Source organism: Leptidea sinapis, chromosome 4 (genome assembly GCF_905404315.1).
Source record: "Leptidea sinapis chromosome 4, ilLepSina1.1, whole genome shotgun sequence".
NCBI classification, from domain to species: domain Eukaryota; kingdom Metazoa; phylum Arthropoda; class Insecta; order Lepidoptera; family Pieridae; genus Leptidea; species Leptidea sinapis.
This window is the reverse complement of record NC_066268.1, coordinates 5,017,998-5,162,176: the sequence shown is the minus strand read 5'-3', so window position 1 is coordinate 5,162,176 and position 144,179 is coordinate 5,017,998. Positions and strand designations below refer to the sequence as shown.

The 144,179-nt window shown below is 34.7% G+C and overlaps 2 protein-coding genes across 4 annotated transcripts in view; both read left to right on the top strand.

Annotated features, from left to right (window-relative positions):
- The first annotated feature begins 27,846 nt into the window (after nucleotides 1-27,846).
- On the top strand, nucleotides 27,847-137,645 carry LOC126979697 (cGMP-specific 3',5'-cyclic phosphodiesterase-like). Of its 2 annotated transcripts, none has more exons than XM_050829154.1 (20): nucleotides 27,847-27,988; nucleotides 76,330-77,010; nucleotides 97,570-97,683; nucleotides 100,583-100,700; nucleotides 106,360-106,486; nucleotides 110,703-110,821; nucleotides 111,615-111,880; nucleotides 112,603-112,779; nucleotides 113,499-113,675; nucleotides 114,280-114,405; nucleotides 115,060-115,177; nucleotides 116,057-116,148; nucleotides 116,399-116,722; nucleotides 117,724-117,877; nucleotides 118,437-118,596; nucleotides 121,830-122,050; nucleotides 123,111-123,288; nucleotides 126,324-126,470; nucleotides 128,213-128,248; nucleotides 129,610-137,645. In XM_050829154.1, the coding sequence occupies exons 2-19, from the start codon at nucleotides 76,408-76,410 to the stop codon at nucleotides 128,229-128,231; spliced, it is 3,240 nt and encodes a 1,079-aa protein (XP_050685111.1). In that variant the 5' UTR covers nucleotides 27,847-27,988; nucleotides 76,330-76,407; the 3' UTR covers nucleotides 128,232-128,248; nucleotides 129,610-137,645. The 2 variants fall into 2 exon arrangements, with proteins under 2 accessions (XP_050685111.1, XP_050685110.1); XM_050829153.1 differs by lacking the exon at nucleotides 27,847-27,988 and adding an exon at nucleotides 28,068-28,210.
- Nucleotides 137,646-139,531: 1,886 nt separating this feature from the next.
- The window catches only part of LOC126979739 (cytochrome P450 4g15-like), a 22,533-nt gene continuing 17,885 nt past the window's right edge, over nucleotides 139,532-144,179 (top strand). The window contains exons 1-3 of one of the 2 annotated variants that reach the window (XM_050829243.1): nucleotides 139,532-139,696; nucleotides 142,488-142,577; nucleotides 143,534-143,644. In XM_050829243.1, coding sequence (XP_050685200.1) covers nucleotides 139,555-139,696; nucleotides 142,488-142,577; nucleotides 143,534-143,644 — 343 coding nt within the window. In that variant the 5' untranslated portion in view covers nucleotides 139,532-139,554. The remainder of the gene's footprint in view (nucleotides 139,697-142,487; nucleotides 142,578-143,533; nucleotides 143,645-144,179) is intronic. The other variant, XM_050829244.1, reaches the window with a different exon arrangement.

Below are 144,179 nucleotides of genomic sequence, written 5' to 3'. Positions count from 1 at the left end.
GGCCAAAGGTCTTACATATTATAAACAATTCACATTTCAATTAGTGTCAGATGTCTAGTATCATGTTAATACAAATTTTACGAGCATCTCAAATTTGATTCGAGATCATAACTCTTGGAGAGGTCGTAAACATGGGGGTATTTTATGGCGTCTAATTACAAGGGGTTATTGCTTCAGCGTAGGCTGTAGGTGATACTTGTAAGTTGGTATAAGTCATAAATTTTTTATCATTCTCCATGGTATTATAAACAGTCGTATTCTGGAGAAGTTCTGTCGATGGAATGATGTGCTATTTGAGAACTGGTAACCTATGGTTAAATTCCAATGCGATCGTAAAAGAATATGACTACACTACTATTTATCTTATTTCTTTAAACGAGTAATTCTTGTATATAAATATATATATCTGTTCTCCAAAACGGCTCCAAGGATTTTAATGAAATTTAGTATACAGGTAGTCTCGGGGGCGAGAAATCGATCTAGCTAGGTTTCAATTTAAAAAAATGTAGTTTTATCCGTGTTTTAACGAGAAACAATAACATTAGAATACAAATGTAAATTTCGCCACTGTATCTATATACAAGACAATAATAGCTCAGATGGGATTGGGTGATCCGGAAAGCAGAAGACACCGGTCCGAATCCAGATCTCTTTTTAGTTTTTTTTGTTCAAGTTTTGTACATTCTTTTAAATCCGAGCAAGGCTCGGTCGTCCAGATATTTATTATTATTTGAAGAGATTGGCTATTTGTCTAGTCCTGGTGAGTCCTAATAACACCGCGTCCAGAACTGAACTATTGTGTTCGCCCCTCATTCTTATAGCTCGTCGTCAAGCCCTGCCGCCTTTACGAACCGCAGTATCTTATTGACGCGTGTATTACAAACAGCATCTGGGAGCAGGTTGTAGTCACCAAGGATGCCATCCTTATAAGTAAGTTACGCTTATGCATTAGTGGGCCGCAATTGCAGAGATAAAGAGGCGTTTCATCAGCCTCGCGGTAAAATCTGCAAGTTTTATCGTTTTTGATTCCGACCACACTGAGGTGCTTGTTTAGGCGGCAGTGCCAAGTTATCATCCTGGTAAGTATGCATAGATTTTTCCTGTTCAATGATAGGGCTTCATTCTCGTTTCTACTGTTGAATGTCGTTATCAGTGCTTTGGAATGGTTTAAGCCTGTTGAGTTGTTCCAGTGTTTAAGTGCTTCTTGTTGACATTGATTTGTCAGGGTGTGTCGGATGGCGCTCTTAGGCAGAGTCCACAAATAGGTTCCGGACCATATTGGACTGGTTTGCATAGTTACCGTAATCAAATCCTTTATTTCTTGAGCAGTGACTTAGAGGGCTCTCAACAAAGATTTTTAATGGAAAAAATGAAAAATTTTGTCTATAAAAACGAGCGTAATAAATGTTGATTTTGCGAGTCAACATCTCCTGATGATGCCTTGCGCAGAGGCGAAACACGCGTCGAATTGATTGAAGACAACATTTGAATAATTATGAAAATAACGCCTGATTAAATATCTTTCTTTGTATATACGCTAGTATATTAAACTCTTCTTAGATTTCGTTTGTCGGTTTATTTGTATCTACTCGTAATTAAACTTGTGAAAAAATTACCAAAAAAAAACAACCGACTTGAAAATAAAACTATTCAAAAATAATAGATATAATATGCATTAAAAAGTAAAAAAATAATTGCGTATTCGTCATTGATCCCATACTCAGAACCAAACCAAACTACCTTTGAAGTATATTCTTTCCAATAAAAAAAGAATCATTATTGAAATCGGTTGTCGCGATATTGAGTTATTCGTACATTTGTCGTGCACCTACTTATAGCAAATTTAAGACTTTTATGGTTTTCTCATGGATACCATTGTTAGATCTGGACCAATATGCAATTGGACCAAACAGGAAGCACCAGCTTTCAAATAAAAAACGAAATTATCAATAGATCTCGTTCAAACCAATTTTCGGTGCAAGTTTCCATGGTACATCATATATATTTTTTTTATTTTATCATTCTCTTATTTTAGAAGTTACAGGGGGAGACACCTTTTACCACTTTGGAAGTGTCTCTCGGGGAAACGATTTAGAAAAATATGGTATCAGAAACCTCAATTTCATTTTTGAAGACCTATCCATGGATACGTATTGGTGAAAAAACATTTTTGGGTTTCAGTTGTAAGTATGGGGAACCCCCAAAATTTATTGTTTTTTTTCTATTTTTGTGTGAAATGTTAATTTCTGTTCACGGAATACATCTACTTACCAAGTTACAACAGTATAGTTTTGGAAAAAAGTGGCTGTGACATACACGGACACACTGATAGACATGACGAATCTATAAGGGTTCCATTTTTTGCCATTTGGCTACGGAACCCTAAAAAACCCCGATGATGAATTAAGAACATCCTCCTTTTTTGAAGTCGGTTAAAAACAACATAAACTTACTCTTTCAAGAGCTGTCCGCGTCATCACAGACGATACAATACAACTAAATCGTTTCCTCGAAAGGTAATTTATTTCTCAAATAGATTGCTTTGTGAGCAGACATAAGCTCATTACTCAGACCTAATGGCAATCCAACGAGACACAACTGCGGCGCCAATCTAACTAGAGCTATCTCATTTGAGGGAAATTCTAGTAAACCAACATTAGTACAGGAAATCGGAGTTCTTACATTATTTGCCATGTTATCCGGGAGATGTTCGCTAATTGAGCGTTTAGTATCGACAAGCTTAGAAAGATTGAAAAAATACTGCGTGATTTAGTGAAACAACTATTGTAATTAATAATTATTATGTAACTAAAACGGAAAACTCTTTCTGTATCCAACTGTTACAAAGTAATACGTGAGTTATTATTAATTACATAAGCATAACTTAATTTATAAGTACATTAAATTATTAAAGTTACATTATTTACTGTAAAGCAGTCAGGGAAAATAAAAATAGTATTTGAACACAAATCACTTTTAATACAGATTGTACAATTATAACTTTAATCTTTCAAATATATAGGTGCTCTCGTAATTATTTAAAAACTCTTTAATTTTTCCTCTTTAAATTAATCTGGAGCAAGGTATTATAATGTATCCTTCGCCACCCCTCTCTTCTCCTCGCCCCTCATCTACTCGCCTCACACTTCACATCGCTACACTAGCGCCACCTCTCACCCGCTGCCTACTTCACTTAACTCGCTACATTATACGTAATATCGGATGATTCGTTTGATTTTTAGTTCAACGTTCACATTCACTCTGCTACAAATATGACGTTTGATGCGCCTTCAGTCGGTATTCAGACAAAGAACATGCAACTTTTACCAAAATCGAAATCCGATGTTTCGTTTGACGGATTGTACATTTTCCTATAAAGAAAGTGTTTCGGTTCCGAAGATCGATACGAAGTTAGCGATTAGACATTTTGTCTGTCGTTTACCTTATTCCCAAATTTTAAGTGGTTCCAAAACGAAATCCGTCCGCACTATTTGTATCCGAATCCGAATCCAAAGTACTTTGGTAATAGGATTTAATTCGAAGTTCGTCGTTCTTTCGTTTCAGGTCACTCTATCACCGGTGACTACAATTGACTTATTACACTTTATAAATATTAATATTAAAACGTATGTTATTGTGTATGCTGCTACCAAATCTAAATTCCTGCTTTACGGTGTATGTGGATTGATGAATCAACTGTTTAACAACTCTTGTGTTTTTGCTTATTAATTTAAAGTGACTGACTGTTTACGACTTATGAATCAAAATCGGTTACAGTCACAATAGATTCGCTTTCCCTTTCTATCTTGTTGTATCTCCGCTTCACTCTCGCACGCTTTGTTCATCTATACCTTAATATATTGTAAGTTAACCCCTGCCCGAATTCGTCCTGCTTTTGCATAAATGCATAAAGGCATTTATTTATTCAAAATTGATTCCTTTAGAATTCTTTTTGATGTTATTTCTAATAAACTATATACTACTACCGCTTCAGAAACAAACAGCGCTTTGAGAGAGAAGAAGCGGTGCAAGAAACTCTCCCAGCATTCTTTTTTTTTGCGCTTTTTTTTAATGAAATATACGATATTGTACTGTTATTGCTAGTGCTATATAATAATCATAATCTAGTCCCAGGCTGTCCCGATCACTTAGATATTCAGCTGTGGAGTAGTAGGATTTACGACAGAGCCATTTTTTAATAATACATTTAAATTTATTTATAGATAATGCCTGAACAGTGACTGGGACTTTATTATAGAAGTGTATACATTTACCCTTAAAGCTATTATGTATCTTATGAAGACAACTAGAATTAGTTACTAGAAATCCGTTATTTCTAGTATTATAATAATGAAAATCACTATTAAGAGCAAAAAGGTGACGATTTTTTTGAACGTATATTTAATTTTCATAAATGTACTGACAATGAACGGTCATAATATTTATTTCTTTAAATTTTTCTTTGAGAGACTGTCCATAACCAAGCTGATAGAAACATATCTTGCATTGATTAGCAGATATGTACTTGCATTGTATGAATATATCAAAAAGCCTTCTAAACATTATTCGTTTCAAGCGAATTTTAAAATATTCTGGATTAAAGCTTGTCAAAATGAAAATCCATATTAATTCAAAGCCTTGACTCAGCTCTTTTGAGTTTTCAATAAAGTGTTAATCAATTAGGGTTGCTACTCTTGAAAAAAAATACTATCTCTGTCACTGTATCGTTGAAATAATATCTTGAATACTTAATCAATTCTAGGAAATAATATTATGTATACTAGGAAAAATATGAATAAATAGTTAAATTAAGGATTGGTCTCCGCTGCGCTCCAACTAAATACCGCACTCCTTAAGATCAATAGCTTTTTTATTTCGGCTAGTATTAAATGCTTGTGTGCGTGGCATCTTGACACTCAATGACATCTTCCAAATTTTGTATCTTACGCTTCGTGTTATTTTACATTGAAATTAATAAAATACAAAATATTTACTGATGATATGTAATCCCAGTGTTTTTCTTATTTCTTGTACTATTATTTTTACAAAGATTTACTACGCAACCCGGCATTATAGTTTCAATTATTAGCAAAGTTTAACAGAAAATGTGGCATGTCAACGTCACACATTGTTCGAGACGGAGTACGGCCATTTGGGCGTAGTATTAGTTGCCACACTTTGCGACTACGCCTAAGTAAACCATTTTGAATATATATATTGGTCTTTAAATTATACGGATATCATAATACATTACAGTAACGGTAATAACCAAGCGGTTAAGTTCACGTTATATTATTTGAAATCGTCATTAAACATAGCGCGTGGCAGCCCTACACAAATACGCCGAGTCTTTTTATGTTCTCTCAACGACACTGGGGCCTGGCATTGTTGAATCTTCCATTTTCATAAACGTTATAACTTTTTTCTAATTACTGCGCTTTTCTTTTGTCCTCTTCACGTTGCAGTTGTTTGACATTTTGTATTTAGTTCTGTTCATGAGGCCTGTCTAAATATCTGATTGAGAGTTACTATCATAACGTTTTGTTAAAAAGGTTGTTTAAATATTTTCTTTGTGGAAAAGGAGGACAAATAAGCAGTACATGGACGAATGCTCCTTGAAAACCGCACTGTGGAGGACCGCCACACATCCAGATGGTAGGTATGATATCCTAATGTGTGGTGTGTCGTGCGAAGGTGGAATCAAGTGAAACAGCTCTCCAACACTCGAACACTCCCGTGATATATGCGGTAGAAGACAAACAATGAAGCGATCCAAGTTATCCAGCCGTTCACAGAGCACTTTGTCTCCGACAATTCGAGCTGCTCTGCGTTGCAGGCGGTCAAATAGATCGAGCTGATACTGGGGTGCGCCAGACCAGAGATGACAGCAATACTCCATATGTGGCCGGACCTGCGCTTTGTACAGCGCTAGAATGTGGACCGGCTTGAAGTATTGCCGTGTCCTGTGCTATGACGCCCAGCTTCTTCGTAGCCAATTTGGCTTTGCCCTCTAGATCAACGCTGAATTGGCAATTGCTCGCGATTTCGAAATCCAGTACTCCAATACGAGCGAGGCTTTAAGGTAAGTGTTGTCGAAGAGCGGTGATACGACAATTGTTTTTTTTTTTAAATGGTAAACGTGCAAACTAAGTCTTGTGGGGGTTAAATTGAATAAGGTTCAATTTACCCGATACCGCGAACTTCTCAAGAGAGGACACGATAGAACTTACAAGTTTCTCACGGCACTGGAGGACGATTTCCCGAGAGAGACCTGCATAGCCCATGTATACTGCATCACCAGTGCTGTCGTCTGCATAGCAATGTATGTTGGAGGTGTCCAACATATCATTGATATGTAGAAGAAACAGCGTGGGAGATAGCACACGGCCTTGGGGCACTCCGGCTTTCACGAGCTTCGGGTTCGAGCAATAACCGTCGACAACGACCTGTATGCTGCGCCCAGTGAGGAAGCTGGAGGTCTACTTGCATCAGCTCTGGAGAAGCCCATATGATGGACGATCAAAGGCCTTCGCTATATCCAAGCTAACTGCAAGGCCTTCCCCCTTGCTTTCAATTGCCGCCGCCCATCTATGTGTTAGGTATACCAGAAGATCGCCATTCGACCGACAATTGTGAAAACCGTACCGCCGGTCGTTGATCAACTGTTGACCATCAAGGTATACCAAGAGCTGGCGGTTAATTATGCTCTCCATGATTTTGGAGAGCAGGGAGATAATAGCAATGGGCCTGTAGTTTGCCGGATCTGTACTCTCTCCTTTATTTTTTGGATCGAATGGACAAGGGCTGACTTCCATGAGTCAGGGACTACGCCTTTTGAATAAAGCTGCCGGAATAAACGCGTTAGCACCGGCGTCAACTTAGGGGCACACGTTCAAAGCACTATTGGAGAAATGCCATCATCCCATGACCGCTCGACTTCCTGACGTCCAACGAAAACAGAGCTTGCCGAATAGTTTTCTGTCTGAACTGTACACACTACAGGTATGGAGCTCTAGCACCGCGGGATGGTCGACGGTGTTTTTTTTGTTTTGTTTCGTTGTCGTCAAGAGTCGAGTTGGAGGCAAAAAGAGTGCACGGGAGATCGGCTTTCTCTTTTGCCGTATGGGCCAGGGTATCATTCCTCATGTGCAACGGCGGTATGGACGGCTGGTTGAAGTTACCAAGAGCAGCTTTCGACAACAACTAGATCTTGCGTGTTTCGGTCGGGTTGCTGGAAAGCTGCTCGCCAATTTTGACGACGTGCTTCGATTACGCACGGGCGATTTGCCGCTTAAAAATCTGGAGGAACGGTTAGATTTCCTCTTCAGAACTTTGCCGTTCGGATTCTTTCAGCCCAGCGCCGCAACCCAAGTTTGATACGCCTGTTTTTTGCAGTCAGATGCTGCTTTAACTGACGCATAAAACCAGTGCTGTGATCTGCCACCGATCGGTACTACAGAGCTTGGTATAAACATGTCCATGCCATGCAGTATCACATCGGCTAATGCAACGGCGCAGGCACTAGGGCCATCCAAACCTTGCCCCAAGGGTAAGAGGACCCAAGGTAAAGAGGGATGAAAAATAGGAACGCATCCTATCCAATCTGCTGACTTGTAGTGCCAAACGCGGCGGGTCGTTGGTGGTCTGCGACGTTGGCGTCGGATAGGCACTACACTCCTGACCAGGTAATGGTAGGACGTTCCGAGAGGGGCGTCGACAGAGACCTGGTAGAAGTAGTAGTAGCAGAAGATCTAATAAGGACGGCATGTGGCTATCCACATCCGGGAGCCGCGTTGGTGACTCAACCAATTGGGACAGACCATACGCCAATTCAAAATTATGCACAGATCGCCCTGCGTAGTCTGTGGTACGTGATCCAAGCCATTCGGCATTGTGCGGAAGCGGAGGGGATCTGTGCAAGCACGTCATCAAATGCCGCTTGAACGCAGGTGATCCGTTTCTGCATTACCACTATGGGACCTGTAGACACACGCATAGATGCGGACGCGGTCCTCTAAATCTACGTGAAGCCAGAGAGTAGACAGGTACCCTACCCTCAAAATGCATGGAAGGCCTTCCTTATAGAGACGCAGATATCTCGACTCGAAATCGGAGTGGATGGAATAGAATAGGTTATATTAAAATCGCAATACAAAAATAGTTGTTGATCGTAGATTTCAATTTGTATGAATTTTTTAAGTCTGAATTATAATAAAAAAAAATACAAAAAAATAAGGCTATGCTTAGGGGTGGGTGACCCTTATCATTTAGAAAATAGATATTGGCCGATTCTCAGACCTACCCGATATACACACAAATTTTCAAACAAATTTCAATCAAGTTTAGCCGTTTCGGAGGAGTTTGGTAACAAACACCGGGACACGAGAATTTTATATATAGTAGGGATAAATATCTTAAATCAGAATAACACATCGGTTTATTTAGAAGTCCCTTTGTTCTATTACAAGAAATCCTATGATAGCCGTTCCATATAGAGTAAGTAGAATACTAGTTTAGAATTTATTACAACAATGTTCCGACGAGCACATTGCGATTTATAACATTCGCTATTGTTCCTGTTAAGGCTATGTGCACGATTAAGTTGACAAAGGCTTGCGACTATGAGTAACATACACATTCTGTGACTATATTGCCTGAAGAGAGATTTAGAAATATGTTTAGTTACAGTGTTTTCCATTAAGGCCGCTATCACAAGAAATCCCAAAATAGCGCATTATTGAAACAATTTCTTGACGGTGTATATTAAGCTTCTATTTTTACAAAAAAATAATTATATATCCACAGAACATGAGAAGAAAATCAATTATTTTATTACATTTCTGTTTTTATAGACAGTACGAAAAAAAAATCACCAAAATAACCCCTAACTTTTACAGTCGGAGCCATGGTAATCATTCAATCTAGATATAAATTGTACGAAAATTTATTAATTGTACATAATAACACTATTAAAAATGACATAGTGTTATTAGTTTTATATAGAAAATTGTATTATGTTTGTAATAAATTAAAAATGCTTCTTATTCCGAATTAAAACTATGGCGATCTTGTACGGGAGAGGTGACGCTAGTGTAGCGGTGTGAAGTGTGAGGCGAGGAGAGGAGAGGAGAGGGGTGGCGAAGGTATATAACGTTGCTCGGGATTATGGAGGTACAGCAGTTTACTACAAAAGATCTCTTCACTGCTCGCATATTACTACTCCAGAGCTTACCAATATGGAAGCAACCGTTTGCCATTTGGGCAAGTCAGGACATCCGTCTCTGATCATAGCCTCAATCTAACACCTCCCTAATAACAAGATCCCGCTCCAGAGCGATCTAGAGACTCTTCTCTCACTAGGTGACTCAGTGATCCTGTTTGGAGATTTTAACTCCAAACACACTGACTGGAAGTGCCTATTCACAAACGGGAATGGCATCACGCTCCGCCGTCTAGTTAGGTCTATGGACTTAGACGTCCTATGTTCAACTCTCTCTCTCCAACTCACTACCCGGATCACGTAGGACACTCTCCCGTTATTTTATATTTCACCTTGTTGTCGCTCTTAATTTAAGGGCGATAAAACCACTCGATGACCTGGGGTCAGACAATCGTTCAGTCTTCCTCACACTAGGGCCTCATGCCCTCACTCCTCCCACTCACCCTAAAACCTTCACGAACTGGGAAGGATACAGGGAATCTCTTGCCTCAACGTTTGATGCCCCCAATTCACCGTATGCAGTCTCGTCCAACTATTTCGATAGTACGGATAACATTTCTCTCTCTTCGCCGACGATACCGCTCTCTACGTCCAGTCCCAATAGATATCTTCAGTCCTCTCCAGGCTCCAACACTCAGTTAATGAGCTAGGGACTGGTTTAGGAAATGGCGAAATATTGAGGTCAACTCAGATAAAACCTCCGCAGTCCGTTTCGATATAAAGCGCAGACGCTTCTGCCAGGATCGACCCATTCATCTATTAGGCTCCCTTATCCCCTTCAGGTCCACAGCCAAGCACTTGGGTGTGACCCTCGACTGCCAACTCACCTTCAGGCCTCACGTCCGGAAGGTGATCTTCACCGGGACTTAGAGCTCCCCACCATCCGACAACACCTAAAGTGCTTATCTGAAACTTTCTTGAAGTCCCAATCACCCCAATCCCCTGATTAAGGAGGCAGCGGATTATACCGCCCCCCCTCCTACACGTTATCAAGGTGCCAAGGGGCCCAGAAACGCCCTCACCGATCCCCCTAGCAAACTCTCGTCTGACCTGGATCGCCTCTTGGCATCCGGGGATAATCAGACGCAATTAGATTCACCTCTAGTTTGTGATCATCCTTCTGATGTCACTAGTCCCAATTAGATAGCACCTTCTGTGCTATATTTCAGCGGATACTCCATAGGGAGTGCCGTTTGCGCTTTTCTCTCCCCAAGAGAAGGTCGCCTTCGGTGTAGGCTTAGAGGGCTCCTGCCCAAAGCCACCTACAGGTGGTGTTTAGTGGGTAGGCACCTAGGTTTTACGTGAGTCCCACATAACCAACGCAGACTTAGGCTGCCTTGGTATGCGCATTCACCACCTCCCTTCCGTCGTTATCTCGGAGGGAAGCCCTTTCCCTTGTTTGGGCGCAAAAAAAAAAATTATATCCAACTTACTTAACCCAAGAGACATTGCAAACGAAGAGGAGGAAAACAATTCCAAAAGTAGCCGAATACGACAAAGGACTGACTGACTGACTAGCTACTAGGAAGGACAAAAAAAAACAGCGGTGTGTTCCAAGCGAATAACACCGATATCTCATTTCACTCAAAGACTCTCCCAACGTTTTAGGAGAAGAAGAGTCAGGGTATAGAGCTCAGCCCTGACACCCTCCTTCTGCCCTCACACAGGGGGTGAGAAGAAAACTCGTCGTCAAATGAATTATTCTGCAGTGTGATAGTATAGTTAAATAATTACCAGAGTTTATTTTTAAAAGTTATAATTGTAAAATCTGTCTTGCGAAAAACGTGCATAATCTACAAAATTTAAAGGACAGCTAATTTTGATGTTACAGTGATCATGTCTAGGTTTTTGTAAGTGCAATTAATAGTGGCAATTATCCTATTGCTTCTAACATAACCTAGCTTTTTGTCACTTAACATATAAATTTCACTACTCTCATACGTTTTACTATCATTAGGCACATTAAGCTTGTAACCATTAGTCATTAAGTTGACGAAGGTTTATGGCGAACCCTTAGAAAACTATCAACACTCTAAAGCATATTTTTTGACAGTTTTTTACACTAATTATCTTGCCCTAAACTAGGCATAGCCTGTGCTGTGACGATATATTTAATTCGAAATACATAAGTATTTTAACATACATAAATACAAGTAAACATCCTTCACTCGGAAACAAACATCCATATTCATCTTATAAATGTTTGTATTATGTTTGTATAAACCGCTTCGTAACGTAACGCGTTACGGCGCCAGTCTATCTGCCTTCCCGTTCTCTCCAGCATGCGGTAGGCAGGCTCCTACTCTCTCAATTAACCAATTCTTACTTTTATAGGATTAAATAATGATACTTATAATGTAGATGCACAAAATACTAATGTACATATTGAAGAATTGTAACTCAGAATAACATAATATATTTTATAATCAATTAAAGATTTTATTAATAAAAAACCTTTCCATACATTATCATATTAAAATACATAAAATTTAAGTAATAATTTAAGCTATTCTCAAGTTAAATAATTTCAATATTAAATAGTTAGATTTAGATTAGTTTAAGTTATTAATTCTGTCTTTAAAGAACTTGCAGCACCTACAATTGCAAATGTTACAAAATACATTGATGATTGAAATCTAGGAAATTCAAAACTCCTCAGACATTTTTCAATAAAAAGTTCATTCGTATTGCTTAAATCAATCTTATCTAAAAAGTAAAAAGTTTATTAAATGTACATTCTTTTTATGAAAGTACCAAGTTAAGTTAAGACAAATCTGAGAATATATATTTTGAAAGGGTTTCCCATTTTATAATCGACTTCAAAAATTCTCGCGGTTCTCAATTCGATCGGTATTTTTTTTTATGTATGTACACCGATTACTCTGAGATTTATGATCCGATTTACGTAATTCTTCTTTAGTTCGATGCGGCATAGTTGCCATTTGGTCCCATAAAAAAATTACATAGTTTGACCCAGTAGTTTTCATTTTATGAACATTTTTATGAAAATTTTTGTGTACCTCGATGATGTAATTGTTTTTTGGGTACGGTTTATTCTATATTATTATTATTAACTGACACTAAAAAGTCAAAACTAAAAAACCTACGTTTTAAAAAACCGACTCCAAAAACGGAAAAGTATCAAATAACTAAAAATTTAATTTAATACACCTCTTATGCAGGTCGGTGCTAAGCCAAATGTAATAGTAGGTACCTACACTCGCCACGTGTGACTTTGAGCGGGATAGCTTCGTCTAGAACAAAACAACGCAAGCGGATAGAGACGCGTGGCTAGGCAACCTTAATAATTACAGTAAATAAGCTGTTTATAATATTAAGTTTTATTTTGTTTAGGGCTTGGCACCGACTTAAAAGCTATCAATATGTAGCACATACAAATAATAGTATTTTATTAATATTAAAGGTAAAGGTTTGCATAAGAGGTGTATTAAATTAAATGTTTAGTTATTTGATACTTTTCAGTTTTTGAAGGCGTTTTTTTTAAACGTAGTTTTTTTATTATGCGCTGTTTTTAGTAGTAACTATTAGTGATAGAGACAAGCGCTATAAATCAATTACAGAACGTCAGTGTATATCTACTAATATTATAAATGTAAGTTTGTTTGTTACGCTTTCACGCCTAAACCACTGAACCGATTTTGATGAAATTTAGTACAGCTGAGTTGAGCTTGGGAAAGGACATAGGCTACCTTTTATCGCGAATAAAAAGCTTGGAGGGGTTAAAACAGGGTGGATGTTTGTATGGAAGATCGTCATTATCGAATATGACACCATGAAACTTTGTATTTAGGCACTTGATAAGAAATAAATAAAAATTTGTTCTAGCTTTTTGAAATTTTGACCTGTGAAGGGATGAAAAAGGGGGATCAAAGTACTAAAGTTGGTAGCTTATGATATTGTATTAAGCAGCAGTTTGTATTGTATCATTTGCAAAGTAAAATGTTAAAATATAAAAATACTACCAACCTACCAACTACCCAAAGTAAGTATACAGCACGGACGAAGTCGTGGGTAAAAGCTAGTATTACATAAATACGGAAACCAAAGCTTACAATGTAAACTCCAATCAACCCTAAAACGTAGCAAGTAGTTGTTGTTAACGAGACATTGAAGGCGAATTGTTAATGGTAACTTAATCCTTAATTAATGACTGGTTATAGGAAGAAGTTTCAATATGCTGATCAAAGTTTGCTTTGTAATAGGACTAACATACATTGTTAACGCAGTGCAGATATAATATTCTATGATTATGACTAAAATATGATCAAATTATAAATCTTTTTGCCATGCTGCAGTATTACGGAGCGGATACGACTTGATTTTCAATTTTATCGCATATTTTCACAGTCTAGTATTAAAGTCAAAGTCAAATGAACTTTATTCAAAATATTAACTGTAACTATTATATAAAGTAACTATTATATATTACATATAACTATTATATATTATATATATTATTTTTAAATTACTAAATCTATCATAATATTATGTTCGGAAAAGTTGAGCTCGTGAGAATATACAAGAAACTCAACGGCCACTCTTTTCAAATAGGGTATGTTACAATGTTTGTAATATATATAACGAATTAATTTGTAAGGTACTGCATTCAATTTATGAATCGTGTTTAAATCATATCAAATATTTTACAAAAAGTAATACAGAATTAACTGTATTAATATAAATTATCGTATATTGGATGCATCAACCTTAAGAGTTTACCTATAACAGGTCGACCTGGCACCATAAGCAACACCCGTTAATAGGGATGTATATTGGCGGTTTTCACCTGTAATACATGATTGTATAAAAAAAAATACATTTACGAATAGATGTAGGAAAGAATATGGAGGCGAATTATATCATTTTGTAAACTGTCTAATATTAAAAACCGTTTTGCTAAACGTATGCGATCCGTAGATGGCATCACAAAGGCACCTTCTTCAATTATCTGTAAAATAAACCATTATCTTTGCTGTATTCTGGGTATATTCGCGAGAAACTCTCATCAGATCTATGGCAACACTGCAATTATGCGGCGATTTAAAAGTACAGAATTGGATTGGTGTTACACTTTTAAGTGGTGGTTAATGGGAAAATGTAATACTTTAACATTCGTGTAATTTTTTGGTCGGAATGAATAATTGAGTCAATTCGCTAATTTCACTAGCTATGGCGCCCTTCAGACCGAAACACAATAATGGTTACACATTACTGCTTCACGTCAGAAATAGGCGCCGTTGTGGTACATAACCTAGCCGGCATCCTGTGCAAAGGAGCCTCCCACTGGTTACATTATATAAAGAATATACGAATATATAAAGAGTAGGGGCAAGGGTAAACGGGCAAGGAGCTAACAAGATGTGAAGTGGTGAGCCAATCGCCCATGGACATCCACAAAACCAGAGGTCGTCGCTGTATTACCAGCCGTTAAGATCATAGTATGCTCTATGCTTGAAGGTCGCAAAGTCGTACCGGTTCAGGAAAACTGCAGCCGATAATTGATTACACAAAGTGGTTCTGCTAGGCAAGAACTTCCTCTCGCGGTGGTAAAATGCTCAACATCACGATGCGGTGGAATTTCACATTTACAGTCCAGAATTCGGTGTATCAACCTGAAAATCTCCTCTGAGCAATCCCCGTGATTAATGCGGTAGAAGATGCAGAGAGAGCCCATATCTCTACGCAAGGCCAAAGAATCAAGCCAATCGGGGATATAAGTATTAGGAGTCTACTCACCTTTACCAGTAGGAGACTTTTTGCATAGGATGCAAAATGGATATAACAAGGGTTGCTTTTATTCCGGCAAGCATTTGTGTACTTGTACATTATTGTGTTTTGCTTTGGAGGGAGTATCTTGTGAAATTACTGGCTTATTAAATTCAATTCAAATTCAAATATTTTTATTCAAAATAGGATGTGAAATCACTTATTGGAAGTCAAAAAAAACTACGACCCATTCCAAAGTGAATGCCTCAGGCCTGAGAAGAATGGGCGCAACAAACTCAGCGGGCTTTTTTTTCATCAAAAATATGTTTTACAATTAAAGTAACATTGTACAATTAAACTTATTATTTAATAGCCTGAGGGCGGTCGCTCCATTCCCAATCTGTGGTATCATTAAGAAAGTCATTTATGTTATAGTAACCTTTACCACACAAACGTTTTTTAACAATTCTTTTGAATAACGTAACACCTTTGTTTTGAAAATTTTCTGGGATCTTGTTGTAAAAGCATATACATCGCCCCACAAAAGACTTACTATCTCGACTAAGCCGAGTAGTAGACATCATCAGTTTATGTCTGTTCCTGGTGTTAACATTATGGTTATGACAGTTTCTGGCAAATTCACTTATGTGCCTATGAACATACATTACATTATCAAGAATATATTGAGAAGCAACAGTCAAGATGTTAATTTCTTTGAATTTTGCTCTCAATGATTCTCTAGGACCTAGGTTATAAATAGCGCGAATAGCCCTCTTCTGCAGCACAAATATTGTATTAATATCAGCAGCCTTGCCTCAATTTTTTTAACCGCGTATGCTGCAGAACTAAGTCTGTTCGCCAATCCTTCAATATGGGGGCCCCATTGTAATTTGGAATCTAGAGTTATGCCAAGAAATATAGCAGATTCCACCGGTTCTATCACCTCTCCGTTTAACAAAACATTTGCATTTACATTTTTGACATTTGGTACGGTAAATTTAATGAATTTAGTTTTCTTGCTATTTAACAATAGGTTATTAGCGCTAAACCAGTACACGATGTCAGATAAAATATCGTTCACTTCGTCATACATAGCTTGGTTTCTTTTCACTTTGAAAATCAGTGAAGTGTCGTCCGCAAACAATACTACCTTATGTTTTTTCTCTATAAGATTAGGAAGATCATTTATATAGATAAGGAAGAGGAACGGTCCAAGAATAGACCCTTGTGGTACCCCCATACTGAGAGGAGTCCCAGGAGATCTCCTGCCATTCACGTCGACCCTCTGAATTCTATTGTTTTGATATGAAGTCAGAAGATCGAACGAAGTTCCTTTTATGCCATATTATTATTTTTAATTTTAGTACATTTATTGACCTCAATATTAAAAGAGGCTAACTGACCAAAGTGATCTGAACTCAGTTTGTTAATAATTGCCTGAGAAATGAGTTTATAATTGGTAAATATGTTATCAATACAGCTTTTGGAGGTGCCAGTTACTCTAGTAGGCTCTAAGAAAATATTGGTTAAATCATATGATTTGAATAAAGATCTGAATCTAATACTGGTTGAGGATTTTTCTAATAAATTAATATTAAAATCACCACATATCATGATATACTTCTTAGACTCACATAATTTTAATAAAACCTCCTCCAATACACTTTCAAATAATTCATATACTGCATCTGGGGGGTCTGTATATACTAACAACAATGGCGCGCTCGAGCTCTGCACAGGCTATTTCAATTGTACGTTCAACAGAGAGGCCCACAATATCTTCTCGTTCTTTGAATTTAAATAATTTACTTACAAGAATAAGAGGGCCGCCACGTGTAGCTTTTTCTCTGCTAAACGCACTTGCCACCTGATGACCACTGAAGTTAAAGATGAGCTCATCCCGTGCATCAGGTTTGCAATTTTACAATTATTACTTATTCTAGTACTTGTTATATTACATTGTGTTTTTACACTGCTAGAGGAGTCCCCTATTGTTTTATTGTTTAATTTTTGGAAAATATTCCAAATCTTTGCTTAAATTAGTACACTGCTCAATAGAAGCAGTGGTTATTAAATTAATACTCTGCTCAATCTGCTCAAAACTGAACAACACAAATAACGAGTGCAATTTGATCCGTTATCCCTCTCATGTATGGTAGATATGCCGGGACCCGCTCAAATTGGACCCCTATTAATTATGCCGTAAATATAGCATTAGAAAAAGTTTCTGCCCCCTGACGCAGATTGGTAGACTTCTGCGATCTCCTAAGGATCGGGACCCTCTGGCGAACCCTGGCGTCTACGAAATTCCATGCGAGTGCGGCAAAGGCTATATTTGAGAACCGGGACGCAACATAAAAACCAGACTCACCGGGCACATCTGCAGTGTACGTAAGTTAGATAGCAATACCTCGGCATATAAGACCCATAGTGCCGATGATCACGCAGTGAACATTGTGAGTACATTCTGTGCACCCGTGGACACCAATAGTGATACAGTATCAGTGATACCGTGCTCGTCATCACCACCGGCGCCCCCCACCCTGTCCAGCCGCGCACTACGAGCACAAGTCCGCAGTAAGAGGTGGGCCGTTTTCGCGAACCTACCCCACTCACCCATATGAAGGCAGGAAAGGCAGGAAGGAAGACCTCCGAATGGTCCGAAACTAGTCGGTACGGCCGACAAAACGTGATTAAAGCCGTATTAATAAATAAACTAATAATGACGCACGAAACTTTTAATAATTTAATCGTTTTACTTACCATTAGATGAACATCTTCCTTTAGCCCTAGATTGGATTATTTAAGGTGAACTGCACCTGGCGACGAATGGTCACGGCACATGCAAGACTATGAAAGACCTGTAGAGAAGAGAAATATAAAGCTTAAGACCGTCAAGAATGTCGGAGCAAAGTGACCAACATATGCCTCACAAGGCGTTGCTTTACTATTTCTTTTTGTGAAAAGGAGGTCAATCGTTCTCACATTCTCTTGCAACACCAGAGGAATCACAGTAGCGTTGCCAGCTTTTAAGGAAAGTGTACGCGCTTTTTTAAGGTACCCATGTCGTATCGTTACGGAAACACCTCAAAAGAAAGCTCATTCCACAGCTTTGTAGTACATGGAAGAACGTGTCTTTCCATTCATCCAAATGGTGAGGATAATATCCTAATTTGTGGCGTGTCGTGCGAATGTGGAATTTGGCGGCAGGAATCAGGTGAAAGAGCTCCTCGGGACACTCCCCGTGATAAATCCTTTGCACAGGATGCCGGCTATATTATGGGCACCATAACGACGCCTTTTTCTGCTGTGAAGTAGTAATGTGGGAAATTACTGGGCAAACGTAACTTAATATCTTATGTCTTTATTATGCTTTAGAACTATTAATTGTAACATAAGATTTATAAATTGTATTGTATAATATGATATGATGTGCTTTTATAAATAAATAAATTTCTCAAGGAGATGAGCGAAATTGTAGTCTTAGAATTTTTGGATTTTCAAGAATCCTGGGCGGCACTGCATTGTAATGGGCAGAGCGTATCAATTACCATCAGCTCAACGTCTTGCTCGTCTTGTGTCTTTTGTCATAAAAAAAGTTTTTGAAGTGAAAACTTCTATTTGCACGCTAAGCACTTAAGTTGTGGGTATTGAATGAGACTAAGCTGTCACGCTCGACTATGTAACGTTCGTTTTGGTAAAATCGACTCGAGTAGCTAAGAAAATAAACGTATTCCTTGCGCAAACGGACAGATCATAATTTACTAGAACAATATCCAATTAAATGTGAAAAAATCTTAATTTTTTTCCAATAAAGAATAGAAAAAACTGTTGTGTGCAAACTTATGTCGTGTGCTCTTATTACTAGGTCAATTAGAATTAACATAATATGTACGCAACCCCTTTAAAACTATGAAATATATTTAAACGTTATAAAATTTTTATCAACCCAAGCTTCAGCACGGGAATATAGCTTTCTTTATTGCCTACGAACACTGCATTGAAATGAAATTGTTTTGTGGCAGGCTTTTTATTGCTGCTTGGACTTTTATTGCTTGTATTTAAATTTAAAAAGCCTTCTGGTGCTTGCTTTTTCCATCAGATACTTTATTAAGTCAGGTGTGTTGCCATGGGATCATATGTTATGGTGGGATATTTGATCTTGGTGTTAAAGTTAACAAATTACATCAGTAACATTCCGGTCATATATAACTTCGACCACTACATATACTTGGGCTCTTAAATTAACAATGACGGCAGTTGTGTCACTGAGATAAAAAGGAGAATCGAATGTGCCGTACGGCACTCTACACCCTTACCACTTTCTGACCCTTATTTTGTTTATAAGATGGTTTATTTTGCATTGTGTTATAGCTTGTTTCAATAGCTCTCTGATACATTCAATCCATTGCTACACGTAAAATAATACGCATTGACAGAACGCTGCGCGAGCGACAAAATCACGCCGATCTGAGGCATACCGCGCGAGCAGTTTCACAAAATGGAAAGGATAGATAGAGGGCTTTCGGTACTTTTTAACCGACTTCAAAAAAGGAGGAGGTTCACAATTCGTCGGTGTGTTTTTTTTATGTTTGTCGTAACTTTCCTTAACCTCATAACTTTCTACTGGGTGAACTGATTTTGCTAATTCTTTTTTTAGTTAAAGATGGTGCTTCCTGTTGGTTACCAAATTTCAATTTGGTCCAGATTTGACAATAGCATCCATGAGAAAACCATTAAAGTCTTAAATTTGCTATAAGTATGTGCGCGACAAATTTACGAATAACTCAATATCGCGCTAACCGTTTTCGATGATTGTTTTTTTATTGGAAAGGATATACTTCAATGATAGTTTGGTGAGGTTCTGATTATGGTATCCATGACAAAGTAATGGAACTCTTCAATTCTTATGAGCAAATTAACCATACTCAGCCGAATCTTTTTTATGCTATCCGGATATTTGTGTCACATACCGTAACGTAATTATGGTCAAGTAATTGTCATAGTCAAATATGATGATCAATGGGACTCCTTAACGACTTACAGTAAGAGTGCGATCTGTGGCTGAATTTCTAACTGTTTGTAATCAAATTGCAATGTGCTTACATTCATTGCTGCATTGCAATTTAGTTGATCTACAGATATTTAGACAAAGTATTAACTTATTACTAAAAATTAAAAAATAAATTTAACAAAAGAAAACTGACTTTAAAAACACTATTCCAAATCAATACATATAATATGCGCTAAAAAGTATGAAAATAATTGTGTATTTTTATGCAATCTAACTAATTAATCTAATTCTAGATACGATTATCATTATTTTTGGTTTATTTCGTTAAAGTTTTTTCATTAATTTAATGTTCAAATCTCCACAAGCCAATATCTAATGATTATGTTGTACATGGCCTTCATTTCAAAACCATTTTTTATCAAATTTTCCATAGATCACGTTTATCTTAAGCCTGAGACTTAGTGATTTTATGTACATCTGTTTATCTGTTGATAAAACTGAAGAATAGTTTATTTTATTTATTGTTATTGTATTGTTGAGAAATATTATTTGTCAGCTTATTATTAGCTCGGTTTCACAGCAGCGCCTTTTTCTACTGCATTCGTGGTGGGTACGCTTTATTTCTGTTTCGGTGTGAAGACGGCCTTTGCTTTTTTATGTAATATAAGAGAGGGCAAACGGGCAAGAGGCTCACGGTATGGGAAGAGGTGAGGCAACCACCCGTAGACATCCGCATTATCAGGTGTCAAGAGATACGATGCTCTTTTCTTGAAGGTCCCTAAGTTGTATCGGTTCGGGAAAACAGCAGCCAGATTGATTCCACAAAGTGCAAAAATTTCTTGCAAAAAAATTTAGCTTTTAAAATTAGTCGGCTACAGGCCCATGGGTTGCATACTCTGTAGTCTAAAGAATCAAATAGGACGCTGACTGATAATTGAGGACAATGAAGGTGCTGACAAATTTGAAAGAATTAATACAAAGAGCACAAAATTTAACCTGAGTAAAAACTTACGCATCCTAACCAGGAGCCTACCGCAAACCTAATGAACGCCTCTGAATCCTGGCTCTCATGGATTCGGCACTGTGTATAAAAGAGGATGCAAATACTACGTAATAAGAGGCGAGACTGCCTAAGAATTTTTTTTGTTTTAGTTTATTATGAAACGTGCAGTCATTTGACATAACTTTGAAATAATAATAATTACAGTATCGCGATTAGCTTCGAAGTTTAATCCGGCTAAGTTTGAAAGCGAACAGTTGCTTAAAAACGTAGTGGATCTCCGTTTTGTTCACAAGATTATAGCCGTCATCTGTTAATCTATCAATGATTGCACGTTTCATAACATCGAGTGAATCCCTTTTCTCTTAGAGAGTTTCGCTAGGCTGCTATGTATAGTATGTAGTAATGCAGTTGAAACCTCGTTGCATATTTTAATCAATCACAGCTTAAATAAATGTCAAAAGTTTTCTTTTATTAACGTTTTCCAGCACTTCAGAATTTAATTAGAAGAATTCATCATTATATAAATTACTTCAATTACAGAAATACTCAAACGTCAACTACTCAATGCCTAACATGAGTAAGTAAAATAAAGTAAATATGAATTAATTAGTAAAATGTAGTTAGATGCATCAATTCGCACACACCGTAGATACATAAAGACATAATGCGAGGGTTTTATTAGCGATGATAAAAATATAATAACATTTTTTTTTAAATATGCGTATATGGTATTTCATGGGTAAACGTAGCATCCCTTTGGGAAGATCAATCCTTCAACCGTCTGAAGGTCGTCATCTTACTGAGATTGTCATAATAAGATTCAAGAATGAAATCAATATCAGCAGTGAGCTATAAATAACAGTGTCCATCAGTTAGTCGCACTGAGAATTATTTATTTATTTAAGGACAACCAGTTACAGTTACACTCCACCTTGCCTATGACTGTCATCATCATCAACATCATCAGCCGGAAGACATCCACTGCTGGACAAAGGCCTCCCCCAAAATTTACAACAGGATCGGTCCTGCGCTGCCCTCATCCAACGTTTTCCGGCGATCTCTACCGGATCATCGGTCCATCTTGTGGGGGGCCTACCAAAACTGCGTCTTCCTGTAGGTGGTCGCCATTCGAGGGCTTTACTGCCCCAACGGCCATCTGTCCGTCAAACTATGTGCTCTGCCCACTGCCACTTCAGTTTCGCAATCATTTGCTGTGTTGGTGACTTTGGTTCTCCTACGGGTCTCCTCATTTCTGCTTTGATCTCGCAGGGAAACTTCGAGCATAGTCCTCTCCATCGCCCTCTGAGCGACCATGAGCTTTCTCGTAAGGCCTATAATTAGCGACCACGTCTGCGTAGCGTAAGCAATCACTGGCAACACACACTGGTTAAAAATCTTTGTCTTCAGACACTGTTGTACTTGGAACGAGAAGTTTTTACGGAGCTTCCCCAACGCCGAGTTGGATTCAACAAGTGACCTCTTTTATGAAATTGCGAATCTAAGTTACTGGAAAGGCGTCGGGCAATGTGGCCCAAAATACCCCAAGATCTTTTGATAGCAAATTGTGGACAATCAAGTGCCAATCCGAAGTTGCTCCAGGATAGACTTCTTTGTTCTCTTGGTCGTCCACGATATGCGAAACATCCTTCTCCAACAACAACAACGCGTCAATCTTTTTCCTCTGACCGGCTCTAACTGTAAAACTCGCCCTCCCACGGTGCCCCCTGAAACGGACGAGGCTCTGGTGACCGACCAATGGCGGTGTAACCATAAGCCCGGCTGGGCAACCAGCTGGATGAGGCATTAGTAACCTTGGGACTAATATACCCAAAAGCCTGGTGCAGAAGGCAAGGGGAAACCACTGCACTAATTTTCGAAGAAATCTGTAAACGACTACATAAAACTTTACAAAATAACGGGCTGCTTAGGCTTTGAGATGGCTGTTACTAAGATTCTGAGCGGCACTGGATTGTAATGGGCAAGGCTTATCACTTGCGATCAGATCCTAGAAACAAAGTACAGAGAAGGATGTGGATGCAACATCTCTTGTCTTGGTAAAAGTGGCTGAAATGTCCTTGAAACCCGTATTGTAGGGGAAGGCCAGATTCAAATTCAAATATTTTTATTCAAAATAGGATATTATATCACTTACTGAAAGTCAAAAACTACCACCAATTCGAATAGATTCGAGAAGAACGGGCGCAACAAACTCAGCGGGTAATAAAAATATGGTTACAATGTAAAATCGTACAATAAAATTTATTATTTTATAGCCTGACGGCGGTCACTATATTCCAAATCTGTGGTATCATTAGGAAGTAATTTGTGTTATAGTAAACCTTTACCACACAAATGTTTTTAACAATTCTTTTGAATTAAGTAATACATTTGCTTTGAATATTTTCTGAGACCTTGTTGTAAAAGCATATACAACGCCCAACAAAAGACTTACTAACTCGACTTATCCGAGTAGTAGGCATTATAAGTTTATGTCTGTTCCTGGTGTTAACATTGTGGTTATGACAGTTTCTATCAAATTTACTTATGGGCCTATGTACATACATACATAACATTATCAATAGTATAAATCTCGATGGTTTGATAATTTAAGTTTAAAGCGATTGTTGCAGAAGTGGAACACGGCGACAGGAATTAGGACAACTTTAGAACATTCCCAGTGATAAATACGGTTGTAGGAAAACAAAGAAGCAATGTCTCTTTCTTTGTATGAAAATACTTGATTGGTTGCCTGTAGTAATAACATCATTGGAATTAGTCTTTTGAATAAAGATAAAAAAAATATATCATAAGTTTACTAAAGTTAAAAAAACATTAAATACCCGTTCCGTTTCAAGTGTGTTCAAAATAATTCTGAGATGAATAAACAAGTTTACAGTAATGTACTAACTTGTTTAAAATTCCTTTGTGTTTTCTTATGAAAGACGAGAACAATACATTCATGGCATACGAACGTCGTAATAAAATTACAAGCTACCCTCATTCCTCGATCGATGTGATACTTACGTAAGTTCCAACTATACATTTCATGACAAGATACAACGTTATACGTAATAGTTTGTCTTGAAAAGCGCCTAAGGCTAATTGTTTCATGAATGAAACATACTTTCTAGCTTGATCGAAAACAGTGGGGTGTCGCTACGAGGCACAGATTAACAATATAGAAGCGACATTAAGGTTACACGTGTTGTATGAATAATAAATTTCATCAAGCAACAAATTCGTTAAAATTTTATTTTTTGCTGCTCTTTATTACTTTTAAACACACTTAATAATATTATCATCATTGTTAAATAAAATTTAGATATTAGATTCAATTTAGATCTTATACACGATACGTCACTGGAACGGTTGACTGAGTTGGAAATAGTGCTCGCACGGATCGCGAGAGGTCGCGGTTCGGTTCATAAAATTCTGTTTTCAGTTTTATTTGTGTAATTAATCCCAGAAGTGAAGGTTATCACTTTAAAAACATAACAAATTGTTTAGATTAGCAAGCGCGACATCTCAAGTAAATTTCCTAATATGCAAATAATGGGGTTTAGCAGGTTATCAACTGTAAAGTAGATCCTGTAGATGAAGCCACAACCCGTGAGTTGAACAAGACAAATCAAGACTTATCAACGATACGTCACTTGAACGGTTAGCTCAGTGGGAAAGAGCGCTCGTACGGAACGTGAGAGGTCGCGGGTTCGTGTCCCACAGCGTTCATAAAATTTAGTTAACATTTTTTTCATTTAAAATCTGTAAGTTTGTGTCTTATAAAAAGAATTTGACACAGGAGCACCAAAGAAATTTACATTTGAGTATTTTTATGATATACAATTTTTACCCATAAAGGCATAAAAGGCATTTAATTTCTCAAAATTGATTCCTTTAGAATTCTTTTTGATGTCATTTCTAATATTCTAGATACTACTACCGCTTCGGAAAAAAATGGCACTCTAAGAGAGAAGAAGCAGTGCAAGAAACTCTCCCAGCATTCTTTTTTTTTTGTGCGCTTTTCAATAAAAATAATATATTATATTGTACAGTCATTTCTATCGCTATAAAATAATCATAATCTAGTCCCAGGCTGTACGATCACTTAGATATTCAGTTGTGGAGTAATAGGATATATGACAGAGCCATTTTTTAATAAAACATTTATTTAAAGATAATGCCTCAACAGTGGCTGGGACTTTATTATAAAAGAGTATACATTTACCCTTAAAGCTATTATGTATCTTATGAAGCCTACTAGAATTCGTTAGAAGCAATCCTTTATTTCTAGTGTTATAATAATAAAAATCACTATTAAGAGCAAAAAGGTGACTGGTATGTATCCATACTTTTACATTATTACTTATTAAGTTACCTTCAAACTTATAGACTATAGAGCATCTCTCACTGACCCCCGGTATTGCGGATGTCGATGGGTGGTTGATTCACCAACTTCCCAACACATGAGCCTCTTGCCCGTTTGCTTCCTCTTATAAATAAAAAAAATATTGTACGTCTGAAGTATCAGATCTAAATCTATGTTAATAATATTTAAATGTTTTACGTAAGATTGTATTAACGTTATCACCTTACTATTGTTGCTATTAAGAGCAACATTTATTATCTGATCATTGCTAAAGAAATTATAGATATTTTATGACTTCAATTGAGAATTGAAAACTAGTTACATTGACCCAATATATTTATTATGTATTTATCTTGTGATGTGTCATACTTTACTCACAACGTACTACTTTGAGTTAAATTCGTCATGCGGTTAAACTATTGTATCACTTAATAGTAGTGCGAAGGATAATGTAATTCTAAAACATTTTTTATCATCATCTTATTATGAAATTCAACACGTAAGAGAACCGTACAAACGTAGTGTGGTGATGCACTGAGGACTCCGTACGAATTTGTGCGTTTTATAAACAGCTTTTTATTTGTACTTACATAAATACATAGTTTAGAAGGACTTCAAGTAGGCTAATTTTCCCGAAGCATCCTTACACAAACAATGCATTCAAGCTCCAAAGGTTGATGCGTTCAATATTAGATAATTTATTGTTATAGGTTTTTGTTATGACAGTAACTGATACGCCCTGCTCATTACAATGCAGTGCCACTCAGGATTCTTGAAAGATCCAAAAATTCTGTGTATATAATACCACAATTGCGCTCGTCACCTTGAGACATAAGATGTCAAGTCTCATTTGCCCAGTAATTTCACTAGCCGCGGCGCCCTTCTGACCGCAACAATAGGCCACAATCTAGCCGGCATCCTATGCAAAGGAGCCTCCCAATATTAGAGAGTAGAATTTATTCTTTAGAACTTTTTATGAAATATTTGATATTTAAAACGCTTGTAACTTCGATTCGTATATTGCATGCAGCACTATACACACTAATTTGTTATTTATATTACAGCCATTCTAAAATACTCAATTATTTTACAAGAATGGGCGTTGAGTTTCTTGCATGTTGTTCTCACGAGCTCTACTTTTTCCGAACATGTAGTATACTCCGTAATTCAAATTATATACTTAAATATTTATATTGGCGATTCAAAAGCTTTTAGTTTAAGCCTAATTGAATATAATTTATTTGACTTTGACTTTAATTTTATAGCTCCTGTTTTCACAAGTTCCTGACATATAGTGTCTATATAGGGACAAGGAAAAAACTTATCTGAGGAAGTACGGTGCTATAGTGGAATATACATGGACTTAATATATACTGAATTTCATAACCTCAATATTTTCATCTCAAAAAGAAAGTCTTTAATTACCGATAGGTTTTCCTTCCATCATAAGGGCATTCAATGGAAAATATTCTTGACATAACTGGGCCAAGAGACAGAACTAACTAAAAGCACTAGGGAGAACATAGAGCCTTATCTATATTTTTCTCAAAGGTTTAAAAAATATATATAAGCTGCTTTATTGAAGAGACCAGATAAAAAACTAATGAAAAAGTCTATACAGTGAGTCTTCAAGAGGTTGGTTACGTCACACTTGAATACGATTAAATATCATTTTAAATGCAAATCGAAAGACATTATTCATTGTTGGACTGGTAGAGATACCCTAGAACGAATAGGCACTATTTAAATAAAATAAATAAAGTTTTTTTGCGCCCAGGCAAAGGGAAAGAACTACCCTCCAGGATAACGACGGGAGGGAGGTGGTGAATGCTCATGCATACCAACGCAGCCTGTGTCTGTGGGAATCACGTAAAAAGGTAAGTGCCTACCCACTAAACACCGCCTGAGGTTGGCTTTGGACAAGTGCCCTCTAAGCCTTCATCGAAGGCGACTTTCTCTTGGGAAGGGAGGGATTCTCCATTGGGAGTATCCGCTAATCGGAATTAAATACATTATCAATTATGACCAGTGGGAGGCTCTTTTGCACTGGAAGCCGGCTAGATTAGGGGTACCACAACGGCGCCTATTTCTGCCATGAAACACTAATGTGTAAACATTACTGTGTTTCGGTCTGAAGGGCGCCGTAGGTAGTGAAATTACGGGGCAAATGAGACTTAACATCTTATGTTTCAATGTGACGAGCGCAATTGTGGTGCAGCTCAGAATTTTTGGGTTTTTCAAGAATCCTGAGCGGCACTGCATTGTAATGGGCGTATCAATTACGATCAGCTGAACGTCCTGCTCGTCTCGTCTCTTATTTTCATCAAAAAAATAACTTGTTAGCATTTTTTTTGCTTTAAAACTCCAAAAATCGTCCCGATTAAAACCTCTGTTCGATACACTTAATCTATGACCCTCGCTCGCAGCCGGCTTGCCTGGGCGGGCGTCGCGGTAAGGGGGGAAGTATTAGCCCGGCTCACCTCAGCCACGAGCCAAGCCTTCAGTCTATTCCATACCGCGAACAAGTACAACGTCTCTCAATGACCGCTTCATATCGCGTGCATAATATCAAATAAATCGTGTGTGATTTTAATATCTGGTGTTTTTATCTGTGTGTTCATGTTTTGACAATTGCTATAGTACGCTGTAGTTCAGCAAGTAAGTAGATTTATTCTTGCTGTTTTTGTTAAGTAATTGCCATTTATAGTCTACTGTGAATTTGTTAATTTCGCAAATCGTTTTGTGTTTGTCTCGATGTTGTTTTACTAAATATTATTCTTAGAAGTGTTCTGATTGATGGAACTGTGATTTTAGTTTTAGTTGTAAAGGTTTGGTTATCAGTAACATTTATGATAATGTTAATTCCTGTCGTATTTAGTGGTAAGTATTGATCAAGTTTAATCTTGTTATATAATTAATGTTGCTTTAACCTAGTTGTCTATAAATGGCAAACAGGATTGACACTAACATCATCGTATAACTGAAAAATATTGTAGAGTTAATTTTTTATGCCTAGATTACTATTTATTCTAACAAATTTATACCATTAATGACGATCTACACAAAGAGGGTAATATGGAATTAAATTATCACATAATTTTATAATTATTCTAACTTAGAATGAAAAAAATTGTCTTACGTTCTCTAGTAAAGAAGAAGACACTGTGTTTTTCTTTTTGTAGCATTATTACTTCAAATGACTTAGAAACAATGAGTAAAATGACTATTTGAATGGATCTACATAACATTACTTATTACGAATATGTATTTATAAAAAAATCTGCTTCTAAATCTCTACAAATCAAAAATTAAGATGTATTTTTTTATATCTTATTGAATGCATAATATCCCAAATAAAAACTTTAAACGAATGTTTTATTACAAAGGTACTAATCGAGATTTTTAATTATTTGTACCATTACGAACTCTTACGAATTTTAGGAAAAGTAGTAGTAGGTACCCTACTATTCTCTTTTTGTCTTGATTTCCTGTACTACCGACTATCATTAAATATTGTGTACACACTCTATACAAAATTTCATAATTAATGTATAGTTAAGACATGAAAACTTAAAAAACAAACTGATATAAATATTTATTTATTTAGAGCTTTATTTCCTTACATCTATGCATTTAGGTATTTCTTTATAAATTGTATTTATGAGAATGTGTTTCATTGTTTTAAGTAAAAGTATTTTGTTAGTATTATTAGTCATTATTTTCGATATTAGAACCGTCTTTATCTGTAAAAGCCTCCTCGATTAATTACCACTCATTCTTATCTCTTGCAACTCTTGTCCACATCTTTCCTGCTGTTACTACTATGTCATCTCTCCATCTCTTATTAGGGCTGCCTCGATTTCGTTTCCTATTTATATACTCTCTCTAGTCTTTTGTTCTTTGTATATGTCCAGCTCATTGCCATTTTAAACGTAGAACAGATACGGCTACATCTTTTGCTTTGGTTTTTTTTTTTTCTTTGTGGAATAGGACGACATACGAGCGTACGGGTCACCTGGTGTTAAGTGATCACCGCCGCTCACGTTGCAAAAACACCAGAGAAATCACAGGAGCAGTGCCGACCTTTAAGGAAGGTGTACACCGCACAAGGAAGCTCATTCCACAGCTTTGTAGTACGTGGAAGAAAGCTCTTTGAAAACCGCACTGTGGAGGACCGCCACACATCCAGATGGTGGGATGATATCCTAACTTGTGTCGTGTTGTGTGAAGATGGAATTCGGCGGCAGGAATCAGCGGAACACTCCCCGTGATAAATGCGGTAGAAGACACACAATGAAGCGACGTCTCTACCGTCTACGCAACGCCAAGTGATCTAGCCGTTCACAGACCACTGGATCCCCAAGCTTTGGTCTTCTTTCTTATTGTATTGTTAATTTTGGCTTTTAGTCTTCGATTACAATATCATAATTAGGTTTAAATAATCGAAATTCTTCTTTGCACCTTTATACGCTAATACAATAAGCCAAATTAATTTTAATAAGAAAAAGAACAAGCTCATCCCGATATTTACAATTATTGCCATCGTATCACAAGAAATAAAACTGCACATTCACTACACACCAATTTGTCATGATCGGTCAAGCTGTTATTAAGTCATAAAAGGACATACAGATCGAGCCAATAGATTTTTATATAGTGGCAAAGATTCAGTTTACAAGTAGGTAGAGTCACTTTGCTATAATGATGTGACCTGAAAAAAAAGTGTCTGAGTGTAATCTTTACGCGCGATTGACGTTAAACTTAATTATAATTAACTTTAGGAATAATTAACAGGTACACACATATATATAAATATACTTTTTTTGCTTATCTGAAAGATTATATACAAAATATGTTATTTTCGTTTGCCCTTGTTTGTCCCACCTGTTCTAGGACATCCAGTATAACAAATATTCTTAAAAAGTTGAAAGACAAGAAGATTTAATTTATACCATTAAATATATACTTACATTAATTAAAGCCGTGTTATTAATAAATAATTAATAGGGCACTGACACGGAACGCCATAGGTCGTGGGTTCGGGCCCCGCATCGTTCATAAAATTTTGTTTTCAAATTTTATTTGTGTAATATGTTTAGCTTTTCATATGTAATTAATTACTTACTTTATTATTGTAATTGGCACACACCGTTTTATTAAAGTAAATAAATAAACTTATTTTTAAGGAACCAACAAGCTTGTATTTCTGAAGAAAGCACTTGAAAAATCGATTCATCGGAATTATGTAACTTTTATTTCACTTCTTTGTTCGGTGTTCACTGAATATAATGATATTTCCAGAGAATTAACTCGACTAACGTTCAGAGACTTCACTAACTTTTAGAATTTCCGAATTCTGTGTGGAAATTTTAACAGTGCGACGGTTGATATTTTTGTATTATTATAATACTAACTAGAAATTACTCGTTGGAAGGGGCTTACATCAGGAAAACTAAATGTAGGAAGACCATTAAAAGGGTGGGCTGATGACATGAGCTCAATCAGCGGGAAAACAATGGATACAGAAAGGACTTGACAGAAAGTTGTGGATGAAGTTGGAGGAGGCGTTTACCCAATCTGGGATCTATATCTAAAAAATTAAAAAAACATTTACAACAATTGCATTAAAAACCTAGATTAAGCAAAAAAATACTAACTAAAACCGACATTATTTCAAATGTACACTTTTTTCTAGAGATATGGAATTAATGGCTATTCCTCCACGTAAATAAAGGGTTTTTAGAAATAATAGGTAAGTTTGAAATTGAAGATTATCTCATGTCCTATTTCAGTTTTGGTTCCCATTTTCGCTCCCGTTCCCAACATATTATATGAATCTTATTTCGAGGAAGATTGCTATGGGAAACTAAACCTACTATCGATATAGTTACAGCTCATCAACTCACAAATCTCGTTGGAATCATGGATTTTTCCGGGATAAAAAGTAGCCTATGTCCTTTCCCAGGCTCTAGTCTATCGCTGTTCCAAATTTCAAATTTATGTCATATCCATAAACTTATATTTACTTATAATGTTCATGTGTGATACTTTTACAGATGTGTTAGTGAGTTAGTGTAGTGTGTAGTATTTTGCTTTTGGTCAATCCCTATGACAAATATTGATGAACGGCGTCATATTCACGTATACAATATTCTATTTTACTTATTTTTTTTAAATTCATATAATCTTTAGAAAATACAATGTTTACTGCGTGTATAGAATGTAATATTTAGTATTTTAGTGAATATGCTCTACGAAAATAAACATCACGAAAGTAGTATTGAAGAATCAGTATTTAACTGTGAAATGTGTCTTTAGTTGAATTGTTGCTATAAATGTAAGAACACAATCTAATACAGAAAACGACACCATTAAATTTTTTATTTGATATCCGTTAAAACACAGAACAATTACGATAAAATCACTAAAATTAAAACGCGGTCCAATTTGACTGGAGACTAATGGATACTAAATTGTTTTAAATCGTTTTAATATTCTTCATCTATTCCGACTTTCTGACACCTAGGTTTTTATGATTTTTTTAATGAAAATAAGGCACGAGATGAGCAGAACGTTCAGCTGATAGTAATTGATACGCCCCGCCCATTACAAAGCAGTGCCGCTCAGGATTATTGAAAAACCCCAAAAATTCTGAGCGGCACTACAACTGCGCTCGTCACATAAGATGTTAAGTCTCATTTGCCCAGTAATTTCACTAGCTACGGCGCCCTTCAGACCGAAACACAGTAATGTTTACACATTACTGCTTCACAGCAGAAAAAGGCGCCGTTGTGGTGCCCATAATCTAGCCGGCATCCTGTGCAAAAGAGCTTCCCACGTCAGACTATACAACCATATACTTCCCGTATATGGTTGTATAGTCTGACGGCGGTCGCTCAATTCCCATGACGCATATTGTATTCCGCTTCTCAGTATAATAAATACATTATCAGATAAAAATCAATAGATGTAAGTGGTTTGCAGTTGTTTTTCGAGTGTGTCAATATGTTTGAGAGCTCAAGCTTATCATGTACTCCGGGAATCAATTTGTTAAATAAATACGTATTTGTCTAATGTTTTGGATTCGTAACAATGTCATATCTAGCGACGCTCTGTGAAATATTAGCATCCATATTTCCATACAATAGTTAATAGTTCTCAATTAGCACATATTACAGTAATAGTTGGGTATAACCCAACTAAGTAACATAAGGTTGGGTTACACCCAACTAATATGCTGAGTAGCGAACCTTTTTGGGACAAAACACTGAAAACACCTTATAATGTTGATCTAAAAATGGCTCTGTCGTAAATCCTACTACTCCACAGCTGAATATCTAAGTGATCGGACAGCCTGGGACTTGATTATGATTTATTTAGCAATTAAAATAACAGTACAATAATGTATATTTGATTTAAATAAATAAGAGCGCAAAAAAGAGAATGCTGGGAGTGTTTCTTGTGCCGTTTCTTCTCTCTCAGAGGCCCTTTTGTTTAAGCGGTAGTAGAATTAGAAATTACATCTAAAAGAATTCTAAGGGGATTAATTTTGAGAAAACAAATGCCTTTTATGCCCTTTTAAAGTAAGCCAGAAGTGAGGGTTACCACTTTAAAAAATAACATATTGTTAAAAAAGAGTCAATTTGCATACTCTATTAATATTATAGAGTCCGCCTAAATAATATATGATATACAATACTCTATTTTAGAGTAGGTACTGTTGCCAACTCCAACTGTAGCGCATCAGGCATGTTCGTTGAGATGGAGGTTTCCTGATTTCTTCACTGTAATAATAACAAGAACATTTTTGCGTCGATTTCGCATTTCAAATACCTTATAAAGTTCTCATGGCTATATCTGACGACATCAGGAACCCATACAGGAAACCAATATATAATAATATAAAATATTAACACGTATTTACACAAATTATCTTGCCTCAAACTAGGCATAGCCTGTACTATGGGTACAAGACAACTATATAATTAATACAATATACTTACTTAAACATACATAAATACATATAAACATCCATGACTCGGAAACAAACAACCATATTTATCATAATATAAATTATTGCACCTACTCGGAATCAAACCAGGGACCTCTAGCTTAGTAGGCAGGGTCACTAATCATTCGGTTATTAACAATGGATATCTGTTCACATTTTATTTACAACTTATTGTGACAGAAATCACGACCATCGTGTTCACGAAGCATCCTTACACAAACTATGATTTCAAGCTCTATAGGTTGATGCATCCAACTAATGAATGTAGAGCAGGTTTACTCCTTCGGTTATACTGCAGAAACTACTGAACCAATCGGTATAATACTTATACCATAAGGTGCAGCGTATTCCGGAGAAGGTTAAAGTATATAATAATATGTTGGTGATTACTTATCCGGACCTATTCGTAAGAATAATATAATATATTATATTGAAATACGATTCATACCATGCAGTACCTTGCCAACTAATTTGTTATGTATGTTTTGTTATGACAATAAGGGACGAGACGAGCAGGACGTTCAGCTGATGGTAATTGATACGCCCTGCCCATTACAATGTAATGCCGCTCAGGATTAATGAAATACCCAAAAATTTTGAGCGGCCCCACAACTGCGCTCGTCACCTTAAGACATATGATGTTAAGTCTCATTTTCCCAGTAATTTCACTAGCTACGGCGCCCTTCAGACTGAAACACAATAATGCTTACACATTACTGCTTCACAGCAGAAATAGGCCCATAATCTAGCAGGCATCCTGTGCAAAGGAGCCTCCCACTGGTACTATAACAGCTATTTTTGATTGATTAAAGAGAGTGACCGTTGAGAGGTATGTTCTTCTCACCAGTACTGTCAACGTTGAATAGAACAAATAGAGTATATCTGATTTCAAAGGACCTACATAAACAGTACGGTTCCAAAAAAGAGAATCATTGTTTTATATTTTTTTTTAAAAACGTTTTTCTTTGTGCATGATATTGACATAACGACATTTGTGGATGCGTTCAGAAACGTCCAAATGTGGCTTGAGTTATTGGGGATACCAACATTTAACAACAAATACGAATTTTTTTTCAATAAAAAGGAGGACATACCAGGGTCACTTGGTGTTAAGTGATCACCGTCGCCTGCATTCTCTTGCAACACCAAAGGAATCACAGGGGTGTTGCCAGCCTATTCGAAAGGTGTACGCGCTTATTTTGAAGGTATCCATATCGTATCGTCTCGGAAACACCGCACAGGGAAGCTCATTCCACAGCTTTGTAGTAAATTGAAGAAAGCTCCTAACTAATTTGTGGCGTGTCGTGCGAGGCCGGAATTCGGCGGCAGGAATCAGGTGAATCAGCTTTTCAGAACACTCCCCGTGATAAATGCGGTAGAAGACACACAATGAAGCAACGCCAATGGATCCAGCCGTTCACAGAGCACTGGGTCCACGACAATTCGAGCTGCTCTCTGCTGCCAAATAGATCGAAATAAAAATAATCAATGGTTATTATAATGGGTTTGCATAATATTACATGACTGGCTCTAGTATAGTAAAAATTGTTTAAAAAAGAGTATTTTAGGATACTCTATTAATGTTATAGATGATAAAGACACATATATACTCTATTTTAGAGTACGTCTGCCAACCCTACTCACTTCGAGTTCTACTTTTTACTTATATACGAGTATGATAGAGTCAATAATTTTAAAGGAATATTTATAATGAAGGTTGAAAACCACTTAGTTTAAGGCTTTTTAGGGTTCAGTAGCCAAACGGAAAAAAACGGAACCCTTATAGATTCGTCATGTCTGTCTGTCTGTATGTCCGTATAGGTATGTCACAGCCACTTTTTTTGGCCGCCAATTTTTACACAAAAATAGAAACAAAAAGGATTGTGTGGTTTTATGAAACCACGGTAAAAGTGAAACTATTTTTCACATTATAGACATTTAACTAAAAATGTTTGGAATAATATTCAATTAAGGGTATAAAAATCGCTTTATCAACTTGGAAAACTGGAATGATCATGGGAAATAATAAAAGTAGACTACATCTCCAACTAATATTTTCATTGAACCCTGTGTCTTGCCCTGGTTAAAAATATTGATTGAAAAGGATTTGACACTGACAAAACCAAACAAAATAGCGTGGAGCACTGGCACAAATGAGTAATAGTCTATACACTACATGGTGAGCTGCTGCGAACTATAGGCGCCGCCCGACCGTCACGCGACATGCAACACACGGACGAAAAAGTTTGAGACGATGTTATAAAAGATTTACTTTAAAAAAACAATAACTTTTGAGGGTTTTCTCAAAATTTTTTACTTATTTTAGAAGAGATACTTCTAAAGTGGTAAAATGTGTCCCCCCCCCTGAATCTTCTAAAATAAGAGAATAATAAAACTAAAAAATATATATGATGTACAATACCATGCTAACTTCCACCAAAAATTTGTTTGAACGAGATCTAGTAGGTACTTTTTTTAATACGCATAAATGATGAGAGCTCATTTGCACTGTATGATTTTGAGCAAAGATTTTTTGGCTTTTCCATTTAAAATATTAATTATATATATAAATTTAAAATTGAATATCATTTTCCTATCTATATAACTTTTATATTATGTTACTTGCTGCTACGGAACCCTTTATGGGCTAGTCCGACTCGCACTCGGCCGCTATTTTAATAAAATGTATTTCACCTCGACTCCGAATAATAATACCCTTAATAATAATACACATATATAAAATGTAACATCGTACTATTACAAAGACTGGCACTATTTTGCCGATTGCGTGTTCGATTTTCATTGATTACAACAATTTATGTTAACATAGCCAACATGAAGTTGCCCTAAAATGGTCTAATGGCTTTAGGTGACTCAATGACACAATTGACTTTTGGCACGAAACAGCATTGATATATTTTTACGCTATAATACGACTGTTACAAAAATAAATACTTTGTTGTACTAAGCCCAGATACTTTCATTGATTTCTCATAATTATAATAATACCTAACCAGTATCACAACTCCTTTACATCAATCAACAATACAGATAAAATAAGTCTTTGTTTATTTATTAATGTGTTCTGTGCTAACATTATAACAGAGTACTAAACGGTGGTTTCAGCAAACAGGAGGTTGATAGTAATATCCTAGTGATGCTTTTTTTGCACATCATCACAATCGATGTCAGGTCGAGAGACAATATAATCGGGTAGTACCTAATGAAAAGTAAGAGTTTATATTTTCGTATTACATAATTTTTATGCATGACAAAGTGGTAAAAAAAAACAACTTCTTCGTACCTTCTCTTTCCGTTAAAATACAAATATTAGTAACTAATTTTCCTTCATAGATAGTTACTATGTTAGTTACAATTTGGCCGCCGTAGATTCTTACTGTATTAATATCAATTAATATCCTTGAATAATGAGTAACAATTATTATATTTATTGATTGTTAGTAACTATTTTTCCTGCATAGTTTGTAATTATGTTAATGACAATAATTCCTCCATAGATTGTTAGTATGTAAGTAAAAAAAATCCATTCATGAATAGAATAGAAAATCGAAACTATTTTATGCTGCACTATACTTAAACTGACAAAAATTAATGATGTGAAATTTAATTAATTATATATATGACGTATAAGTAGCTTACTGCTACAAAAAAAAATGAACTAAAACTGAGAGTAATGAAACTTAATGCTAGTTATTTTTTTTTTAATTAAACGGGCGACGAACCAATGTTTTTATATACAGGATCGACATTTTGTCCATACCTTAATTGTCTCCCCGTATTCCCGGTATCGAAATCGTACGCGCGGCGGCCTCTACAGAGAGGCTATCCAGTAAGGGACTCACGAGCGAGCAGTGACGCACGCGCTAGTTTTGATTGTCACCAACTTCACGTCCAACCGATAATTTAAAAATGGAGAAACATAAAACAAGCAAAGCACAATAAAAGTCTCAGATTGGAAGAATCTGGAGAGATCGTAACATTTCCGTAAAAACTAAGACCAAACTGGTACGGACCCTAGTCTTCTCGATATTTTCGTACGGCGCTGAGACCTTGGACTTTAATATTTTTATTCAAAATAAGATTCAAAATCACTTATTGAACGTCAAAAACTACCACCCATTCAAAAGAGACTGCCTCAGAGCCTGAGGATGTTCGCTTTATTACCAGTCAGTGGTGTCATTAAGAAAATCGTTTATGCTATAGTAACCTTTCCCTCACAAACGTTTTTTAACAATTCTTTTAAATTTCGTAACACATTATTGTGCTTATACTAGATAAGCACAATTCTAGGTAATGCAGAGTACCCTAAAGTCGTCAGAAGAGGTAAGAGTCACGCGTTAGAAAGAGAGGCAACTTGTAGGTGAATAAAAATTTATCGCTGATTTATCTAAATTACACACCAGTGTATTTCGGAGATGGTTTTATTATATAATATATTGGTGATTATTACTTATCCGGGACCTATATTTTTAATGCAACTGAGATGAGCAGGTGTGAGGTACTTAATATATATGGCGTAACTACGTTTGCCGGTTCAGTTAGTAATATATATACATATATGTGTATGTTTAAGATATCTATCTTAAATAAATAAATAAAATTGGTATGGTTATAAGCTCGTCGACGTGAATTTCAAATCTTCACAAATCCTGCGGGAACCATGAATTTTTCCGTTATAAAATGTAGCCTATGTACTTTCCTAAGCTCTAGTCTATCTCTGTATTAAATTTCATCAAAATCGGTTCAGTGGCTCAGGCGTGAAAGCGTAACAAACAAACTTACATTCACATTTATAATATGACTAGCCGTTCCCGCCCACAAATACAACGCCAATCTAGGATATCGATACGATCAGTGGTTTCGGCGTGATTGGGCCTCAAACAAACACTATTTTCATTATTTTATATACACATATATATATATTAATTAGCGATATTAAGATAATAAGCTCAAGTATTACAGCTTTAGTTAATTAACATCGAGGTTAAATTTAATATTGAAACATGAAAATGGAAATTGTGTTGACAATGTAAATCTTGTTTAAACTTGACGCCACGAGACTAATCTCATAATCTCCACACCAAAAGCCGAGTTAAATGAACAAGTTATAGCGAACATCTTTCCTACATTGATAACACTATCAATATCTTATCACATACAATGAGATCACGAACATTCTATCATTGACTACTTCAGATAGCTTTGTTATATCTTATATCTTTAAACAAGCAATTCTTGTATATATAAATATATATATATATACTAGCTGACCCAACAAACGTTGTATTGCCGATATTAAAATCGCGATACAAAAGTAACTGTTGACCGTAGATGGGTGAAAATTGGAAGTTGTATGTATTTTTTAATGCTGACTCATAATCAAACAAATTTATAAAAAAATGTCAAAACAATTAAAAAAATAATTCGTGTGGACCACCCTTAACATTTAGGATGAAAAATAGATGTTGTCCGATTCTCAGACCTACCCAATTAGCACTCAAAATTTCATGAGAATCGGTTAAGCCGTTTCGGAGGAGTTCAAAGTTTAACAACAGAGAATTTTATGTATTAGAGAGAGAGAGATATATATATTTATAATCTGAATCTCGGAAACAGAGGTATTTAGAGGATTTCGGAGGCGATAAATCGATATACCTGGGTTTCAATTTAAAAAAAATTAGTTTTATCAGTGTTTTAATGAGAAACAGCTACAATAAAATTAGAATACAAAGGTAAATTTCGCCACTATATATACAAGACTGCTCAGATGGGACACTGGGTGATCTGGAAAGCAGAAGACCTTGCGCTATCGTACACAAAAATGATAATTTATATTACATAAAAAGATTAACACTTACGAGCTATTACTATTTTTTGACATTAAAAGGTTTATCTCTCCGAAAAATCAACTTTCATTCATGCGAGTTTATTTTATTCATTTTATACCCATCCCAAGAAAAGTGCTGAACGCCGCAATAGAATTTTCCACTTCAAAAAATTAGAAGCCCGTTGAGGTTTGTTGCGCCCGTTCTTCTCAGTTCTGAGGCATTTTTTTTTTTGGAATTGGTGGTAGTTTTTGACTTTCAATAAGTGATTTTATATCCTATTTTGAATAAATATAGTTGAATTTTTATTCAATATGGATTGAATACTGTTAATTAAATACGAAATTAATATTTTTATCATAAGCTTAGAATGTACAAGTTTACGACTTGTCAAACAAAATTGGTTACGGTAACAATAGATTCTCTTTCCATTTCTATCTTGATGTAGATACATACGAACAAACCGTGCAACATCTCTAACGAATCTTCGTTAGAGATGTTGCACGGTTTGTTCGTCTATACCTAGTACGCAATGATATTATAGTATTAAAAGAGCTAGTACGCACCTCTGGGCTCCACGGGCCAAGTGTCTCGACACCAAACGGTACAAAGGTTTAAGACTCACTGAGACCGAAAAATGTGCGACGCTTGCTGTCTTCGGTAGTCGAAGCAGCAGCCCCAGCACCAACTTACGTAACTCGGACATGAGAAGGAGCCAGAGTGTCGACGCAAGTCGCGTCCCACACAGCGCCCTTCCCCTTGCCCAAGCCATGGGCTGATGGAAAAATGGCGTCCTGATGGACGCTTGCCATTCCGGCGTGTAATACCATCTGGCTCTAAAACAGCTGGTATATTAAGAGCGGCAAATGCCCTGCGGATGACTTCATTAATGCTGGCGTGACGACTGATACGGCCTGCCGATTTTGGGCAGGATAACCCGTGACGCCCAACAGCATCTACTTGAACACCAATATTTTTTGTTATTTCGAATAATAAAAGTGAATTGGAGATAATTATGGCAAGGAGTGAATGTGACATTTATTGCGACACCATTTTGATATTAATATGGACTATATTATGTATATGAATTCTACCGATGGCGAGAACAAATGTGTCGGCAAAGTCTTAACTAGAGCCCTTCGCCATATTAACTCTGAACTCCACATCAGAGTGGACATTTTTGGGTATACGTGGAGTGAACTCGCAAGGGTATTGTTATATGTAGTATGTTATGGTAAATAGTTGTATGTGCAAGTTTTTTGAGTTGCTATGTACAGTAAAAAAATGTGTGTGTACTTATGTATACACGCAAGAAGTTATACTTCTTTAGTCTAACGAAGCAAAAATCATTAAAATGATTTATTCCTCGTGCTATTCTACGTTTTTAGAAAAAACATTTTTGTAAAAATCTTGCAAAGATGGCTTTGACAATTAATTATTAATCAATCCAATCAAAATCAGTTTATTCACGTAGGGCACGGAAATGACACATATGAATGTCAAAAAAAATAATTTTTTTTCTTATTGAATCTACCGCTACTTCGTAAAGGGTTGAGCTAATGAGAAGAAGTAGCAAGAAACTTATTGCCATTCTTTTATATCAAGATTTACATTTACATCGATTTACAAATCATTTCAATTACAATATAATATGTAAAATGTAAAATGATTCAACAAACACACACAAACGACAAATAGTCACTGTCTTACACGAGTAAGTCAAAAAAGTAAATTTAAATTAATACAAAAGTTATTGAGTACAGTAGCTGCATCATCCACATACACCATAAATAAATAAATAATAATTAATAATGAATACGGCTGTATGTGCTTGAACCCTTTGCATGTCCTAATAATGGACGAAGGACGAAGAAACCAAAAAAATAACGAACGACGCAAACGGTAGAAAATTTTAGGAACCAACTTCAACCTGTTAGTTTTGTGTTACAGTGATGCGCATGCATCTTAAAATTTCACTCTCATCATTTTTTCATAACGCGCCTAAAGAAGTATAACTTTAATAAATATTTTCTAAAATAAGGACAGTTTTGTTACGAAATACCTTTGTGATTGACAAAAAAAAGTCTATGGAAGGGAGGAAAGGGAGGTCAAACGAGCGTACGGGTTACCTGTTACTAAGTGATCACCGCCGCCCACATTCGAATATTCAAAAACAAGCTAACGCACACATTGACAAATACATTTTGATAACGGCCGCTCCCAATATTCAGTCTATCTCTTACTTGAGATAAAAATCGTTACTATCATTGACTTATCTGTCCCAATAAACTTATCGACGGTTACTCACCTTATCTGTACACGTTGTCTGTCAATGGGACGACGTATAGCTTACCAGCGATAGAAGTTTGTATGGAAATTGAAATTCACGCGTCCCAATATAAGGCGATAAGAATGACTTATCGGGTATATTGGGACAGCTTCAGATTATTGACAGCTTATTGCTGACAGTAGGAGGTAGTAATTTATCTCTATCTGTAGATAGTATATTGGGAACGGCCGTAAGTCATTATCAAACTTACTATAGGTACATATACTACGTACGTACTATAGCCAATCCAAATATAGAATCATTTCCCAGGTAAACAATAATTCTTCAATACTACTTTCGTGATGTTTATTTTCGTATATCATAATATGCACTTAAATACTAAATATTACATTTTATATACGCAGTAAACACTGCATTTTCTAAAGATTATATTAATTAATTGAAATCCACCTTCGTACGACACGCCACAAGAAAGGATATCATCCCCACCACCTGGATGTGTGGCGGTTCTTCACAGTGCGGTTTTCAAGGAGCTTTCTTCCACGTTTTAGTATGAAGCTGTGGAATGAACTTCCTTGTGCGGTGTTTCCGGGACGATACGGCATGGGTACCTTCAAAAAAAGAGCGTACACCTTCCTTAAAGGCCGGCAACGCTCCTGTAATTCCTCTGGTGTTGCAAGAGAATGTGATCACTTAACACCAGGTGACCGTATGCTCGTTTGTCCTCCTTTTCCATAAAAAAAAAATAAAAAATAATGTGCTACAAATTAAAATATTGAATACGTCAATATGACGCCGTTTATCAATATTTGTGACAGGGATTGTCTACAATCAAAATACTACACACTTCACTAACTCACCAACACATCTGTAAAACTAGCACACATGAACATTTTTAGTCTATGGTTGCAGCTATCATAGAGTTTCCCTCTTAATAATACTATATATCTTGTATATAGAGTATGGTCTTAAATATATATCGATATTTAAGACCATACTCTTTGATTGATCTAAAAGTAATGCAAAATGTATAGGAAAATAACTATTGAAGGAGGTAATAATATATTTCAAACACATTAATGTCCATATAAATAATTATGACTCAACCAGCGTGCGACGAAATCGCATCTAAATTTGCATTCGCTAAATATTTCGTCAGATCCTCGATATTAAGATCAAAGGATAGTATTTCCATCTGCGATTTATTTTTGTTGTTACGACGTAACTTATGAAAATAACAGTTACGAATAAATCAAATTTCGACTGTAGAATCCCAAATGAGTTTCTGTAACATTAATATTACAATTTAATTAATTCATTTATGATTAAGGATTGGTCTCTGCTCCAACTAGATACCGAACTATCTAAGATTTAAGAGCAATAGCTTTTTATTACGGCAACTATTAGATGCTCGTGTGCGTGGCATCTTGACACTCAATGGTACTTTAAAATCTTGTAATATACGCTTCGTGTTAATTTAAATTGAAAATAAAATACAAAATACTTACTGATGATATGTGACCCCAGTGCCTTCCTTATTTCTTGTAGTATTATTTTTACAAAGTTTTACCACGCAACCCGGCATTTTAGCTTCAACTATTAGCAAAGTGTAACAGAACAATGGGCACGTCAATGTCACACATTGTTCGAGACTGGCTCAAGAACGCCCACTTGGGCGTAGTATTAGTTGCCGCACTTTGCGACTACGCCTGCGGTATCTAGTTGGAGCGCAGCGGAGATCAATCCTTAATCTAAGCTTATTTGTTTAAGTGTCAGTGGTAGGTACATTGGTTTCAATCGTTTTCTCTCTCCACGGACCCCCGGTTCTATCCCCATCCGTTTAGAGTTCATATGTTCGTTTATTGTATCGCTTTATAAGGTGATCACTTATCATCAGGTTACCCATGTGCTCGTTTGTCCTTCTATTCCATAAAAAAAATAAAATATTTAATGTTTCACCCACAGATTTACCAGTGGAACGCTCTTTTGCACAGGTTGCCGACTAGATTATGGGTACCACAACGACGCCTATTTCTACCGTGAAGCAGTAATGTGTAAACATTACTGTGTTTCGGTCTGAAGGGCGCAGTAGCATGTAAAATTACTGGGCAAATGAGACTTAACATCTTACGTCTCAGACTGACGAGCGCAATTGTAGTACCGCTCAGTATTTTTGGGTTTTTCAAGAATCCTGCGCGGAACTGCATTGTAATGGGCAGGTCGTATCAATTACCATCAGCTGAACGTCCTGCTCGTCTTGTCCCTTATTTTCATTAAAAAAAATAGTTTTTCTGCATAGATACAATATTTGGGCATACTTACATTTTAATTAATTATCATGTTAAATATTTAGATCCACTTAAATGCGAACGCAATTAGTCTCATTAAAGTCTAATCCATAGTTGGTCAGGGGAAAATTAAATTTTAAAACCAAAGAAAAAAATTAAGAAAATGATATTGTTGAACTAAGCATTAAAAAAAAGCATTTATCTTCTCAAAATTGATTCCTTTGGAATTCTTTTTGATGTCATTTTTAATACTATGCTTTGGAAACAAATGGCGCTCTGGGAGAGAAGCGGCGTAAGAAACTCTTCCAGCTTTCTATTTTTTGCGCTCTTTTTAATAAAATATTCAATATTGTACTATCATTGTTATTGCTATAAAATAATTATAATCTAGTCCCAGGCTCTCCGATCACTTAGATATTCAGCTATAGAGTAGTAGGATTTACGACAGAGCCATTTTTTAATAAAACATTTAAATTTATTTATAGGTAATGCCTGAACATTGGCTGGGACTTTATTATAAAAGTGTATACATTTACCCTTAAAGCTATTATGTATCTTATGAAGTCTACTAGAATTAGTTACAAGCAATACCTTATTTCTAGTATTATAATAATGAAAATCACTATTATTAAATTTTATTATTAAATAATTCGTTTTAGACTTTAATTTTAGGTTGTTTCAAGATTTTATTTCATCAAGTGAAGTACATCCTAACCTGTAACAACTTAGCACATTCTTTAGACAATGTCTTTAGGTATATAGCATATTTTTTGCAAGGGCGTAATTTAATAGTAAGTACCTAAAAATTTTGATCTAGCAAACCAGTTTTCTCCCCTTAGCCTCCGGTGACTCGCCTTAATAATGAACGTAAAAGTAGAACATTAAATCGAACTCAGTTCAATAGACTAATGATTCAGGATAAGGAAATCCCATGAATTACATTTGTTTATTGATAAAGGTACAGGAAGGAAAACCGCATTATGTCAATTTGGAGAATCACGTGATGTTACTATAACTTTAATTGGGTTATTGGGTTTTAGTTGAAAACTGTTGCAAACTCAATTAAAAACACAAGAGCTATTTCACCTGATTCCTGCCGCCGAATGTGGCATTCATCCATTGTGCGGTTTTCAAGGAACTTTCTTCCACGTACTACAAAGCTGTGGAATGAGCTTCCTTGTGCGGTGTTTCCGGGATGATACGACATGTGTGCCTTCAAATAAAGCGCGTACAACTTCCTTAAGGCCAGCAACGCTCCTGTGATTTCTCTGGTATTGGAAAAGAATGCGAGCGGCGGTGATCACTTAACAACAGGTGACCCGTACGCTGGTTTTTCCTCCTTTTCCATAAAAAAAATTGTCGCCCATAAATCATTTTCCATAAAAAACTGTACGTAAGTCTGTATGTACTTATGTACGTACCTACGAAAGGAATTATATTTCTATGGAGTAACAAAACAAAAATCCTTAAAACAAATTTTTTTCCCGGGCTATTTAACGTTTGTAGAAAGAACAATATTGTAATAAAGAAGTATTAAATACAACCAATGAAAAAATTATTGTACCGAATAATTAATAAGTTAATTAATAGCGTTTATTTAAATATCATTAAACATTTTTCATACAATTAGAAGGATAAATTCAACTGTCTTACAAATTTTCGATCAGGTCTCGTGTCGTGACGCGAGTTTAACATTTTATCCCCATCCCAAGAAGTGCACAACGCCGCTAAATAAGCTTTCACTTCAAAAATAGGCTGTTGATCGATAGAAGTTAAAACTTAAAACTTTAGTACCTATTAAAATTTGGAAATTAATTACATTTACTTCACTTTATATATTAGTAGCTGAACCGGCAAACGTTGTTTTGCCACATAAATTATTTTTAGGGAACGGCCGTTTCTTGGACATTGCAACATTACTTTAGTTTTCTAAAATAAACGTAGCCTCAGTTACTCAGTTATAACATCAGCTACCTGCCAATAAAAGTCCCGTCAAAATCGGTCCAGCCATTTCAGGGATTAGCTGGAACAAACAGACTGACAGACAAAAATTATAAGAAATGTTATTTTGGTGTATGTACATATTCATATACATGTAGCAAAATACGGTTATTTCACTGTAATATTACAAACAGACACTCCAATTTTATTTATATGTATAGATGTAAAGATACACATCACTAATGTGACACAATACGTCAGCTGTATAGCCACAGATATACTGCTATAAGCATGTCGGTGACGCCAACTCTTAAACGAGTTTCCCCGACGAGGAAATGGCCAACGCGGCTAAAGTAGTTTTTCCTTGAAAAATCCAATTTAAAAAAGTGTTGTTCAAAATATGCATGAACAGCAGTGACCACTTTTGAGGCAAGATTTTTAAATTGTCCACCTAATATATTATAAAAACAAAGCGGCCAAGTGCGAGTCGGACTCGCCCAAGAAGGGTTCCGTAGCAGCAAGTAATATAATATAAAAGTTATATAGAAAGGAAAATGATATTAAATTATTAATTATTAAAGGCAAGAAATCTTTGCTCAAAATCATACAGTGAAAATGAGCTCTCATCATTTATACGTATTAAAATAACTACTTACTTGATCTCGTTCAAACCAATTTTCGGTTTTTGCATGGTAATGTACATCATATAACTTTTTTAGTTTAATAATTCTCTTATTCTCACATTTTACCACTTTGGAAGTGTCTCTCGCGCAAACTATTTAGTTTAGAAAAAATAATTTTAGAAACCTCAACATAAATTTTTAAGACGTATCCATACATACGCATATGTACATAGACATACCCCACGCGTATGGGTTTGATGAAAATATTTTTGAAGTTTCAGTTCTATGTATGGGAAACCCCAAAATTTATTGTTTTTTTTTTCTATTTTTGTATGAAAATGTTAATGCGGTCCACAGAATACATCAACTTACCAAGTTTCAACAGTATAGTTCTAATCTTAATATATATATTTATTTTGTGCGTCTGTTGTAACTGAACTCCTCCAGGTGGATTCGAGAATGGTTTAGATACACAATTGAACTACCTTCTGATTTTTTGTGTGTTCCAGTTATTTTGAGATTTGTTTAGAGTCTCAATTCCGTCCACCTTAATATATATATTTCTTGTGTGCGTGTGTATGTCACTGAACTCCTCCTAGACGGCTGGACCGATTTTGATGAAACTTTCTGTGTGTCTACAGGTGGATTCGAGGATGGTTTAGATTCACAATTGAACTACCTCCTAAACGGCTGGACCTATTTTGATGATATTTTTGTGTGTTCCAGTGAATTTGAGATTGGTGTGTGTCTTCAGGTGGATTCGAGAATGGTTTAAATTCACAATTAAACTACCTGCTAGACGGCTGGACCGATTTTTATGATTTTTTGTTTGTTTCAGTGAATTTGAGATTGGTTTAGATTCTCAATTCCGTCCATATTATATAATTCTCCTGCTCATGTGTATGTTAGTGAACTCCTCCTAACGGCTGGACCGATTTTTCAAATTTAAGACATGTGTACAGGACAACGTCTGTCGGGTCCACTAGCATAATATAATTCTCCTTCTCATGTGTATGTTAGTGAACTCCTCCTAACGGCTGGACCGATTTTTCAAATTTAAGACGTGTGTACAGGAAAACGTCTGTAAGGTCCACTAGTAGTTTTGTAAAAAAGTTGCTGTGACAAACACGGACAAACAGACAGACATGACGAATGTATAAGGGTTACCTTTTTATGCCATTTGGCTGCGTAACCCTAAAAACTTTGAGATTCCTTTGTGAAATTTATTAAAACGTGAACAGATACGTTAACATACACCTGTCCATATACCTTTGTAGCAATGTTTACCGAAGGCCCGACGTCAACGTATGGTTTAAATTAAATTGGTCCAAAGTTTCCTTTGTTTTTGGGGAAATCGATATTTGAACGAGGACGTTGGCGGACTGGACACTGTAGCATATATTTTAAATTAAAACTGTATTTTAAAGAAATATTTAAGCTTACCATGACATATATTAAGCTATAATAAATATACTAGACAGTTCACTGCAATAGCACGGGTGTAATAAACACTGAATCTAAGATCAATAGAAGTTAGACTTTGCGTAGTCCGTATTTATAAACATCGCTTTGAGTGCGAGCTAAGCTTAAGCATATCGGGCACTTAACGTTCATTCTATCTCCGGTTGTGGCCTACTTGAGATAAAAATCGTAACTATCGTTGACTTTTCTGTCCCAATAAACTTACTACGTTAACTCACCTTACCCGTACACGCTTTCTGTCAATGGGAGGACGTATAGCTTACCAGCGATAGAAGTTTGTATCGAAATTGCAATTCACGCGTCCCAATATAAGGCGATAAAAATGACTTATCGGGTATATTGGGACAGCTTCAGATTATTGATAGCTAATTACTGACTATAGACGGAGTAATTTATATCTATCTGTAGATAGTATATTGGGAGCGGCACTAAGTCCACCATAATGGCGACTTAGAAAACGCTGTGACTTTAAGCCTAACAAAATGGAGATCAACAATTCCTTGCGCCATCACAACAGCTGTTGTTCAACGTTATAAAATTCTCGTATATACTGCGTTTCGTTTCTCATACCAAATAAGTTATCAAGTGTGCATTTCTCATTATTTAATTTCAATTCAAATTATTAATCAATTTCCACTTATTTTAATAGAACTAATAATCAGATAAGTTTTGGATACTGTTATAATTTAGAAAACTTATTATTGTGAAAGTAGTTTTAATTATAATCCACAATGTACTGTGTATAATGAATCGCGCGCTTGACCTTTCTATTGGAGTGTCTTATCTTAAGCTCATCATAATCTCAACTTTCAAATGATAATAAATATCAAATCAAAGATTGCATGAACTCAGCTGAGTTCTACGTAAGTAAAATCTGAGCAAAGTCTGAGTACGATTTATAGATCTTAGCCTTAGGGCTGCATTGTCGACTTTGGAGCTGAGAGACTCTTTCAATGAAATATGTCGACTTTGGAGCTGAGAGACATGAATGACTCTTTCAATGAAATATACAATATTGGGATTGAATAGTAGGGTTGCCACGTAAACTAAATTTACTCGCACAAAGTCTCTAACTCGATTTTAAATAAAGTTCCTAAACCACTTAATTACTTAGGACGTCTTTCTTCAAGCCTCAAACTTCATTAGACTCCGACAACCTGATTATAAAACTTTCAGCGTTCAACAATGCCGCGAAATTGCATTACATCTTGAAAATCCTGAGAGAAAAGTGCAAACTTCATAAGAGCAAAGCCAACAGATGGATTAATTACCTCAAGATGGATGATATCAAAGTATGCCTGTTTTGTTTTTAAACTGGTAACTGCTTTGGGCACGCTGAACACCTTATTTGTGGGACGCTCAAAATATTTATGGACTAAGTAAAAGTTAACATATGATTTTAGTTTGAAAACAAAATTTATTAGCGATGTGGGACTCGAACCCGTGACCTCTCGCGTTCCGTGCGAGCGCTCTTTCCACTGAGGCAACCGTTCGAGTGGCATATCGTTGATAAATCTTGTAAGTCTTGTTCAACTCTCAGGTTTTGAAGTATTATAGACTTGAAATGGTGACATCTCAAGTCAATTTCCTAATATGCAAATATTGGGGTTGAGCAGGTTATCAACTGTAAAGTAGATCCTGTAGATGAAGCCACAACCTGAGAGTTGAACAAGACATTTCAAGATTTTATCACTAATACGCCACTCAAACGGTTGGCTCAGTTGGAAAGAGCTCCCGCACGGAACGCGAGAGGTCGCGGGTTCGAGTCCCGCATCGTTGATCAATTTTGTTTTCAAATTTTATTTCTGTAATTAATCCCAGGATTATCCCCTTTAAAAAAAATAACAAATTGTTTAGATATGAGTTTAGGTTATAATGATTTTCACAAAGGAATCTCAACGCTTTTATGTTTTTTTTTTATTTATTATGGGGAAAAATTAGCTATTACTTTTATTTCATTTTTTATTTTATTTTATTGGGAACAACAAACAATTATACATGACATCTTACTTAATAATTACAATTCCTATAATATAAATACATGTATAATCAACTACGTTATTCACATATTACAAATTTGTTGGAGAAACAAATTCACTAAAATCACCTTATCACAAAGGTTTTAAAACACATTCATATACATATTATTATACATATACATAAAAATCATAGAAATATACATATTTATACTTATCCACATTATATAGCAATATTAGTCAAAGATTACGTAATTATTTTATGCAACGTGTTAAATATCAGTTTCTTAAAGATACCCAATCTTCTTTCTAGTATGTCAATGTCAAGGAAGTTTTGTTTGTAAGATGAGACCATCCTATGAATTGGAGAGCGCATGCCAGCATTTGTACGACACTTTTTTAAGGCAAAAAGTTGATGAGCGCGTGTAGCCCTAGAGAGATGACGTACAGGAACTCGGTAACACAGCTTAAGTTTTAGATCCATGCAATCATATTTATTATGGCATATGTCATATAGAAGCATTACTTCAAGTTGTTCACGTCTGTCTTTTAAATCTAGAATATTGTATTTATCAAGCAATTGATCATACGAAATATTGGTTTTTGTACATCTGTAATGCATACTGCGTAAAAATCTTTTTTGTATTGATTCAAGATACTGTTTGTATTTACTGTAAAGTGGGTTCCAAATAGAAACAGCATAATCAAGTTGTGATCGTACAAGCGATTTGGATAAAAGTAACAACGTTGAGGGTTTCTTAAAATTATGCATAGTTCGCATAGTAAAACCATACATTTAGTTCGCTTTATTACCTATCCTATCAATATGTGTATCAAGAATTAATTTACTGTCCAGACTTAGTCCCAAATCATAGACATTATCAACTTTAACAAGAGTAGTTCCACAAAGAGAGTAAGTAGAGTTATTAATGTTTTTTTTTGCGTGTGAAGGATATGTAGTTACATTTCTTTAAGTTAAGATCCAACGTATTTTTGTCACAGCATACAGTCGAACGGTCCAAGTCTCTTTGTAATTGATGACTATCATCTAAGTTCTTAATGGAGTGATATATCTTAAGATCATCAGCATACCGAAGAAAATTACTAAATTGAAAACATGAGCTGATGTCATTTATAAATAAAATGAAAAGAAGGGGACCAAGAATTGAACCTTATGGAACTCCGGAGCTTATCAGAACTGTGTCCGACTCATATCCGTTAATGACAACCCTTTGAAAGCGATTGGTTAAGTATGATTTAAAACAATGCCACATTCCCAGAAATGCCATAAGATGAAAGCTTTTCTAGTAAAAGTTTATGGTCCACTCTGTCGAAAGCCTTTCGGAAGTCATTGTAAACACTGTCAGTTTGAGTGTTGTTGTCAATATTTTCAAAAAGATCTGTAGTATACACTAACATATTTGTAACAGTAGAGCGTCATTGAACAAAGCCATGCTGATAAGCACCTATGATATTATGCAAACTGGGATGAATAGCCGCATGTACTAAATTTTCAAAAAGCTTCGACAGAGTAGGTAAGATAGATATGGGTCAATTACACCTAGGCACAGGTGAGACAACAGTTGTTCAATAAGTATCACTACAGCGACGGACGTCCGCTCTCGACCAATGACTGAATAGAACTGGAAGCCTAGCGACACTGTCTAAGAAAAAAGCCATTCACTCGATTGTATAAAACGTGCAGTCATTGACAGATTGACAGATGACGGCTATAATCTTGTAAAACACGGAGATAGCCGAAGACCGCTACGTTTTATGCAACTGTTCGCTTTCAAACTTAGCCGGACTATACTTCGTCGCCAATCGCCATACTGTTAAAACTACTATTTCAAACGTATGTCAAATCACTGCACACGTCATACTAAACAAAGTATAAATTTTTACTTAGTCAGTCCCACCCCTTATTACGTAGTATTTACATCATCTTTGCTGGCGCTCCCGCTAGAGGTTATATAATCCCGCTATATACAAACAGTATATAGTTACAGAATCTATATATTGGTACTATTTCTAAAATCCGCTTAGTTATCTTTCGAAATCTATTACAATATCTGCTTCATGTTATTTTTATTTCCTTTATTTATCTTAAAATTAAAGTTATTATATATTTCATTTAATAAAATGTTCGTATAATGCCTTACTTATTTACGGTATGTGTGGATTGATGCATCTACTGTACTCAATAACTCTTGTGTTTATAATTATTAATTTACTTTTTTTTTTACTTAGTCACCCTCTTACTTTTTGACGTTTGAGTATTTTTTTCGTCACTTTGCATTAGATTGCATTAAAAATAAGAATTTGTAACACCGAATTTGTTTTGAAAAGAACAACTTTAGAGTTTCTTGCTCATTATTCTCCGAGGAAATCTGCCTTCCCAATGAGCTGTATGAAAAAAATGACATATTTCAAGTATAATATGATTTACCTATGAAATGATAATATTTTTCATTTGATTTGATATTCCTTTAGGTGATAATCTAGCACCGCTCAAACCTCAGCATACAGAAACATGATACATCTGAATAACTACGATATTATTACCGGTCGCTCCTTATCGGTACTCGCTGCGTGCAACAGAGCACAACGAGTGATATAGACACTCCGAGGCCAATACATTAGTTACAGCCATAAACTTAGTATATTGGCGTAATAGACGAACCCTGTGTGACAGTGAGATAACTATCCTTACATAGAAACATAGGTGTGAGAAAGAGACGGAATAGATGGACCCTAAAAACGTTTTCAAACAAATTAGTCTCCTGTCAAATTAGACCGCGTTCTAAATCTAGTGTTTTATCGTCTAGGCGTCATAAATAGAGCACGGTAACTTTTTATTATGGATATTACAGTCACTCTTAAAAAATCTATCTGATTTAAAAGTGGCCGTTGAGTTTATTGTATGTTCTAATCACGAACTCTACTTTTTCAGAATATTTTTTTTTACGGAAAATGAAGACAAAAGTGCGAACGGGTCACCTGGTATTAAGTATTAAGGTACCCATGTCGTATCATCCCGGAAACACCGCACAAGGAAGCTCATTCCACAGCTTTGTAGTAAGGTATGGTGGATTTAGTAATTTAAAAGAAATATTTAAAGTGATGATTCAAAAGCGCTTAGTCTAAGCATAATTGAACATTTTTACGGAATCCTGATCAATTTATAGACAAAAAATTATAACCACTTATCATAATTTCTAGCTGCAAGGCAACAGTTCGTCTACAATAATTAAAAAGTAATTATCCGTTCCCATTAATATTCAACACAAGCTGTCCCATAAAACAGAACATATATAGGTCATAGCAAATGGTGTTCTAAATCATCCTTTCATAAAAACATCCCTGCAAACGTTTAAAGATGTCCAATAACAAGAATTGCGTCAAAGCCGGGCCCTATACAGAAATAACGCGACGCAATATAGGGTAATTGGAGTCGCCACAGGCCCGAACTATTCTATCACTATTGAGTTATAGTTTTCATCGATTCACTCTTGGAATACTATTTTGAAGTGAAAACTTATTTAGCCGCGTTGGGCATGTTTTGGTAAGGGAAATTCTCATGGGTTAGCGTCACCTACATGCTCATAACTGGCGTAAATAATTAAACAATAAGTATATATTAGACACTTTTTTGTATGAAAATAAGGGACGATCACGTTCAGCTGATGGTAATTGATACGCACTGCCCATTACAATGCAGTGCCGCTCAGGATTCTTGAAAAGTCCAAAATTTCTGAGCGGCACTATAGTTGCGCTCGTCACCTAGAGACGTAAGATATTAAGTCTCATTTGCCCATTGATTTCACTAGCTGCGGCGGCCTTCAGACCGAAACACAGCAATGTTTACACATTACTGCTTCACGGCAGAAATAAGCGCCTATTGGCTGGGTGAAATCTCATTAGTTCAGGTCACCGAAATGCTTATAGCAGTATATCTATATAGTGTTTTTGTTTGATTAATATATTATAGAAAATGAGTTTTAAAAATAAATTATAATTAATAGTTTAAAAGTTTTTAAGTATTGTGCAATTTCAAATTTTAATAGGTACTAAAAGTTCTAAGATTTCCCTTCTATCGGCAATCTCTACAACTGGGATTTTTTTTTTTCTTTTTTTGAATGTTTTAAACAATAGTTTTTATTCGATTTATCTTAGCTTCGCCTGTATCTATTTATGTGGATGTTTGCAGTGGATTTTTTGTTTCATTTTTCATCGATTTACTATATTCTTCTTGCGAGTTTTAGAAAAATGCTTCTCATACTATTTATCAAAGTTAGTTTCGACTTTATCTATGTTTACTTAAAGTTGGTGTAAATTTCTTATTTTCAACTTGATAACTTCACGCGTTCCCGAGATAAAGGGTCTTGACTCTTGACAGACAGACGGTCGGATAACAAAGTGATTCTAAATGGAATAAATTTGAAACAAAATTTATGAACGATGCGGGACACGAACCCGCGACCTCTCGCGATCCGTGCGAGCGCTCTTCCATTCGAGTGACGTATCGTTGATAAATCTTGTATGCTTTGTTCAACTCTCAGGTTGTGGCTTCATCTACAGGACCTATTTTACAGTTGATAACCTGCTCAACCTCAATAATTGCATATTAGGAAATTGACTTGAGATGTCGCCCTTTCATATCTAAACAATATGTTAATTTTTAAAATGATGAACCTCACTTCTGGGATTAATTACACAAATTAAATTTGAAAACAAACTGTTACGTGTATATGGGTTCCGTTCTTTTATTTTTAAAGTGCGGAGCCCTAAACATTTTTATTTGTTTGTTTCATTATTTTGACCATCAAAAATGATCGTATTATTACTATTTAATGAATTATTTATTGTCATTCTTATGCTTCTAGTGATTTTATTTGTCAGCAAACTTTGTAAAGCAAAACGAACGAATATTATGAGATATGAAACGGAATATATTGAAGCAATTGAATAAATATTTTCTCTGTCTACCCTCACAGAGTGAGTGATGAATATGTATGTATCGATCCAACATGGAACGACGTCAGATATTTACTGTTTTTGTGTTTTTATTATTATTGCGTTCATATACAGGGCGTCGTTCTTTTAATATCATTAATACTTGTAATACAAAATTTGCGCTATAGGACTTATATATTCCTCATCTTTATTTTACAAAATTCATCAAATTAATGGTATCTCATAATTATAATATAATATAATAGTTTGAAAAAATGCTAAAAAACACGCTAAAAAGCACAAAACTCTCTTTGGTATCGATAATTTCCTAATTTTAGATAAATCGATTAAAGATAATGGGTAAAATTTAAAATTAACATCAATTCCTTATCGACAATAGGTGAAAATTATATAAATTAACAAAAATCTTTTTTTTTTTTATTGCAAATTGAAAAATGAAATAATTTTATCAAATTAATGTATTTTCATCGCTCCTCGATAAATCTACGAAGTTTGAACGAAATCTGGGCGTTTAAAGTAGGCCAAAATCGCGCCCAAATGAGTACAAACAAACATACATACAGGTGAAGCTCATAAAAAGGATGCAAAAAGGGAATAATTAACGATTCCAACAAATGTAGTATGTAGCCTCGACATATCTGAGTAGTGGAAACATAATATGTTCCAAATTATAATGCTTTACTTTTTTATAACAATAAGGGACGAGACGAGCAGGACTCTCAGCTGATGGTAATTAATACGACCTGCCCATTACAATGCAGTGCCGCTCAGGATTTTTGAATAACCCAAAATTTCTGAGCGGCAAAACAATTGCGCTCGTCACCTTGAGACATAAGATGTTAAGTCTCATTTGCCCAGTAATTTTACTAGCTACGGCGCCCTTCAGGCCGAAACACAGTGATGCTTACTGCTTCTCGGCAGAAAGAGGCCCCGTCGTGGTACCCATAATCTCCCACTGGTAAAAGCCCTTAGTCACCTCTTTCGACACCCTTGGGCCTGGGACTTCCCTATTCTTTTTATGCCCCGGGGAAGCACAGACCAAACTTATACACCTATAAAGAAAATAAAAAATAAATAGGTATACAAAACACAATTCCGACCGCGTTTATTTTTTATGGAAATGGCTAAACGAGCTTACGGGTCACCTGATGTTAAGTGGTCACCGCCGCCCGCATTATGTTGAAACAGAACGGAATCACAGGAGTGTTGCCGGCTGCTTTAGGGTTTAATTTAAACGTACTACCCATGTCGTATAGTCCTGGCAACACCGCACATGGAAGTTAGTAGGGATGATATTCTTACTTGTGGCGTGTCGTGCGAAGGGTGAATTCGGCGGCAGGAATCAGATGAAACAGCATTTACATCTTTTTAACAATCTGTTGAATATATTTAAAAGACTGTGAAGTAATTTGTATATGTATTATATATGTTAAAAATATTTAGCTAAATGGAGGTTTTGGCATATTTGTAAAGAAGGTACATTATGAATTTATGATCCCAGAAAATGTTCAAATCAAAATATATTACGAAATTCAAAAGAATTGTTAAAATATATTTCTGTGGTAGAGTTTACTACAACACAAATGACTTTCTTAATGATACCACAGGTTGGGAATAGAGCAACCACCCTCAGGTTAGTAAATAATAAGATTTTTGTTATGAAAAAAGAAGCCCGTTGAATTTCTTGCGCCCGTTCATCTCAGGTGTGAGGCATACTTTTTCAAATGGGTGGTAGTTTTTGACTTTCAATAATTAGTGATATGATATCCTATTTTTAATTTGAATTTGAATCGAGAGTGCTTCATTCGTTATTATGCGTTCGAGTTACAGGCAGTTCCGCGACAAGGGAGCCGAGAATTTCAAGATCATTAAATGCGTGTTTCATGAACTTGTTGAACACACTTTCGAAAAGAATATAATAAAGTAGGTACAGCAAAAAAGTAGCTGTGGCATACAAGGACAGACAGACAGACATGACGAATATATAAGGGTTCCGTTTTTATACAACTGTTCTGGTCGCTGAGTAACTGTTGTTTTGAAACTATTCTTCTATCATATTTGTACGAAATACATATACATTTTTGCCCTGATTTTACAGTAAAAATTATGTTACCTGGCTGTTTTTTTTGGTTATTTCATTCCGGTCATGTAAAGTAAGGCTGTTTTTTTTGGTTATTTCATTCCGGTCCTGTAAAGTAAGGCTGTATTGTTTGTCGACCTCGGTTCCTTTGCATAGCTTGGCTTGTTTGACATCTCTTGTAATTATGTGTTACATTGTATTGACAGTGGGCCCTTTATTTTCTCTGTCTCTTCACATTGTTGAATTAGAACTTAATTAGGCTAACGAAGAACATTCGAATGTTCGTTTGATATCAACTTAGATTAAAGATTGGTCTCCGCTGCGCGCCAATAAGATACCGCAGGCGTAGTCGCAACGTGTGGCAACTAATTCTACGCCCAAGTGGGCGTTCTCGAGCCAGTCTCGAACAATGTGTGACGTGAACGTGCTACATGTTCTATTATTCTTTGCTGATAATTGAAACTATAATGCCGGGTTGCGTTGTAAAACTTTGTAAAAATTCAAGAAATAATAAAGACACTGGGATCACATATCATCAGTAAGTATTTTGTATTTTATTAATTTCAATGTAAGATAACACTAAGCGTATGTTACAAAATTTGAAAGATGCCATTGAGTGTCAAGATGCCACGCACACAAGTAGTGCGGTATCTAGTCAACCTAATAATATGTGGCTCAGTTTTTCTATTTCATTTGCAATGTTTGTTATAATATGTTTGTTCGGATCAAATCATGCAGCTGAATTTTTGATCAGTTATACTACATTGTATGTATTCCATTTATGGTATGTTTATTAACCGACTTCAAAAAAGGGAGGAAGTTCTCAATTCATTGGTTTTTTATTATGTTTGTTACCTCAAACATTTCGACTGGGTAAACCGATTACGATAATTTTGGGCTGGTGCTATTTGGTCCAATTTGGTCCAGATTTGACAGTGACATCTATGAAAAAACCATAAAAGTCTTATATTTGCTATAAGTATGTACACGACAAATGGATGCAATTACTCAATATCGCGCCAACCGATACTGGAAATAATATATTTCAAAGGTAGTTTAATGAGTGTTCGGTTAGGTTCTGATTATGGAATCCATGACAAAGTAACGGAACTCTACAATTCTTAGGAGCAAAATAACGATACTCAGCCGAATCTTTTTTATGCTATCCGGATATTTGAGTCACATACCGTATCGTAGTTATGGTCAAGTAATTGTCATAGTCGAATATGATGATAAATGGAACTCCTTAACGACTTACAGTAAGGGTGCGATCTGTGGTAGAATTTCTATCTGTAATCAAATTGCAAAACGCTTACGTTCATTGCTGCAATGCAAAACTTAGTAGATCTACACATATTTAGACAAATTATTATTTTCTTGTAACTATTATGTACTTCAGCTTCACTAAAAATAAAAAAATATGAACAAAAATCCACCCACTTTAAACATTGTCATTATTATTTATTATGACGACCCATATAGCTCAGTGGTTAGTGTCCCTGCCTACTGAGCTAGAGGTCCCGGGTTCGAATCCCGGTAGCTGCAACCATTTATATGATGAATATGTTGTTTCCCAGTCATGGATGTTATGTATAGGTCGTATTTATGTATGTTTATGTAAGTAAATTGTATTAAATATACCATTGTCTTGTACCCATAGTACAGGCTATGCCTAGTTTGGGGTGAGATTATTTGTGTAAAAGTGTGTAAATATATATAAGCAATTCCTGCCCGCTTCGCTGGACGAATTTTAAAAGGAAGGAACGTTGAATGTTAAAAAAGTTGGAATTCGAAAAATAAGTAGCCATAAACCATCTAGGATAAATTTCGCATCGAATAGTGGTAGATTCATGTCGATACGATCAGTGGCTTAGGCGTGAAAGAGCCTCAAACAAAGACCATTTTCATTATCTATAAATATAAGAGATTTCCACGTATATAGTCATAAAAAAATGATGAGAGTGAAATTTTAAGATGTGCGCGCATCACTGTAACACAAAAGTAAAATTGGTTCCTAAAAATTTTTGACGTTTGCGACATTCGCTATTATTTTTTGGTTTCTTCGTCCATTATAAGGATAAAAAAAGGGTTCAAGCACCTACAGCCGTATTCGTTATTAAGTAATTAATTGCCAAAGCCATCGTTGCAAGATTTTTATACACACGTTCTTTCTACAAACGCACGAGGAATAAATAATTTTAAAGATTTTTGCATAGTTAGGCCAAAGAAGTATAACTTCTTGAGTGCATACATAAGACACACACACTTTTTTTTTTAATTCAATCACTTTCTTGTACATATGTCATTATAATTCCCGTCTCGAAGGTAAACATTAAAGGTACACACATTCGTATGATAATACCAGCATGTGAGTTAACAAGACACATTATCCTGTTCACTTTCGTTCTCAGACGATCCTTGGTATTGCGTAACGACCAACCGGACACAATTGCTTTATTGCGCTGTGTCGTTTGAATACGCACGGGCCTCTTGTTTGTTGAGCATTATTTGCGTTTTTAGAAGATTATATTTAAAAGAAGAGATTTGTTGGATTTGATGTTACTAAATAAAAGTCTTAATAACATCTATTATAATCCAGATTTAGTATCCATCGATCGATTATCCCCGCAAAACAATAACACTTCTTCAAAGACCATTTCGAAAAACTATTCTCGGCAATAACTCACCAATTTCCAGGATGTCTAAAATACTAAACGATAGTTGCAAACATTTGTATCCCTTTTGGGGACTCACTCAAAACATTCCGTAGGAAAATTTTATTAAATGATAATTTAAATAATTTGTAATATTAACAAAATATATATAACTGATTTCAAAATTGCGAACTACCTGTGGCCTAGAATAATATCATTGTGATTCTTTTTAGATAATAATTTACTACTTTTGATGATACCATAAATTTGATTATACTATAAATGAATATTTGTAAGCTTTATAATAATTGAATGCTGTATCTGCCTTAAAAGATAATGCATTTAGAATTAACTTTAGATAAAATATTGTATTGTTGCTTGAAATAATGTACCTAATTATCACTGGTGAATTGAATAAATAAATAAATATTTTCTGAAGATTTTTTTACGCTTGGGACTGTTACAGATAATAATTTCAAAACAAGTTACTGACTTTGTCTGTATTTTTTCTGTCAATAATTTATTACAATTTTAAAGTAAATTTATGATATTATGTTGAAAGGTCAAGGAGGGTTACAGCCCGGCTGAGCTTCTGCCAATGAAAACATAGTTTACCAGTATTTATAATTACATTAGAAAACTAATAGATTAAATAATTTATTACTATAGGCATCAGCCACATGCATATATATTATTATACATAAAATACCTACACATTAATAATTTCGCTAACCATTCTAGATTCATATCAGGTTTATATAAAAATAATTTCTATATTGTTTCTGTTACCAGTTATGATACCACAGCCAACACACACAAACCATCGGAAAATATTATCACTATTCTAGTCTCGTAGCTGTTCGTATTTTATATTTTATCTTATATGGCAAGTCTTGTCAGTCTAAGCACAGTTTTGGCATCATGCCAATGTTCATGTTACGTATGCTGATGAAAAGCATTTTCACAGTGAATTCCATCCTAAATGTTTTATTATTTTTGTGAATATTAATAGCAATATTTCAGCTCATATTTAGTAATCAGTATATTTTATTTTTTATTATAATCTGTGGTGAATATTGGGACTAATACGCTTACAGGTTATAAAAGAAATTTTGATTACCACCCGTCATGTACTTTACTAATGTGTGATAGATCACAAATCATACAACTAGTTTTTCAGATAGCTAACACATTAAAATCAATCTACGTGATTTTCTATGACCTCAAAAGTAGCCGGACATTTTTTTATGAAACTTTTATACTACTTTTAAACAAATAAATTTTGCAACAAAGGACTCAGTATTCTAAAAGAAAGTATAAAGTTTCATAGGTTATTGTAATAGACTCGCTATAGTAAACTTACATTTATAAGAATGTAAATTATTATCACTTATTTTAAATATATGTTCCCACATTGTCATGTAAAGATTTCTTTACTAGACTATATATATATGTGTATTATTGAGGTAGCACACAAAGTTTATACAATTATGGGAGGCATAAATGGCAAAATTAGTCAACCGAATAGTCAAAGACATAGGGGACAATTCCTGAAAACAAAATTGGAATTTCTTATTGTATTTTTACAAAAAGAAATCAAACTACAGATAGAAGTGGAGATTTTGAAATGCTGGACATAAATATGAAATTGATTTTATTTTGTCAAACAGACTAGCTTTGATACAAAAATCGAGGTATTAAAATTCCACTACTTTATATAACACTTATCACACAAAGTATAAGATGAACAATAATCGTAAAAACTACTGATTGGGATAACTAGATTGGGCTTAGCATCCACTAAAATTCTACTTTTAAACTCACGATGAAATCGACATAATTGTAAAGAATACATCGATTCCCAATTATGGTATCTACTAGATTTTAGATCAGTAGAAATATACTATAATATAACAATAAATGCCATCAATCAATGCCTTAAAAATTATCTTCTGTTTTAGTACCAAAACCGATACTAATTCAAAAACTAAATTACTTCATATCGATTAAGATGTAACGCCAAAAGTATAAAAATATGTCATTCATATTCAAGATCCCTGTTTATTGCGCAAATTTTCAAGTAAATCAGACATCTTAAAAGTGGTTGATAAAGATTACTTTGAGTAAATAAATACTGGTCAAGCTAAAGCATATTTTCTCACCTGTAAAGTTCAGTTTGGTCAGGTTGAAATTGATTTCGTAATCGTAATTGTTGGCGCACGGGAACTCCCGTGTGTATCGAACTGGACAATGCACGATCGATGTCTTGAATACAGTATCAAATATATAAGGAACAGGAGGCCGTGAAATAAACTGGATTATAACTTGTTATTGAGATACTCATTCGGTTTTATAATCTATTGTTTTACACACGGACGAGTAAAAACAGAAGGACTCCGCGCCGTGATATTAGCAAGTCAAGCACCGTTATGCTAGTGTGTGTGCGGTTACGGGGGATACTAGTTACACAATTTTTTCTCCCTTAACCTTATATAGTATCGTTTTTACACTTTTTCACAACGCACGACGAAATTTTTAAAATATTTTATTGAGACGCAAACTGATCTGTCACAGACGATGACAATTCTCATAATGGCCGCCTATCGGCCTGTAGTAGTGTAAGTGTGTGCGTGGGGCTATGTATTTACACGTTAATCGGCTTGTTTGGTGCTACACTGTTAGGTAAGGTGACACGGAGTCCTTTTTTTTTACTAGTCCGTGGTTTGAAATTGGTTTTTGAAACTATATCAAAACAACAGCTTTTTACTAAACAAATATGAATTTCGGAATGTCAACATTTTCTGTGTTTTGTTAAACTTTTAACTAGTTGTAATGTTTTTGACGGGAGTTTCATTCGCAGATGGATTATTTTAATGATAAGTAATTAAGACCGCTTTTACTAATTCTTTTACTTTGAGGCTTATTCGAAGTTACATGCAAAATATGTTTTTGGAATGAGGTTCCTTATGGGACGATGCGGAGGACCCTAACCGGGAAAAAACATCTTTATCTATACATACATACATATAAATAAAATTGGAGTCTGTTTGTAATATGTAAAGAACCGTTTTTTACAACATGTATATGAATATATATACGGTACATACACCAAAATATTTCTTTTTACAATTTTTGTCTGTCTGTTTATTCCGACTAATATCTGAAATGGCTGGACCGATTTTGACGGTAATTTTATTGGCAGGTAACTGATGTAATAAAGAGTAACTAAGGCTACGTTTATTTAAGAAAAAATCTTTTATTTTAGAAAAAAAAATGTTGCAATGTCCAAGAAACGGTCTAACTCTAAAAATAATTTATATGGCTAAACAACGTTTGCCGGGTCATCTAGTTTATAAATAATTGACAAGTTACAATTTGACACATGACATTTGACACATTTCTGACAAATTACATTGATTGTTCATTTTATTTATTTAGAGCATTGGTAACAAGACCAAACCAAACCAAAATAGAATAATCGAATATTTAAATCATTTTTAAATAGATTGATAACTGCAAAATAACATTGAAAAAAAAAAAGCAAAACATATACATTATGTATACCTTATAATAAACATATACATAATGTATATCTTTTCAATTTCAAACATAAACTCTCAATTCTAATTAGATCTTAAAATATATAATTTAGGCACTTGTCAGTTATTTATACTTGGCTGTTAGCAGTTTTATGAACTATAATGTTGATTGTTTTATATTTGCATTTTTTAGTTTTTTTTTGGTATAAATTATAATTGACAGTTCACAAAACAAGCAACGAACAGAAATTATCTATTTATTTACATGTGGCCACTGAGTATACAAGTAGAACGTTCTAACTCATTCATTGCCCATCTTTAATTATAATCAGATAGAAAAACTTAAGAAATTAATTTTAAATTAGGTAACCTTATGTAAGTTTATAAGATTTAGTTTTTATACCACGTTACTTTAAGCTTCCTACCAGTAAAAAGTTTTGCTTTTAATTTATATATATAAATATTTTTCGTGACGTCACAAAATGGCCCAACGGAAGACCAGCGTTGGTTTTCAAACCAGCAACTTGCTGAGTTGGGACCATTTTTTGAATCGTATATAAATAATAGAAATGTTTCAGTCTTTTTGGTTTTTGCTTGTTTATCAATCTTAAGTTTATATTTATTTTTTATGTTATGTCTTTGTATACTACTTACTTATACGTTTCAAAATAAAAAATTTTCTTTCTTCTTTCTTTCTTTTTCTGTCTTATTGATGTTATTGAACATACATTTCTTTGACTATTACGTTGCACGCGCACAACGACATCTAAAAATAAAAGTTTCAGAAATTTTCTGACGTTTGCGACATTAATTATCTTTTTTGGTTTCTTCATCCATTATTAGGACAGGCAAAGGGTTCAAGCCAATACAGCCGTATTCATTAATATTCAATTTCACGATTTTTTCAATATTGTTATTTCTACAAACGTAGAATAGCACGACGAATAAATAATTTTAAGGATTTGTTTTGTTATGCCCAAGAAGTATAACCTCTTGCATGCATACATAAGTATACACATGCTTTTTTTATTTTAGACAGTGGAATTCAGTGGGAACTGCCCATTTTCTTTTAACCACTTATTTTCCCGGGATAAAATGCAGCCTATGTCCTTTCCCAAGCTCTAGTCTATCGCTGTACCACATTTCATCAAAATTGGTTCAGTAGCTCCGGCGTAAAAGCGGAACAAACAACTTACATACACATTTATAATATTGGTAGGTATAATTTATTTATAATGGTAATTTACATAATAATGCCTAGCTGTGGACGCTATGAAGAAGCAAAAATATTATGCCTTCATCCAGCTTAATATTATGTAGCCTATCTTAATATATATATATATTTCTTGTGCGTGTGTATGTCACTGAACTCCTCCTAGACGGCTGGACCGATTTTGATGAAATTTTTGTGTGAGTTCAAGGGGATTTGAGGATGGTTTAGATTCACAATTGAACTACCTCCTAAACGGCTGGACCGATTTTGATGATTTTTTGTGTGTTTCAGTGAATTTCAGTTTGGTTAATTCTCCTGCTCATGTGTATGTTTGTGAACTACTCCTAACGGTTGGACCGATTTTTCAAATTTAAGACGTGTGTACAGGACAACGTCTGTCGGTTCCACTATAACGACCCATATAGCTCAGTGGTTAGTGACCCTGCTTACTGAGCTACAGGGCGCGGGTCCGAGTCCCGCTTTGGTTTCAAATTTAATTTGTGTTATTTATTCCAGAAGTGAGGGTTATCACTATTAAAAAATATCAAATTGCATGTATTTAAAATTTATGCATGTTTAAATATGTATACCTAGTCTTGCCATGGACACTGAAACAAAGAAAAACCAAAAAACATTATTACTTTTACATTATGTTAGTTTAATACATAAATATAAAACAGTTTAAAATATAAAAAGCTGATTTGAAGTGGTCTCCATTGGCTGCAATACAGTCCTTTAAACGTTGAAGCCAGTTATCAATAGTAGCGCGCATTCTTTCCATGGGAAAATTCTTCACTGCCAATCGTACGGATTGTTTTGGGGACTCCAAATTATTATGGCGTTGTAAGAGTAAGCCGTACTCACTAAAACTGACCATGAATCATAATCCAGCGGATTAAGATCGGGACTAGACGACGGCCATTCTTCAGCTCGAATCGTTCTAACAATAATTATAATTTTTTTAATTTTTAAAATTAGTTAATTTGATAAAAGTTTGGCTGCATTTCAGCGCTGATGTCGATGTTGACAGCAAACTTGATTCGGACCGACGAGCTCGCCCAACGATTCTCGTCAGTGCGACTTAGCTCTACGCGCGTAGCAATTCATCAGCGTTGCACTGAATACAATTATTTATCGCCATAGCGCGTCAGCGGGCTGACGTACGTCTGACCGACGACCTCGACTAACGATTCTCGTCAGTGCGACTTAGCTCTACGCGCGTAGCAATTCATCAGCGTTGCACTGAATACAATCATTTATTGCCATAGAGCGTCAGCGGGCTGACGTACGTCTGACCGACGACCTCGACTAACGATTCTCGTCAGTAAGTGCGACGTAGCACTACGCGCATAGCAATTCATCAGCGTAGCACTGATGCATTCATTTTTAACCATAGTGCGTCAGCGGGTTGATTTACGTAGGACCGACGACCTCGACCAACAATTCTCGTCAGTGCGTCGTAGGTCTACGCACGTAGCAATACATCAGCGTAGCACTGATGCATTCATTATTTACCATAGCGCGTCAGCGGGTTGACTTACGTAGGACCGACGACCTCGACCATCAATTCTCGTTAGTGCGACGTAGGTCTACGCACGTAGCAATACATCAGCGTAGCACTGATGCATTCATTATTCACCATAGCGCGTCAGCGGGTTGACTTACGTAGGACCGACGACCTCGACCATCAATTCTCGTTAGTGCGACGTAGGTCTACGCACGTAGCAATACATCAGCGTAGCACTGATGCATTCATTATTCACCATAGCGCGTCAGCGGGTTGACTTACGTAGGACCGACGACCTCGACCATCAATTCTCGTTAGTGCGACGTAGGTCTACGCACATAGCAATACATCAGCGTAGCACTGATGCATTCATTATTCACCATAACGCGTCAGCGGGTTGACTTACGTAGGACCGACGACCTCGACCAACAATTCTTGTCAGTGCGACGTAGGTCTAAGCACGGAGCAATACATCAGCGTAGTACTGATGCATTCATTATTCACCATAGCGCGTCAGCGGGTTGACTTACGTAGGACCGACGACCTCGACCAACAATTCTCGTCAGTGCGTCGTAGGTCTACGCACGTAGCAATACATCAGCGTAGCACTGATGCATTCATTATTCACCATAGCGCGTCAGCGGGTTGACTTACGTAGGACCGACGACCTCGACCAACCATTCTCGTCAGTGAGTTAGACGTAGCTCTACGCGCATAGCAATTAATCAGCGTAGGACTGATGCATTCATTTTTCACCATAGCGCGTCAGCGAGCTGACGTACGTTGAACTGACGAGCTCGATCGACAATTCTCGTCAGCACGAGTAGCAATTGATCAGCGCCCAACTGAATGCTCTCATAATATGCTTTCATAGTAATAGCGCTGGCGGTCGGTCGAGCACTAAATACAGCCTCAAAATTCAAAGCTAACCCCGATGAAAACATAAAGCAACAAACAGAAATACGTCACACAAATGACCGACAAAGTAGAACGCAATTTGTACGTAATGACAACGCATTTACCTGACGCGGCCTTTTCTCATTATGAATTCATTATCAACTTAGGCTGGATATACACTTACAAGCAGTGCTCGGCTCGCTTCCAGTGCTGTAAAAATTTTCAATTAATGTAAAAATGACATTAAGTTTAATTAATGAGGACAATGAGATTTTATACGAAAATTTTAATATTAACACAGTATATTATACTAAATCAAAGTATTTTAGCTTTTTGCTTATCAAAAATTATTTTCTACTATTTAGTTTGGTTTTGTTTGAAAGCGTATTTTTTAGTTTTTGTAAGTATAAAAATTTCTTGCTATTTTCGTCTTAAAACAATAATGCCGTATTAACAAATAAACACGACCCATAGTTTTTCGCGCAAAAACACTACCGGGTGTTAGTCAAAAAATAAATAATTAAATTAACCAGTGTGCAAAATTGTGCCAGGTTTTTTTTAATGTCAATGAGACAAGCAGGCCGTTCAGCTGATGGTAATTGATACGCCCTTCCCATTACAATGGAGTGCCGCTCAGGATTATTGATGAACCCAAAAATTCTGAAAGTCATAAATAGCGCGAATAGCCCTCTTCTGCAGCACAAATATTGTATTAATATCGGCAGCGTTGGCCCATAGCAATATACCATAGGACATAATACTATGGAAATAACCAAAGTATACTAGTCGCGCTGTATCTATGTCAGTTAATTGTCTAATTTTTTTAACCGCGTATGCTGCACAACTAAGCCTGTTCGCCAATCCTTCAATATGGGGGCCCCATTGTAATTTGGAATCTAGAGTTATGCCAAGAAATATAGCAGATTTCACCGGTTCTATCACCTCTTAATTTAACAAAACATTTGCATTTACATTTTTGACATTTGGTACGGTAAATTTAATGAATTTAGTTTTCTTGCTATTTAACAATAGGTTATTAGCGCTAAACCAGTACACGATGTCAGATAAAATATCGTTCACTTCGTCATACATAGCTTGGTTTCTTTTCACTTTGAAAATCAGTGAAGTGTCGTCCGCAAACAATACTACCTTATTTTTTTTCTCTATAAGATTAGGAAGATCATTTATATAGATAAGGAAGAGGAACGGTCCAAGAATAGACCCTTGTGGTACCCCCATACTGAGAAGAGTCCCAGGAGATCTCCTGCCATTCACGTCGACCCTCTGAATTCTATTGTTTAGATATGAAGTCAGAAGATCGAGCGCAGTTCCTTTTATGCCATAGTGGTATAGCTTCCTGACCAGCGTTGAATGTTGAACACAATCAAAAGCCTTAGATAAATCACAGAAGATGCCAAGTGCATTCTGCGATTCCTCCCAGGCATCAAAAATATTCTTGATCAGCTCAACACCTGCATCCGTTGTTGAACGTCCCCTAGTAAAGCCAAATTGTTTCAAATGAAGTAACTTATGAGAGTTAAAGTAAGTAAGCATTTGGCTTAAAATTATTTTTTCAAAAATTTTACTAAGGGTCGGAAAACTGACACAGTACGATAGTTGTTCGGGTCAGAAGAGCATCCCGACTTAAATATTGGTGTAATTTTACTATGTTTCAGAAGGTCAGGAAACACGCCACGATTAATACAATTATTAAATACTATTGCAAGATATGGTGCTATGACATCAATTATTGAACTTATTATTTTAACAGAAATGCCCCATATATCAGCAGTTTTTTTCATGTCTAGAGATTTAAAAGTTTTAATTATTTCTCCAGGGCTAACAAAACTAAAATTGAAACTTTGTTGACATCCTATAGCATTTTCCAGAAGAAGTGACTCAGCAACACTGGTGGAGGAGACAAGAGTGTTTGTGATAGAAACTGGAATCTCAGAAAAAAAATTCTCAAAAGCAGTAGCAACTTCCTGCTGAGATTGAATTATTGTATTGTTTATTGATAGATTATATTCAATGTTGCGGTCTTTCAATCTTCCAGATTCCCAGTTAATAACATTCCAAGTCATCTTTATTTTATTTGGTGCATTTTTAATTATTTGTCTGATATGCATAGACTTTGCAATAGAACAAACACTTTTAAATAATTTAGAGTATTTTTTAACATACTCGAGAAAAGATGCATCATGATTATACAATGATCTCTCACTATACAGTTCATATAGCCTTTGTCTGCTCCTATGAATGCCAGCTGTTGCCCAATCATTAAATGACGGGAGACCACCTGATTTGACTGTCTTAGAAGTAAATATAGGAGCAAACTCTGTTTTAATTATTTTAAATAACATATCATACATTTCATTTGGATTAATATTATATTTGAATAAATCCAAATTTGAGAGTTTAACTGACACATTGCCTCTATATTTCTCCATTCGCCTATTATTCACAGGAACAAACGTAAACTTTTTAATTTTAGTACATTTATTGACCTCAATATTAAAAGAGGCTAACTGACCATAGTGGTCTGAACTCAGTTTGTTAATTATTGCCTGAGAAATGGGTTTATAATTGGTAAATATGTTATCAATACAGCTTTTGGAGGTGCCAGTTACTCTAGTAGGCTCTAAGAAAATATTGGTTAAATCATATGATTTGAATAAAGATCTGAATCTAATTGGATGGTTGAGGATTTTTCTAAAAAAATTAATATTAAAATCACCACATATCATGATATACTTCTTAGACTCAGATAATTTTAATAAAACCTCCTCCAATACACTTTCAAATAATTCATATACTGCATCTGGGGGTCTGTATATACTAACAACAATGGCGCGCTCGAGCTCTGCACAGGCTATTCTATATCCTTACTTAAACTGATAAAAAGTAGAAGTCTAGATAAATGGCATATTAAATGTAAATCTATCTCAATCAATCGTATTTTCTATTATTGTAATCTCGAGACAGACATTTTAGGCTAAGTATGGACCCGTAGTCATGACAGCGGACTCACCCAAGACGATATCTACTTATTTATTCATAAAATCCTCAAAATTGACACAAACTCGAACTGAATACTGTATATGTTCGCTGAAATGTTTGAATTCTTATAATAATTAAAAAGCAGATAGAGAATGAAAGTTATTTCATTTATAGAACTCAAACCTATCAATATGTAGCAAATACAAATAATACTATTTCATTGATATTAAAGGTAAAGGTTTGTATAAGATGTGTATTAAATTAAATTATTATTAAGTCATTTTAAATATTTTTAGTTTTTGACGTCAATTTTTTTCAACATTGTTTATTTTTTACTTTTTGTATAATAACATAATATAATCAGCCAGAATGAGAACTCCTAAAAAAAATGTACACAAACTACAATAACATCATCCACGTTAACAAAAATTTTCATAAGATGAAAACTACTGGGCCAAACTATGCAAATTTTTATGGGACCAAATGGCATCTATTCTGCATCGAACTAAAGAATCACGTAAATCGCATCATAAATCTCAGCGTAATCGATGTACATACATAAAAATACCGATCGAATTGAGAACCTCCTCCTTTTTGAAGTCGGTTAATAATATTTAACACGGAATAGCCCGGCAATGAGAAAACACAATTAATATACATATAAGTATTATATTTATATGTTCCCTTCCGCCTACATTAACTAACTGAACATTAAATTATGGCTAATATTTTATGGAAGCCGTTGTCTGCACCTTTAATAAAAAAAAAGAAAGCCCTAGAATTTTTTTTTTAAATGTTAGCCTAGGATGCATGCGATTTTCACTGAGTATGTTGGCAAGGTTCCCGTAACATTTCATTTCAATCGCTCCAGTAAAGTAAACGTGAAAGTTGGCAAAACGTTAAGGTTGCCAGAATTTAACACGCTATCCGGTCGAAATAGCTGAAATTTTCGTTAACTACAGTTTTTAAAAGCATGTCTAAAAGTATTAGTAGTTTTAAGATTACTTATCATAGAAGGAGTGACTGATATACATACGAACAAGTATAAAATGAGCATGGAATCTATTTATACGATATATATGGAAATGCTACATTAAATTGCTAAACAACGAAGAAGCAAGGAAAGTCGGAATAAAGAAATAAATAGTATTAATATGTACCAAATATTAAATGAAATTTAGTTATTTTTCATGCTCACGTTACACAAAGTACTATATATATATATATATATATATAAATGAGCATGGAATCTATTTATACGATATATATGGAAATGCTACATTAAATTGCTAAACAACGAAGAAGCAAGGAAAGTCGGAATAAAGAAATAAATAGTATTAATATGTACCAAATATTAAATGAAATTTAGTTATTTTTCATGCTCACGTTACACAAAGTACTATATATATATATATATATATATATATATTATGTTACCGATAATGTGTATAATCTGGTATTCGATACAATACCTAGACGATGTACAGAATACGAATTTTGAATTCGAATTTGGATCTCATATGTTATGTAGTTATGTTACTTCAATAATTTCCCGCCCGTGCAAATAACTTTTTCGAGTTTAATCTATACTATATAATATTATAAAGCTGCAGTGTTTGTTTGTTTGTTTGAACGCGCTAATCTCTGGTACTACCGGTCCGATTTGAATGATTCTTTCAGTGTTGGGTAGTCCATTTATCGAGGAAGGCTATAGGCTATGTTTTTTTTCAAAATTAGGGATCCGTGATAAAATTGCTATTTTGTAACACAAGGTGTAAAATCGAAAACCTATTTTTGCGTGCGCTGAAAAAACTATTGACAATAGAACAAAATGATGTACAATATATATATAGGCAATATTTTATTACTTATAAAACTATCGCGTGAATTATACTTTATATGGCAAAACAACGTTTGCCGGGTCAGCTAGTAATAAATAAAAGTTATGGATTGAGGTGTTAAAAAAAACAAAATTGCAGTGACTGCCCAAACAGGATATAAATACTACGTACTGCCCAAGTAAAAATTGAAATTTTGTTTAGTATGAAACGTGCAGTTATTTAAAATAAGTTTGAAAATGTAGTTATTACAGTATGACGATTGGCGACGAAGTATAATCCGGCTATGTTTGAAAGCGAACAGTTGCAAATGTACTGGATTTCGGCATCTCCGTTTTTTTTACAAGATTATAGCTGTCATCTGTCAATCTATCAATGACTGCACGTTTCATACAATCGAGTGAATCGTGGTTTTCTTAGAAAGTTTTGCTATGCTGAAAATGGCTCGATTAAAATGCTAAACTTTATTCGAACGAAATTAATAAAAAAGATGTCCGCTGATTTTCTTGCGCCAGTTCTTCTCAGAGGCATAAATTTTCGTATGGAATAACTACAACCAACAAGAACTACATGTCAGTTTGTTTGTTTGCAACATATGCACGCTTCAACAACTCAGTCATAGATTTTTATACACATATTGTCTGTGGTACAGAAAAGGACACTTTATCAAGAAAAACAAAATTATTTCAAAGTGACAAAAATTTATTTATATTGTCTAAATATTAATACCCGACATCTTGGGCAATTTAAATGAACAATTGTAACTAAAATTAAACTTTAAACCAAAAAATAAAATTGACATCACTATTTTATATAAACTCATTAGTAACTTAGTTGATGCCCCTTCATTATTACATAAAATAACTTTTAGAATTCTTCGTAGTCGTGAACGAATTTGTCGTGAAAATCCCTTGTTCTCTACTTTTAAACGTAGAACTTGTTATGCCAATAACTGTTTTACTTGTAGTGCTACTAAGCAGTATAATGATAAATTTTCTAGTTAAGATTTATTTAGTTGCTTACATTTAAATTAAATTTAAAACTTTTTTGTATCTGATTAGTTCAATAAGATTAACTTCATTGTATTAACACTTTGACATAATTTTGTTTAAGTTTTTTTCTCGTGCTAAATCACCTATTAAGTATAAATAATTAATTTGATTTATGAAACTGCTCCTTTAATATAAATAAATAGTATTTCATTTGGGAAACTAAAGGTTTATGTGTACAATTAGTCTGTAATGCTATTTTTTATGAAAACCTGTTTGTTTTTTTTTAATGAAAATAAGGGACGAGACGAGCAGGACGTTCAGCTGATCGTTATTGATACGCCCTACCCATTACAATGTAGTACAGCTCAGTATTCTTGAAAAACTCAAAAATTCTGAGCGTCACTACAATTGCACTCGTCACCTTGAGACATAAGATGTTAAGTCTCATTTGCATAGTAATTTCACTTCCGTGTTTCTTACTCAATAAAATTAAAATTAAATTGGAAATATTATGATTTTTACGGTTAGGTTTTTTAGCAGTATTATTTTGATGTCGTGTTGGCAACCCTAGGCTTGGGATGAATTGTAATAAATTTCAATAACATTGATCGAAACAGAAATGTTACGTCTCTACTTCGCCGTATTCGATTAAGTTGCCAGATTTGCCGAAGCTATTCAACGCAATAGAAAGGCTACCCTTTTCAATCACTCAAGACCTGATTAAAGGATTGCAAGGGATTGCTCAACTCCCAGATCGTGGCTTCATACAAGATAAGGATCTATCTATCGAGATCTTCGGGTAGGCCTTTGTCCAGCAGCAGACGTCTTCCGGCTGATGATGATGATAATTTTGTCAGTATATGACTTCCTTTTCCATAAAAATATTCTTCATAATCTTTTATGATTTACGGTTCAACCATGATTTAAATCGTATTTTTATCGCTTTAACGTACAGTGGATAATTCAAATAAAATTACTCAAAGATTTTCTAATTTCAATTCCCAAAAGATATGATAAATTAACTGTGTAATCTCTTAACAATCTAATAAAGGAATTTGTTTTATTTAAAGTAGATATATAAATATATAAAAGTTCCGCATGTTTCTCAATTCTCTTGTTTGGTAAATTATAATTATCATTAGAAAAAAAAATATATCTGACATGATGACGTCGGCGGTCGTCAACCATCGAGCCCTCCACCCGTATAGTTCGCGGTTTGTGAGCCGAATGACGTAGTTCAGGAACGGAATTTTAGAATTAATGAGTATTTTCAATAAAAACAATTGGTTTTTATTTGTTACTTTTTAAGTTTATTTAATCTATCTTATTTAATATATTTTATACTACTTTATTTAATATGTAAATCTTGTAAATATACATCCTTTCATAGTAATAACTTGATATATTCATTTAGAAAGACTAAGAAGAATCCCTTGAGTAGTTGTCTATTATATCATAAATTACTTTTATATCATTAAAAAAGTAACTGCGCTAAATTGGGACAAAACAAATACTGAAATATATTTTATGATAATTTCAAGTAAAGAAACATGGAAAATCCAAAAGTGCACGCGTCGAACGCTCATGGTATTTTTTTAAGTTAAATTTCGAATAAAATCGAATACGTGCGTTCCTTTTTTAAAAAAACAACGAGAAGTAGTGATTTTCGAAAGGAACCTTCTTTGCTTAATTCTGAAAATTGTGAAAAAAAAAATTAAGTAAGTCGTTTCGTCAACGTTCTCGAGATATTTGTACCACGCCGCTTTTTTGACCCACAGACTAATAGACGTCCACGATAAAAAAAATAATGATCTTTTTTTTATTAATACGTATTCGACAACTTAAAATAAGTATCAGGATTTGGATTAGTGTATAAGCCTTATATTGATGTTCTTTTTATAAAGTGTAAGAGTAATATAAAAAAAAATGCAGTTTAAAGAGCGAAAATCGTGTGACCTTGACAGGTCGGTTATAAAGCACAACCTCGCCGCTACGTGTTCGAGGCGGGCAAAATTTCAAAATAAATAAACAATTAAAAACAGACAAAGGAAACGATCCTTAAAAGCCCTTATTAAATTTAAACTGACGCTCTTCCAAGTCTAAATTATACTAACAAAAATTATATACTATTATAATTATTCTAATGTCTTGGAAATAATAGTCTAGTATTAGAATAGCAATTTACCAAATGTTGAGTAAAACTTCGAAAAAAAAAAAACAAAAATTCTACGCACTTCGTAAAAAAACCTCCGAGGTCCGAAACTCGGTAAATCTAATTGAACGTGAGTTCCGTACCAAATTTAAAAATATTTTACTTAATTTATTAGAAGTATAAAATATTTGAAGTTATTGTAATATTTGTCTATTAATATAACATAAATTTACAACAAAACAGTGCTTATAAATATATTTACAATACTTTAAATTGGACCAAAATGTTTCAAAAATTACGAGTACTATCCTACCGCAATATTTAGCCCCAGCTAAACAGGAGGGGGTATCACCTAACTAAAAACAACATATCATAGCTCTGGTCGCAATTGAATTCATAGCAAGCTATCATTTTTACATGCTATGTATGTTTGTTTCTAGCCGACTCATTTGGGCGTGATTTTGACCCACTTTAAACAGCCAGATTTCGTTCAAACTTCTTAGATTTATCAAGGACCGATGACAATACATAAATTAGATAACATTATTCCATTTTTCAATTTGCAGAATGAGATTTTTGTTAATTTATATAATTTTCATCCATTTTTAGATCGGTTTTCTATAAAAAGTGTGTTTTTTAGTTTTTGTATTGGAAATCACCTGAAATAGAAAATTGACTCGTGGCCCGTCGTTTGCACAAAGACTACCTATTGCCCGGGAGGCATCCCCTTGATTTTCACTACAAACGCGTGTGTTTTTAAATATCGAATTGAAATGAATGTTTTTTCGACGCTTTTACGATCACGGGTAAATTATAATATTATAATTTCTTGGCGTTGCGTAGAGACGTGGCTTCATCGTGTGTCTTCTACCGCAGTTATCAGGGGGGGTGTTCTGAATAGCTGTTTCACCTGATTCCTGCCGCCGAATTCCACCTTCGCACGACACGCCACAAGTTAGGATATCATCCACCATCTGGATGTGTGGCGGTCCTACACAGTGCGGTTTTCAAGGAGCTTTCTGCCACGTACAAGAAAGCTGTGGAATGAGCTTCCTTGTGCGGTGTTTTCGGGACGATACAACATGGGTACCTTTTTTTTTATGGAATTGGAGGACAAACAAGCGTACGGGTCACCTGTTGTTAAGTAATCACCGCCCACGGAAGGTGTACGCGCTTTTTTTTCGCATCTTCCTTAAAGGCCGGCTACGCTCCTGTGACTCCTTTGGTGTTGCAAGAAAATGTGTGCAGGGGTGATCATTAAACACCAGGTAACCCCCGTACGCTCGTTTGTACTCCTTCATTAGGACAGTATGTATAGTATACCTAAACGTTTGACATAGTAAATAGATGCGGTGAGTCTATATTTTAAGAGGCTACTTACTGTGTTTATTAATATATTAATAATATATTATATTTAAAAAAAAATACTTAGTCAGCCTAACATAACAATAAATGTTCCCAGAGGAAATAGGAACATGCACTGAAACTACAGTTAAACCCACCATAGAGTATTAAAATGAGGTTTGATATTTTTTTAATGAAAACATCAAAATATATGTATTTATTAAATTTAGTAATTTATTAATGATAAATGTATTTATTACTCAATTCAATATACGCAAAGTTACTTAAAGTGTCATTATTTATATTTATATTGTTATAAATTAATAACGTTATTATATTTTCATTGCAGACCTCTAAAATCGTCCGGAAATGTCAGCTATAAGTAGCGAAGTCATACACATACACCCTACGTCAAACTAACATTGCCATGACCTCAGAAACTCCCAAAGATGGCGCTGAAAGCACCTCCAAAAAGAAGGATATAAACATTACCGAAGATGGAATCGAAAATAAGGCGGAAATGCGACAAGACAGTCTACATAAGACGCATACACTTATGCACCTAGTTTATGAGTTGCCTGATGAATTCGAACCAAAAAATAGCAATATGCTTAAAGAAAACCCACCAATAACTATAGTTGAGATCAAGGAACAGAATGGTTGTGAAACGGAGCTAGACAGTGCTTTTAATAGAAATTATTTTAAAGAATCTAGTCCAGATGTAGGCAATAAAGTCGTATACGACGTTCTAGCTAATAATGAGGCGATATCTGATGAATTCAAAGAAGTCATTGAAATTTCTACGCCTGATTGTTCAGACGATGATGTTGAAGAATTGAGAAAGCTACTAGAAAGCAAACCTAAGTTGCTAGAGAAATATTTAAGAGAATATGCGACAACTGATGAAGTTAATAGGATACAAAATTTAGCATCAGGTGGAGCCCTATCTCCGCAACCTCAACATCAAGCAAGAAGTACATCAGTGACTTCGGAGCTAATCCAGTCATGGCTATCGTCATCTCCGGTAAAGGTTGGTGATAATTTGATTATTGAAATTGAATAATATTTACTTTAGCAATTGCCAATCATCAAATTCGTGATGTAACGTTGTCACGCGATATTTTTTAGATATTTCCTAATTTAGTAACTATATTGACATACATTTGAAATTCAACTATGAAATACAAAAACTAAAAATTGAAGAACGTTATTTTTTTTTGGCTTGTTATTGTTCTACAAGCACCAGATGTTTTTTATTAAGTGGATTTCACAGCCATATCTAATTAAATTTAAATTGATAGCAGTAAGACTTGCATTAAAAACTTTAATAGCAGTTAGTCTCACAGTAACAAACTCTTAGAACGAGATAAATGGTGTACATGTACAAAGGATGTAGCTTTTACTGCATGTAGGCATCATATTTATTTTTTTATTTTATGGAAAAGGAGGGCAAACGATTTTTGTCTGTGGGCGGGCTATGTCTCATAAACCGTAATAGTAAGACAACTAAAATTAGGTTAGAGTGGTTATAACTATTTTCACAATACGAACAAATACCAAGATGGCGACTCTAGTAGTTGATACTATAAATTAGGTTATACAGAGCTAAAAGCCAATTGGTTACTTTACAGTGGAAATTAAGTAATTAACGTCCCCTTTCCCTAAGCTTCTTACTAAGATAACATCAAGTACGTGGAAAACGGATAGAGCTTCAATTAGTCATTCCATTAACAAGTTGAATCTACATTTAGATAACTTGTTGAGTTTCTCAGCATGAAAGGTGAAAGTTAATTCGAAGTTAACTGCTATGTTGAAATAGTTTTTAATCGGTATTAGAACAAAGACTTCGTGGTATACATAGAAGTCTTTGTTTTAGAATTGTAGAATTCAAACAGAGTAGAAAACTAATTTATAACAAACTATCATACAATGAAGTAACAAAACAGAATAGATTTCGTATTTTTTGACGTTGCTTTAGGCTTCATGATCACGATAGCGTTGATAATATGATGATGATAGCGTTGTCAACTTTTTCCAGAAGAAATACAGTATGTCTCGTTTCAGAAAGGGGAAAAAAAGCCCTTTTTTTAAATCAACAGGGTCGAAACCTGCATAGGAAAAATCCAACGATGCAGTTTTAAATTTTATCATATCAAGCCCAAGACTAGTTTAAGTGTCTCCTTCCGTATTTATCACGGCGAGTGTTACGAAGAGCTCTTGACCTGGTTCCTGCCGCCGAATTCCAACTTTGCAAGACATGGCAGAATATCATCCCCACCATCTGGATGTGTTGCGGACCTTCACAGTGCGGTTTTCAAGAGCTTTCTTCCACATACTACAAAGCTATGGAATACGCATTCTTGTGCGATGTTTCCGGGACGATATGACATGGGTACCTTCAAAAAAAGCGCGTACACCTTCCTTAAAAGCTGGCAGCGCTCCTGTGATTCCTCTGGTGTTGTAAGAGAATGTGGAGGGCGATGATCACTTAACACCAGGTGTCCCGGTGTTCCCGTCGGTTGCGCCTCGCGTACGAACCTTAATAAACTGGTAATATTCAAATATTACCCGCGACAAATATTTTATATCTACCACCTTAAATCACTTATACGTCTGGATAAACTGTGAAAACGTCGAAAAAAATATAGATTGACGGATAACCTCTTTTACGAGCAATGCACTAACATAAAGTATCATATAAATCGCGAGTGTAAGACGTAGCTTGTCATGCACACTAACGTTATAAACCTGGACAGTTTTCATCACGTATTAATTATCTTATCCTTCCACTAACCAAATGGGCTAATACACTTTGCCGACTCCTCTTCTAAAGCTGGGTTTTCACGGACGTGCCGACGTGGACTGCATCCAAATGGATAGTTGTAATATCTCGATCACATTCACGGGCGCGCCGCACACCTATTAGTCAAAGTCAAACTCAAATCTAATACCTTTAAACGAGCAATTCTTGTGTAATCTGAATGTTGTATTTATTAGTATTATCGGGGGCGATAAATCGATCTAGTTAGGTTTAAGTTCCAAAAAAATGTAGTCTCATCCGTTTTTTAATGAGAAACAGCTACAATAACATTAGAATACAAAGGTACATTTCGCCACTATATATACAAGACTGTAAAAGCACAGATGGGACTTTGGGTCATCCGGAAAGCAGAAGACCCCAGTTCAAATCCAAATGTCCTATTAGTTTTTATTGTTCAAGTTTTGTACATTCTTAAAAATCCGAGCGAGGTTGTCCAGATATTAAAATTTATTCAAATAGGCTTAAGCTAAGTACTTCTGAATTGTCACTATAAATACTTCTTTTAAATTACTTACTTTACCATATGTTCGAAAATAGAATGAGCTCGTGAGAAGAACAAATAAGAAACTCAACGGCCACTCTTTTCAATCAAATAGAATTTTACAATGGATGTTATACATAATAAATTAGTTTGTAAGGTGCTGCATCCAATATATAAGTCGTGGTAAATAATATAAATTATTTCATGAAAAGTAATACAGAATAAACTGTATTAATATAAATTATCGTATATTTGATGCGTCAACCTTTGAGAATGAATTCAAGTCATTCGTGTAAAGATGCTTCGTGAGCGGTCGTGATTACTTTCACACATACGTTTTTTATTATTTTTGTTAAATTCATTATTTATTTTTAGTAACATTTTTTTTGTTAATCATATTTTTTTTTTCTCATAATAATTATTTTAGTGCCACAATTAATTATATTTTACTTTTAAAAATATGTCAGTTCAGCTCCAAACTTCACACAATGGGGTCACTGCAAATCAGTGTTGTGCTCATAGTGCATGGACACAACTATAACTGAGTGGACTCCAGTTTTGGAAGACCACTGCCACAACAAGTTTTGCTTTTGTTTCTTTTGTATTCAGTTAAGTAAGTTTAGTATTAGATTAAGCATATGTTTTGTTCTCTTTAACTTTTTTTGTGTATGTGTCAGTTTTTCTTCCGAAATAAATTCATTTACATGTTTTCATTTTTTTTTTCATTACTGTCATAATTACTAAACACATCCGACCATTACAATGATTTATTAACTATAACAGGTCGACCTGGCACCACAAGCAGCACCCGTTCACGAGCTGACGTATGGACCAGCCATCGTTCTCTTCGCACATATTTGAGGGAAGGAGACGACCCAGCACACGACTCCGCCGCAAGCAATGCCATTCAGAGGGCGTGATGAACCATGTTATTGCACATCTTTAGTATTCGCTTCTATTTAATATGGGTGGTCTTGTGTGTTGTTTCTTTGATGAGTTCTGATTCTGAAGAGGAATTATTGTTTTTGGTGCAGTTTATCTCTATTTAAAACAGCGAAAGATGTTCAGATGAAGGGAATTGATACGCCCCACTCATTACAATGTAGTGCCTCAGTATTCTTGAAAAAACAATAAATTCAAAAATCCAACCAAAAAGAATATTGAACATTCGCAAAAATAATTACTCATATCTTAACCGAAGCTTTGTGTAAGTGACTTAATACGCATACCCTCTGGCGACCTCGTGCCGGATTAAATGGATAAAATGAAATCTAAGAACCGCGAAAAAGATTTCCACGGTCGCTTTATTGAATTTCTCTTCTTGGTAAATGATTTCCTTTGAGAGCACAAAATGTGAAATTAAATTACGCAGCCACAGAGCCGTCAAATATAAATCTTTATTAAACGTTCTGAGAATATAATTTCTCATTTACTATACATTCAATTTAGGAGATGAAGAAGTTTTTTTTTATATGAGAGGGGGAAAACGGGCAAGAGTCTCAGTTGCTGTTCAGACATCCCTACTAATATTATCAATGTGAATGTAAGTTTGTTTGTTACGCTTTCACGCCTGAACCACCGATTTTCGATAAATTTAGTACAGAGATAGGCTAGACCTTGAAAACTGGTAGTAACCTTTTATTGCAAAAAATAAATGGTGGGGTTGAAATAGGGGATGGCAGTTTGTAAGGAAATTTGTCATTATCGAAGATAAAACCATGAAGCTTTGTATTTCGAATAAGAAATAATTTATAAACATTTGTTCGAGAATTTTTGAAAGTTTGACCTACATGGGGATGAATTGGGAGATTAAAGTTCACAGGGAAGTACTATTAAAAAGACTGTCCACAATGACAAGCGGATAGAGTAGTTTGTATGTGTATTATTTGAAAAGTATCCTAATAAATAATAAATGTTGCCCAAAGTAACAATTCAATGCGGACGAAGTCGCGGGTAAAAGCTCAATCAAGTAATTAATAAAAAATTGTTCATTAAAAAATAGCTCTGTCGTAAGTACTACTTCTCCACAGCTGAGTATCTAAGTGATTGAAATGACATCAAAAAGAATTCTAAAGGAATCAATGTTGAGAAAATAAATGCCTTATTATGCCTTTATGCTCTCGTATGGGAAGTAGGAAGCGCCGCCCATGAACATCTGTAACACCAGGCGTAAGAGGTGCCTTGCCGTAATAAAAATGATTGCGCGTGTAATCTTTACGCGCGATTGAAGTAAAACTTAATAATAATTAACTTTAGAAATAATTAACAGATACTATATATATAGTTTTAATAGGTAATTAATATTATTTTATCAAGTGATATTTTATATGTTTTACAAACAATGATTTAATGTTATATTTTCATATTATTATTCATCAGAAAATAAACACTTACAATTTTTACAGGTCATTGTCAGGTTCTTGATTTTCTCTTTTATTCTTACTTATTGATGAAAGATTAAAATGTTGTTGGTATTCCGCCATTTTACTTGACTGATACCATTCGCACATTTTTAATTTTCACTCATTAAATAAAAGAATTGATAATAAGAAATTAAAGGTTATATTATTATTAGTACATATAATATATGACGTTGTTATTGAATAATAACAAATATGGCTGTATGGGCTCGAACCCTTTGCCTGTCCTTATAATCGACGAAGAAACCAAAAGCAATGTCGCAACGGGGAGTGTTCCGAAGAGCTGTTTAACCTGATTCCTGCCACCGAATTCTACCTTTGCACAACACGCTACAACTTAGGATATCATCCCCACCATCTGGATGTGTGGCGGTCTTCCACAGTGCGGTTTTCAAGGAGCTTTCTTCCACGTACTACAACGCTGTGGAATGAGCTTCCTTGTGCAGCGTTTCCGGGACGATATGACATGGGTACCTTCAAAAAAGCGCGTACACCTTCCTTAAAGGCCGGCAACGCTCTTGTGATTCCTCTGGTGTTGCAAGAGAATGTGGGCGGCGGTGATCACTTAACACCAGGTGACCCGTACGCTCGTTTGTCGTCCTATTACATAAAAAAAAATCAATATTAAACACTATGTCGATCGCGTTATCAACAAGCCAGAAATCAAATTGTTAACAGTGACGTAAACAAATCAAATATTTATCTCGAAGCAACTGATAAACAACAATGGGTAATGCGTAGATGAAGCAATGTTTTACTATCTCCAGATTTTCCATTAGCAGACTTAAGAAAATTTGTAGAATCTTCAACTTAACCAAAGGCGCTAATTATTGACTGTTTTCAACACTACCCAATGCGTGCCAACATAGTGACATTTGGATGCTACTTACGCCGGATTTCTGCGCCAGTGTGGTCTACCACATTGATAACCTCACACAACACCCATGGGCTGGCGACGTAGGCATTGAATAGAGAAATTATAAATTAATGTGTCCCACCATGTAGTAAAAACTTTGGGAGTAGTAACAATAAACTATTTAATCGACGATAATACTCCATATTAGGGGTCAAATCCAAAACCCTCAAAGTCTGCAGTTACTTTTTTTTATCTGAACAAAATTCACCTTCATTTGTTAAAAAACAGCGGATTTAGTTCTACGTCCTGTAGGGGCTCGATGTTGGTCTTATTTAAAAGGCAAAGGTGCAGAGTAACTAATATTATAAAAAAACCTGGCAAATAACTATTTTTTTGTAATTGCCGAAGAGAGAAAGTTAATTTTTTACGGCATTTTAGAACATCTGGGCGCTTTTTTTTAAATTGTGTGAAAACAGATTAGACCCAGAGTAGTAATTCGTATATCGATTTGTTAAGCAACGCAAATATTATTATGTAATTGGAAAAAAAAAGATAGATTAATTACGTAGTTTAATTTTAGTAGTAAGATACCAATAGATAGTTTTCTTTATCTATCTCGCTGTAACTCTTGAAGAGATGTGTTTCACTCTCGCACGCAATCTTTATCCTTTTTTTAATGAAAGTAAGGGACGAGACGAGCAGGACGTTCAGCTGATGGTAATTGAAACGCCCTGCCCATTACAATGTAGTGCCGCTGAGATTTCTTGAAAAATCCAAAAATTCTGAGCGGCACTACAATTGCGCTCGTCACATTGAGATATAAGATTTTAAGTCTTAAGTTTGCCCAGTAATTTCACTAGCTACGGCGCCCTTCAGACCGAAACACAATAATGCTTACACATTACTGCTTCACAGGAGAACTAGTGGTTTAATAATCAAAATACTAAGGAGCTAATGTGAAATGTGGCTGACTGATTACGAATTGTCAAGCAAATTCGGTTACAGTGCCAATAGATAGCTTACCTTATCAATCTCGCTGTACCTACCTGTATGAGATGTTTTACTTCTCACACACATATTGAACATTGCAAAACAGTAAAAATGTCAAAGCTATATGATTTAAGCCATAGTTAAGTGATCCATGATAGGACATGACACGCCATTGTATATCCTCAGGGGAAAAAACGTAAACCAGTAACTTTATATTTATTTTAATTCGACATTAGATTTGTGTCATGTTCAAGATTTTTGATATCGAGTTTTACATGATAAATTTTAGCACGTAAATATCACGAGGGAATATCTTTCTCGAGTTCGTCTCTAGGGTTCTATAAAGATCATATGATTATTTTGGGTATGGTTACATGAATCTCTTTACTAATATTATAAATGTGAATGTAAGTTTGTTTGTTGCGCTTTTACGCCGGAGCTACGGAACGGATTTTGATATAATTTGGTACAGCGATAGACTAGAGTTTGGGAAAGGCCATAGCCTACATTTTATCCCGGAAACATGTATGGTTCCCGCGGGATTTGTGAAATATTGAAATTCACTTCGATAAGCTATAACTATACCAACTATAGGTTTAGTTTGCCATAGCAATCTTCCTCGAGGTAAGATTCAAATAATGTTGGGAACGGGAGCGACAACGGGAACCGGAGCTGGAATAGGACATGAGATAGCCATCAATTCCAAACTTTCTTATTATTTTAAAAAAGCCTTTTATCTACGTGGACGAAGTCACGGGCATCAGCTAGTATAATATTAATAGTACCCTTTTTTCTTTTGTTAATTTTTTTACTCTTATCTATCGGGTTGGTGGCAAAATTATGTAAGTGTTTAACGTAGATTTATGGATTAAATTTAATGGAATTAAATGGCACATAATATTTATTAGCATAATTAGTAGGTGCTATCTCGTATTCTTATTCTCAGAGGGCAGTTGCATGGCCTGCATGAGGGTAGCGTAGGATCGATCGTCGTGGAGATCTTTGGGGAGCCCTTTGTCCAGCAGTGGACGTCTTCCGGCTGGTGATGATGATATTGTAAAGATGATTGATCACATAAATAATGTATATTTGTCCCCGAAATTCCGTATACGCAGACATTATATAACATAAATATATTATAAAACAAAGTCAGCCGCCGCGTCTGTCTGTCTGTTCGAGATAAACTCAAAAACTAGCACCGATTTTCATGCTCTTTTCACCAATGGTATAATATTTCACCGTGGATCTCGAGGAAGGTTTTGGTGTATAATTTGTTAAGTTTTGGTCGGAATTTTTGTATACATTTACGAAAGATGTGTGTTGGAGTTGTCGGAAAAAATAAGCGATCTAGGGGTTTCAATGATAACGCTATCTAAGCCCTTTGAGATATAACAAAATAATGTATGATGGAATTGAATAAAAAAAAAATCAAAATCAAAATCAGTTTATTCATGTAGGTCACGGAAATGACACTTATGAATGTCAAAAAAAAAATTCTTATTGAATCCACCGTTACTTCGTAAAGGGTTGAGCTAATGAGAAGAAGTAGCAAGAAACTCATTGCCACTCTTTTATATCAAGATTTACAGATCATTTCAATTACAATATAATATGTAAAATGTAAAATGATGCAACAAACACACTCAAACGTCAAATAGTCAATGTCTTACACGAGTAAGTCAAAAAAGTAAATGTAAATTAATACAAAAGTTATTGAGTACAGTAGCTGCATCATCCACATACACCATAAATCAATAAAGGTATTCTGTGAGCATTTTATAAGCGATTATAAATAAATAAACATGTATATATCCATACATATATATACACACAATAACTTTTAAGAATCTGTAACCGAGTCTCCGGCAACAGGATCATTCCGCCACCACAAGCAGCGCCCGTTCACTAGCATGACGCATGAGCCAGCCATCGTCTCCCTCAACCATATTTTAGGGAAGGGGACGACCCGTCCCATGTAGCCGCCACAAGCAGTGACATTTAAGATTATGATTTGATGAAACCTGTTACGAGAACTCAGCAAACAACAACAAAATAATCCTAATACATCCATATTATCCTACATATCATGCAATACTCACCAAATACCTCTACTTATAATTTGACAATTCTGCTTAAACTTGTAATTAATATTATATTTTACTAACAGTAATCAAAAGCTCAATCCTTTAGGGTAATAAAATCAAAATCACCTTATTCAGGCAGGTCAAGAAATGACTTTTCTTTTTATATCCACCTCCTTTGAGGGTTGAGCTTTAATAAGAAGTGGCAAGAAACTCTTTGTGGCAGTCACTCACAAATCATTTCAGTTACAATATATGTAAAGTGATGCAGCAATAATACTCAAACTACAAATACTCAAAAAAAAAAATGTAAATTAATACGTAGATGCATCAATTCACACACATCGCAAATTGCTGTCATCTCTGGCCTGGCGCACCCCAGTATCAGCTCGATCCATTTGACCGCGTGCAACGCAGAGCAGCTTGAATTGTCGGGGACCCAGTGCTCTGTGAACGGCTGGATCAATTGGCGTTGCGTAGAGACGTCGCTTCATTGTGTGTCTTCCACCGCATTTATCACGGGCAGTGTTCCGAAGAGCTGTTTAACCTGATTCCTGAAGCCGAATTCCACCTTCGCACGACACACCACAAGTTAGGATATCATCCTCACCATCTGGATGTGTGGCGATCCTACACAGTGCGGTTTTCAAGGAGCTTTCTCCCACGTACTACAAAGCTGTGGAATGAGCTTCCTTGTGCGGTGTTTCCGGGACGATTCGACATGGGTACCTTCAAAAAAAGCGCCTAGACCTTCCTTAAAGGCCGGCAAAGCTCTTGTGATTCCTCTGATGTTGCAAGAGAATGTGGGCGGCGGTGATCACTTAACACCATGTGACCCGTACGCTCGTCTGTCCTCCTATTCCATAAAAAAAAATACAACAAGTTGCTTTTGATATAAAACATTCAATTTATTCGGGTCGTTGTTTTCGTGGGTGGGTATTATGAAAATTGTCTTCAACCACTTTGTATGACTTTTTTTAATTATCTTTGTGTTATAAATATTTTTACAAAATATCAGTACAAAAAAGGTTATGAACTGTGTCAGAATGGCTACTAAGAATAGAAGGTCAAGTTACTAGATATTGGAAGTTTTTTTTTGTTTTCCGAACAGATCAAGCAACTGAATCACTGATCACTATTTTTGTAAAAATCATCAATTAACTTACCAATTAATATCTGAATCAACACTTAAAATTTAAACGCGTACTAAATACTAGGCGTAAATCATAATTTTAATTTAATTTTTAAGTAACTTCACGTTTTTCAACGAAAAATTAAAAAAAAAACGAAAGTGACTTTTAAAAATAATTAATAAGTTAAACGAACAAGTCTTCCAACTGCTTATCGTTATTAATAAGCAGTTAAAGTTATATTATGCCCGCCCTTGCCCACCTCTAGAATTAACTATTTAACAATATAAGTTCTGTAATATGTATTATCATTATTTCTAGAGGTGGTCGTTAAATCAATAAACTGTTTTTATTAACAGTTTTATATTCGTTAACGAATTAACTGTTTTTCTTCAACGAAAAAACCTGTTGGACATAATAAGCTAATAAATTCAATCAACGTCTTCGCCCGTAACTCGCAATAATTAAGAAATTGAATGCCTCACTAAAACAGCTTAATTCAAAACAGTTGACTTAATATTATATTGACGAAATAAAAACCTAATAAATACCTAAATTATTAACAATTAACAAATGCTTTAAGTTATTTCTATATTCTGTAATATAATCAAATGTTATGTGTACTGAGTAACATACAATGAGAAATACAGAACCACACTCCGCAGGCAACAGATTCTCTCTTTTAAAATACATCAAACTTTAATTTATATTTGTGGAAATCCATAATACACACACACGAGAGTCTCGTGCCAGATTTTGGCGAGACAACACGTCCTGAGGATGCTTCGTGTAGATACGAAACACGTGTCGAATTGTTTTAAAAACAAATATTGGCGGAATTAACACTAAAGAAAACTTAAATCATTTGTATATCAAGTTATCAAGCAAATTCAGTTATGAATTTCAAATCCAGTCCATAATTGGGGTTGACATTATTATAGTTTCCCTTGCTTTATCTTTTGTGCGAAGCCCACGATAACTACGTGATATGAATAAGCAAGATCAATGCGAAATTATCGGAAAACCGGATTGGAATTCTGAACGTGGTATTCGTTAGGAATTTCGAATTACATAACTGATTCTATAATATGATTAGGAATTAGCTGGTAGTTTATCAACAAAGTAAGTAGTTTGTATTTTATTATGATTTTTTTTACAACATTAAGGGACGAGACGAGCAGGACGTTTAGCTGATGGTAATTGATACGCCCTGCCCATTACAATGCAGTGCTGCTCAAGATTCTTGAAAAATCCAAAAATTCTGATCGGCACTACAATTGCGCTCGTCTCCTTGAGATACAAGATGTTAAGTCTCTTTTGCCCAGTAATTTTACTAGTTATGGCGCCCTTAAGACCGAAACATAATGTTTACATATTACTGCTTCACGGCAGAAATAGGCGCCGTTGTGGTACCCATAATCAAGCCGGCATCCTGTGCAAAGGAGCCTCCTACTGGTAAAATACAAAAAAGAAATCATATCAACTAGAAGAATAATACAATCTATATTGAGCTTTCATCTGAAAATAAATTATAAATTTAGACTACAAACAAGGTTATAAAAATTAATTTATTGTAAGTCAATGAATACCAAATAACAATAACCCAATATCTTAAAGTATTACTTACATTTTGCACATCAGTCATTTTATTTAACTTGCTGTTGCAGCACCCATAATCTAGCCGACATCCTAAGGAGCCACTGGTAAAATTTTTGTATATATATAAATCAAACTTTTATTTGTAAAGTTGAATACATTTATTTAATGTAAGTCAAAGCCAAATTAACTTTATTAAAAGAATAAAAATAGGTGCAACTCTGTCTGCTTCAATAAAAGGTTTAATCTGTTTTGTCGGTAAATATTGAAACAACGTTTTTTTTTTATTTCTGCTTTTTAATGATTTTGAAGTAATGAAATACTTTTGAAATGAACAAAAAAGATTTGGGTAGTTAATATTTACTTTAAATTATGTATGAAGCAGCATACTTGCTAGAAAAACTGAATTTAAATGAATAAACTTAGTTTGGCCATAAATGCTGTTACATTTAAAAATTAACAAAATATTACATTTGAATTTGGAATCTGTCATTTTTATATGATTGTTCATTGAGTTTTCTCATTTTTGCGCCAAAACATTGTACGATATTTTGCGATATTAAAATGGAGAGCGATATTAAAAAGAGAAAAGATCCGAATCGCTGTGATTGCGTTACATAAAGTAGGTAGCCCAATTGATGCAATTTTTAAAACCCTCCATACCCTTGGTATTAGTAAAATGTTTGTGTACCGGGCTATTATTAGGTACAATGAGACCTCTTCTGTTTGTAACAGAAAAAGATCTGGCCGTCCACGTAGTGTTCGAAAAAGGTGGTAAAAGCATAAGATTTTATCTCGGGAGATGAAGATAGCACCTAGAACCATGTCACGTATTTTAAAAGATGACTTAGGACTTGTAACTTATAAGAGACGTACTGGTCATTTCTTAACTGATAATTTAAAAAATAATAGGGTGGCAAAATCGAAACATCTACTGAGGCAGTACGCAAAGGGAGGTCATAGAAAATTTTGTTAACGGATGAGAAAATTTTCACAATTGAGCAACATTTTAACAAACAAATTGACCGTATTTGTGCTCAAAGCTCTAAGGAAGCTTCCCAACTAGTAGACAGAGTGCAACGTGGGCGCTACCCGACTTCAGTGATGGTTTGGTGGGGTATTAGCTATGAAGGAGTGACTGAGCAATACTTTTGTGAAAAAGGTACCAAAATATCAGCACAAGTGTATCAAGATACCATTCTTGAGAAGGTGGTGAAGCCCCTTAACAACACCATGATAATTTTGAGTCCCTAACGCAATCCGCTTCTTAGGCTGTCGCCGCGTGTGGCACAATGACGTATAGTATCAGCACTTTATTTATATCAGAAAATAGTTTTACAACATCGCTTTGCGGTTTTGAATTTTAAATAACTACAAAGTTGTATCAAATGGCAGTTCAGGCGACTGAAGAACAACACAAGATCCGTTGAAATATAGAATTTTATTAAAGTTTGTTTTATCGAAGTCGTGGTTAAATACGAGGTTAGTTATTTGACGATGTTTAAGTTTTGAGATTGAGTTAGAGAGTTGTGCTCGTTTGGTGAACTGCTGACAAAGTTTAGAATAAAAGTTTAAAATCAACATATTTATACAATACAATATACAGGGTGTTAAAATATCCTGTACTATATCTTAAGGCGTATATTGGTATCAAGTTGTCAATGAATATTGAGTTTCAAGGAATAAGCACATTAAAAAAAATGTAAGAAAAAAAGATATAAACGTACTCAATTATAAAAAATAAGACACCTCTGCCTTCGGCCATTTTAATTTTTTACCGCCCACACGCCCATTTCATTCATGTTCACTGCAGGGGGCGCGCGGGCGTCGGTCCGCGCCGCGCAGCTGATGCTCGCTATACGCCATTGGACCGAGGCTAGGGCGATGACCTTAGTTTACTGATAGAATAAATAAGTCAGGCGTTCTCAAAATTTTTGAAAACATTTAATATTATGAAATGTAGCATTTAATCTAAGGTGTTTTGATTTTTTATTTTATTTTTATCATTCTACTTCATATCCGTGTAAATTATTATCAAACAGGGTTCTTTTATCATAGTGTGGCGCTACGATGGCGACATTAAATGGACACAGGGGTAAAGCTATTTTAGCTTATTAATATTAGCGACTAGTTCTGTCAAAAAAAGTGTGTGTGTGTGTAATCGTTACGCGCGATTGAAGTAAAACTTAATTATAATTAACTTTCGGAATAATTTACAGATACATATATATACTTATTTAGCTTATCTGAAAGCTCATACACAAAATATGTTATTTTCGTTTGCCCTTGTTTGTCCCACCTATTCTAGGACATCCAGTATATAACAAATATTCAAGACAAGAACATATTATACCATTAAATATATACTTACATTAATTAAAGCCGTGTTATTAATAAATAATTGAATAAAAATAGTTAAATTAATAATATCACACATATCAATATAACGTTGTTATTGAATATTCGGACTTTTTCCGATGGACGAAGAAAAATTAACGAATGTCGCAAACGTCAGACTGAGAACTTTTATTTATATTTATTACAAAGTAGTCATAAATGAACAATTAATACACTTCGAGATTTTCAGAAATATTGCTGAGCAATTTGAGTCAATTTTTTAAACCATTCATTATAATGGTTTCAATTGACTATTTCTGCCGGAAGGACTAACGTTACTTCAGAAAATATTCTAAGTTACCCCCAAGTCACGCTTAAGAAGTTTTACTTCAATAAATATTCTGTATACTTATCCTAGACGCTTTCATTGATTTTTCATCATTATAATAATAATAATAATAATCAAAAACATAACAGAACACCTTTACATCAATTAATAATACAGAAATAATAAATCGTAGTTTATTTATTAATAATAATATTAGGATATTATTTAGTGATGCTTGTTTTGCACATCGTAACAAAGCGACGATGTGACGTCATCGACGTCAGGTCAGAGATAATGTAAGCGGATAGTACTTATGTCACTGTGTGTCTCACTCCCCGTGTAGGTATCGACATTGTAAGTACGTGCGGCGGCCTCTACAGAGTAGGCCAGCCAGTAGGGACTCACTAGCGAGCAGTGACTCACGCGCGAGCTTTGTTGTCACCTACTTCACTGATCCGACCAATATTTAAAAAAAAAATAACAAAAAAACAACCGATATAATATGCACTAAAAAGTATAAAAATAATTGCGTATTTTTATACAATCTAATTCTAGTTACGATTATTGTAATTTTTGGAATCGGTGTCCTTCCGCCGCGACCCGCTCTCGCTTCTCACCTCCTCACGACTCAAGCACATCTCACCTATAACTATGTATGTAGTTACAAGCCTATCTTGGATGACACCGACTATTTAACTAAACCTTTTTATTTCCTTTAAACTAGGTTTGACTATGTCGTGGTCTTCCAACGCATACATTACTATCTGCAACTAATGTAGGTTCGACAACGAAAGAATATTGATTAAAAATTACGATTACATACCTATAGAAAAAACTGAGCTATTTTTATACGATGACCTTATACTAGGTAGGTACAGTTTTAGGTAAAGAAGTCAACCCTAATGTCGTCAGAAGAGGTAAGAGTCACGCGATAGAAAGAGAGGCGACTTCTATTTGAATAAAAATCTAGGGTAGCAGTGCTGTGTGATCTGAATTATACCTTATTGTATGACTGCAAGAGTCCGTTTTTAATCGACTTCAAAATCAATAAGGAGGAGGTTATCAATTCGATAGGAATTTTTTTTATGTATGTACACCGATTACTCTGAGATTTATGATCAGATTTACGATTTATTTATAATTTTAGTTCGATGCAGAATAGATGCCATTTGGTGCCATAAAAATTTTACATATAGTTTGGCCCAGTAGTTTTAATTTTATGAAAATTTTTGTTGACCTCGATGATATTATTGTTTTTTGTGTACGGCTTTTTAGGATTTTTCATTCAGGTTGATTGTATATTATAATTATTAACTGACACTAAAAAGTAATAAATAAAAAAAACTACGTTTAAAAAAACCGACTTCAAGAACTGAAAAGTATCAAATAACAAAAATTTTAATTTAATACACCTTTACCTTTAATATTAATAAAATGATATTATTTGTATGTGCTACATATTAATAGCTTTGAAGTCGGTGCCAAGCCAAATTAAATAGTAAGTACCTACACTCGCCAGGCGTGACTTTGAGCGGAATAGCTTCGTCTAAAACAAGCGGACAGACACGCGTGGCCAGACAACCATTGCAGTAAGTGAGCTGTTTATAATATAAAGTTTTTTTTTTTGGGCTTGGCACCAACTTATCGATAGGTAGCACATATAAATAATAGCATATTATTAATATTACAGAAAAAGGTGTATTAAATAAAATTTTTAGCCATTTGATACTTTTCAGTTTTTGAAGTCGGTTTTTTTAAACGTAGTTTTTTTTTATCGTTAATTGGCTTTGCAGAGTGAGAATTCCCTACTTGAATTATTATAATATTATAATTATATTCTTTGCTTATGTGTGACTCGATTTTAAATTCCACGCCATCAAAGTCTTTCGTAAAAGTTTGTTTAATTAAAACAATATACTTTATGGCTTTGATAAATGAGTTTGAAATGAAATAAAGTTTAATTAAAAGGGTTCAAGCTTAATTATAGATTCGGTACAATCTTATTTGAGTCAAAGGACAGAGTGGGCGTATATGAAAAGTAACAATGGAAATTTCTTAACCTTCAAAGAGAGAAGATAAACGAATATTTTCTTTTGAAGCTTCAATGACCACCCACGTTCCTTGTAGGCGATTCATTGTAATTTTATATGAAATCTTGATTAATGTAAGGAAAATTACTCTAACAAAAATTAGTGAGTTATAATCCGCTTAATTTTTTTTTTTGATATGGTTTGAACGAACAATGAATAAAAGCTCTAAAGGTTGATGCATCCAATATACGATAATTTATAATATTATTTTATTTTCATGAAATAATTTAACAATATATGAATAACGCAACTCATATATTGGAGGCCGTTGCAAATCAGCCGTTGTTTACAGCCATTGTACAATTCTCTATTATTGATTGAAAAGAGTGGCCGTTGAGTTTCCTGTTTGTTCTTCTCACGAGTTCAACTTCTTGCGAACATATATTATGGGAAATTCAAATGCGCTTAGTTTAAGCTTATTGAAAAAGGTTTGACTTTGACTTTGAATAGACTTAAATAATATAATGATTTAGGCGCAACATTACAAATAAAAAGGTGTAGATTTTTACAACATATTTTCCCCTTTCTTTAAAGGTAGTATTAAGAATCTTACTGGAATTTATGTAGCTTTAGAACAAGATTCGATACTTAATAATAAGTTACTACTTTTTGAAGACTTATAAACTGAAACTTATATATTCGATAATTATATTGACACACTTTTGAGTACAAGACAACGATATATTTAATGTATTACTTACATTCATATAAACATCCATGACTCGGAAACAAACATCCATATTCATCATATAAATGCTTGCACTTATCTATCTCAAACTATCTTAACTCTCTAGTTGGATCAAACTGCACACAATATGCAAATTTTGATCAAAATCCATTCAGTAGATTAAGAGTTCAAGTCACATTAAGAACGTGACATGAAATATATATATGTCGTAGGGAAATTGTCAAAGCCGTGTAATTATAATTTTACTAGTGATATTATAATTAACCCGTAGATTGTCAATCGACTTCATTTCTTAAAATTTAACGACCTAGTGACATTGTAATATTACGGGTACACTATAGTGATATTGTAATAGATCTAAGTATATTACAAATGAAGTTAGCAGTGTGAGATGTCGAGCGTTCTGATTGGTCAATACTTTTTCATACGCAATTTGCAAAACAATAATAGAAAACATTGGCGCGTGTACCTATACAATTTTCCATCTGCAATTATTGTTGAAACAGTAGTGAACAAGGGCCAACTCGGTTCTACTGCTCGCCAGCCGCTGCCGCGGCACGTTACATTAGTCTAAATTTGTTTATGAGACCTACTAGTGATCAAAGGCAGATCGCTTACATAACAATTAGTTTATTACTCTAATGAAAAACTAAAAAATAATGACTATACAATAAATACCAGAAACAGACCAATCAGAGACGGCCTCATAAACGATCAGTAAAATTGTCAAAATATCATTTCTGTACAATATCATTATAGTGTACCTGTGACATTACAATGTCACTAAAACCAGACCGTTAAATTGTATGAAATGAAGTCGATTGACAATCTACCGTGTAATTATAATATCACTAGTGAAATTATTGTGATATCACGGCTTTTACGATATAGCTGTGACATATATCTGTATCTATATAATATTTATAATGAAAATGGTCTTTGTTTGAGGCTCTTTCACGCCTAAACCACTGATCGTATTGACATGAAACCACCACTATTGGATACGAAATTTATCCTAGATGGCAATATGCCTATTTATTTTTCGAATTCCAATATTCCTTCCTTTTTTCATTGTTGTTGTACTTATATGAACATTTTTCAAAGGAAAATAATAAAAATATCAATATGAATAAAATTTAATTTACTTCTTTTTAAAATTCGCCTCGCGAAGCGGGCGCGAACGGCCAACGGTAAAGATATAAAAGCGACCCTTGGTCCTTTTCTGTACCTGTGTGTACGACACTTTAATAAGACCAGTTCTATTATTGCTATTCCCTATGCTACGATGACAACTAACTAATGACTTTGTGGTGCCGTTGTAACTTCAGCAAACTAATCAGTCTATTCTCTTTGTTTCGGTTTCATTCCGTTGATTAGAACCATTACTCTTTTATTAGGAACCAAACATCGAGACTACAAAATTACAACAGTGCTTTTACGTCATTTTATGTAGCTAGTTAGAATCGAATTTTTTTGTTAGTGTTTCTAGATCTACATGATAATAGTATTTGAAGAAAACCGGCCAAGTGAGAGTCAGACTAGCGCACAAGGGGTTCCGAACCAATATCTATAAGGATTCCGTAGCAGCAAGTAACGTAATATAAAAGTTCTTTTAGTTCGTTGTAACGATATATGACGTATTAAAAAAAACTACTTGCTAGATCTCGTTCAAACCAATTTTCGGTGGAAGTTTGCATGGTAATGTACATCATATATTTTTTTAGTTTTATCATTCTCTGATTTTAGACCACGAGCGAGTGCGGCATCCTAGTTATTTTATTACTGTATTAATTTCTTTAGATTGACATTTTTAAATTCGTTATATCTTTTATATGGAATGTCCGATTTTAATAATTTAAAGTTGTTAAAAGGTATTGAAACGACATTTAATGAAATAAGGATTAATACAGTCGGACGTATGGTATCGCAGACTTTCTTGTAGATTTTGATTCGTTCTATAATAATGTAGAACATTGGTATCTTCTATCATCAATAGTTTCTGCAGCGCACACGATGACAGATTTCTAATGACTAAATTTTTTCACACCTTGTGTTATATAATTGAAGTCTTATTAAGGATCCCTATTATTTTTGAAAATGTAATATAGCTTTTGTCACTCAGTGAAGATACAGCGTGAATGAATTGTTGAAATTGGTCGAGTAGTTTTTGTGTGAAAACATTACAAACATACATACAAAAACACAAATGTTTCCTCTTTATAATATAAGTTTAGATAACGTCATATCCAGTATTTCAAACGTTGTATGAGTTAAGCGTCGGAAAGTCCCCAGCCATTTTCTTTCAGTAAAGAATAAATAATATGTTTGAGCACACTAATGGTGTGAAAACCTCTGTCTTCTACTGACGTATATTTCCCCCGAAGCCTTTAAATCTTCGAGATCGCACGTCACTCTTTTATTACTTCAGTTGGCTTGAAAAGTTTTACATTTTATTCAACTTGTCGTAAGTTATAATATGAATACATCAGACTTTTATATCGATTATTATTAATTTTGATTCTTTTATAATTGGATATTGTATTATATTGTGAATTATTTCATAAGCGTTTCGCAATAGAGGTTTTTTAAACAGAGCCACAAAAGTTTCAATAATATGATTAGTGTTATTTTGAGCTATTTGAGCTCAAACAGTTACCTATTCTATGTTGTTGAGCTCTTCAAGCTCAAAAATTTGATAAAAGTTAAATAAAACCCTATTTTATAAATTTTAAGCTGCAATTAATTTGAAATAAATAAACCGATATTTACGCAGTTTTCAGTCGATCGGTAAATACGTTTAAAAACTATTTCAAAAAAAAAAACAAATTTAGAATTTTTGTTTCGTAGTTTAATTTTATCAAAAATCTCAAATTTTTCAAGCCCTTTCTAATGGCTATGAATGGCTTTCGAATAAGACGCTTACATGCATCCATACAGATACACACGCACACATACATACATACATACAAACGTACGGACACCATCGCGGGAATAGTCAGGGAAGCTTCCTAGAACCTTAAAACGTTGAGATCTGATGAAAACTTGATTTTCGAAAAACGGGGTACAACCAATTACTTCCCGAATTTTCTTAGCGGGATGTTAAAAATGAATTTACGTTGCAAACAGAATCCCATTCAATAGTGATATTGAAATGTAAACATAAAGTATGCGGGAGAAATAACGGGATGCCGTGCGTATTAATATAACCTTGATAGACTGTGACAGCTGTGAAAACTTCGAGAAAACTGACACAAAGCAACTGACACAAAGTGACATACAAATCGCGAGTAGCATTGTCACACTAAAGTAATAAACCTGGCCTGTTTTCATCGGTTGTCTAACAGCAAGATATAACTATACGTATAAATTATCTTAGAATATAACTTGTATCTCACTTGCTTTTTATCAGCTTCACCTGTATGTATGTTTGCTTGTACCCGACTCATTTTGGCGCGATTATGACCCTCTTTAAACGGCTAGATTTAGTTCAACTTCGTACATTTATCGAGGATCGATGACAATACATTAATTTGATAAAATTTTTCCATTTTTCAATTTGTAAAATAAGATTTATGTTAATTTATATGATTTTAATCTATAGTCTATGAGCCAGAAATTGATGTCCATTTTAAATTTTTAAATTTTTTAATTCGGTTTTCTATAAAAAGCGTGTTTTTTGGTTTTTTTTTAACCACTATTTATTATTGTAAAGAAAATCTCTACGAAGATCTTCTGTCGTACAAATGCTAAGATATAATGTTTCTGTTTCAGAGGTCACGTTCTCCGAGCTACTGTGCACAAAGGCCGGTAGATGAGGCGGAACTATTTATGGAGCTCATTAAAGATGTGGCGAATGAATTAAACATTGATGTCTTATGTCATAAGGTACTCTAGCTATACATACACTAAACAATTTGTTATGTTTTTAATGTGAAACCCTCACTTCTGGGAGTAATACACAAATAAAAATTGAAAACAAATTTTATGAACGATGCGTGACACGAATTCGTGACTCTTGAGTCTTTGACTCCTTGACTCTTCCAAATGAGCCAATAGTTCGAGTGACGTATCTTCATAAAATATTGTATGCTTTGTTCAACTCTTAGGTTGTGACTTCATCTACAGGATCTACTTTACAGTTGATAGCCTGCTCAACCCCACTATTTGCATATTACGAAATTGGCTTGAGATGACGCTCTTGCAAATCTAAACAATTTGTTATGTTTTTAAAGTGATAACCTTTACACTCAACACATTTCACACAATTCTCACATGAAGCCACAACCGAGAAAGTTGAACAAAGTAAACAAGATTTTATGACGATACGTCACTCGAACAGTTAGCTCAGTTGGCAGAGCGTTACAAAAATTATCAAATTATGGAATCTATGGGCCCGGTGAAAAAGCTCTACAGACAGATGGCCGTTGGGGCAGTAAAGTCCTCAAATGGCGACCACTTACCGGAAGACGCAGTGTTGGTAGGCCCCCCACAAGATGGACCGACGATCTGGTCAAGTCACCGGAATACGTTGGATGAGGGCAGCGCAGGACCGATCGTCGTGGAAATTTTGGGGGAGGCCTTTGTCCAGCAGTGGACGTCTTCCGACTGATGATGATAACGGTTGCGATTCGGGGACCTTCGTTTCATTCTTAAAAACCAAAGATTTTTTAAATTAATAAACAAATTGTGTGAAATACAAAATAAACTGTGCGGGCGATATATTTAACTATCGAAGTTCCCGCACCGTTCCAAAATTCCAGAATACTTTCACATACATGAAAAACAAAAAGTACATATACCCCATCATTATTTCATTCAAAATTATCATGTTATTCATTCTCTGTAAGCTCTGAAAGAAATTCCATAAATTATATCAAAATAACTCAGAACTGCGTTCGACAGTTTCAACAAACCGTCTTCTCTAAATTCGTGTGTCATTTTGACTTAATATTCCATTCTTATGCAAATATACAACGAGAAAACAGTATTTGGATCGGACGAACGAAATAGTCCACAAATTGTGATTGAAATTTCAGATTGTGAATGCCGGAATCCCTCGGGGCTCACTGCTATGTCCCACACTTTATTTTGCATACCAATGAGTCAATCAAGTCACACAATGCTAGCTAATGATGCTTTGTTTACTGGTTGAATATTTATCTTTAGAATTCAGTTAAATATTAAAAGTAAGCGTTCTTATGCATGTAACAAAATATAAGTTTATGAGTGTGTTAGAGGATTTTTCTTTTTAAAACTCCTTTCCAACTGGAAGTATAACTTATTTAAAGAATAGGATTACAACAACACATATAACCATTACTATTTACATATCGATCTTAAATGTATTACTTATCAACTACCACACGATTGTAAACAACAATTTAAGAATAAAATAAGTTGGGGATACAGTTTCTTCGCATTTTACATAAAAACTCAAGACCTTATTTCAAAGTTTATTTACTTATGATTAACATACTGTATGTCTGTGCCATTTTGCTCGATGACTTTCTGCCATCTTATGGGTAATGTTTTGCTCTCGTTGTTGTAAAAATTTTGGGACTTCTGATAAAAACCTCTCTTGATGTTAGCCTGACACTTCTGAAAGAATTCTGAGGAGACCGAAACAATTGGAAATCTGAAGGTGCAAGGTTAAGGCTATATAGACTCCATTAGGATTTCTTAATTTTAGCTTTGTGGCTTTAATTTTTATAGCTATTGTGAATGCTCATATAATGTTTGCCTACTTCGGGACTCATGTAAAGTTATTCAAGTGGCTAAGACACTTACAAAAAGCGAAAAATACAGTTTACAAAATTTAATGATTCAGGAAGATAAGAATAAGATTTCTTTACATTTCTATTATTTTAAATATTGTGAGTTTTAATTTTTTTGGAATGTTTTAATAGGACCTATTTGATTGATTCTTAAACTATTTACCAGATGTTCATCAGTGGGAGGCTCCTTTGCACAGGAAGCCGGCTAGATTATGCAAACCACAACGGCGCCTATTTGTGCTGTGAAGCAGTAATGTGTAAACATTACTGTGTTTCGGTCTGAAGAGCGCCGTAGCTAGTGATATTACTGGGCAAATGAGACTTAACATCTTATGTCACAAGGTGACGAGCGCAATTGTAGTGCCGCTCAGAATTTTTGGGTTTTTCAAGAATCCTGAGCGGCACTGTATTGTAATGGGTAGGGCGTATCAATTACCATCAGCTGAACGTCCTGCTCGTCTCATCCCTTATTTTCATAAAAAAATGTTACTAGTTGGCTACTCTTACATATTGTTTACATATTTTTTTCAGTTATTACAATAGTTACGGTAGCGTCTGTATGTAATTTCTAAAGTGTCATAAGAGTCAGATCGTAATTTTATTATTATTTTATATTTCCGTACAATGGACGGAGTCATCAATGTTTAGATCGGACGTTATTTTTAGGAATTGGTAAGATTTGGTGTTTTCTTGCAAACGTTATGAAACCATTATGGTAAGGAGGTCAATTAGTAAGTTTGGGTCATCATAAAATATACCAGTTGTGGTAGATTCATTTCGGCAAGGCTTTGTAGAGCTTTAGTATTAAGTTTAACGTTAACAAAAGCAATGCAATCTAAGCAAGCATAGCATGGTTGAAATTATTTTTACCCAAATAACGTTGAAATATTAGAAATTTTCAAATTGTCCTTAAATTATCGTATAGTCCCTACTGTTGATAGTGTTTAAATGTGTGTGGTTATTGTTTAAAGAGTAAAACTTTTCTCAGAGACATTCTGTTTCATTTACAGATTCTAGTAAATGTATGCTTGTTGACTACGGCAGACAGAGGCAGCTTATTTCTCGCGAAGGGCACACCACCTAACCGGTATCTTCAGGCCAAACTGTTTGATGTCACTCGTGATACAGGTAATGAATAGTTTATTAATATAGGTACCAATTTGGTTATATATATATTAACAGACAAGAATCGGTATATCTTTCAAGTTGGATCAAAATGCACACCGTGTGCAAACTTTGATTAAAATCGGATCAGTAGTTTAGGAGTTCATAGCGGACAAACAACGCGGCACGAAATTTTATGTGTAAGATATATATCATTTTTATTAATTTATTTATTATCTTTATATAAAGGTTAAAGTTGTAAGGGTGTTTTTTTATTTTGTATTTAACACCCTACGTATATTATACGTTTTTTTTATTTCATATTTTTTTCAGTATTGTCACAGAGTAGAGTATTCCTACGTATACAGTATAAACTTACTTACTTAGCTGACTACATATCCCTTCTAATATTATAAATTTGAATGTAAGTTTTTTTGTTACGCTTTCACGCCTAAGCCACTGAATTTGATGAAATTCTGTAAAGAAACAGACTGAAGTTTAAGAAAGGACATAGTCTACTATTTATCAGGAAAAAATGGCTCAGGGGGGATGAAATAGGGGATGGAATTTTGTGTGGAAGGTGAAGCACAAGCAAAGATGACATTATGAAACTTTGTATTTAGGCGCTTGATAAAAAACCAATGAATATTTGTTCTAGCATTTTTGAAATTTCCAACTGTGTGGGGTTGAAATATTGGATCAAAGTTCGTATGGAAGTGTAAGGAAAGTCACGCTTTCACGCCTACCTGTGAATTTCACTTTGATAATATTTTTGTACAAAAATAGAAAGCTTAAAAGTTACAGAAGAACTTTCAGAAAAAATGTTTTTCCCGTGAGAAACTATATGAGCTCAGAAGCATCAAACCAGCAAAATCTTTTTGATTTAGCAAAGGATGGAAATGGAGATAAAGTAGTTAATAAAAATGTATTAAAATAAGCAATTTAAAGTTAACCGTCGCGGGTAAAAGCTAGTATCTTTATACTTTAGAATTAAATCTTAGTTTTCAAGATAATTTCATATCTTTTAATAACTGTAACCTTTTGTTATGGTTTAAAGTGATACACCACACTTCTAAGATTAATACACAGATAAAATTTGAAAATAATATTTTATAAACCGTTCCGTGCGAGTGCTCTCCCAACTGAGCTAACCGTTCGAGTGACGTATCGTCAGAAAATTCTTAAAAACTCTCAGGTTGTCGCTTCATCTACAGGATCTAGTTTACAGTTGATAACCTGCTCAACCCCAATATTCGCATGTTCGGAAAAGTTGACTTGAGATGTCGCTCTTGTAAATCTAAACAGATTTATAAGTTTATCAAATCTCTTAACAACAAAAACCAATTTACTTAGTAACTTTGATAATGGGATGTATAAAGAAAATTTGATAGCAACAGAAGAAGTGTTACTAAATATATGAATGACAAAGGTAAACAGGTTTGAAAGATTTTTCCTTATAACTGATGCTGCTTCTTATATAAAACTCAAACAGTGCAATCGCGTGGTGAAACATCTGAACAAGTTACACAAAGAAAAGATAAATCTTAACACTTTGATGAGCCAAGTATCAGTTTTATCGAGTTTAATTACGACTGTTTACACATCTGTTCTGAGGTTCTTTGATTCGTAGGAGAAATATTTAAACAATGAATTAACCAATGAATGTAAACAATGACTTTATAAAAGTAGGCAATAATTATGATAGTTATGAAAATAAGGGATGAGACGAGAAGGACGATCAACTGATGGCAATTAATACGCCCTGTCCGTTACAATTCATTGCCGCTCAGGATTCTTGAAAAACGCAAAAATTCTAAGCGGCACTACAATTGCGCACGTCACATTGAGACATAAAATGTTGTGTCTCATTTGCACTGGGCAAATGAATGACACAATGCTAGAGGCACCGTCAACGGCGGTTTACTTCTTGGTGGCCCCAAAAGCAACGTTGTAATAATCCACACGAGATCCTGTGCAAACTTATTCTTACTAGTAAACTGTTTTGACATAAACGATGTATATAATATTCTTTAACAACAAGATCCCAGAAAATGTTCAAAACAAATGTACGAATGACAAAAAAATGTTATTACGAATATCAAAAGAGTTGTAATTAAACGTTTGTGTGGTAATGGTTAGTTTAACATAAATGACTCTCTTAATGATACCTCTAATTGGGAATGGAGCGACCGCCCACAGGCTGTTATTTAACGAATTTTATTGTTTGATATTACATTATAACTACCTATATTTTTATGAAATAAAAATAGTTTAAAATACTAAAAAACACGCTTTGGATGAAAAGATAGTGATTGAAAAATCAACATCAATTTCTGCCCTATCGACAGTAGGTGAAAAAATTATATAAATTAACAAAGATCTTATTTTGCAAATTGAAAAATGGAATAAATTTATGAAGTTAATGTATTGTCATCGGTCCTCGATAAATCTACGAAGTTCGAACGAAATCTGGCCGTTTAAAGTGTACAAACAAAGCTATTAAAAAACGTGTAAAAAAGAAGCCCGCTGAGTTTCTTGCGCCTGTTCTTCTCAGGGCTGAGGCATGCTTCTTCAAATGGTTGATAGTTTTTGTCTTTCAATAAGTGATATCATATATCCATTTTTTAATAAAAATATTTGAATTTGAATATATTTACGAGAACTTGTGGATTGGTGTTAACTGTACATCGAATATCTTTGGAGACGCCATAAGTCGTTGTAATCATTTGTAATTTGCATTCACACTGTGTGGTCTCCCTTTGTGGCTGACTTTATGTGCTTTTGATGATTCATTGTCTTACTTTATTGCTCTATATCATGTTTCTTTACTTATTTTATCTTCTTATCCTTCTATGTCTTCATCCGAGTACGTTTGTTTAGATGGCTATTGAACTTCATTATCTCGTAGGTAGGAAACTCTAATTAATATCCCAAGAACTGCTTGGACTGTTGAGCCCTTGCCTCATTCTTTGTCTTCTAACGCATTTATCATTTGTCTTCCGAGTTGCTGTTTGACCTGATTCCTGTGGCCTTTTCTTCCACATACAACCAAACTATGAAAGTAACTTGAGAATGCGCAGTATTTCCTGGACGATATGACATGGCGACCTGCGCATCAATATGCAACAGATGTAAAGAGATTATTCAATAAACTTTTAATTATACCTACGTATTAAATGTGTCACCGGAACAATACGAAAATGTTAAGATGGAAATATGTAAAGGTTATTGCTGATTATTTCGCGGTAGGTAAGAAGGTAACCAGTGTGTGTTGCCAGTGATGACATACGGACCGCAGAATTGGTCGATAATTATTAGTCTTTGAGGAAGCTCGTGGTCGCTCAGACGGCAATGAAGAGGGCACATATCTCGACAGACAGATGGCTGTTGGGGCAGTAAAATCCTCGAATGGCAACCACGTACCGGAAGACTGTGTTGGTAGCCCTCCCCCCACAATATGAACTGATGGTCTGGTAAAGATCGCCGGAATACGTTGGATTTGGGCAGAGCAGGACCGATCTTTATGAAGATCTTTGGGGGAAGCCTTATAAAGAATACTTTTCGCGCCAATTTGCCTCTCCCAAAGCGCCATAATTTTAGGAAATCATTGTTTTTTCTAAATAATATGTCATATTAGTTTTCCATGTTGATTATATTTAGGAATTATTGCTTTATTATTTTAAAACCGGTATCTTGCCAAAACCGCCTAGACAAAAAAAAAAATGATTTTCACTCAAAGTGACTCAATAAATGATTTATGACTATTTTTAATGTCGATGATCGGCTTCAATAATTAATGCTCCTAAATTCTTGAGAACGCGTAACTACATCTGGTAAAAATAATTCTCACAAGAATTCATTCAAGAATTTGTGCACGTATAAAAGTAGGTTAAGTTAATACAGAACGCATGAAATGAAGAATTAAATTACTGGGAGTGGACCACATTATAGCTTCCTTTTGATAATATTAAGAAGAATTTTGTTAAGAATAAAAAAATGGAAATAATTTTAAAGTATTTATAATTTGTATTGTTCTCAATTTGTCTGTTTGCGAGAAATTTTTATTTTTACTCCGAATAGATAGATGGATACACATAGACAAATAATGATGGTATTATTTTACAGGCTTATAATTACTTATTTATTTATACATAATCCACACCTGTAAGAAGATTTAATTAATACATATTATAAATATGATCTGATAGCCAAAAAGGGATCAACATTTTAAAGGCCTGACTTTTAAGCAATTAACACAGTAAAACAAATGATTGTATTCGGACCGATACTAGTCTGTATATAAATATATATATTTACATATTCAAATATATATATATATAGAATATATATATATATATATATTCTATATTTTATCATATATATGCGTGCGTGTGTGTATGACAGGTAAAATCATAAAATTATGTTTCAACTAATATTCTTGATATCTAATCAACCGAACTAATGTTATCATTATATGTAAGTATATATTATGTAATGGAAGGCCAGTTTTTTCTTTCGGTTATACTGCGAAAACTATTGAACCGATCGAAATACTATAAGATGCAGCGATCATCGGAGAAGGTTTTAGTATATGATATGTTGGTAATTACTTATACGGAACCTATATTTTTTGACTTAGAAATACTTTTATATTCGCAATACAAATAATTCAGTCAAGCAACAGAGATGAGCGTGAATGGGCTACTTAATTTAAATGGGCTACTAAATTTAATGGCAAAACAACGATTGCCGGGTCAGCTAGTATTTTATAATTACTTTTAATGCCTTACGTTTGTGAAATGGAATCCGAGGTTTTTTTCATTTTTGATCAACAAACGGCTGGCTTCATGGTTGTATCTTCTTCGCATTTCATTATGCCCCCTCCAGTGGAGATTATATTTTTTCTTCGATTACTGAGAGATACATACCTACGTGAAGTTCCTGGACGAATACTGCACCTACAGTTGATTGTTGTACTTCGTTTACTATGTTTTTTTTATATAAGCAGTGGCAAACGGGCAAAAGGCTCACAGCATGGGAGTGGTGAGGCAACCGTACATGGACTAATTCAGAATTAGAAGCATTTTTAATTTATTACAAACATAATACAATTTTCTTTACAAAACTATATCATGTATAGTATTGGTGTACAATTAATAAATTTTTGTAGAATTTTTATCTAGATTGAATGATAGTCATGGCTCCAACTGTAAAAGTTTAGAGTATTTTAGTGTTTTTTTTTTGCACTGTCTATTAAACATAGAAATGTTAAGAAAAAATGAATTTTCTTCTCATATTCTGCAGATATATAATTATTTTTTTTATAAAATATAAGCTTATATAAACTGTCAAGAAATGGTTACAATTATGCGCTATTTTTGCGATCTCTTGGGATAGTGGCCTAAAGGTGGGAGTATGCTCTTTCCATGAAGGTCCCAAAAGTCGTATCGATTCGGGAAAACAGCAGCCGGTAATTGATTCCACAAAGTGGTTGTGCGAGGCAAGAAATTTCTTGCAAAACGCGCAGTTGTGGTTTACCAGAACTCTACGTGATGCGGATGGTACTTTGCACGTATTGTCAGGTGGTGGAATTCGGCCGCTGAAATCAACTCAATTCAAAGTAACTCCCCGTTATCTTATTATCACATTTAAATTAACAAAATAAACAATTGTTCTTCTACAGATTTGTACGATGCATTACGCAAGGCAAGAACCCAGGAGATTAGAATACCGTTCGGTGTTGGTGTAGCCGGATTGGCTGCTCAAACGAAACATCCAATCAACATCAAAAATGCTTACGCTGACCCAAGGTAAGTCTATTCTCCATTTTTAAACTACTTTACTGAGTTATATAACCTTTATCACTACAGAATTACATGACAGTGAGAAGTTATATTAAACAATAATAACTATATAAACAATTTGTTATATAAAGTTATAACCCTCGTTTCTAGGATTAATACACAAATAAAATGTAAAAACAATTTTTTTTTTGAACGATGCGGGACTCGAACCCTCGATCTCTCGCGTTCCGTGTGAGTGCTCTTACCAACTGAGCCAGCCGTTCGAGTGACACGTATACACTTAAAAAACATAACAAATTATTTAGATTTACAAGAGCGACATCTCAAGTCAATTTCCTACTATGCAAATATCGGGGTTGAGCAGGTTATCAACTGTAAAGTAGATCCTGTAGATGAAGCTACAACCTGAGAGTTGAACAAAGCATACAAGATTTTATGACGATACGTCACTCAAACGGTTAGCTCAGTTGGAAGAGCACTCACACGAAACGCGAGAGGTCATGGATTCGAGTCCCGCATCGTTCATAAAATTTTATTTTGAAATTTTGTTAATTTGAATAATATCATCTACCAACAAGACGGCGCCCCTGCCCACAATAGTATCGCTACTAAACAGTTTTTAAATGAACATTTTCTTGATCGCTGGTTGGGCACAAATGGCCCTATAAATGGCCAGCACGTTCACCCGATTTAACACCGTTGGATTTTTTCATTTGGGGGTACCTTAAAGGTAGAATTTATGCAGATACTTACAACTTGGTACAAGAGTTAAAAGACGCAGTGCATTATCATTTGAACAACATACATCACAACGCCTTGTCTAAAGCTACCAGAAGTGTTCTGAAACGCGCTCGTGCCTGCATTCGACAAGAGGGAGGCCACTTTGAACATTTACTTTAATGTAAAATTATTTTATTAAATTTACCTAAATTGCTGTCCCGATTTTTTTCTTCCCATACAATAAAATGATCCCCTCATGAAACTGAGTAGATGTGCGTCAAAAAAAAAATTCATCAAAATTAATCATTTTTAAGGACAACTCACACTTGACCAAAATTTTGACTAAACCAATTTTTTTTTTTTCACAAAAAGTAACTAATGTTTCCTAAGACAGTTTCCCTGTATCTCTTATACTTTAGGATTTCCCCATACTGTCCCACTTAAAAAAAAACACACTGTATAATTATTAAAATAGAGAGTTGTACAAATATATTTTATACAAACTAATGGATATTAGAAATAAATAATACTAGTTTTATAACGTACTAAAGTAATAAATTATAGTTAATTATTCTATGCTGACTGTACAAGTCCCCGCTTAAGTCACGCAGACGTCAATAAGACAAGGTTCCATCCCTGTGGTAGCTAGTTCTATTCTGCGGGGATTATCACATCGAGACAAATTCAAAGGATAATGCCAGAAAATCTATAGAGCTTTGCCCCACCTATTACAATTCGTTTACAAGCATACCTTGAAAATCTACGTTGAAATCAGTTTTAATCATTTTGAAAGTTTCGAAATGATTGTTAGGACTAGGGTTACCACCCGGCTGGATTAATCCGGACTATTAGACTGTACTCCGGATCTCAAACTTATCCGGATTTTATTATTAATTAGATGGAATGTAATAATAAAACTACGCATATGAAATAAATCTTCAATCTTTACCAGAACCGAAATCTAAACGAGAAATGTAAATCTTGATATAAAAGAGTGGCAATGAGTTTCTTGCTACTTCTTCTCATTAGCTCAACCCTTTACGAAGTAGCGGTAGATTCAATAAGATAAATATTTAATTTTTTGACATTCATAAGTGTCATTTCCGTGACCTATGTAAATAAATTGATTTTGATTTGGATCAACTGAAAAGTCCGGACTTCTAACGAAATACAAGGCCACACTAAATACAAATGCACGACGGAACAAAGATGATAAAAATGATGGCATGATTGACATTAATGACGTTTCCTTTGACAATTGCGCGAAGTGAAGTTATATTTGCCATAAATAGTATTAATATAATTATGTGTGATTTTCTATACTTAACAACTTATAATAAGTAATGTTAACAAATATAAGTAATGTTACATATTAAACAGGCTTTTTAGTTTTTTTACTACCAAGTAATTTAAGTCGTTTTATTTACTCATTATGCGTAGAAAATAATGCAAATGGCCGCCTAAGAAATAGGAAGTTTACAAGAAGGATTGAGTTATCTTTTTTTACATTTTTTTAATTCGCAAGTTTTGCATTATTTATTCAATTTTAAATGGTCATAGTAAAATTATTTATTTAAATTTAAAGTCATTTTTGAATATTTAGATTTTGTGTCAATGATGTTAATTGGTGTGGCAGAATCTGCCATTGTAAAAACAAAATACGTTTTAGAGAACAAATTATAAAGGTTTTTTACTAAAATAATTTATATTTTAAATAATACCTCTATCATATTGTTATTGGACTCTTAATGCACAAGTTTAAATTGCAATTAAAGGAATTCTTACTATTTATAAACAGGTCACGTCTTTAGCTTTAGCACCAATTTTGGAGATTAACATCTCGAGCACGTAAAAATAAAGTTCACGTACGCTCGTTCCGCTGTATGCACACTTCGGGTAAATAGCCAATTTAAATTTAGGATCGTAACATAACTTGTAATCGTCTCGTGAAATTGTTGATAAAAAATGCTACCTGAATGAAATTATGTAAAGAGCAAGACGTGTAGCAACTTTTATTTTTATCTTTATCCATAGAAGACCAACAGAAATATATCTAAAGTAAAACTACGGTCTCAAAAATCAAACAGCCAATTACAGGTTCTTGCTTCATCATCATCATCAGTCGGAAGACGTCCACTGCTGGACAAAAGCCTCCCCCAAAGATTTCCACGACGATCGCTCCTGCGCTGCCCTCATCCAACGTATTCCGGCAATCTTGACCAGATCGTCGGTCGATTTTGTGGGGGGCTTATCAACACTGCATCTTACGGTACGTGGTCGCCATTTGAGGACTTTACTGCCCCAACGGCCATCTGTCCGTCGAACTATGTGCCCTGCCCACTGCCACTTCAATTTCGCAATCATTTGGAATAATACACTTTAAAAGCTAGGTATCAGTAGTAACTTCGTTTATCGTACGATCAATAGACATACCAACACATCGAAGACCATAAAAGATCGTTAGAACTAATCAGGCTGCTAGCACTGTTAAAGCCAAAATTCTCTGAAATCCTACAAGGAAATAAAGTACGTTTGAAATAGCTAAGGATGTCAGCTAGATACCCAACCAGTACCTTCATCGTGCGTCAGTCATGTCAAGTCAAAAAGCTTCATTTCTGTCAAAGGAGCGTAGGCTTAAGTCAAAGTGTATCTAGAGACTGTCTTAGTCCGTGTTGTGGAACATCTTAGAAATACTGCTTTTTAAAAAAATTCCTCGTACTTTCCAGCAAGAAGTTCTGGCAGTAATTACCCAAGCTAGGCTGAAGTCAACGCTGCGGACTTTATAAGTGCTGAAGACTGGTCTTGCCCAATTATGGTCTGTTCTACAAGGCACCATTCTATACTCTAAACGACAAGCCGACGTCGAGTTGCTTCAGAAATTTCTAGAATATTTTTGTTTAGTCTTCCTTAAAAGTTCAAATAGCTCCGGGTGCAAGCTAGATACCGAAGCAGTACCTCCTCCTGCCGGCAAGCAATAGTGTGGAAGCTTCACATGTGGTCGGAAAAGTGCAACGTTGTCATCATCCTGTATCAGCCAAGGTTTCTTAGGCTCCTTTCAAGGAGTCAAAAAGCTTAATTTTTGGCAAAAAGGAGTGAGGACTTAAATCAACTCTAAAGACATGGCCTACTCTCTACACGACACGGCAACATGGATTGCTTAAAAAATTTCTAGAATATTTATTTTTATTTTAAGTATTTTTTTAAAGTACATTTGAATCGCGTCTGCTACTCCAAGCAGTAGTATAAGAGCATTTTTTGCGTTTCGGTTTGAATGGTGCAGCAAATAGTGAAATAGCTTTGCCTGGAGACTTAACATCTCTGGTTTTGAATAGACGAGCACCATCTCGGTGCCGCACAAAATTATTGATTTTCCAGCTTTCTCTTGTGCGACACTGTATTGTGAACGTCTAGCTCGTTTCTCCACTTCATATTAAATAGTTGTGGTGTTCATTTTTGTGAAAAGTTTTTATGTTTACTCAGTCTTCAAAATACATTGTTACAGATTCAACAGTGAAATAGACGCGCAGACAGGCTACAAGACAGAGTTGATACTGTGTATGCCGATCTGTAACTACGAGGGTGATGTCGTTGGTGTGGCACAAATCATCAACAAAACTGATGGTAATAATCCTCCTTAAATACCCATCAAATAATTTAGAAATAAAGAGACACAAACACATAATACTACTGGTGAAAATGTTCAAATATTGACTGATAGTAAATCATCTACTGACAATTTCAATCGCTTAAATAATGAGCAAGACAATAAAACATTTTTTCGTACAGAACAGTAGGATAACAGTAGGTAATAGAACATTTGATAAAAATAGTATATTAATAGGAATTAGCATCAAATAGCATTCGACGCAATGAATTAATTTTATTTCATTTCATATCTTTTATAGATTCGTACATTACCAATGGTTCGTTGGTGATTAATAAACAATGGTACAAATACGGTTCAAAATTAAAACAAATACACTTAAAGCTAGATAATGATGTAATGTAGATGTAATGATAAACAATTTTAAGGTTCGGTGGAAGGATTTTGGTTGTTATAAAAAAAACAGACAAGAGCGGGTCAGACTCGCCCACCGAGAGGTGGTGAAGTCCATATAACAGATTCATAAGAACATTTCCGATCTTATAAGGCGTAAAACACCGTGGAAGGTAATTAATTCCTCGTGCTGTGATTGTACGCCACATTGTACTCGAAGTTACTTGTGAATTCAGTTCATTTAATAATTATTTATTTTAAGTGCCTCTTCAGTCATAAAGATTGGCCGTCAGCTTTTTGAATCCATCCCTACCACCGGCACAATTGTTTGACGGACATGATCTCGCTCCAGTTGCGTATGTACCTTGATGATCTGAAGCAGATTGTAGTTACTTACCAGTTGAAATAAAATTTCAGGGTCAAAGGAGTTTTCCGCGCGTGACGTGGAAGTATTCCGCCGGTATTTGACGTTCTGTGGGATTGGTATCCAAAATGCCCAGCTCTTTGAGTCTTCGGTGCTGGAGTACAAAAGAAATCAAATACTGCTGGCGTTGGCAAGGAGTATATTTGAGGAGCAGAGTAACTTGGAGTGTCTTGTCACGAAGATAATGACGGAAGCGAGAGAACTGTTGAAGTGCGAACGATGTGCTGTATTTATATTGGATACAGACCACTGCGAGTCGGTAGGAAACTGTCTTAATATTTTAGGAGGTAAAAATATTGTTTTCTTTTGTGGGAAGAACCAGGTGACCTACCTAATGTTAAGGGTCATCTGCCCAAAAGAATCACAATATGATTTAAGTTTTAAAGCATAACTAAAGAAACTACGGCATAGTGTACTACGATAAGACGTCGATAACAATTTAATGTATATTGTAGAAGGTGACAAGAGGAAGATGATGAAGATGTGTATAAAAGGCAATGTCTCCCTGGCTTTGCCTAATTTCCGCTGCAACCGTTGACGAGTTAGAGCATTACTCTGTCCGATTACTGTTTGAATATTAGCCATTATGACATTTTTCGGAAGATTAGAGTTTGCTACTTTGAAAGTTTTGCTAGCTTATTTGTTAAATCTGTGTAGGTGGTATTAAAATTTGTTATAAAAATTCTTAAGAAAAACCAATTGATCTGATTTCTTAGAATATCTAATGTATTTTAACCCAATGCGTTGAAACAGCCTTATCATAATAAACTATAACGCAGCAGCAAACTTGCATGTAAACGGTATTCAAAATGGCCGCCTCTCCACTCCATTCTTACAACGCACCTCACGCAATAAGTGTAGTGGCAGTACTAAACTGCGACAGTAGTCACGGACGAATACTGCACATACTTGTAGGTAGCACATAGGTTCCATTGTACATGTAAATAATCGTCGAATTATATATAAATTGAACTTTTCCAGAGTCACCTGGAGCGTATCGTGCAACGTCCCGGAGGTCAACGGAGCGGCAACCTCGCCTTGCCTCCCCCCGCACCAACCCGCTTTCACACACTATTCGAGTTGGGTGCCTTGCATTCCCGGACAACGCTTACTCCAAGACATGACGCAACTTCAACTCTCGCCTCTATTGCGTTGGCTGTAAGTATATTTTTCAGACTACCTGAATCCTAAACTAACCTTCAACTATAGCTGCACACAAAGAGATATCAGTAATAGAGACAGTATACACACGCGCATGGATGGGGGCACTTTAGGCGTTAAATCTATAATAAAGCTAAATATATTTGAATAATTAAGTTAAATAAAATATTATTATTATGTTATCAGATATTTAAACAAAATTTGAAATTATTAAGTTCCTTTTCTTACCATACTAGCGAAAATTACTCCACTGAAGAGGTCACAGTGTTATATGAATCCTAGGATTAGGAAATGGTACGCCCGGCGTATGGAATTCAGTTTACAGAACTTTTAAATTATTTGAAATATATGCAAATGTCTTGTGAAAAACGTTTGTGTGCGGAAGGTTATTAGAACATAAATGACTTTCTTAATGATACCACCAATATTGGATACCACAGACTGGGAATTAAGCGAACATCCTCAGGCTCTTTAATTATAAATGTTTATTATACGATATTACATTGTAATCCATATTTTTATATAAATTAAAGCCCGCTGAGTTTCTTGCGCTCATTCTTCTCAGGTGAGGCAGCCTATTTTGAATTAAACTATTTGAATTTAAACTTTTTTTGCTGATAGGTGCATCAATATATCCCCGATTTGTTAATCTTGCGTTGGTGATAATTGCAGATGTATCATTTTATTTTTATGTATTCAGTATGTGATTGTTGCAGGTTGCAAGATCGAATAAAGCTCTCAACATATCAGACGTTGAAGATTGGCGAAGGGATAACGGAATGGTTGTGATTGATAAAGATAAAGATGACGCTGCAAATATTCGCACGATGCTCTGCATGCCAATTGTGAATGCCAATAAGGATGTTATTGGTGTTGCACAGTTGATTAATAAGGTACGTGGAAGGTATAACTTCTAATCAAAATATTCAAAGGATTTTCCACTGTCGTGTTTAGTATGTACAGTTCATTTCCAACAAAACAGTAAAGTTAATTTTCCACCAATGTCTCCATATTTTTTAACACTTGGTGGTTCGATGTTTACGCGATTTTTGTGCAGCGATATACTTGGTACTTTGAATGTAGCAAACTTTTATGACGTTTATAGTATCCCGATATATGTATGTTTTTTTTTCAAATTTAAATCATTATTTTTTTGTTTTAAAATCGGACTTTTTGATCATTGGTAAAGTACCTTTTTTCACTACTACGATATTACTTTTGTTAAAACTCTACGAATCTCTTTATCGTGAGTTACATATCATCACTAAATAATAGAATTCCATTCATTTAAATATCAATCAATATTTAGAAAGGGTGCTAAGATTCCTGTGGGACCCCCATTTATATGGGTATAATACAGGAATAATTTATTTAGAATGACGCTTTGAAGGCAGTAAATTTGTCTGTTGCGTACATAGACGTACTAGATCTATTAAGTTTCATTTTTTCATATTATGTTTAATATTTTAAATCGGATTTTATCGATTTCATTTTCAGGAGAATGGATCACAGTTCACAGATGGCGATATTTCTATATTTGAAGCATTTGCTATATTCTGTGGACTTGGTATCCACAATACACAAATGTATGAAAACGCTTGCAAGCTGATGGCAAAACAAAAGGTATTTACGTGTATCTGTTTGGTTCTTTATGAAATTAGACGTAGTCAAATGTGTTTGGTTATCAGTGATCTATCAGAGGTTGTTTCTTTTATAGTAAAAACTCTAAATACACTTTAAAAAAGTAAATAAAAATTTAAAATTTTATACACAATATAATATTAATAATTACATAGAGCCGAAATGTTCCCGAAACATCACATTTTTTTTGTTTTTAGTGAGCATTGTATCGACTTGTTTTGATGTATTAAGCATATATATAATCAGGGGAAACAAACTTCGCATAGCAAGCTTTTTATATACTTTGTGAACGATGTGTCGTTTATTTTCCATTTATTTTAATAATTAAACGAATAGATATAATCAACTTGAAAATGTTCTCCGTAATACAAGCTTGTTACATACTTTGTGATTTTATTCATTGATTCAAATTAATACACCCAGATATGTTTCATTACTCATATTAATAAAAACATTCGCTATTAAATCAATAATTTTAACATTGTTTTATGGTAATTTATCTCTTCAAGTCTGTTTTAAAGAGTTTGGGTCAGACAACACCTCCCTGGGGTGGTCTTAATAGAAGTTTCCAATATTTAAGCACTATTGCAGCCGCCAACTCGACGAAATATTTAAAAAATATGTCTTATAATTCAGGTGGCTTTGGAATGTCTCTCGTACCACGCTACTGCTTCAGCTGATGACACCAGCAAGCTGTGCCAGGATATCATTCCATCAGCTGAAGTCTACAACCTGTATAGCTTTCAATTTCATGGTAATTGTAAAATCAAGGATTATTTATTCAAATTGAAATGTTTTTAACTACTTCCCATTCAAAATGGTATATATACCTTAGACCTGAGAAGAACGGGTGCAAGAAACAAGAAAGAAGTGCCCAAGTGGGCATAGTATAGAAGCTAAAGTGGCAATGGAAAATCTGCTTCCTGATAAATACATGAGTTAAAAGTATATGAAAATTTTATGAGTTGGAAAATCGAGAAAAAAGTGAACATTTTCTCTGAAATAATATTTTTGGCGTATTTTATTGAGATTTCTAAAACTAAAAAGCCATCTACATTATGGGCAATTTATTCCATGCTGAAATGTACAGTCCATGTAAAAACGGCATTAACTTGAAAAATTATGGGAATTTAACTACTTTTCTTAAACGACAATCGACCGGATTCAAAAGCGAGAAATCGAATTTTTTTACTGGCGAAACCATAAAGCAATTTTTAATTAAAGCCCCAGATGATATATATTTAGCGACAAATATAAAATAAATTTAATGTATAATATAAAAAGTGTGTTATATTTCCCTGCATTCTTTTGAGAAAAGCACTATATATGCCTCGGCGGGAAATGGCAATTGCCCGTCTCGTATTTAGTGAAGTCCTCGCCTACCGCTCGGCCTTAAAACTCATACTCGACCTGCAATTGCCTATGTCCCGGCCTTTACAATAATGTACTATTGTATTTTATTAATTTCAGTTACGAACTGTGAAGGATATAAGGATCTAATAGTTTCCGTAATAAAAAAGCTATTGTTCTTAGGAAGGGCGGTATCTAGTTGGAGCGCAGCGGAGACCAATTCTTAATCTAAGACTTCAATTATTATAATTATCGAAGATTATATGTATGACAATAATTGCAGATTTCGATTTGGCTGATGAAGACACATGCAGGGCGACTCTTCGTATGTTCCTACAGTGCAATTTAGTTGAGAAGTTCCATATCCCTTACGATGTGAGTTTATGAGATTATTAATAAAATACATTTACGTGGATGCAGTACATAACAGCATTACAACATCGATTACCATAGCAACAGTTATTATCTATCCTTGAGTGAGCTTTTTAATTTTTTTTTATAACGAACGAATTTGATTTATATATATCTTTGCTTGACCAGTTTTAAACCTGTGACACTATATAACATGTATATCCTCAAGTGAATTCAATGATATGGAGAACAAATACTTTATTTTTAATTTCAGGTTCTCTGCCGATGGACTCTTAGCGTTAAAAAGAACTACCGACCCGTGAAATACCACAATTGGCGTCACGCCCTTAACGTGGCACAAACGATGTTTGCGATGCTTAAAACTGGCAAAATGGAAAGATTCATGTCTGACCTGGAGATCTTGGGACTTCTGGTTGCCTGTCTCTGCCATGATCTGGACCACAGAGGGACAAATAATGCCTTTCAGACGAAAACAGAGAGCCCACTAGCTATACTGTATTCGACCTCCACAATGGAACATCACCATTTTGATCAGTGTGTTATGATTTTGAATAGTGAAAGCAATAATATATTTCAGGTATTTGTTTTATTTGTATTTTAGTATTATTTAGGTTGTATAGTGTAGAATGGATGAATGAAGGAATTGATCATGGAGAGGATTTTTCAGTTTCGAGAAGATTGTCTCGAAATGACTCAAGCACTCGAAATAAATAATAATTAATTACCTACAAATATTTTTACCGTCGTAATATTGTATTGAATTTTTATAGTATTTATTTTCAGATTAAGGATTAGTTTCCGCTGCGCTCGTACAAGATACCACACTACCTTAGAACAATAGCTTTTTTATTACGGCAACTATTACAGGCTTGTGTGTGTGGCATCTTGACACTCAATGGCATCTTTCAAATTTTGTAGCATACGCTTCGTGTTATTTTATATTTAAATTAATAAAATACAAAATACTTACTGATGATATGTGATCCCAGTGTCTTTCTTATTTCTTGTAGTATTATTTTTACAAAGTTTTACTACGGAATCCAGCATTTTAGTTTCAATTATTAGCAAAGTTTAACAGAACATGTGGCACGTTCACGTCACACATTGTTCTAGACTGGCTCGAGTACGCCCATTTGGGCTTAGTGTTAATTGCCGCACTTTGCGAGTACGCCTGCGGTATCTAGTTGGAGCGCAGCGCAGACCCATCCTTAATCTAAGTATTTATTATAATTTATATTTGATATTTTTGTTTTGAGTTTAGCAAAGAATAAAAAAAAAATCTTGGACGAATTAATCCCTGTACACTAAACCCAATATTATATTTAATCACGATATTGCTGTTTGTGGGGGATATCATTTCTCGATTAGTGACAGCAGTACTAAAAGCTCTATCTCGCCATCTTCTATTTAAATAATAATGAATGTTGTTAAGCGGAAAACTCGAGAACGGCTAGACCAATTCGGCGAAAATTTTTTGGAAGTTACTTACGTTACATGGAAGATTTTATGTATATAGTTTTCATTTAATAATTATAATATTAAACCAAACTTAATTTAATATCAATCAAAACTTTGCAGGCTCTGTCTCCGACGGACTACAAAGACGTAATGCGTGTGGTTGAAACAGCAATACTGTCAACAGACCTCGCGATGTATTTCAGAAAAAAAACAAAGTTCCTGGAACTTGTTGAGAATGGAGAGTTTGATTGGCAGAGTCAGGAAAAGAAGGAATGTGAGTTAATTTTCGTTGAGTTTATTTAATTCGTCAATTCATTCAAGGTAGAAAAACTTTTTGCTGTATAACCGTCACCGACATGCTCCTGACTAGCGCACGCGATATATAAAAGTAATTAAAAGAATAAATATATATACTTAGACACTGGGTGAAATCTCGTGAGATCGCTTCACTAAAATGCTTAAAGCAGTATATCTGTAGCTATACAGCTGACGTATTGTTTAACTTGTGGGTGGATTTAGTGAAAATTGCAATGTGTATATATTGTGCATTGTTTAAATAGTGCTTTTGTTTCAATATATTATTGAAAATAAATTGAAATTAATAATTGGATTGTTTTTAAATATTATGCAATTTCATATTCTAATACAAAACGTTCTAAATTTTCACTTCTAGTGGCAGTTTCTATTTTTCCTATTTTTACAACTATGTTTCTTAGCGATGCCATGCCATGTTTCTTTTAAGTTCATTTGTTTCGTAGATTAATAGGAGTAGACAAACTTCAATTTTAATTCCTTCTTTTATTTTTAAACTAAACTATATCCCCATTTTTCAGTGTTATGTGGAATGATGATGACCGCATGCGATGTATCAGCTATTGCAAAACCTTGGGAGGTCCAGCACAAAGTGGCAAAACTTGTCGCTGACGAGTTCTTCGATCAGGGTGACTTGGAGAAGCTGCAGTTGAACCAGCAACCCATTGCCATGATGGATAGGTAATGACTTTTATATTAACTTGACGAGGATTTGTAAATTTTCATTCCCATAATAGTGGGAGTCTCTTTTGCACCGGATGCGGGCTAGATTATGGGTACCACAACGGCGCCTATTTCTGCCGTGAAGCAGTATTTTGTAAGCATTACTGTGTTTCGGTCTGTAGGGCGCCTAAGCTATTGAAATTACTGGGCAAATGAGACTTGACATCTTGTGTCGCAAGGTGACGAGCGCAGTTGTAGTGCCGCTCAGAATTTTTGGGTTCTTAATTAATCTTGAGCGGCACTGCATTTTAATGGGCAGGGCGTATCTTTTACCATCAGCTGAACGTCCTGCTCTTTTCGTCCCTTATTTTCATTAAAGTAGGTATTTTCATTCATAAATGGCACAATTAAGACTCCGTAGAATCTACACTGGCCTGCAAAAGTAAGTATCACACTTTTCAATTTTTTTTTTCTTAACTATAGAAGGTAGAGATTTAAGATTAAAAACGTTTTGTTGCAAATTTTATAGACTTTAATTCTTAGAAACTAAAATTATACATTAGTAACATTTTTAACTTAAAAAAGATAAAACAATGAAAATAGACATTTTTAGTTTAATAAAAAAATTCAACTAAAATGTATTTATTACATGTTATTTAATTTTTAATAACTGGTATTGCCTCCTCGAGCTCTGATTACAGCTTCGAGCCGGTTTGGCATACTGAACACTAGGTTTCAGAGCCGATGTTGGGGAATATTCTCCCATTCTTCTACTAGGGCCTGCTTTATTGCCTTGAGGGTGGTCTGCGATTTCTGACTAGCCTCCCAAGCTCATCCCAGACGTGTTCAATTGGGTTGAGACCTGGACTTCTTGATGGCCAAGCCATCACGCTGATACCGACCTCCTGAATATACTCTTGTACGATATGAGCCGTGTGTGGCCGGGCATTATCATGCATCAGCATCGATCCATCACCCATATTTGCTAAATACGGTCCTGCATACTCATTGAGAATATCTTTGCCCAGCGAGGGTGCCATTTTCTATGGCTACTAGCTCTGAGCGACCTTCTGAAGATATGCCAGCCCATACATGTACACTGCCTCCACCGTATTGGACTCTTTCTGAGATGCAGGCTTGAAGGTATCGCTCACCAGGTCGCCTGTAAACACTTCGCCTTCCATCAGAAGTGTAAAGGGAGAATCGAGACTCATCTGCAAACAAAATTCTTGACCATTCTTCTTCATCCTACTGCATGTGTTCACGGGCGTATCGCAGTCTCGCTACTCGATGCTGTCTCTCGAGTTTTGGACCACTCGCTGGTCTTCGGGGTTTAAAATTTGCTTCAGCAAGTCTTCTTCTCACTGTACTGTCACTAATGTAGTTCCTCCAGGTCTGAAGTAGCTGTTGCTGGACTTCAACTGCATTTTGGTGGCGATTTCTTAACACAGTGGAAATAATATAACGATCTCCTCGGACACTGGTACACCTGGGTCTGCCATTACAAGGTCTCCTCAGATGGTGTCCAGTCTCTTAGTACCTTCGCTTTACCTTCTGGACCGTTCGTACCGTCACACCCACCATTCTTGCAGTGCGACGCATACTGATGCCTAGTTCCAGAAAAGCCATGATCCTAGCACATTCTTCAAGTGAAAGAGGCATGATAAATAAATTTTATGTGCTTTTTAGCATAAATTTTTAAAACATCAATCTTGAAAAAAATTTAAAACAGAAAGAAAAATGTGAATGGTAAAATTGTAATTCGGAAAAAGGAATGGTTTTGTTTTTGAAGTTTTTTTTCAGCCAATTCTTAAAAGAAGGTTACCGACTATAAAGTTTTTATATACAAAATTAAATTCTCTTTGGAGTCCTTTTTATTTCGAAAGTATATCTTGTGAACTTAAAACGTTATCCCAATTTTAAAAGTGTGATACTTATTTTTGAAGGCCAGTGTAATTGTGAATACGATTAATATAATAATAGATAAAACAAAAAATCATCTTTTGCAAAATCCTTATAGAAATCCACAGCTCCTTGCAATTTTTATAGAACATGTCCCAAGATTCAGTGGAGTGTTGGACTAAAAACCTCCCCTGTGCCGGTAGCTTCAATAGCTTTTCCAGCGAAACGGACCCGACCAAGGCGGCCTAAAAGACGGTTCACAGTCGTGGAGAGTCACCCGACGGGACTCAAATCATGGACCGGCTGTATACTGGATCGAATAGGGGGTTTATTCCCTGTAGCCTTTAATATTCATTATTCAGGATTTTGTTATAAGTTAAATCTGACTATATTATTCAAAATATCGCACAAAAGAGCCGAGAGATGATAAAATAAATTATCTTCATTTAATTAGATAGAGTTAATTCTAGTAGGCTTTATAAGATACCTACATAATAGCTTTAAGGGTAAATATATACACTTTTATAGTAAAGTCCCAGCTACTGTTCAGGCATTAACTAGAATTAAATTTGAATGAAAAAAAAATGGCTCTGTCGTAAATTCTACTACGCCACAGATACTTTATAGCAATGACTATGGCAGTACAATAATTGTATATATTTTTTAAAAGAATGTTGGGAGAGTTTCTTGCGCCCCTTTTTCTCTCTCAGAGCGCTATTTGTTTCCGTAGCGCTGGTAGTAGTACTCTGTAGTAGGTAGTATTAGAAATGACATCAATTAGCATTCTAAAGGCATTAAATTTGAGAAAATAAATGCCTTTTTAACCAACTTCAAAAAAGGAGGAGGTTCTCAATACGTCGGTATGTTTTTTTTTTATGTTTGTTTCTAAACCTACCTTGGCTGACACTGATTCCAAAAATAAGAATAATCGTAATTAGAATTAGATTAATTAATTAGATTGTATAAAAATACGCAATTATTTTATACTTTTTAGTGCATAGTATATCTTTTGTTTTGTAATAGTGTTTTTGAAGTTGGTTGTTTTTTTGTTAAATTTTTTAATGAAAAAAGAAGCAAAAAACTCGGTCTTTGCGCACCGTTTTTTATGTCCGTCTACTAAACAACACAATTTTGGTGTCAAAACCTTACAAGACTTGAAATTTTACACATAATTGATTTTCATTTAATCACACATTGAAAACTTATTATACGGCTCATAGATTATTATTTCTGAACGATTTTGCCCCCATTTCTGTGGTATTGTGTTAAGAGGGTTCACCACAAACCTGAGGCATTTCCATACAGGTTCAGTCTATTTGAAAAACTTATAAAATGAAATATAATTACAGAGAAAAGAAGGACGAACTACCACAAATGCAAGTTGGTTTTATAGACATGATTTGTCTGCCGCTGTACAAGGTATTATCCGACACCTTCCCGTGGATACAGCCATTGTACACCGGGACAATGGAGAACAGACAACGTTGGCAGGACCTGGCCGAAAAAGTTGAAATGGGCTTGACCTGGATCGATCATGACACTATCGATAAACCCATTGAGGAATTTACAAGTGAGTGTTGTATACAAGCAAGTTGTTTCCAATCTTCTTTCAACATGCTGTTTATAAACTGGTATACAGAGATATGACTATTTAGACTGAATAAAGGCCTCCTCCAAAAATCTCCATGACGATCAGTCTTGCGCTGCACTCATCCAACGTATTCCGGCGATCTTGACCAGATCGTCGGTCCATCTTGTGGGGGGGCCTACCAACACTACGTATTCCGGTACGTGATACTAACTATGTGCCCTTTTTTATCTAGAAGAACTATACTGTTGAAACTTGGTAAGTAGATGTATTCTGTGAACCGCATTAACATTTTCATACAAAAAAAAAACAAAAATTTTGTGGGTACTCCCATATCCCCATACTTAAAACTGAAACTCAAAATTTTTTTTTCATCAGTTTATATTGAGGTTTCTACTATATTTTTTTCTTAACTGAACAGTTTGCGCGAGAGACACTTCCAAAGTGGTAAAATGTACCCCCCTGTAACTTCTAAAATAAGAGAATGATAAAAAGTTCCACCGAAAATTGGTTTGAACGAGATCTATTAAGTTTTTTTAATACGTATAAATGATGAGAGCTCATTTGCACTGTATGATTTTATGCAAAGATTTTTTGCCTTTTCATTTCTATATAGCTTTTATATTATGTTACTTGCTGCTACAGGACCCTTCATGGGCGAGTCCGGCTCACACTTGGCTGCTTTTTTTTAACTAGTTGCTCCAGGGATGTCGCCCGTGTGGATGCTAAAAGCAGTAAAATACTATACCTATGTGAATCTAGCGAGATAATATTATTATTATCTTTCACCATTATGTTGATCAGACCTTTTGTTAATAAACTTTGAATCAATATTACTTTTTTCTCCGTGTATCCACAGTAACAGAAATAATTAGTATTTATTATTTGATCCAAATGTTGAGAACCCCTGACGTGTAGGTTCTAGTGACTTCAACTATTGTTGTTTCAATACTCATTCCATTTTCATTTTTGCCTTCTTGTCAAGTATCGGTCCTGTCTAAATTAATTGATACATAAATAATATTATATGATTAATTAACAGCATCAAACGAAGCTATCAAGGACGTGGAGTTCACAGTAACGACATTAAATTGCCAGCGACCAGTATCTGACTCAAACACATTGGCACTTGTGAAGCCAATCAAAACCTCTTTTCACTCGTTAAGAAGAGGGAAAAGCACTTCTATGGCTTCACGGCCTGCAAGGAGTAAGCTGACCAGGTAGATATAGTAATTATTTATTTTACGAATAAGTTTTATCGAGTGTTAAGGTTGTTGGTTGTTAAGTTTGTTTTTGGAACGATGTTGTCCTACACTGCCTGCAGTAGAGTTAACTGGGAGAAAATGTGACTTAACTAAAAAGACATTTATTTTCCCAAAATTTATTCATTTAAAATTATTTTTGATGTCACTTCGAACACCACCATCGCTTCAGAAAGAAATGGCGCTCTGAGAGAGAAGAAACTGTGCAACAAACTCTTCCAGCATTCTTTTTTTTATAATATATACAATATGGTACTATCATTGTTATTGCTGTAAAATAATCATAATCTAGTCCCAGGTTGTCCGTTCACTTAGATATTCAGCTGTGGACTGGAGGTATTTACGACAGAGCCATTTTTTAATAAAACATTTAAATTTATTTATAGATATTGCCTAAACAGTGGCTGGGTTTTTATTATAAAAATATATGCATTTAACCTCAAAGCTATTATGTATCTTTTGAAGCCAACTTGAATTAGTTACAAGCAAACCCTTATTTCTAGTGTTATATAATAATGAAAATCACTATATAGTGCAAAAAGGTAACGATTTTTTGAACGTATATTAAATTTTCATTTATGTACTGACAATTAACTAAAAATCGTTATATTATGCATCCACTCGATATAGGTATCTTTAGACTTGTGAGATATGTGAGTGGTTCATTGACATAAAATTCATTTAAAGGGATTTTTATAATCAATTTCTGTAGACATCTGTCACTCAGTTTTATAATGGGTTTTCCAATAAGGACTTGACAACTTTTTTTTTCAAAATGAAATCAAAACCATTTGAGATATTTCAAAAACTTAGTATCGGGTTGAAGTACTCGACTTCGCTCATATGGCCACCGCCGGCACGTCTTTGCATCGGTCGATTCGTTCCCAATTTTCCATGACTCAGCCACACATTTCGGCCGAAGCGGCAGCTATTTCGCGGCTTATTAGCATAGACCAATGACTTGACGAAGCGGCGTTAAATCGCACGAACGAGGCGGACAATTGACTGGTCCATTTCTTGAGATAACACGCTCATCAAACTTGTTCTTCAAAAATCGATTGTAACGTGTGAAATCGGAGTTAACGTTCTTAAAGTAGCGGCCATTTCTGTAGTAATTTTTTAAGATTTGCACACGTTGTTCGTTCGTGTACTTCACCATGATGTAAAGGTTATGTCTACAGAATAAACTGACAGTGACAGTTCGATGTTAAGTTAAAAGGTGCGCCCTATTGGAAAACTCATAGACCAAGTATAGTAACTAGACTACTTATTGATAGCCTCCGTCTCACTCACACGAGAAAAAGAAAAACTTATGCGAGTCTTATGTAAAGAAATGAGATAGAGTGATTAGATTTTTTGTGTTGCCATGCGTGCCGTTTTTTTCAAGGTCAGCACACCCGGTGTGCTAAACAAACTTGACAGCGCTGCACAGAAAACTTGTGAAACATGTGAAATATCCACTATTTATTCAACATCAGTGAAAATTTTAAGTAGAATCGATGTAAAAGTAATAGTGAAAGAACACTTGTGTTATATTATGTACCTATATATATAGGATATTATCTGTCTCAGGTTGGCCACGGCAAACCGATGTCTAGTTACTCTACTTGATCTATGGGAAAACCCATTCGAACAAATTTTACTTATAGCCTTTTCAAATGTTCCGGTATTGTCAAGTTAAAAAAAGTACCTAGTGATTGAACGAATGACGCTCTATACATGTAAGGACATATCATTCGCAGTGTGCTAGTGAAACTTTTCTCTTTAGTCGTGTGTCACTGTCCGAGTCAAATCTGAACTGCATAAATGTTGTATATTGCTGCTTATTGACCAAAAATATTTTAAGCAACTGGAGTAAGTGCGGCAATGTATTCGAAGTCTATCAGTCGAAGCTTGTTATTGTGTAATTTGTAGCATATTCCATATTTCAGCTTTGTTTTTATACGAAATGATTTGTCTATATGTATAGAACGTCATTGGATAGAAATCTTGAAATCGACTCTACAGGTTTCTGACTATTCCATTAATACCAATTTGTAAATTCAATCACAGACCAACTCCCCCCCCCCTTATTCCATTTCTCATAGAACATTAATTCTACCATATAAACCCTTAGCTCAAAATGCAATTACTTCTACTTATCGATACTATTATCCAATAGGCCTAGTATACTAGTAACACATATAAGAACTGAACTCTTCAATATCTGTCTCGTGTTCTATATGTCCAACCTATTTTACTCGGAGACGCGTGAAAAAATGAAATTTACAACAGATAACCAGGCAATATTAGTCTTATAATCTAATTAAAACGTATACCTCCTGTACTTTCCCTTGATAGAATCATGAGTATTTTGCGAGGTTTCAAGCCATAAGTAAAAAAATTAAATTGCCAATGTTTTAAGACTAAAAAGGTACAACTTACACGTTACACGTTCTTACAAAATTGAAGGAAGAACATTGTTATAACAAAAAAATTATCCTTTTCAATTTTTCGCCGCACTTAAATTTTGTTCATTGAAAAATTTATACAAACAACTCGTCCCGTCTCGCCGTTTATGCTCATTTGCTACCGAAATAAATAAATTATCTTAATCCGTTACGGCCTTAAAAAATCTAAATCTAATCTATCTAAAGTTATACCTGAAAATAAATCAAGGATATATATCCATAATAATTACAAATAGATATTCTGCAAGATTGATTTATTCGGACGTATAACGTTTCTCGAGTTTATTTGCAAGGCTGTCTGATATTCGGAAAACTTCATCATCATCATCAGCCGAAAGACGTCCATTGCTGGACAAAGGCCTCCCCCTAAGATCTCCACTACGATAGGTCCTGGGCTGCCCTTATCCAACGTATTCCGCCGATCTTGACCAGATCGTCGGTCCATCATTATTCTCAGATATAACATTATACCAAGTTTATTTGTAAGGCCATTAGAGTATTATTACGGTCTTATAAACTGAATGAGACAAAAGTTTCTTCCAGGTCTCTCTACGCGGCCCCAAGCAGCCGCGAAGAAAGAGATCGAACAGTGAAGGAGACGATCGTGACCCAAATCAAGAACCACACAGCAGTTGTGACGGAAAAGGAAGCAAACTGTCAGGCCAGCAAGACATCTAAGCATAAAGGACGGTAAGAATTAAATATGAGATGCATTTCTTAAGAGCGAATAACTCGGAACTGTGGCCGACGCTTGTGTCTTAGTTGTAGATTTATTGGGTCCCTTTACGATGTTCATCAGAACATTTTCCCTGTTAATATTGATCAGAATTTGTAACAGTGCGTTTAGACGTTGTCTTAAGAAATAATTTACTGAAGATCTTCTTCACAGGTCTCAAGTCTGTCCGTAATTTTTAAAGATTTTATTTTGGTATTACTTCTTCGACTTCTACGACGGCTTCCATGCCATCCAACGCAAAAGAACCGCGTCATTGCTGAAGAGGTTGCGGGGTAGCCCTAACATCATTCTGCAAACCATTGCTAGTCATTATGATGCGCCAATTATAAAGGCTTCATGTGCCTGTTTAGTTATAATTATACTAACATAATATAGAACATTGTACTATTTTTTTTTTATTATTGAATAGGAGGACAAACGAGCGTACGGGTCACCTGGTGTTAAGTGATCAACGCCGCCCACATTCTCTTGCAACACCAGCGGAATCACAAGAGCGTTGCCGGCCTTTAAGGAAGGTGTACGCGCTTTTTTGAAGGTACCCATGTCGTATTGTCCCGGAAACACCGCACAAGGAAGCTCATTCCATAGCTTTGTAGTACGAGGGAGAAAGCTCCTTGAAAACCGCACTGTGGAGGACCGCCACACATCCAGATGGTGGGGATGAAATCCTAACTTGTGGCGTGTCGTGCGAAGGTGGAATTCGGCGGCAGGAATCAGGTTAAACAGCTCTTCGGAACACTCCCCGTGATAAATGCGGTAGAAGACACACAATGATGCGACGTCTCTACGAAACGCCAAGAGACTACTACTAACAATTATTATGGATTTTTTTTCTCTGAAATAAATTATTCTTATTATTATTACTGGTCTACGATTCCCAATCATTTCATTCATTTAAATTCCTGTATCCCCTAGCTCTCTTGTTTTCTCCATGAATTTCGTTACCCTGTCAGGGTCTGTATAAAATTCGTATATCAATATGTTAAACAGCTCAAATATCATTATGAAATCATAAAAAAAGATGGGTTAATAATGAAGTAATGGTTTTCGCACAATGTTAAAATGAAGCGCTCAGATGTGCTCGAATACAGTTAAAATAAACTTCAGCAATCACAAAAGAGTTGTTATTTGCCAGGTTTTTTTATAATATTAGTTACTCTGCCTTTGCCTTTAAAATAAGACGAACATTGAGCCCCTACAGGACGTAAAACTTAAACCGCCGTTGTTTTACAAACTCCTTTGCACAGGATGCCGGCTAAATTGTGGGTACCGCAACGGCGCGTATTTCTGCCTTGAAGCAATAATGTGTAAACATTACTGTGTTTCGGTCTGAAGGGCGCCGTAGCTAGTGAAATTACTGGGCAAATAAGACTTAACATCTTATATGTCTGAAGGTGACGAGCGCAATTGTAGTGCCTCTCAGAATTTTTATGTTTTTCAAGAATCCTTAGCGGCATTGCATTGTAATAGGCAAGGCGTATCAGTTACCAGCTGAACGTCTTGATCGTCTCGTCCCTTATTTTCATAAAAAAAAAATGCTAAGTTAAAAGTACATGCAGACTGGTAGGGTTTTGGAACTGACCCCCAAAATGGGGTAAAATACCCCAGTCGATGAAATAGTTGATAGTAACGGCTTTGACATTTTTATTACTACATTTACCCATTGTATAATTTTTAAACATATTTTTATTTCCAGGTTATGCCATATGTTGTGACGGTTAAGTTTAAATTGGTAAGTACTTTATTATTGCTTATCTTATTTCTTGCTCACCTTTCAATGTTGAAAGAATTATTTATAATTAATATGAACATTAAATCCCTAAACAGTTATAATTAACACTTATTACGAAGAAATTAATAATTGTTAAAATAATATAATTTTATGTACCCTAATATATATATATATATATACTTTATTCGAACGAATTATACTTTATTCGAACTTGAGAGACAGGGTCCATAATTATTTTTATTTTCAATATTTGTTTTTGTATGGACAACATTTCTATGAGAGAATTTATTGACGCACGGTTTAACTGTAATTATGCTGTGAAACAATTTCATTATAACAACAGGGAGCATATTTTACGGAATAATTGTGGATGTTATTAAATATTATTGAAAAATTCATTAAAAACTGTATTTATTATGTACAAAACAACATTTAATATAATCTTTAATTTGTTTTTTTTTTTATTCTTGTCGCCGAATTGCACTATCCCCACTATCTGGATGATACGACATGAGTATTGAGTAGTAGTATAGGTAAAAAAGCGCGTACACGTTTCTAAAAGGTTGGCAACGCTCCTGTGATCCCTCTAACAAGAGAATGTGGGCGACCGTGATCACCTAATATCATACCGCTCGTTTGTCGTCCTCTTCTAACTAAAAAAGTGTGTGTGTCAGCTCCGACGCACGACTGGAGTTTACTCCTCAAGAACGATTGTCTTTGAACAGGTACTTTATTTACATTTTACAGATCTTACATGATAACATCATTATAATTATACTATCGAATCATTAATTATCATAACTGAAACTACAAAAACAGTTAATAGAAAATAAATCATAATAACTTTAAAATAATTATAGATATTAAAAAATAAAATAATAGATAAGTTAAAAATTGTCTATTTGGCGTGGTTTGCGCTATATATTCTCTCCATATTAAATTAAACATTTAATTATGTGCACAGCTCATATAAATTTGTATGAACTATATTGATAATCTAATATTTAATATATACAAAGCACTGATATACTTAGTACCCACGTGATTATTAGATTTTCCGGCACTATTATTTACACCACTTTCTTCCATAATTTACAGAATTATCACCTAACTTTATGAAAGTATAATAATAAATCAATTTCAATAATATAATAAGACTTCAAAATACAAGAAAGTGAAAGGTGCGCGAGAAATGATGCGCACCATAAACATTACGATTTACTCTCCATATTTTTCTCATATCGGGCATTATATGAAAATCGATTCTTAAGGAGTAAACTCCAAAATAGTTAATTGAACCTACCAAAACGTTGTACCTACTACGCAAATATCATATTTAATCTAAAATTTTTTACCAACAGGTCGAGCCAAAGCAGTGACAACAGCAAGGACAACATTAAGCCGTCCAAATCATTCGACTAGTGGACAATGACGTCACACATTCTTTCACGAACTCTTTGTGTAGTTATATAGTCTTGGAGGATTCAGATGAATTGGCCATCTCGGGATGAATTGACCATCTCGGCTAATATAATATGGTGAAGTACTAGTAATTACACCTTTACCATTAATTCACTTCCTCGAAATTCCGATTTGTGAAATATTATTGGTATAATAAACCCGGAAGGTGGAAACAGCTGTAAAAGTTTGAATGCACGAAATTTTCTGTGAAATTTGGGGTTTGTTGTACAAATTAATGACAAACAAGGCTTCAGTGTATTATAATATTATATACTGTGGCCTTAGATTAAGGATTGGTCATCGCTGCGCTCTAGATACCGCTCTACCTGAGAACAATAGCTTTTTTATTACGGCACCTATTAGATGCTTGTGTGCGTGGCATCTTGACACTCAATGGCATCTTTCAAATTTTGTAACAAACGCTTCGTGTTATTTTACATTGAAATTAATAAAATACAAAATACTTACTGATGATATTATGTGATCCCAGTGTCGTTCTTATAGTATTATATTTATAAAGTTTTACTACTCAACCCGGCATTTTAATTTAAAAAAAAAAATATTAGCAAAGTTTAATAGAACAACGTCACACATTGTTCGAGACTGGCTCGAGTACACTTGGGCGTAGTATTAGTTGCCGCACTTTGCGGCTACGCCTGTGGTATCTAGTTGGAGCGCAGCAGAGACCAATCCTGAATCTAAGGAAGGAACCTTAACAAGCAATTTTAATCCAGCCAAAGATATTAATAATGTAATATTATTATTAATTTATCTAGCAGCGCAGAAATATAAAATACGCTAGGCTTAGGGTTGCCACCGTACGTACTTTATATCATATATTATACAAACCCATTATGATACCCCAAAAAGTCGACTATTTGTTGTAATATGTTAAAAAGGACAAAAATTACCGTTTTTAAAATATTAAATAAATGATACTCTTTTTTTGGAAGTCCGTACTCTTTTTTTCCTCCATTTTTCTTCTAATAAAAGGTGGCAACCCTATACGCTGTAGGTAATCATTTTCAAAAATAGTTGAATTATATCTACTTACCTACTTTCACGGTTCTCTTAAACCACAGTTAAAAAAGTGTTAAAATTTAAAAAAATCGAATAATAAAAGGTGGATTAAATTTGGTGGATGAAGTGATGAAAACTATGGAAGCGGTCAATTGTAGTTTTTCATACTAAGTAGATATTTACGTCTTTGCTATGAATGACATCGTGTTTAAAAACAATTTGAATATTTTTTTAAAGAATTAGAGAAGTACGTATGATTTTATCATACGTACGAGAACTAATTAATTATAATAACAATCAAACTATCACACTATTTGTTATTTTTTTTATTTGATAACCGTTACTTCTGGGATTAATGACACAAATTAAATTAAGTAACAAAATTTATGAACGATGCGGGACTCGAACCCGCGACCTCTCACGTTTCGTCCGAGCGCTCTTACCAACTGAGCCAACCGTTCGTGCGACACATGGTTCGTAAATCTTGGTATGTCTTGTTCAACTCTCAGATTGTGGCTTCATCTGCAGGTTCTATTTTACAGCTGATAACCTGCTCAACCCCAATATTCGCATAAGGTAAACAAGACATATACAAGATTTATCAACGATACGTCACTCGAACGGTTGGCTCATTGAAAGAGGACTCGCACGGAGCGCGAGAGGGCGCGAATTCGAGTCCCGCATCGTTCATAAAATTTGTTTATAAATTTAATTTGTCAAACTATTTACAACAGTTTTATTATAAACATAATATTATTAGCTGGCAATACAATCAATAATTTATTGTACGATACTACGATACGATCAAAGAAAGAAAAGAAGTATATTAATATTGTATTTTATTATTTTCACTCCAAAATTGATCAACATTGTTCTTAGGAAATCTTAGGCTGGGTGGCATCATATTAGCTGCAGTAATAGTTAAGGTTTAAGTCATATTTAACCTTAACAGTAACGCCGACTTTAATGTGTTGTACCATCGTATTACTATAGTTAAAGTTAATGTTAAAAAGTGAAATATCAAGGCAAAATCGAATATTTATTTGAAACTTTTGACAGGTTACTTTTTAGCTATTTAACATTAACAATAGCTTTAAACGGCGAAGACTGAACGGTTACTGTTAACAGCTAAAGTTATGACTTCATCTAAAAATTGTCAAATGGTGTAACACATTTTTTGTGTATCCGGTACATGTTTGTCATTGCTAAAGTTAGTTGGTGAAACCCAGCTAAAATTTATTTCATAACATTTCCTTTTCAATTATGTATTTTAATAATATTTTAATGAATGTTGCCTATGTATGACGTGTTACTGATATGTATGATGTGAAAATGTATTGTATGTTTTATCGTGTATTAAAGTAGTCGTTGCATAAATTCGAGGAAAGTTGATATTCTTCTATATTTGCTATTTGTATTTATAACGACAATTAAATGCTTATGTATATAGCAGTTACTATCCTTAAAAATACGTTAAAATACTTTAAATAATTGAAATGTGTCACGCTGTTTCAGAATTTTTAAATAATTAATGTTGTGTTGTTTAATGTATCGAATACAATGCGAGATTCAAAACTTACAAAACTATATGACGTCATTACTAAAACAATCTTTAACACTTACAAATAACTAGTTATATCCACGTTAAAAATATTTTAATTTGCAAACCTGTTGTTGTAAAAAGTGAAGTCTCTTCAATTCATACATTCAATTTTATGTTCATACATTATATTTAGTTGAATGCTTATTTTTGGAACAAATGTTGCATATATTCACTTAATATTATTCAAGAATTATTTTCAATAGGACAAATACGTTAGTTGTTTCATAGTTATTTAGAAATCAACTTTCCTTATTTTATGATAGTCCTTAAAATAATTTAACTATTGATATGTATTATCTATAAATGTATTTATACACTGTGATCTAGATTTACTTTACTCTATTTAAACTATGTAAATATACTGTTTCTACTAAATTAAATGTTGAATGTTTAGAAATATGAGTTATTCAGGGCTACATTTTAAAAACCTTATAGCACGATAGTGTTCTTAAGATCATCTAATGTTCAATGTGTTTTATCTATTTAAATATAATATGAAATATTTTAATTGAAATGCTCGAAATATTGAAAACTCTTACGCGGATCTAAAAGAGAGGCATATAAGCAGGGCAGCACTGTAAACCTACGTTTATATTACTAACAAAATTGCTCTATTTTACCTAAATAGTCTACTGGAGAAGACGTCCACTGCTGGACAAAGGCCTCCCCCAAAGATCTCCACGACGATCGGATTTTGCGCTACCCTCATCCAATGTATTCCGGCGATATTGACCAGATCATCGGCCCATCTTGTGGGTGTCAATTGAGTTGAACTATGTGCCCTGTCCATTGCCACTTCAGTTTCGTAATCATTTAGGCTTTCTCGGTGACTTTGGTTCACCTACAAATCTTCTCTCGGATATACTGTTACCATATATGAATTGAGAAATAGAGAAAGAATTGATTTTTACATATAACCCTGTATATCTTGTATGGGTCTTGCGCAACAATAAAACTTTTGTCGTAAATTATTGATTCCATGGAGAAGTATTTCAAGCAATCAAATTGGAAGGCCAACTTTCTTGTTCTACTATGTTATGTAACAATATATAAGTCTCAAAAATATTTAGTGATGTGGTGAATAAAAATATAGAATTTTTATAATTCTAAATTTTCTTAATGTTTGCAAATGAAAATATATTATACTTGAAGGTCAATTATGAAAGCTGATTTCAAAAGAATTAAATTGTTTCCTACTATAAAACGCTAAAATTTTATGTGTTAGTGTTAAATCTGATATCGTCAGATATAACTGAACGGAATAGTGGGAGAGTAATATGCTATAAATCTTCGACACCTTTATGTATTTTTATGGACAAACGAACTTATGGATCACCTGGTGTTAAGTGATCACCGCCGCCCTTTCTCTTTAAACACCAGAGCAATCACAGGAGCGTTGCCGGCCTTTAAGCAAGTTGTACCCATTTTTAATGGAGGTAAGGTCGTCGTCCCGGAAACACCGCATATGGAAGCTCGTTTCACAGCTTGGTTGTACCTGGAGAAAAGTTCCTTGAAAACCGCACTGTGGAGGACCGCCACACATTCAGATGGTTGAATGATATTCTAATTTGTAACGTGTCGTAAATAAAAACCCCTCAAGGTTTCATATGATATCATTATAATTGTTATAAATATGTGAGTTTCTTACATTATTTATCACTCCTTTACATATGACTTTAGCTATAGAAATCCTCTAACCTGACAAACATGGTTTAACTAACAGTACCCCTTAAGAATATTAATAAGAAGAAGTCATTGGTATTCCTGTGTGTTATCGAATTATTCTCTGGTTAATATGGCAGGTTAGAGCAGTGAAGTGTCCATTACTTTGCTTACAATATGATGAATATTTTGAACTTTATAATAACACCAGGCGTTGTTATACACGTGCATGGATTTTTAACCTGGGTTAACGATTGTACTCAGTTTCCAGTTAGTTAAGTAGAAAATAAAATCATAGAAACACAACAAAGTTACGAATACAAAGGATACATCAATTTACATACACTGTAAATATAATGTAACTTAAAACTTAACACCATAACCGTTTGTGAAAGTTAAAAGAAGAAGTAAATTGATATAAAAATAAATAAACGGAAGTTAGCTGAATAATAATGTGTGCAATAAATACGAGCTTTAAAAATTATTATTTTAACTATGTTATATTTATAATTATTTCATTATAACTATTTTAACCATCATAATAATATCTTTTTCAACAAATTTCTCCGTTCAGTTCCTTCTTTCTCAATTTCCCGCGAGCTGGTATCTTTTCTTTTATGTTTATTCTTCCAATATTATCAACTTGTTTCTTTCCGCAAGACCTAGTCTCTCGCATACATTTTTTGACTTTTCTAAATGAAAGTACTCTAATTTGATTATGTAGAATTGTTAAAATATAAAACATCATATTAGCTGTTACAGTTAAGATTTAAGTCAAATTTAACGTTAACAGTTACGCTGACTTTAGCATAGACAGTGGAAGCGCGCCGTTGTATTCCATGGCATAGTTAAAGTTGAAAAGTGAATTATCAAGTCAATATCGAATATTTTTTGACACTTGCCAGGTCGCGAAGAAGATTGGACGGTTACTGTTAACAGTTAAAGTTATGACGTCATCTAAAAATTGTCAAATGGGGCAACAAATTTTTCCTTTTTTGTACTTTAACATGTTTGTTATTGCTAAAGTTAGCTGAATCAACCCAACCTAAAACCGACACACCGACCGGTTAATGAATTGATGTTAATTACAACTTCATGTCTTCTCGCGTTACTGAGGTCTTTGTCTAAAAATAAACTACTTAGTAACTCCAAATTGATATAACTTTTGCATAGACTGGTAATTCAGAGAGCAAATTAGTTATAACTTTAATCTTCAATAAAAAATTGAAAAAGAGAGCATAGTAACTCTTCGTTGTAATTTTACACGCTTTTTATTCGTATGTATGTTTGTTTGTAACTGACTCATTTGGGCTCGATTTTGACTCACTTTAAACGGCCAGATTTCGTTTAAACTTCGTAGATTTATCGAGGACCGATGACAATACATTATTTTGATAATTCTATTTTTCAATTTGCAAAATATATTTTTGTTATTTTATATAATATTCATTTATCGTCTATAAGGAAGGAAATGATGTTAATTTTAAATTTTAACCATTATCTTTAATCGATTTATCTATTAAGAAATTTTAATGCAACAATGCAAATAATAGTTTAAAAAAAAAACTAAAAAAAATATGAATATGAACCAAACTTAAAAGAAGAAATATTTTCTATTTTTTAATTCACTTTTCTATAAATGGCGTGTTTTTTATTTTTTTTTAACTATTATTTAGTGACTAGCTTTTATAATAACCGTTTTAAAATTAGCCAAAGATAAAGTACATATTTGAACAGAATAGAGTATTTCAATGGAATTTTATTGAAGTTTCCGACGACATTATGTAGACTCAGCTTAACCTTCACATGTCACGCTATCTGAGTCTACAACATTGAAAAACTTGTATAATATATTATTGGAAACATTTTATTTATTGTTAAGAATGAAGTATTATGATTCTAGTCGTGTTCTTTTAACTTAAGAGATTATGTTACCAAATGCGTCCATCGCTTATGAAGCCTTATACTCGCAATAAAACTATATTTTGTCTACTTTTAATGATAATTGATGGCACATAAACCTACAAATTAATACTGTAATTGAATTAAAACGTCTGGGGACAAAAATTTTCTACTCGGTCAAGTCAAACTTAGTTTATACGTCTAGATAGACTATGACAGCCACTGGCTTCTGCTATTTATAACATAGTGGTAGTGGTATACCACTGGAGTTGCAACTGTCAAAGTGCTTTTGTGCCTGTTAGATATTCGCCATTTAGCGCTGTTGGCCATGTAGCGAGAGTCTGCGGTACTAAAACTAGTGATGACAACCTCAGCTAAACAAACATCGATAGATGGTGGGAAACTATTTACAAAAAAATATGTGTACTTTATTAGGTCGATTCTTGAAGTGTAAATAAATAACACGGAAAACGAACGAAATTAATTAAAAATATAAAAATACTTCAGAGTATTGTACGTTCTTCGCGGCCATTTTTATCATACGTCAAAATAGGCTGAAATAGGCACAAAAAACACTGCCCAGTCGTATATATACAGGTCAGTGAAGATGAAAGTGCTGTGAAAACGTCGATAAAAATTGACTTTAGAACTAACCTATATTTTCAGCAATTCACGCACACTAACATAAAGTGTCATGCAAATCCTGAGTGTAAGACGTAGGTTGTTACGCACTCTAAACTAATATACCTGGCCTGTTTTTATCGGTTGTCTAACAACAAGAGACTATCTATACGTATAAATTATCTAAGTTCTGATATAACGGTGACAAAGACTAACAATTGTGTTACTTTAGTGAAAACTGAAAAGAGGGTGTTTATCTTGAACAATGTTACTTGATAAATTAACCATTTAAGCGCAAATACGGTTTATGTGACATTACTTTGAAATGTTATTTTAATATTGTAATAACTAGTCTAGATAAAAGTTATAATAAAAGAAGAATAATTACCAGGGAAATATAATCGCATATTATTGTAGTGCCATGTGTCAAATATTCCGCCATTTTGTTTTAAACATTTCTCTATCAAGGACTTAGTGTACAATTTGTGATTGATTATTTTTTGTTCTTAATGTTTCTAAATCGTAATTTGTAATTTGTTATGTTTTAAAGTGATAACCCTCACTTATGGGATAATTACACAAATAAAATTTAAAAACAAAACTTTATGAACGACGCGGGATTCAACCCCGCGACCGCTCGCGTTTCGTGTTGGCTGTGTCATGTCAACTTCATCTACAGGATATCCTATAGATGAAGCAACAACCTGAGAGTAAAGCTTGAACAAAGCATACAAGATTTTATGACGATACCTCACTCGAACGGTTGGCTCAGTTAGAAGAGCACTCATATGCACGCAATTGTTTTCAAATTTTATTTGTGGTTAAGTATTTCTCTGTCAGAATGGCATCAAATTATATTTGCATTCAGTGGTTGGTCAGTAGCATACTGTATTTATTGAAAAAACTTATGATGTATGGGGTTATAATAAGAAAGAGCAGTTATACCGATAGTTGCGCTCTCTCGCACATACTGTTCTGAACTCCACGTGTCATCACTGTAAAAGTAATCATTGTTTTAAATCTAGAATGGCAATTAGATTTCAAGTGTTGTGAAATAGTTTTACTACTTGTAGGGACCTTTACTGTTAAACTTAACTACTGAAATATACTAAAAATGAACTTTCTTTATCATTGAGTTTTATTTCTTTATTTTTTGCGATACATGATTACGTTAATCCTACTAGTCCACAGCTGAATATCTAAGTGATCGGACAGCCTGGGACCTGATTATGATTGTTTCATAGCAATAACAATGACCGTACAATATAGTATATTTTATTAAAAAGAACGCAAAAAAAATCTGGGAGAGTTTCTTGCCACTTCTACTTTCTCAGAGCGCCGTGTTTCCGAAGCGGAAGTAGTATCTAGTAGTATCTAGCGACTCGGCAGATGGGAAACGATGGTAAAGAGGCTTTTGATTCTCCAAACCATTTCCTCCATTGGGTCAAGTTTGTATTGGCTGGTCACTCAAACCTACCAAGCTCCTTTAACCCTAGACGCCTAATCTTCGTCGTTTCGACGAATACGAGATACAAATAAGTCTGTCTCTTTCTATTGCGCAGGCGTACAGTCTTGTTGCCTCACAACAACTCAGTTCTTGTCTTCAGTTAACCAGGTAAGAATACTATTTTACAAAATATGGCTATTTTACTCGTCGTTTCGACGAATGGTTAGGGTTTGTGTTATATTGGGATTAAAATATGTGCATTTTATTTTGCAGTTCATTTGCTATGGTTGTAAGACTTGAACTATCTGATGAGGAAATGACGCGTTTGTTGCTAGAAAAAGATATTTCTGAAGATATTAGTATTACTGACAGTGAAGTAGAAGATAATTTGGAACATGATGATATACAAAGTGACCTCCAAGAGAACCCAGATATCTGATCATGAAGGAGAAGAGTCTTCAACAGCTGGTCAGTTGTATCAGGTCGTGTCAGAGCCATAATCACTGCCCGTTTCAGAAGTAACCTCCACAGGTTAACCTGTGTTTGGGCGACAAGCAAAGGCCGTACATTAGGAAGATCAGCGGCAATAAATATTGTTCGAGTTGGATAAACCACTATAACTCGCCATGATATTATGAAGAAGTTACATTCACAACTTGTAGAACCCTGGCTAAAAATTTGATTGGAAATACGAACAATGCCAACGCACATAAAGCAAAATATTGAAGATTTGCTAGGTGCTAAAAAGGAAGGAACCTTAACTGCAGCCCCATCTACATCTAGTACTCATCTTCTACCATCAGAACCACTAGAAATGAAGAAAAGAAAAGTTTGTGGGTTTTGTTCTTATAAAAAAAGGCGTATGATCAAGAGTTACTGTTCTAATTGTAATACCGCAATCTGCTGAAAAAATAAAGTTGACATTTGCGTAACTTGCAATGAAAAATTGTAGATTTTTTTAATTTTTTGCTTACGTAGGATTTCACAATATTAGATTGCCAAAAAAGAAAAGGCGACATACCACTTAATTTTTTTTTTGTTATTTTTAAAATAAACTGATTATGATTATGATCTCATGTAACTAAGTGCCTAACAAATCGGTTAAGAAAGATAAATATTAAATATAAAAATTTATAAAAAAATGTTTTATTTTACAATTAACAGTATACCTGACATTTATATATTTCTTACATGTCTATACATATATAATTCACGGATAATAAACATTTTCTTAAAATATTTGTCGAATCGACGAATGGTTAGGCATAGAGGGGTACATGCAAAGGTTAGGTGACTAGGGTTAAAAAGTTCGAAATAGCTTTAAAATCATGAAGGAAATTTATCGATAGCAGGATCATCCAGCAAATTTTACATCCGTCTGGGGTAGATTTTTTTTTAAATGTGTTTTTTTACCAGTTACTGAGGTTGCATAAATCAATATTAAAAGTACCTGTATAAAAATTCAAACACACATCAACTTCAAGTTCATCCGAAGTAATTAATAATTTACAAGCGTAATACATTCGTCACAAAACAAGTTTCTCTACCGTTAGTCTGTTGAAGCCGCTCGTACAAGTCACTGACTTTAAAATGTTATTGATAATACTGTTTGTATTTATTCTATTGTTAATGTTGTGTTATGGTTTAAATGAAGTGAGATTGCGTTCTTCACCATTAGTGCCGTCTATTCCAAATGCCATACCCGCCTTTAGCTATGGTCTTAGTAAGAAAGGTAAGTTTTTATTGGTAGGTGCTTTAAAACAAAGTTAATTTCGATTCTGATGTGAGCTCAGATGATAGAAGAGAGATGATTCTGTCAAAAATTTGGATCATTTGACTATTTAGACCTTAAATTAATTTCTATTCAACCTGTTAAATTATAGCTTAAAAATCATCAATATTTTTTATGGCTGACGTTTGATTTATAAACGTAAGTTGAAATTGTAGGTAATAGAAAATAGTGTGATATATAGACAAATTTACAATATTTTTCATTCTTCATCCTAGAATTTACTTCTTACTAAGATACATTTTTTTCGATCGACTATTATGACTATATAGATCTTTCAGTCAACATGTTAAAAAACTAACATAAAAACGTCAATAATTTTGATATCTGACGTTTGATTTTTAAATGTAAGTTTTAAAAATTGTAAAAGAAATATAGTTTGTTATATAGACTCATTTACTCATTCTTTATTTCAGAATTTACTTCTTACCAAACTGCTATATCAATATACATTACATATCTTTTATAATAATAATAATAAGTTTTTATTGAAGGAAAATTATCCAGTATACATATTATGATACAAATAAGTACTAATATTCTTATATTTTATATAAAGATAAAAAGTAAAATATACACAAAACTATATAATCTATCTGGAAAGGTTGATAAAGCTCTTCCCAGGCGTCTTGGTCCTGGCACCGTAATTTATTTACTATTTTTGTTTTTATGCACAGATAGCCAATATGAAAAAATATTGCTAGGCATCCCGTCACAAACCGTTTGGAGAATGCGGTTCTGAGATTTGCGGAGTCTATCCTAGAAGGAAGCATTTTATTTGGGCAAACATTTGGGATGAACAAATACTTACGTAATAACTTATTAACTTTACTTAAATAACACTAAAATATCAGTAGACAATGAAAGCTAGGCACGATATTAGTTAGTTAACATATAACTGTTTTAATTTTAAAATTAGGTTAGATGAAATAAACTTTAACGGCTTTACAAATATACTTGGTATAAAGTTATATACACCTGAGAAAAAACCAAAAGATATTTACAAATAGACATATTGCTAACGTCCGAATATACCAATTTATTCGGACGTTTAATGTTTCCCGCGTTTATTTGTAAGGCTGATTAACTTCAGTATTATCATTGACAGTGTTGTCAGCGATATAGTCAACACATTTTGCATATTGTTGCTAAATTATATATTTTAAAACTTACGAGTCGGACTCGCTCATGAAGGGTTCCGTAGCAGCAAGTAACATAATATAAAAGTTATATAGAAAGGAAAATGATATTAAATTATTTAAATGGAAAAGGCAAAAAATCTTTGCTCAAAATCATACAGAGGAAATGAGCTCTCATCATTTATACGTATTAAAAAAAATACTAACTAGATCTCGTTCATATCAATTTTCGGTGGAAGTTTGCATCGTAGTGTACATCATATATTTTTTTTAGTTTTATCATTCATTTAGTTTAGAAGTAACAGAGAGGGGGGGGGACACATTTAACCACTTTGGAAGTGTCTCTCGCGTAAACTATTCAGTTTAGAAAGAAATTATATTAGAAACCTCAATATCATTTTTGCAGACCTATCCATAGATACTCCACAAACTATGGGTTTATGGGTTAAGCTAACAGGAGTGAAAAAAAGAATAGTAAGCCTATGTTCTTTTCCAAAATATTATATTATATATTCATTCAGCCCTGCATGCGATTACGTATATCCAGTAAGCTTTAAAATATATAATTTACCTTGCCAGACGTGGCTTTGGCAGGTAAACGGTACTAAAGGTGTGTAAAATAAGTACATCAAATAATACCAAATCCCACCATGAGTTTAAGCTACTAAATGACTATGACGTAAGTAAAATTATAATTTCGTGAACATTAAGGGTGTCTGACAAGGGGTTGCCACGATGGTAAGTGTCTCGCAATGAATAACGTGATTTTTAATAATATTCTGAAGGTAATACCGAAAAATCACACTTTATTCTTTGATGTATTAAGATCGGTAATTTATACACCTTTAGTACCGTTTACCTGCCAAAGCCGCTGTAACCCAAACTCCGTAATGGAACATCGTGGACGTAGGTCTGGGTTCCACGGGCTCTTGCTCTATAAGTCTGTGTACAAAGACAAAACAAAATTTATTAATTAATCAAGATTTGATCAATCGCCTCAATTTTAAAATAAATATAAATAGCGCGTGCTAATTTAGAATATTGCTGATTTTAATTGTTTGTTTTTAATTATAATAATTGACTCAAGTCGAAATTCAAAATTCAGTCTCGACAGTAACCTAGAAAATTTCGAAAGCTTTCTATGAGTTCAAGTTTTTTTTTTATCGGTCCAGAAATGGCCGAGAAACAATTTAACACAGTAATCAATTGGAGTCACCCAATTATTAAGAAGTCCTTTAACTCTTTGTACTCGTGTTGCTTCATGACGTTAACCAAGGTCCATCTATACAGCCTACTTAAACTTTGATCTTACTTACGTAAAACTTTGCATTGGGCTGCTTAGCTTAACCTCAGTGTAATTAAAGCCGTCAAATGACTATAAAAACGATATCAAAGATTATGCTAAGCAAGCAAAGAGTGGCCGTTGAGTTTCTTGGATGTTTTTCTCACCAGCAGTTTTATCCGAACATATGATAGATCTAGTAATTTAAGAGAAATATTTATAGTGACAATACAAAAGCGCTTAGTTTAAGTCAAATTGAATAAAGTTTATTTGACTTCGACTTTAAACTGTAATGCTTCTCTTTGTCTTACAGATTTATTCACCAAGCTTATGTACATGGGAGAGTTCACCAACAAACATAACGGAGCAGCCAAGTTTAACATCGGCCCCATTTATATTTATAGTAAGATCATGATTTTATTTAAGTTTAAAATTCCGACCTTAACAGGATGAAAAATCATATAAATGTATTAGATACGTGCAAAAACAATACAGAAAAAAGCTTTTGATCCGATTCTTCACCGTCACGTTCACAAGCATGACGCAACCATCAACCATAGCTCCCTCAAACATAAGGGAAGGGAACGACTCGTCCCACGTCGCCGCTACAAGCAGTGACATTTAAGCGAGGCGGACGACTCCTGTCACGAGAACTCTACCAATTAATAATAAAAAAGGATGTTCATCTGCATATTACGCATATTTTTTATGGAAAATGAGGAAAAGGAGCGTATACGATGCTAACTGATCAACGCCGCCCACATTCTCTTGCAAAAGCAGAGGAATCACAGGCGCGTTCCCTGCCCTTTAAGGAAGGTGTACCTACGCGCTTTTTTTGAAGCTACCCATGTATGCTTGTTTATCCTCTTTTGTTTATATAAGAACACCCACCACTATCCAAATTTTGATAGTAATTAAAATGGTACTACCAGACGCGATGGCAAGCGTCCTGATGGAATGACCCTGGTGGCTTGGGCATGGGGAAGGGCGCTGGTCTGGGACGCGACTTGCGTCGACACTCTGGCTCCTTCTCATGTTCAAGTTACGTCAGTTGGTGCTGGGGCTACTGCTTCGACTGCCGAAGACAGCAAGCGTCGCAAATATATCGGTCTCAGTACCTTACATCTTTGTGCCGTTTGGTGTCGAGACACTTGGCCCGCGCCTCAATAAGGCTTCTGGAAACCCAAGCTCTCGCGCTGGCAGCTCTTTCGGTCAACGTATCAACCTAGCTATCCAACGCGGAAATGCTGCCAGTAATTAGTATTAGTAATCTTGGTACGCTTATTATAATGATTGTTTTAATTTTATGTAATCATATGCAATATAATAAAAATATGATATTAATTTTTGTTCTTATAGTAATAACGAATCCAGAAGACGCTGCCACAGTTGCCAACCAGTGCGTACACAAACTATTTGTATATAAACTTATCGATTCATACGTGGGATCAGAACTTATATCGGCAAGTTGTAAGTAACTTAACTAACTTTATAAAACTAACATAAAAAATGTTGTTTGCGCCATTTACTTTAAATACCTTATCCTTAACCTGACCGCGCTCCACCTGGGGTGAAGAATGGAACCAATATTAAAATAAAAAAAAAACAATTGATCAGTTTTCGCTTGCAACTCCTGGCGACGAACACGATTAAATTGGCATTACCAGAACCACAGAACAGGTAAAAGACATACTGTTCTGTGGGCAACCTCATTATAATAAGTATCCTCAGGGTTGTGTTACAACTTGTTTGTATCCCGCTTATTGTGTGAACTACTGATACAATTAAGAGCACAACGAGCTGAGCACCACAATATCAAGTAAAGCTCTTTTCAGACTACGCTTTACTATTGTGATATATAGGTTAGCAAATACGGACCTAATGCTATACTATAAAGCATGGTGTTCACATTACGCGATATAATCGCAAATTATTAAAATACATGGCAAGCTCAGTTGACCGCGATCTTTGAAGAGTGCGCACACGATCGACACAATGGATTTAA

Coding starts and splice junctions, on each gene's coding strand:
- LOC126979697 (XM_050829154.1), top strand. CDS start 76,408: ATGACCTCAGAAACTCCCAAAGATGGCGCTGAAAGCACCTCCAAAAAG. Junction 113,676..114,279: donor TTGCACAGTTGATTAATAAG/GTACGTGGAAGG, acceptor TTTCATTTTCAG/GAGAATGGATCACAGTTCAC. Junction 122,051..123,110: donor ACCCATTGAGGAATTTACAA/GTGAGTGTTGTA, acceptor ATTAATTAACAG/CATCAAACGAAGCTATCAAG.